This window comes from Peromyscus eremicus, chromosome 9 (assembly GCF_949786415.1).
Source record: "Peromyscus eremicus chromosome 9, PerEre_H2_v1, whole genome shotgun sequence".
Taxonomy (NCBI): domain Eukaryota; kingdom Metazoa; phylum Chordata; class Mammalia; order Rodentia; family Cricetidae; genus Peromyscus; species Peromyscus eremicus.
The window spans coordinates 106,321,151-106,465,329 of NC_081425.1; the positions used below are offsets into that span (position 1 = coordinate 106,321,151).

The 144,179-nt window shown below is 40.5% G+C and overlaps 3 protein-coding genes and 1 non-coding gene across 8 annotated transcripts; 2 read left to right on the forward strand and 2 right to left on the reverse strand.

Annotated features, from left to right (window-relative positions):
* The first annotated feature begins 436 nt into the window (after nt 1–436).
* Thoc7 (THO complex subunit 7) lies at nt 437–16,827 on the forward strand. 5 transcript variants are annotated; one of them, XM_059274208.1, is made up of 9 exons: nt 1,115–1,156; nt 5,110–5,176; nt 10,225–10,342; nt 10,977–11,104; nt 11,366–11,452; nt 14,035–14,092; nt 15,130–15,196; nt 15,315–15,384; nt 16,220–16,827. In XM_059274208.1, the coding sequence occupies exons 4-9, from the start codon at nt 10,996–10,998 to the stop codon at nt 16,285–16,287; spliced, it is 459 nt and encodes a 152-aa protein (XP_059130191.1). In that variant the 5' UTR covers nt 1,115–1,156; nt 5,110–5,176; nt 10,225–10,342; nt 10,977–10,995; the 3' UTR covers nt 16,288–16,827. The 5 variants fall into 5 exon arrangements, with proteins under 5 accessions (XP_059130189.1, XP_059130190.1, XP_059130191.1 ...); XM_059274206.1 differs by lacking the exons at nt 1,115–1,156; nt 5,110–5,176 and adding an exon at nt 437–494; XM_059274207.1 differs by lacking the exon at nt 5,110–5,176 and having other exon boundaries at nt 1,019–1,156.
* On the reverse strand, nt 15,852–30,557 carry C9H3orf49 (chromosome 9 C3orf49 homolog). The gene is made up of 5 exons (XM_059274203.1): nt 30,433–30,557; nt 28,422–28,744; nt 21,524–21,648; nt 17,593–17,706; nt 15,852–17,228 (listed from the first exon to the last, which is right to left on the reverse strand). The coding sequence occupies exons 1-5, from the start codon at nt 30,555–30,557 to the stop codon at nt 17,031–17,033; spliced, it is 885 nt and encodes a 294-aa protein (XP_059130186.1). The 3' UTR covers nt 15,852–17,030.
* Nucleotides 30,558–46,098: 15,541 nt separating this feature from the next.
* Nucleotides 46,099–116,847, forward strand: LOC131919099 (cadherin-related family member 3-like). The gene is made up of 18 exons (XM_059273147.1): nt 46,099–46,120; nt 46,840–47,036; nt 49,713–49,884; nt 53,275–53,363; nt 82,151–82,245; nt 85,757–85,864; nt 86,593–86,789; nt 88,504–88,681; nt 92,283–92,445; nt 94,554–94,656; nt 98,422–98,520; nt 104,089–104,321; nt 108,936–109,107; nt 110,611–110,852; nt 111,860–112,059; nt 114,136–114,155; nt 115,270–115,337; nt 116,770–116,847. The coding sequence occupies exons 1-18, from the start codon at nt 46,099–46,101 to the stop codon at nt 116,845–116,847; spliced, it is 2,436 nt and encodes an 811-aa protein (XP_059129130.1).
* Nucleotides 85,428–85,535, reverse strand: LOC131920245 (U6 spliceosomal RNA). Its single transcript, XR_009381589.1, has one exon. It is a non-coding gene; the product is annotated as a U6 spliceosomal RNA (small nuclear RNA).
* Nucleotides 116,848–144,179: the final 27,332 nt, after the last annotated feature.

Genomic DNA, 144,179 nt, shown 5'->3' on the forward strand with positions numbered 1-144,179 from the left:
AAAGAACTGAGGGAACACAGGGCAGATGCACGGACCCCACTTCAGAAAAGAACTCTGAACAACCAAATTGACACCCACACAATTGCGTTATGCAGGATCAGAAGATGCAAGGGCCTTGGGATCACGAAAACTGGAAAACAACAAAAACCTGGGTTCCAGAGTCGAACATGCATAGGAGTGTAATTCTACCTATGCTGTTGGAGGTCAAATCAACCTCCAACAGTACCAGGGCTTGTCTCTCACCACTTAGGTGGTTCCATTTAGGAGACACTCATCAAAGTTGAATCGGTGATTTTTCTGAAGAGATGACAATAAACGTGCAGTGTGCTCCGGAAATGTGCCCTCTGCATCCCAAGCAGCGTTTTTAGTGAACAGCGCCACCTCCCCCAACACCTTCTACTTTCAACTTCCCTTTAAGAAGCCTTTTTTGAAAAGCAAAGATAATATGAAAATGAAGGCACCCCATCTGGAGTCCGGCAGCGCGGGAGAACTGGGTGAGCGGCGAGGACCGCAGGGACTAAGCTCCTGGTCCTGAGCAACGTCCTCCCAAAGGCCGCCAAGTTTCTTCCCCCCTACTTTCCCGGCACCTGCCAGAACGCAGGAAGGGAGGGTGGCTTGCCGCGCCCAACCTAGGGACCCCGGTTCGAGACCAGCCGCGACGCGCGTGGGCGCCCACTCGGCTGCAGTCGCCGCGGCCCCGTGCCACCGGAGCGAGCGGCCCCCGCGGCCGTGGGGCGGCGGTCCCTTGGAGCGGCGGGCGCGGAGCCCCGCGAGCGCGCGCAGCCCGGAGCTCACCTGGCGGCTGGCCGCGGCCTCCAGGGCGGCCTGTGGGCGCGGGCCGGGCCGGGCGGGACGGCGGGGGGGCGCGGGCCGAGCCGCCGCCGGCCGCCCGCCCGCCTCGCCCTTCACCCGCCGGCCGCTCCGCGCCCCGGGAGAGCAGCGAGCGCGGGCAGCGCGGGTCCCGCGGCGGCGGCGGCGGCGCGGCGCGGCTCAGGAGTCGGAGAGGGCGGCCGCGGGCGCCGCCGCCTCCTCCTCCATGACTGTTTACCCGGCTGCATTGTGGGAGTTTGACCTCCGCCGCCAACCGCCGCCTCAGCTCGCGCCGCCGCCGCCGCCGCCGCCGCCGCCGCGCACGCCATGGGAGCCGTGACTGACGGTGAGGCCGCCGCGGGGTGCGGGGACGCGGGGCAGCGCCGGGATCCCGGCCGGCGGGGCTGGGGGCTCCCGGGGCGGCGCGCGGCCGCCGGCGGAGCCCGCGGAGCCCGGGAGATGCAGTGCGCCGAGGGGGCCGCCTGGGGGGCTTCGCAGGCCGGGCTGGGTCGGGCCCACAGGCCGGGCGCCGGGCCCCCGGGAGCGCTGGAGCTCGGGGTGCGGTGGAGCGAGGACCCAGAGCTGGGGACTGCCTCCAAGAGGAGTAGGGGCGTGTGGAGGGCCGGCCGGGAAGTGTACCTGGGCGACCTGCAAGGTAAAGCGCCGGGCGGGATGACGCCGGGCTCGGCCGCTGAAGGAGGGCATGGTGGGAGGGTGCTTCGGGGTCCGGAGGAATTGGGGTGCTGGGCTGCGGACGGTGGTTGTCCCTGGACCGAGAGCCGAAATAAGAGGACACTGGGGAAGTGGACAGATGCGATGGGCCGCGGAGCAAGAACTGGCTTTGGTACCTACTTTGGTAGAAAGGTTTCTGTGGCTTGGGGCTGTTCTTGAGAAGGTGACCAGGCGCTATGGATACTGGTGGAGAAACTGAGGACAGCGAAAGGCCCAGATTTGAGGACTGGTCGAGGAAATGTCTAGGTGGGGATGAATAGAGGAATTTTACCCTTATTTCGTTCCGGTTTCGCTTACTCAGTAGGCATTTACCGCAAGTAAGTCCCTGCTTACTTAGGGTTTGCAGCCCAGAACCAACAGCCCTTTCCTCACGTTTGCAGTTTGGTGTGGTTGTAAGCGTTGAATAATAGGCCTGGCGGGTGAAGGTATGTTTATTGTGTATGTGTCTCTGCCCTGGCTCTTTCTGGGTCTCTCCCCCCACTCCCCTTCACCCTGCACGTGTGGGTCCTGGGGGTTGAACTGAGGTTGTTGTACATCCGTTTCCACTGGTGACTGGAAAACTTGAAAAGACTTCCTTTGAAGGATAAATAGGCACATTAGGACTGGAATTACAAGTGACCAACCACTTGTACAAGCCCCAAAATGCTGAAAGAAATTAAACATGGCAGGTACTAATTAGCTAGAACTTAGGAAAAGTTAAGCACCATGAGTTTTTAAGGTCAGGGAAAGCCATTGGAAGGTTTTTTTGATTTGGTTTGGTTTGGGGTTTGGATTTTTTGAGATAGGCTGTCCTGGAACTCAGAGATCCCCACGCCCCCTGTTCCTGCCTCCTGAGTGCTGGTACTAAAGGTACTTGCCACCACATCAGGCCAAGTTTTTTTTTTTTTTTTTTTTTTTTTTTGGTTTTTCGAGACAGGGTTTCTCTGTGTAGCTTTGCGCCTTTCCTGGAGCTCACTTGGTAGCCCAGGCTGGCCTCGAACTCACAGAGATCCGCCTGGCTCTGCCTCCCTAGTGCTGGGATTAAAGGCGTGCGCCACCACCGCCCGGCCAGGCCAAGTTTTAAACATTAGTGTGATGTGATCAGATCTGCTTTTACTTAATTAATTGAAGTATTTGCGATGCTGAGGGCCGAACCCATGCTCCTATCATTAGGAAAGTGGTCTACACCCTCATCCTGCTCTACATCCTCAGCCCCAGCTTTGCATTTAAAAAGCACACACCCACTCTACTTTGTGGAGAGTATTAAGGAAATGGTAAGGGGATTGCTGAACTCACTCCCCCTTTCATTAACATTTATAAGTACTTGTAGCATGGGTCAGGCAGTGTTCTAATTATCCCCATATTATAGGTGAAGCTGGTACCCAAAGAAATTAAGTAACTTGTTCAGAGTTGCAGTGGTACTAAGTTCCAGAACCTGAGCTTAAAAACCAAGCCAGCTGGCTCTTGTGTGTTAACTCTGTGTGTGTGTGTGTGTGTGTGTGTTGCCTGCATGTATGCTTGTGTACCACATGTGTCTGGTGTCTGTGGAGTCCAGAAGAGTGTCCAACCGTGTAGGGCTGAAATTTCGTGGTTCTGAGCTGGTATATAGGTGCTGGGAATTGATCTCATCCCCCTGGAAGAACAGCCAGTGCTCTTAACTGTTGAGGCATCTCTCTGCCCAGCTGGTATGGTCTGATCGCAGCTCCTGCTGCAGTGGTGCTAGTGAAAGGTAATGGGGCCAGCACTCTAACTAAGGGAATTCAGTAAGTGAGCAGAGTCATGCGGAATGTCAGGACTGGTCGGATGTGGTGGGATGTCAAAGATGATCGATCTCATGTATCTGACCTGCAAGATTTTGTGCCTTGCTCCAAAGGAGTGATGGGTTTGTTGGGTAAGAGAAGGGAAGGAATAATGAGTTATAAATTTACAACTTCAGCCCCCTAATCCTTAGAGAGCACAGGAACCCCACTTTACAACTGCCGGCTTCTGGCCTTGTACCTAGCTTCTTTGAGCATCAGTTTTGTTCTCTGTAAATTAAGATACTAATAAAATCCACCTTGGAATGCTGTTTTGGAAATAATCAAACACATGCTATATTCAGTAAATAGCTCTACACGCAGAAGTTATTTTCCTATCCTCTTCTTCACTCCTCATGGAGAACTGTATCTGCACTGATTGCCCTCCCTGTCTTGTTTTGGGGGAAGAAAACAACTGAAGCACGTACTAAGTAAGCAGTCAACCATCATGAGGTACTAGGCACAGGAGGAAATTAGAGAGGGGGAGGTCCTGGAAGATAGATATCAAGTGCATTGTCTGTGTATGTGTGTATGCTAGTTGGATTGAACTAAGGCCCCTTTGCGTTGAGTAAGCTACATCTCCAGCACTGTCCTGTATAGAAATGGGGGTGAGGAGGTCCTGGGGACTTAGTGACTTAGTAGGGCAGCTCGTTTCTGGCAAAGCCACTCCTAAGTTTGGCCAACTGAAAACGAGTTAAGATATGTCACTGTTAATTTAAACTATTCTAACAGCTTATATGTTGTAGGTGATAATTTAAAGTGTGTTAAATTGTGTTAGAACCCTTTTTGTAGTACAGAGAACATTAAATAGATATATTGATATCTAGAGCAACAGATGGGAAGTGAGAAAATAGGTAAGATGTGATTCTGTGTTTTATTTAATAGAGCTGTTTGACTTTAACAGCTTTCATGGACATATACATATTAAATTTAAAATGATTTTAAAGTGCTCATAGACAATATGACAGAATAATGAAACTATACAATAATGTAATTGTATATACTTTCCAGTGAAGGCAAAGATGACACTGGTCATCTGTAAATGAACAATGATAGCACAGACTTTATGGGGTCACTTCAAGGATACAGTGTGATAATTCATGGAAGCACTTTGAAATTGAATGGCTGTTTATTAACTAAGCCAGCACACTTCTTGGTGAGCGGAGACGGATGGGAGTAAACATTGTAGAAGTGTTTGCTACTACAGTGTTCACTTCAAGTGATTCAGCGTGCAGCACCTTTGTTCGCCAGTGCCAGTACATTCATCCCGCTTGCTCCTTTGGCTGTGGACTGGTTCAACTAGTCAATCATTTCTTTTTAGCTAAGATAGTTTTTTGAAACAGAATTGGAGTTTTATCCTTAAATTATGCAGTTGACAATCCTCCTGCTTTAGCTTGCAATACTGGGATTATAGGCATGGCTGGCTTAAAAATTGTTTAACTTAATTTTGGTTTTACCATCAACAGTTAGTTTAAACGGGACATAAGTATCTCAGATGAGAGTCAAACTACCTTGTTTACTCTGTCTCCCTTTATGTACAGTTTTAGTATTGTTGACCTTAAAAATCATCCTAATGATTTTAAACTCATGAAGGGTGGGGACAGGGGTTCTGACGAGAGGAATGCAACAAATGGGCATATGTAATTCACCTTAATAACTCCTGAGTGGTGGTAATATAATGATAAATCTAGTAGGAATTTATGTAAACATTATCTTCATATGATCATAGTTCCTCCTCATTTATTATCAGTAAAATTGTTTCTAAACTGCTTTTGCTTATTTGTTTTTATAGAATGGGCTCCAAGGCCTGGTGGGACTAGTACAAGCAACCAGATTACTTACAAAAGGCTTCATTCATGGTAATTTAGGAAGTCAAAATGTTTTAGGAGCCCGGAGGTGGTGGTGCACACCTTTCTTCGGCACTCGGGAGGTAGTAGCAGGCTGATCTCTGAGGCCAGCATGGTTTACAGAGTGACCAGAGTGGATTTGCCAGCCAGGACTACACACAGAGAAACCCTATCTCAAAAAAAAAAAAGTTTTAGATATGTTCAGTATAGACCTAAACAATGAGGTGTTGCTAAAAATAAAAATGTTCATGCCATATGTGTTAAGAAACTAAGGAGAAGCTATTCTCGAACCTTTCTCTTTGTTAGAGTATACTCTACAAGGTATATGTCGTAGCAGTAATTCTTGTCTAGTTTTCTAGGTAGTAACTGTCCATAAAACATTAAGAAAGGAATGCTGTGACCTTGCTGTAAGTTTGAGACAAGCAATTATAACTGGGCAAAATTTTGAATACATAGCATGTATCTACATAGATAAATAGCTGTATAACTGTCTTCATATACTCCTGTAAAGTTTTAGGACATTGAAAGTTGTGAGTTAAAAAAATTTTTTTTCAATTTTATCCTGGCATGATCAGACACCGGATGGCCTGGGAATTGAACCCAGATCCTCTGGAACAGCAGTCAGTGCTCTTAACCACTGAACCATCTATCTCCTCTGTTGGTTAAAATTTAACATAAAGTAAAGGATAATGTGTTTTGGGCATTTTCTTATGGACAGGCATTATTTTCTTTCACTTTTGTTTTCAAGACACTTCTTACCAGTCCTACAAACTAGATAGTTTTATTCTTAGTTTATAGAAGTTACAAGTTGATGTCATATGCTCATACACAATGCAGACTTTAGGTACACAACCAAAACCATTGTCTCCAAGTTTCGACTTTTGGCCCAGAGCTTTGAAAAAAAAGTGCTTCAAGAGGAATGGGGCTGAAGTGCAAGGAGGGTCTGAGACTGCCTAGATGAGAAGCCTCTGCAATGCTGGACTAGTTTTCCCACTCAAGCACACCTGCTCAGTCCTAACGTGCCTTCCGAAACCTGGGATTCTCCTCTTCTCTTAGGCCATGTAGTTCCTAACTACATGTGGCCTGCCAACCTCCTGACCAGCCTTCTTGCTTATGGGCTTTTCCCAGTTGCCTTGCTCCTGCCAGATAGCTCTGCCCATGCATCTACCAACAGATACCAGCCTCTCACAATGTAACCTACATATTACTATTTGTATTGTTGGATTACATTGTCTTCTTCATCTAGTCTCTAAGGTTCTGGTGTACCTATTCCCCCAACTCTGCTAGAGCTTATAGCTTTCTACCTACCTGCTGGGGAGGCATGAAATGGGAAGACTTTATTGGCATTCTTTCTTGTAGAACAGAATAGCTCCCAGATTTTGAGTACACTTCAGGTACTCAAATCAAACTATATGTTTTTCCATCTTCTAGTCTGTCCTCCATTCCTTATTATTGGCCCCTCTCTTGATAACCCCTTTTATTTGTTCTTTTATATCATTCCAGGGTGTCTATGCAAATACAAGTATATGTAAATATACTTCTTCCATTTTTATTTGAATAACGGCATACTATACATTCTTTGTCTTGTATCTTAATTTATCTCTGTATCAAAAAGTACTTCCTCATTCTTTGTTTCCAGCTTAATAAAACTCCATCATGTTCTTATACAAAGTTCAACTTATTCACCCACTTATAGACGTTTGGGATGTTTTTCATTTATTATTAAAATGTTAACAGTGTGTAAATGACATATTGTTTAGTTCAACTATATCTGATACTGCCTAATGAAACCTAGATTAGAAATTTTGAGAAGTATTAATAAAGAGCCACTCAAATCCCACCCCGTCAGATTGCCCCCAACTCATCAGTAATGTGTACTCTTTTAGCTACCACAGCCACCTCAATGTGTGTGTTGATGTGGATGATATTTCTGCACTGAAAGTGAAAGGCTTCCTATCCTCAGAATTTACACTTACATCTTGTGTACAAATTTTGCTCACACCTTTTGTACAAGTACTTGTTGCTATGACAATGAAAATAAGGGCCGATAGTCTTTGTTAGTGTTTAATAGGAGCAGTGCTCTTTAGAAGGCCTCTGTATGCATCACAAACCCAATTTTAAAATAGTCAGGCTAGGCATGGCATCACTCCTTTTATTCCAACACTCCAGAGGCAGAGATTGAGTGATCTCTGTGAGTTCAAGACCAGGCAAATGAGTTCCAGGGCAACCAAAACTACATAGAGAGACTCTGTCTCCAAAAAAAAAAAAAAAAAAAAGATCTTGAAGCCTATCATGGCACCTCACCTATAACTGCAATTAGGAGGCCGAGGCAGGAGGATTGTTGTGAGTTGCAGGCTGGCTGAACTACATACTTTCAGGGCAGCCTGAGCTGTGGAGAAAAGTCAAGTTGGGTGGGGTTGTTGATTTGGTTTATTTGGCACGTGAATGTTTTCCAAATTGGAGTACTGCATTCATATGTAAAGATGCATAGGTCTTAAAGTGTGCGCCTGCGATGACCACAACACATAGTTTAAATTGTTTTAGTTACTGGCTTAAGATACCAGGTGTGGTGGTAGCTCCTGTCTGTTTCCTACTGCATTTACGTTTGACATCCCAGGTCTCTAAAGTAGGAAGCCCCAGCATCCAGGAAGAAGGAATGGAGAGAAGAGAAAGCATCTGAACAGCACTGTTACCTCCAGATTCCTAAACAAAATGGTTGCTCCTCTTGTCCTTTTAAACAGTCAAAGTTGTCGTGCATGTTAGCACACACTTTCAGATTTATTTGTTAATTCTTCATGTGTGTGCATGAGTACAGGTGCTGGAGGAGTCAGGAAGTGATGGAGCCCTGGAGCTGGGATGACAGGTAGTTGCAAACTGTCAGGCTTGAGTGCTGAGAACTGAATGCTACTCCTCCAGAAGAGCAGTACTCATTCTTAACCACTGAACTCTCCAGTCCCAAGGTGGCCTTTACTCCAGCACTTGACAGAAGCAGACTGCTGTCTCTCATGTGCTGGGAGTTTAAGGCCAATAAGGTCTCCATAGCAAGTTTCAGGAGAGCCAGGACTACAAAGTGAGACCTTGTCTCAAAATGTGTGTGTATGTGTGTTTGTGCGAGTTCGCACACGCAAGCACTTACAGTCAAAAATTTATTATTCTGTATTTTAACCTCTGTTTTGGTTTTTCGAACAGAGTTTCTCTGTGTAACAGTTCTGGCTGTCATGGAACTCACTCTGTAGACCAGACTGGCCTTGAACTCACAAAGATCCGCCTGCCTCTGCCTCCTGAATGCTAGAATTAAAGGCGTGCGGCACCACTGCCAGGCCATTTTAATCTTTTAAAGGACTATGTTTTATTTATCTGGGTTTCTTCAAATAACATTGTTTTGTGATTAAAGCTTGAAAACTTTACTATTTTTGAGACATAAAGTTAAATAATCAGATGAATCTGTAGCTTGAACAGCCTTTCAGAGAAACCCATTCTAACAGTGTCTACCTAAGGATGTCCTACACCTGTGCTTACAAGTACTTGTGCCTACACACACAAGAGCTGTTGTCAAAGACTTTCCTGTTGATTCATGCAGGCTCTCCAGAAATTATTCATACTTTAAATTTGTATTCAAAATACAATGCATTTAGTTAAAAAGAAAATGAAAACCCAGAAAACAAACAAAAAATAATAAAATGGTATCTAAGAAAATAATTTTCATCTCTGTAGTCCCCTTATCAGAAACAGTCATTAATGTCGTCCATTACCAGTGAATCCTTCCAGAGATACTTTCTGCATGCATGCATACATGTCTACACATACTTTTTTACATTTCCTTACACATTGGACAGCAGCATCTGCTTCTCTTTAATTATCTAAAGAGGTTGTTTGGGTTTTGCATTTGCAGTCTTTGTACTACAAACAACACTGCTAAAAACATCTTACATCTGTTGTGCATGATGGTGTACATCTATAACTCCAGCCTCTGCCAGAGTTTCACAATAAGCTATATAGCTGCAGAGATAGATCCTATCTCAAAACCCAAAAGGAAAAAAAAAAATTCTATGCTTGTGGGGCAGAAGCTGTGTCCATTTCAAGCATTGTTGATTATGTCCATGTCCCTGCGTGTTTAACAATGTGTGTAGGTACACTTTCCAAACATCTTGTCAATAGTTTTGTTACCAAGTTATGATATATCTGTTATATAAGATCTGATATATGGAAATGATTTTTTTCCCATTTCCGTTTGTCTTTCTGATTATAGCCCAGCATTATTTGGTCCCCGTAAGAACTCTAGCTCAGAACTACCAAACAAGCTGGTTTGAACCCCAGTTTGTTCCCGCACCACTTGCATTACTTTTGTATTCTATTTTCTCTTTGCGCTGGAAATCCTTCCAGAGATACTTTCTGCATGCATGCATACATGTCTACACATACTTGTATGCATTAATGTCGACATGGAAGTCAGGTATAGTGGCTCACACCTGTCATCCTATCTTTCACAGGGAAGGCAGAGACTGCACAGTGAAGTCCAGGCCAGCCTGCCAGTACTGTCTCAAACAAGAAAATGACCTTTTTCTCTGACCTGTCCTCCCTTTTCTAACTTGATGCTGCAGGCTAGGAACCTCCCTGTCTGTTCTTCTGTCAGTGCCTCTCACTTAGAGCCTCATGCAGTCCTGGCTCCCATTGGTTTGGACAGGTTTTTTTCAAAAGTAGTTTTCTTATCAGTTATTGGCTTAGCTTTTCTGTTGTACTGAAAATTTCAACAACCTATAGAATGACAATTCTGAGGGCAGAGTTTCACCTGTGACCTCATCCCGAAGAACAGTGCCAGACATACCATAGACAATCACTTTTCTTTGAGGGAGAAAAAAGACTTTTTAATTGTGGCAAGATGCAAATAAATTTACCAATTTTACCTTCTTGCTTTTAAGTGTCAGCCCAGCTGGTGGCATTAAATGTTCTTGTATTTCAGTAATGTCCTTTAGAATGAGTGAATGAGTAGTGATACTGGTTGTCAAGAATTACTCAGAACGAAATGTTGTTTTAATTCTCATTTACCCTTTTTCCTCTAGACGAAGTCATACGGAAGCGTCTTCTGATTGATGGAGATGGTGCTGGGGATGATCGGAGAATTAATCTCCTTGTGAAAAGCTTCATTAAATGGTGCAACTCTGGATCCCAAGAGGAAGGGTACTTTTTCCACTGCTCTTTCTGTACCAGTGTCCTGGGGAGGTTTTATCAAGGCCGTGTTAAGTAATTCTGTTCACCTTCTCTGGCCAGTGCAGCCACTTCTTGATTGATTGAAAGCATTTTTTCACATGCAGAAAGCTCAGTAGTCAAAGAAGAAATAAAGATTAAACTCAGGCTTAATAATTTGATTGCTTTTCACAAATCAGTATTTGCTTAGTACCTCTAAGTGAAGGTTTCTCTTTTGTTAATATATAAGTTAATAATATATAAGTTGCTGCAAAACGGTTACATGTCAATTTTATGAAGTTTTTTTCTGGATTTACTTTCAGCTTAAATGACTGTATAGAGGAGGAAAGTTGTGAGACCAGAATTCTGAAGAAAACTCCTAATCACAGTATTGTTAAGGGTGATTGAAATAGTTCAGACGGGTCACTTGGCCTGAGCCTGTATCGAGGAGAGCAGTTGTCTCATCTTGCCTTTGTAACCAGAGCAGGTATAGGTCCAGAGCACCATAGCTAGCAGAGCAAATAGCAAGGGCAGCTGTTCTAAGCTACTTCAACAAAATAAATAATTGTCAGAACTTGGTTTCATTTAGATTACAGTTTTTTTTTTTATTCTTTCTCTTTTTCATTAGATATAGCCAGTACCAACGTATGCTGAGCACTCTGTCTCAATGTGAATTTTCAATGGGCAAAACTTTGCTGGTATATGATATGAATCTCAGAGAAATGGAAAATTATGAAAAAATATACAAAGAAATAGGTAAATAATCTTTCTTTGTATAATTGTATTTTTGTGGTTTGAAGGAAAAGCTGTCTGACAATATCTGCGTTGTAGTGAAACTGTCTAGGTAATTTCAGTGGTAAGAAAGGATCTGGTAAATGGCAGCTGCCACAGTGTCATGTATTAATAAAGGAGCACTGTGTGTCGTAGAATGTCAGTGTCTGTTGTGGTATCTGTGGAACTTGTACTTAAAAGCACAGATTATTATAATTACCTTCTTAAAACTACCTTTTTGTATAGAATGTAGTATTGCGGGAGCACATGAAAAAATTGCTGAGTGTAAAAAGCAAATTCTTCAAGCAAAACGAATACGGAAAAATCGACAAGGTGAGAATGATTTGAAGGACTTTGTGCAGATATTTTATTCCCGAGTACAATTTCCATGAAGTTTTTAATATTGAAAAGTAAAATCTGCAATGTGAATCAGTTTATAAACAATGACTCAATTATATTTAATTCTTAAAACTCTATGACTTAAAATAGAGAAGGCGAGGTATGCTGAAAAAGATTTCATTTTGCTAAAGTTTATTGGTTGCCCAAGTATTTCTCAGACTCTTTTCCTATCTTCAGATCCTTTTTCCTAAGCAGTGTTATAGTTAATCTGCAAAGGTGAGCTCTACGACAGATTGAGGTATTTATTTGCTAGTTTAATGAAGCTACTTCCTTTTTTTTTTTGTTTTTGGTTTTTCGAGACAGGGTTTCTCTGTGTAGTTTTGGTGCCTTTCCTGGATCTTGCTCTGTAGACCAGGCTGGCCTCGAACTCACAGAGATCAGCTTGACTCTGCCTCCCGAGTGCTGGGATTAAAGGCGTATGCTACTTTCAAAAAATGGAAAAGAATTTAAACATTTTGTTAAGCACAAAGCAAGCAACTTTATCTACAAAATTATGTAGTAGAAAAGTTCAAAGTTTAGGGGACAGAAAGTTGATCCATTAGATAAAAGCACTTGCCACCACGTATGGCCACCTGAATTTGAGCCCCAAGGCCCACATGGTAGAAGGAGAGAGCTGAGTCCCTCTTTGTGTCACACCATCCCACATAAATAAATACACTGGAGTAAAATAAAATAAATGTAAATAGTTTAAAGATAGACTAAAGTTTAGTTTTATTCTAATCTCTTGTCTTTTAAAGTTAGAATCGTCTTCATCTGGTTCATAAAATATTTGAAAATAATTTTAATTTTTTATATGTGTCTATGTACACATGAGTGCAGGTGCCTATGGAGGCCAGAAGTGGCCATCTTATCTCTGGAGTTGAGGCAGCTGTGAGCTGCACATGAACTGAGAACTGAATTTGGGTGAAATAACAGTATATGCTCTTAACTGCCAAGCTGTCTCTCTAGCTTCAGAAATTATTTTTGATGGGTCTGGGTCTAGTGGAAAATTAACGATAGATAGATAGATAGATAGATAGATAGATAGATAGATAGATAGATAGATAGACAGATAGACACATACATACATACATACATAGATGGATGATAACCATAACTATGACAGCATTGTGAAAAACTAAATGGAAATAGAAAATATTGTTAGTTATTTGGTGATGGTGAGGTTTTTGTGGCTTAGATTCTTCATTTCTGTTTTGTTTTATACTGAAAAATATATTGTTTTATAATGCGAAAAGATTATTTAGAATAAAATCAGTTTTACTGAATTAATATGCTGTGTTCCAAAACAATGAGTTGCATGTTTTAGTGAGCTAATCAGTCAGTATTTTACCATGGTCACCACTACCCACCCTTTTCTTTTCCTGAGACAGGGTTTCTCTGTGTAGCTCTGGCTGTCCTGGAACTCACTCTGTAGACCAGGTGGGGCCTCAAACTCAGAGATCCTCCTACCTCTGCCTCCCATGTGCTTGGACTAGAGTTGTGCACCACCACTGCTCGGCTTTTAATCCCCCCTTTGAAGAAGTGGTTTTTGCATCTAGTTATAGGATGTGTGGTGAAGTTTCCATGGCTAATTTATAGCAAATATACCAGCTTACAAAATAACATCAATTCTAAGTGATTTAAAATGTTTGTGCAGTGTTTGGACAAGTTTTAAAATTAATTTATAATTTTATAATAAAGGTTAGCAGAAGATACATGATTTAATAATGTACAGATTTCAGTGGAGCAGAAATAATAACATGAATTTTAAATCACTTCAGTTTCTGAAATTTCTAACATAAGAATGATCTAGATACTAGATCTTAGTGGTTTTCATCCTTTCTAACACTAACACTGTGACCCTTGTGTTTTGGTACCCCCAGCCATAAAATTATTTCATTGCCATTCATAACTGTAATTTTGCTAGTTATGAATTGTAGTGTAAAAAATACCTGATATGCCACCCTCAAAGGGGTTGAGACCCATAGGTTGAGCATCACTGGTCTAAAAGGATATATTTTCCTCGGTGTTTTTTCTGTTTGTTTGTTTGTTTGTTTGGGTGAGGGTGGTGAAAAGTAGTTAATAAGATCCTTTCCAAATCAGTCATTCATTGGTGATACCAAGTTCATTTATACTGCTGCCAACCTCTTACATTTTGTCATATGAATGGAAAACCAGAAGTGAGAGATAAAATCCCTGTTTGGAGCACTGTTAAGTCATGTATGATTGTGATCATGATTGAATTAAGGGAATTGCCAGTGCTCTCCATCACCATCGCCTTTTATTTTATTTTATTTACTTATTTATTTATTGGTTTTTTGAGACAGGTTCTCTATGTAACATCCCTGGCTGTCCTGGAATGTGCTTTGTAGACCAGGCTAGCCTTGAACTAACATAGATCCACCGGCCTCTGCCTCCCCAGTGCTTACACCACCACGCCTGGCTCATTATTGTCATTTCTTTATTTAGGAAAGTGAATATTTTTCATTTATGCATTTTGTTTTGATTAATTTGGCAAATATTTTCATGTCTTTCAGAATATGATGCTTTGGCAAAAGTGATTCAGCATCATCCAGACAGGCATGAGACATTAAAGTAAGTTTAGAGCATCATAGGGAGCTGCTTCTACAGAATTGTTGAAGATCTACTCTGCACATTTCATTTTCAGATAAGCACACAACATCTACCAGAAGGAAGGACCGGTCATATTCTCAGTGTTACATATTCTTAGGCTGCTTGACTAGGTTCTCGTCTCTCTCCAGTGTCACTACCTCAGAGGCAATGGATGTGTGTACTCTGTCCTAGTGCTATAACAGAACACTGAATACCAATACAAACTATGCTAGATACACATTTTTAAAACAGCTCAAACAAACAGTAAAAAAGACATTTAAAGAATTTCAGTTTATGAAACATATACATCTCATTTATGAAAATTAGAAACTCTCTCTCAAATGTTATGTACTAATACTGTATATTGTTCAGAGATATAAATAGATATATCTAAAAGAAATTACAATGATGCTTGGGGTATCTGAGTGGGAAGTAAAGCAGAGAAATAGGTGTGAGATAGAAAGTCCGGTTCATAGAAGAGTTAATTAACTGGCTGAGTTTTTCTTTCTTTACCAAAATAAAAACTGAAGTTGGTGTGCAAAATATATCTGTTCATGGGTTTTATTCTATATAACTGTATTTTCATTTCATTTTAAAATTTGTATCTAAAAGTATAGTTGTAATAAATACAGTACAGTTTAGGAGATCAGAAATCATTCTCAGTTTTTAAAATCTTACCACAGGAGTTAGACTCTTTACTCTTTTCTTTTTTACTTTTATGTGTTATGGATACTGTGTCTGCATGCGTGTCTATGAACCACTTGCATGCCTGGCGTCCACAGTGGCCAGAAGAGGGTGTCAGGTTCCTGTGACTAGAATTCAGACAGTTGTGAACCACCATGTGGGTGCTGAGAGCAGAACCTGGATCCTCTGAAAGAGAAGCAGGTGCTCTAACTGCTGAGTCATCTCTCAAAACCCTTTTATTTTCAGAGTATTATTTAGTGGCCAAAATAGTATATTTATAAATTCTCTTCCCTTAAATAGCAAAATATAACATTGTGCTGTTGTTTACCCCACAGGGAGCTAGAGGCTCTGGGCAAAGAATTGGAGCATCTCTCACATATTAAAGAAAGTGTTGAAGATAAGGTATTTGAATATATCCATTATCCTCGTGTGTGTGTGTGTGTGTGTGTGTGTGTGTGTGTGTGTGTGTGTGTGTGTGTGTGTAAACCAACTTATATAAGTTGTTTCCTTCTTAACACAGCTGGAATTGAGACGGAAACAATTCCATGTTCTTCTTAGTACCATCCACGAACTTCAACAAACATTGGAGAGTAAGTAAAAAACCATTTCAAAATTATTTCTTACGAAGATTTTAAATGATCAGGGTGTGTGTCTTTAGAAGAATACTTTGTCTAAAGAGTCTTCATCCAGAGTCTAGTGGTATAGCTGGATGGCGTTAGAACACGCTCCTTTGTTCAACCTTCTGGATACATGAAGAAGAGCAGTAACGTTGTAGTCTGTGCTTTGCATGCGTGTCTAATAGTAAGAAAACTTAAGGGATGATGGGGAGTGTTTCCTGGCCAATGATGTGGAACACAGGCAAGGTACTATAAGTCATCAGTATGTTAGGCTGCCTACATGGCTAGCAAGTAGGGTACGCCAAGATTTTTGAAGACTTGATCTTTCTTGTGACTATAACCAACTGGAATTTTCTGTGTTCCCTGATGTCTGATTATTTTTTTTTAAAAAAAAATCAGGCTAAGACCTAGATTTTGGTTTGTTTGTTTTTAATGAAATTTATCGCACAAATTTTATATCCTTAGTAATAAGTAAGAATAAATCAGCCTTTTTAAAAAAGGTATCACATTTATGTGTGTGTGTTTTGGGGAAAGGGTTGCACACATAACTATGGCATGGGTGTAGAGGCCAGAGGACAGTCTATAGAAGTCAGTTCTCCTCTTCCCTTGTGGGTCTAGCCAGGATCTAGCCTGAGTCCTCGGCTCAACAAGGTGGAAATGCCGTTACCTGTTGAGCCGTTCACAGCCTCACTTGTCATTTTGCTGTCTTTGTTTTAAATGTAGTTGCTAATACGAAATAAAACTTTTCATGCATGCACTGGGCATAAAATCTAGGCGACGTTGAATGAGGGTTTGTATCTTCTTACAGATGATGACAAGCTGTCCGAGGTGGATGACGCTCAAGAAAGTGCCATGGAAGCAGACCCTAAGCCGTAGACATCGACAGGCTGACTGTCGCCATTGGCAGGGCGGTGGAAAGCCGCACGGCTTACTGGGTTCAGCTTGTTGTGGTTGTGAGGCACTTCAGCTTTGGCAGTGAAATGCTTTGCTTTTAAATATTCATGTCTCACTCATATTTCTTCACACAAAGGAAATGTGTTTGGTGTATGTGTATTTTTTAAATGCATTTTTATTCTTCAAGGTAGAGTTCAACATCTGAAAATATTTAATAAAATGTCTCAAGCTGGATCTTTATGCTTATTTAAAACTAGGTAACTAGTAACAGTTGCCTTATAAAATCAGCCGAGGACTCTAAGATTGCATCTGGAATAAACATGAGGAACCCCTTTTGGAAATGAAGTCCTTGAGCAGGCTTTAGGGGGGCCGTAATCAATACTTGTGCTATGTGTTCGTTGTGGGGACAGTTTCCACACTGTTGGGAATTGCTGGTGTATGAGATCAATCCATCTGCATTGCTTTTCTGCTTATTTTTCTGTTAGTGCTTGAGAAATGTGGTTAGTAAATGTCTCCTCTCCACCCTGTTGTTCTTTAGGAGTCATTTTTAAAGGACTTATTGTTGTGCCTGTGTGCACGATACGTCGTATGTTTACATGCTGGTGTGTGGGGGAGTGCGCTGCTGGAGCATAAGTCAGGTTCAGATGTTGGCCTTGGCTCTTGCTGCTTGACTTCCACCTTGTTGAGGCAGCTCTCTGTTTGCTCCTGGGCTGTGTACTTGGGCCTCAGAAGCAGCAGCAGGTGCATGGGAAGCATGCACTCCTCAGCTTGAACTTCCTGGTGGTTCTCTTGGAAAGCCTTTGGAACTGCTTCGAAGACTGAAGGATCTCAGCCCCTAGAAACTCACAGTGCTGAAGCTCAGCATGTCTTTGGGCCAAAAGCTTCATGGATTTGTCAGTCACTCTTTCTATGAGGTCATCCACCTATGATGGATACAAAGAAAGCAAAGACAAGGTTGTTTTCCCAAGAGTGCCAAAGTAGTATTCTAATTCAGCTCATAGCAAACAGAGCTTGAAAACAGATTTACACACAGGGGTTAAGGCGACCTCATTCCTTATCAAGCCTGTGTGTGCCTCGTTTAAATGGAATTCTCTTTTTATTAGACACTCGGTGTCATCCTAGGTCAGTCCCCTTAGCACTTCCTTAGCCACTCTCAGAAGCCCCCTACTGGCAGTATTTCTTAATGGTGACTGTTAATTATGTCCTGCTCCATGCTGTCTTACAGGGCAAGCTGTTGAGTGAAGCCTGCCCTCTGGTGCCTCTGTAACAGAAAAGAGAAGTCCTTGCCTGCATTTGAAGTTTTCCCACTGTCAGGTCTGGTTTCTGGAGGATGTCTTCCATGCTCTGTTTCTTCTTTTTAAGTGCTGGAAAGTATGGTCTCTTTTTTGATGAATATGGTACCTATTGTCAAGATGCAAAACATCCCATTAGGAAATAACTGTCAGCTCTACACTAGCAATCAGCATGCATCCTTGGACATTCTCTCACAAAGTGGTTGTGTGCCAGGTAACACAGAGGTGAAATCTGTATTCATATTCTCTGTGCCCCATGTCTTTCCTTTGTGCCCAGAGCTCTCTTTGAAGAGTTCTGTAGGGTGCAAAGAAATGAGACTAGTGGGCTCCGGAAGGATAGACAGTGTCAGAGAAAAAGCAGGTCGTTGGAAAAGACAAGAAGAGTTGGCTCTGGCTGCTAAGCACAGGGAGTGCTGGGCTGGTGTGGGCCAGTGCACAGAGAGCTCATTACATTGCATCCAATTGTTCCTTTGCTCTCATGTCTCTGAGTCTCCTTATTTTCATAGCAGTCCAGACATAAAGAAGCCCTGGATTCTTCTGCCTATGCCTGGCATTTTTTCCTTGTCCCTGACTTCCTATTACAAGTGCCTATGGGAAACCATTCCTGGATGCTGAGACTTGCTGGCTGCATTCTCCATTCCCTTGTATGTGACAATCAGCTGCACAGAGAGCAGATTGTGGGGTCATATTTAGGTCCTACCCTTTGAAAGATGTGCCAAACCTGCCAGCTTGCCCGTACTGAATTTTCCCAAATCCATCTAAAAAGCCCATTAGAGGAGCTTGGGGTTTTGTTTTCTCTCTCGCTGTGTAGGCCCAGGCTAGCCTAGAACTCACCCTGTACCCCAGTCTGGCCTCAATTCAAGACCCTCTGCCTTTGTCTCCTGAGTATACCACTATGTCATGCTAAAATCCCACTCTTCTCATACCCAGCTAGTTTTTTTCTACTAAGCATCTACCTTAATTGGTGGTTACTAAGTATTCCTGTATGACTGTTGCAAAGTTGGGTGCTGAGGAAGGTTTTGTAAACCAGGATGAATGAGGGGGTGTGGCCCAGAGAGAACAGGCCTTCTGTGGAGGGCACCTCTTTGCAATCCCTACTAGTTTCCCTAAGGCATTGTGTTTCTAAAGCTTCTGATTTTTCAAAAGAAAATTAGAAACCTGCATTTTTATTTGAAAATGTCCTGCTTTTACAATTTGGACAAGTAATTCATACATAATTTGGAGAGCATTGTGTGGGCTAGCTAAAACCCTTGTATAGCAATTGACAACCCCTGATTTAATGTCTTTTGGTATGTAGGAATCCTTAATTATAGCTAGAATTTTCCATCCTCTCTTCAGTGCCATTTATACCCTGAGAAGACTGTGTCCTAAAATAAGGATCTTATTGTCCTGAAGTTTAGATTGTTGTTGCCTTTCCCAGTTAGCTCACCAGCAGTTGGATTGGTCTATGAGACTAGGGGCTCAAGTTTCACTCTTCCTGTATGTATATCCATTTGATCCACTGCCATTCTACAAGGTTATCCTTACCCCACTGCTCTACAGTATTTGATAAGTTCACCCTCTTTTGGACTGTAATTTCCATAAAAGCAAGACAGCATCCATCAGCTCTTCCCTGTAGTCCCCAAACCCAGAGGTTGCCTAGAATAGAGTAGAAGCACAGTAGATGCCTGGCAACCCTGCAGCAAAACTCAAAATTGCTTTTGTGCATGGACAGTGATTGTCTAGAGTACTGCTGCTTGGAAACTTCGGCCTTTCTGGAAGGGTAGAAATGTTTGTCTGTCTGTGCTTTTCAGTACAAAAAGATACAAGCTACATGCAGTTTTGAGCACTTAAATAGCTAGTTTTTTTTTTTTTTTTTTTTTTTGGTGGCGGGGGTGGGGGGTTGGGGGGTGGGGGGTGTTGTTTGAGACAGTACAGATAGCTGTCCTGCTTTGTAGACCACGCTGGCCTCCAATTCAGAGATCTGCTAGCCTCTGCCTCCTTAGTGCTGAGATTAAAGCCATGTGCCACTGCCACCCAACCTGAGAAACTACACATTTAATTCTATCTAATTTAAATTAATATAGTCATAGGTAGCTATCGCATAATATAGTTAATATACATTATTTAAGAATGTGGTTGGGGAGGGGGAGGAAGCTGGCTCATCAGTGGAGGACATGCTTGTTAGGTATGAGGCCTGAATTCAATTCCCAGAACTATGATAAAAGAATGAGAGAGAGAAGATGAATGAGAATCCTCAGCCTTTATTGGAAATCTGATTTTCCCACTCATTTTTACAAATTAGCAAACTCCTAGAGTTATCCCTAATAAAAGGTATTACTACCTTACAAAATTGTAATGATTTTCTGAGTTGAAAATTTTAAGCACTTAGAACAGCCTGGAACTGAGTGCCAGTGTTAAATAAGTGGTTATAATAATAATAATAATAGTTCAGGGTTCTGTTTTTAAAATAGTCTAAACAACTAGGAAGGGAGATACCCACAGTCTCTGCTACTCAGGAAACTGAGGCAGGGGGATTGTTGGATTTGTAGAATTTGAAACCAGCTAGAGCAAAAAAATGAGATCCTGTCTCAAACCATCTAACAAACAAAAAAACAAAACCAAGCTGGTTGTGGTGGCACATACTTTTAATCCCAGCACTCAGAAGACAAAAAGCAGACAGATCTCTTAAGTTTGAGACCAGCCAGGACTGTATAGTGAGACTCTAGAAGTAAATAATAACTTTAAAAAAAAAAAGCTGGATCAGCGGCTGAAGTTACCACCAAGCCTGAGGACCTGAGTTAGAGCTCCCAAGACCTACATGATGAAGGAGAGAGCCAACCAAGGCAAGCTGTTCTCAGGCCTCCACACACATATTGTGGTCTGTGCACTCATCCCCTCACACAGAATAAAGAAATGTAATAAAAATAAAATAAAGGTATCTTTGGTTTAGACTCAAGATTGCCTACAAAGTTTATACTTGAAAATCAAGCCACTAAGCTACAAAATCAATAAATATATCACAGGGACTTGGAGGGCTAGTTCAGTAGGTAAAGTGCTTGCTTGCTGTGTATATATGAGGCCCTGAACTCAATCCTGAGAACCCAAGTTAAAAAAAATCCAAGCATGGTGGTGCACTCTCATAATCCCAGCTCTGGGGAAACACACAGGCAGGTGTCTGAGGCTTGGTGGCCATACAGCCTTGACTAATCCCTGTGCTCAGACCAAGTCTCAGAGGAAAATGAACAGTTCCTGAAGTAGACAGTAGAGGTTGTCGCATGGCTTCCACATGCACACATGGGTATGTACACCAACATGTCAGAGCATTCCACATACAGAAAAAAAAAAAAAAACTCAATGCTTTAAGTTTACAATTATGAATTTATTCTAGGCTGCATTCACCTTGTCTGCAGGCTGGACATACCTGGATCATCTAGCTATGATAATGACTTATGTTGTAAATGTAGCCATTTGAATTAAGTCACTTTTGATCTTAGATTAAAATTAAATAACACTAATTCAGTTGCCTGCTTACGCTAGCCATATTTCACTCTCAAACGGCATATGTGACTAATAGCTACTTTATCAGATGAATGATGATGCCTTTTTGAAGTTGTTGGGCAACACCACCCTCCACATAGCATCTGGATCAGCCAGATTCCTAGTGTGTGACTTCAACTTTTGAACAATTCAATGAGTCTGCACAAAGCTCCAGACTAATGTAGGCCAAGCTGTGGAAAGGGGCTGAACAGTTGAGTCAGAAGTAAAAAGATCTGATATGGAAAAATACCCTCCTTGTGCCTTAAATTCTTGGTTGGAGGAAACAAGCAGCAGATATACGGGATTACAGTGGGCGAGTGAAGCTAAAAGAGAACTTGATTTTTGGCAAGTCCCAGAGAAACCGATTTATGTAGGTCTTTCACGGCAAGTTGAAGCTAGCACCTTACCTTCTGCAGCCCTGAAGGAAGGGATGTCACAGATAACCGCTTGGTGGTTCTTCTTGCTCGGAGGAGCCGGGTTCCTGTGGTTACTTCTTCTGCCTCTGCTTCTACAACATCAAGCTGTATAGTTGCTTGAAGAGGAGAAGGAAGAAGAAAGAACACGTGAGGATAGCAATTGCAAACATGGTCTTCTGGAAAAATGGTGTGATGTGCTGCTATACTGCCTTGGAAACTTTTCTTCCTTGGGATTGAAAATAAAAAGCAGACTTGTTTTCCTGCTGTTAGACTGCTTACTGCACACAGTTGCCTCTTAGTGGCCATAGTCTTGCCATGTTGATGACCTCTTCTGGACGCTTCACTTTGCCCTGTGTGGTTTTCACTTTGGCCGTGGTGGAGTTAGGAAAAGGGACCTTCAACTAGGAGAGTTAAATCAGTGTAATGAAGCGAGTTTTACTTGTTCTCCAGAAATGCAGCCAAGACTCGGTCACTCACATACCATCAAAATGGATGTCCCCTATCTAGGAGCCTTTTCTGAAACATTTTTGAAGGGATTTTTTTATGTTTATAAGTTTTTATGGGTTTTTTGTGGTTGGTGGTGGTGTTTTATGTTTTGCCTGAATGTATGCAAGTGCACCAAATGTATAGTGCCTACAGAGGCCAGAAAATGGTTATCAGATTCCAATGTGGGTACTAAGAACTGCTCTGCAAAGCAGCAAGTCCTCTTAACCACTGAACCATCTCGCTAGTTCCAACTAGGAGCATTCTTAATTATTTTCTTCTGTGAAATCAAACTCACCTCAATAGACATTGTAAAGGCAAATTTAAAATGCTACCATAGGGCCAGTGAGATGAGCCACCAAGCCTGAGTTCAATCCCCAGGATCCACATGGTTGAAAGAGAGAACCAGCTCCCACAAGTTGCCCTCTGACCTCCACATGAACACACACACACAGAGACACATGCACACACACACACACACGCACAAACACACAAATACATTTCTAAAAGGTTTATTTTAATGTTGGTGTGTGGGTATGGATATATGCACATAAGTGAGGGGACCCATAGAGGTCAGAGAGGGCATCATATCCACTGGAGCTGCAGTTACAGGCAGTTGAGAGCCTACCAATGTAAGTGTTGGAAACTGGCTCATAAACCATGGAACCATCTTTCTAGTTCCACAGTGAATAGGAGCTGGAAAGGGGGATCAGTCTTCTTCCAAAGGACTTGGGTTCAATTCCCAGAACCCACATGGCAGCTCATAACCATCTCTGGTTCCAGGGGATCTGATGCCCTCTTCTGGTCTCTGCAGGTACCAGGCACACACACAGTGTACTGACCTATATGCAAGCAAAATATCCATATGCATAAAATAAAATATAGAAATATAAAAATGTAATAAAATAATAAAGTGATACCATATGACTCCTAGGTAAGATGGCCAACTAGGACCTGTTTCCATGTGACTTGGTGAAGGAGGACAGCTGGAATATAAAACAGTTTGCTGTATTCCAAAGACAGAGGAGCATTTAGGAAATCCACAAAAGACAGCCAAAAAGTGCACTGAAAATGGCTGGTAATATACCAAAAAGGACTAAGCTGAGCTGAACACAGGCTCCAGCTCCGGATGCCCACTGGGAGAGAGGGAGGGAAGCAAAAGTGTCATTCAAAAGCTAACCTGGGCAATCCTGCTGAAAGGAGATGGGCACTCCTCCTCAAGACAGGCCTGCAGCCTCACAAGCATAAAAACATTATAGGTTTTGTTGAGACAGGTTTCCTTTATCAACAAGTGAGCAGTTGAGAGGAATTCTATTTTTTCCCCACTCTGTCTGATTCCAAGGGCAGTAGTGAGGAATCATTGTTTAAAATTGAACTACCCTGGGGCTCTGAGAAGAGCCTAAACTTAACCTCCACATCCTCAAGAATTTGAAGTACCCCTGGGAGGCAGTTGTGGAGAGCAGGAGGACATGATGTTGACAAACTGAAAAGCTGGGTAATCTGGGCAGAGAGCTTGGCTCAAGCAGTGCAGTGCACGGGGAAAGGTAGTCAATCCCCAGTGGTAGTCCTGAACCCACAGTCAACAGGCAGATAAAGTTCTGGACCCACATATCTGCCATACTCAATATTTAAACCCAGCTTAAGATATATGAGACCCTGTCTCAAAAGTAAGTAAGTAGACAAATAAAAATTTAAAAATCACTAGCTGATTGGTTATAAACCAATAACAAAATTTCCAAAGAATAAATGAAGGAAAAATTCCCATTCACAATTGCTTCAAATGAATGAACAAACAACAAAACCAACAAGTAATATCTAAGAGTTAAACCGAGTGAAAGATTTCTACAGTAAAAGCCTTAAAACACTAAAGAATGGATTGAAGAATTCACTTTCCACACTGTAATAGGATTCTCCAGGGCAGCAGTTCTCAACCTGTGGGTCATGACACCATCAGATATTCTGCATATCAGATACATTACAATTCATAACAGTAGTAAAATTACAGTTATGAAGGAGCAATGAAATAATTTTATGGTTGGGGAGGTTACTACAACATGAGGAACTGTATTAAAGGGTTGAGTATTAGGAAGGTTGAGAACCACTGCTATAGAAAAACAAAACTGATAGAATAATACAGGGGTGAGGGTTTTATCAGTGTCTCACAGGTTGTGGTCCAGCTAATCCAGCACTGACTGTCCACCAACAGAAAGTTGAAGAATCTGTTTGTTCTGTCCACAAGGCTGAATGTCTCAGCTAGTCTTAAGTGTACACCGGAATCCTGAAGACATAGACTAATGCCAGTGAAGAAATGGACTTGCCAGCCATAGTAAGGGAGAGTAGGTAAAGAGAGAGAAGGGGGAGGGGGAGGGAGTTTCCTTCTTGTGTCTTTTATATAGGCTACCACAAGAAGGTATGGCCCAGATTAAAGGTGGATCTTCCTACCTCAAAAAATTTAGAGCCGGGCGGTGGTGGTGGTGGTGGTGGTGCACGCCTTTGATCCCAGCACTCGGGAGGCAGAGCCAGGTGGATATCTGTGAGTTCGAGGCCAGCCTGGGCTACCAAGTGAGTTCCAGGAAAAGGCGCAAAGCTACACAGAGAAACCCTGTCTCGAAAAACCAAAACAAACAAACAAACAAACAAAAAATTTAGATTAAAAGAGGGTCTTCCTACTTCAAATGATTTAATTAAGAAAAAACTTCATACAGGAGCACCCAGCTGCTTGGGTTTTAGTTCATTTCAGAGGTAGTTAAGTTGACAATCAAGAATAACCACACAGGCTTATGAATTTTTAGAATTAAAATTCTGAAAATGCACCTATTACCAAAATTCATCTATATATTCAACAAAATTTCCATCAAAATTCTGATAGCGTTCTTTACAGAGAGGGCAAAACCATCCTGTAATTCATATGGAAGCACAAATAACCCCAATTAGCATAGCTGAGCAGGAAGAGAGAGCCAGAGTCATCCCAATGTCTGTCTCAATCTTCACTACAGAGCCATAGTGACAAAACCAGTGTAGCACTGGCACACACACACACACACACACACACACACACACACACACACACACCAATGGAGAATCAGAAATGCACGCACATAACTGTAGCCACCTAACATTTAACAAAAGTGTCAAAAACAACCACCCAAAACTAGCAAGCCTCTTCAACAAAACTGGCTATCTACATTCAAAACAATGAAACTGAATCTGTAGCTCTCCCCATACACAACAAAACGGTTCAAAGGTCATGTAAGATCCCAAACCCTGAAACTGCGGCAGGAAAACGTGTGCAAAACATTTCAAGCTATTGGCATAGAGGTCTTCCTGAGTACAACTCTGATAGTGTGGGAGAATAATACAAAAACTGACAAATGAGTTTGCATGACATTAAAAGGTTTAATTAAAATTAATGAGGATGGAATAGAAACTCACTTAGTACAAGGACAAAAACATCAGTAACACAAAGCAAGAGAGTACCAGCCACTTCACCCCAAGCTAAAACACGTGATTCTAACTAAACAGTACCTGGTCAGGGTTTGAGTACCATGCTTGTCTGGCTGAAGACTAACAAGCATGAGAGACTATCAGCTCCTAGGCAAGAAGCAGAACTGAGGCTGAGAGCCACAAGTTGGCTTTCCAAATCTGACAATTATTTAAGAAATGTGTGAAGGTCATCTTTCAAGAGAGAGAAGATTTAAAAGCTTCTCATTTTGATTTATATCTTTATAAAAAACACACTGCATATCTGATTTGACAACACTGAGCAACATTCCCAACTTTAGTGGTAAAATCATTAAGTAGCACTTTCTGTAGATGACTGGCTGTGCACAGACGTTCACTTAGCTTCGTCAAACTTCTACGCTTGGTTCTTTCCTGTGCCCCTCAATATTCCATTACTCCTTATTTCTGTTGACTGTAAGAAGTCAGTTAAGACGGTGAGTACATCCTTAGACTATGAAATCTGTGGTACTACGTCTCCATATTTTTAAAATGGGCATGTGTTTTAATTTAACTGATGCTAATTTTATCCAGAGCAAATTTATTGAACACTTACTCCTTTGTGCTGTGCATACTTAAATTTCTTTCCATATCCATTAGTTGAATTAACTTAAGATGAGAGTAACAAAAAAATGGCCTGTGAGGTAGGTAGCTCATGGCTTATATCTGTAAATAAACTTTCATTGGAACACTGTCACACATGTTTGTGTGTGTGTGTGTGTGTGTGTGTGTGTGTGTGTGTGTGTGTGTGTGTGTTACAGTGAAACCATTTCATTATAAGGTAACCACAAGAGAAGGATCTTTTTTCCTTGGTAGGCAAAACAAAAGTGCTTTCAATTAAAAACCAGCATCATAAATACCATTAAAATTGATTTGGCATAAAAATACATCTAGGGCTAGGAAGAGAGCTGTCTGTAAAATACGCCAGTTCAAGCCCCACAGCCCTTGTGAAAAATACAGAGAGGCTCAAACACATGCATCTCTGTGGCTCTGCCACCAGCCACCCTAGCTTCAGTGAGCCCCTGTCTCAAAATAGAAAGCAGTACATGGCACTTGAAGAGAAATCTTAGCAGAAAGACTGAGTATACCAACCAAGATGAGAACAGTGCATGATTAGCAGAGATTGCTGATGCAGCTCAGTGGTAGAGACTCGTGTTCTCTGTATCCTGATGGACTTTTCCAGTAGAATGGTAGGGTATTTTCTCTGAGCCCATCACCATTATGTTACACACACACAGGGATTACTGGAAGTTAATGGTTGCTGGGAGATTGGAGTGTCATTTTCTTCAAAGGCATAGCCACTAATAAGTTGTCCAAATAAACCTCCACCCATGCTCATGCAAACAGCCCTAATTAAACTCAGTCTCTCTCTCTCTCTCTCTCTCTCTCTCTCTCTCTCTCTCTCTCTCTCTCTCTCTCTCTCACACACACACACACACACACACACACACACACACATACACACACACACATACACACACACACACACACACCCCAAAGACATGAAAATAGGAAGGGAGCTTGTGGGGAAGGGGGTTCAGCAGGAGAGAGGTAGTGATGAAAGAGGATGTGAGGATGTGAGGGTAAAGCAATCACCCCAAAACATAAGCATTTGATGAAGTTGTCAAAGAATAAAAATAAATAAGTAGCTTTTTAAATTATATAAATGATGGGTCTGGAGAGATGTCTCAGTGGTAAAGGCACTGACTGCCTTTCAGAGGACCTGAGTTCAATTTTCAGCACACATATGATGGCTCACAACTGTCTGTAAGTCAGATACCTGCAAATTTGATGCCCTCTTTTGGTCTCTGTGGAGCATCAAGCAAGGATGTGGAACACAGACATATGCAGGCAAAATAAAATACTCATACACATAAAATTTAAAAATATATAAACAAAATCAAGCCTCCTTTATGTCTTGCCAAATTATGGATTTCATTCCCCCAATTCTCTGTGCAGCCTCTGCTGCTGGAATTGGCTATTTGGAAGTCCGTGTTGTACTTCCTATAGATGGAAAACAAGAATCCCACCATAGTTTCATTTTCTAACGTATGCGTGTGTATGTATGTCCACACTTATGCACATGTATGAATGTACATTTAAATTAAAAGTGAGTTTAGAAGCCAGGCAGTGGTGATCAGGCCTTTAATCCCAGCAGACGGATCTCCGTGAGTTCCAGGCCTGCTTACAGAGCAAGTTCCAGGATAGTCAGGACAACAACAACAAAAAAAACCCCTGTCTTGAAAACAAACAAAAACAAATGGACAAAGTGAGTTTAGAACGACTCGATAACTTATTAACCAGACTCAGAGGAACCTCAACGACAATATAATCTATTTTTTCTCAAATTTTATACATATATTAAATTGTATACATATATTAATGAGCCAACTGAGGGGGATCCCGGTAGAGTATAGAGTTTGACTCAGTTGACCTAGGTGTAGCCAAAGATTTTGCATTTTAGACAAGCTCCTCAGAGTTGCCATACCTAGAGGAGAAGGTTAAAATTTTGCCACTCTTAACACAATACCTGAGATAATTAACCTATGAAGAGAAATAGTTCTTTTGGTTCAGGTCTTAGATTTTCAAGCCCATGACCCAACAGACCCAATGCCTCTGTTAGGGGTAACAAACAGCAACGGTGGGTAGTGTGTAATGGAGCAAAGCCACATTTTATGATCAGGAAGTCAAGGAGGAAGACAATGAGTTTGGTTAGATCTTGCATTCCTCTTGCTAGGGCATGTTTCCAATGACTTAGGGAAATCCCCATCAACCCCACTTCCTGATAACAACACCCAAAGAGACAAGCCAATGCACGTGTCTTTGGGGACATTCAACATCTAAACTTCAGTCCATACTCATTTTACTGTTCCTCTTGGCTACTTAATATTAAATTGCCATTGGTTACCATTCTGTGAGAGCTTTCTCATCCTCGGCTTTGTAAACAACCTGGGAGATGGAAGCTCCTTGACAAGTCTAGGCAGCAGGCCTTGTGTGTTGGAGAGGGCGGCTTCCATCTGCCCTGCAGGGCTCTCCCTGCCAGCTCGGGCTGACTGGCTTCCACACTTGCAGGACAGCATTTTCCCAAAAGCACTCTTCATTTTCTTCATCAGGTTTCTTTTCTGATTACTTTGATTTTCATGAAACTCCAAGTCACTTTCATTCAATGATTCCTCTTTGGGGACCAAAACGTTTTGTTTAGCTAAGTTGGTAGACACAGCTCTATGCCATCTAAACAAAAATGGAAACAAACTGCATTAATGATATAAAAAAATTGAGGGCCAGAGACATGGCTCAATCAGTAAAGAGCTTGCTGTGCAAGTATGGGGACCTAAGTTCGGATCCCTAGAGCACACATAAAATGTTTGGTGGGCATGGAGACAGGAAGGTCACCAGGGCTGGCTGAACAGTCAGCCTAGTGGAAAAATAGCACATTCCAGGATAGGAGAGACCTTGTCTCAAGGGCATAAGGCAGAGAGCCATAGAGTAAGACAATTGATATCCTCCTCTGCCCTCTGTACTAGCGTACACAGGCACACACACATCTCCCCCCCCACACACACACAACTACTCACAGGTTCTCCCATTGGCTGCTATTCATTCCTTGAAGAATATCATCTAAATGGAACCATGCCGTGGAAAACATTCCAAGCTTCCAGCATTTGTCTCTGCTTTATTTTATTTTATTTTATCTTATTTTATTTTATTGGTGCTGGGGGTAGAATGCACAACCTTGGAATGCTAAACGAGCATTGTACTAATAAGCCCTACCCTCAGCTCTAGGGCGTACATGTTTGTTATAGAATTCTGTGGAGCCAGTGCTTCCCCTCTTTTCATTGCTGAGTGATACACCACAATGTGGATATACCATGCTGTGTTCATAACCATCCACCCATAGAAGAACATTTGAATTGTTTCCATTTGGGAGCTATTATGAACAAAACTATAAACATTAGGGTACAAGCTTTTCTGTGAACATAAATCTTCTTTCCTCAGCATGAAATCCCAGCTGTAGTGTGACATGATTGCATTGCTACTCTATACGATAGTATGTTTATATGTTATACATGTTTCTAACTTAGATTAAAAGAAATTAATGAGCATTAAAATGTTCTTCATATACTACCTAATGTATCTCAGGTACCACCATAAGGGTGTTTTTACTTTCCAGCAAAACATTGCTCCCAAGTGGGTATATATCTCTCAGCATCAGAGACAATCATCGTCAGGAGAGATTCTAGTGGGCATGTGGTCACTGGAGTTTGACGGTATTGATCTCAGAACCATATCTTTGGACTGAACACCCTTGGGCATGTTATTTAATTCTTATAAGTTTTAGTTTTCTCATTTGAAAATGGGTGTACTCTTAAGAGAAATCTGAAAATAGAAGAAAATAATTTGTATGTTTGGATCCTAATAAAGCCTTCAATATGTGACAGGCTTTATTAGCCAATGGATAAAATGAGGAAACACATTCTAGAGGTAAAAGGAAGGCAGCCGCATGGGCTGAACTCCTTCTCTCCAGGAGAAAGGCCACAGAAGGAAATAGGCACCTCCTGGGGTCACTATTCACCCCAAGACCTAATGGTTGTGCAGAGCTGTTTCAGTAAAGGGTCCTGAGGAAGGGGCTCCATTTCCTTACTTACCCAAAGATAACTTGTCAGCCAGGATCAACCTTCTGTGGACCCCCTTTTCTTTATTAAAATTGAGGCACTAATAACTACAAAACATGATTTCAACAGCACTCTAGATCCTGACCCAACGCAGCACCTCCTCCTTCCTAGAACACATACAGTCTGGATTTTTAAATTATACTGCTTAAATGGAGACAGCACCTTCTCCCATCATGGTAATGAATCTTATATAATGAAAGACCCCAAAAGTAACCATGGGAAAGGAAGCGAGTCCTTGTCACTTACCTTTCTATCCCCTTCCCTTTGAATGAGCCATTTTTCCTTTTGGGTTGCTGAATTCTGCGGTACTGGCCAATCTTCCCATAGGCAAGCTTCAGGGGTTCAGGTTGGCACAACTGAGGGTACTCCATTCTGTCGGTTCCACCTCTGATAACCGCTTTGGGGTTCTTTAGCTCTTGAGCTAAGAACTTCTAAACAAAATCATCCCATGACAGAGAGCACTGCCTAATTTTTGGATGTTTGGAGCAAAATACGTAGGAAAATTTTGGAATCTCCTCCTTCTCCAGGTGTGGGACTGGCCAAAATTTACTTCAGAGGCCTCCAGTGATGCATGTAACAGAAGTGTGGGGAATTCCACGGTACCTTGTGAAATACTACACAGAGAAGGCACATTCAGAATAAAAAGTCACAGCATAATTGATAATCATATTAGATATTCTTGTGTGAGTTCTATAAGGGAGGAAGATTCAAAGTAGAAACTCTGCCCTAGCAAGAAATGGGCCTTAGGGAACAAGTTGAACGTCTCAGGACGTTCAACTTGAGCTTTTCTGTTAGACCTGTCAGCAGATGAATGTTATTCCATGGGACGCACACGAAGAGGCAAGCTGCTCTTTGGCTGTCTCTGTGGTCACTGAGAGGGTGATTTCATTACATCTTGAATTTCTGTTGAAGACCCTTAAAGCTCAAGGTTTAAAAAGTTCAGTACCGGCAGCACCTGCACGTTCTTTCTGCATTTGTTTTATGGTAAGGGCAAATCGCACCTAGGTGAGAATTTACCACAAGGTGGCAGCAGACACTAGGCTATGGGTTAGGCTCATTGCTCATTGGCCCTCGGAGTTACTGCGCTCAACAGGACTGGATGCTTAAAAGGAAAGCCTCTGGAAAGCCGATGAAAGTAAACATAATTTACTCTGCTTCCTCTGTTTGTAGCCATCAGTAATTTATATTATTTAAATGCATAGCATTTAGTTGGGGGTCTTGTTCAAATGCTGATTTCAATACAGTACATTTGAGATGGGACCCAATATACAAGTCTCACAGATTCTCAGGTGGTGCTGATAATTTTGGTACAGGGGATTTTGTATGTTTCAGTATCTTGGAGAAGAGCTTCAGATGAAGCAAGGGGCTGGTACTATGACTTAGGGTTGAACACTGGATTCAAAACTCAGCACACACACACACACACACACACACACACACACACACACACACACACACACACAAAGCAGAAATAAAAAGTGTACCATGGAGGTACTGAGATGGAGTGAGTGTTCAGACAGGACATCTGAACTCCTGCTCCAGCCTGGTGTTGTGACCTGACTCAGGTCACCTCACTTGTGTGTACTTATTTTCTCATCTCTCAAATAGGAATGCTATGGGTGCCATCAATGCTTTATAGTGAGATTCAAAGTAGAAACTCTGTCCTAGCAAGAAATGGGCCTTAGGGAACAAGTTGAACGACTCAGGATGCAGATGACCTCTGGCTCACACTGGAGGGGACTACACCTCACTGTGACTGAGCTGCTTGGTCCCTTGGAGCCCTTTCCAGTCTGGTTTTGCTTTAGGTGAAAATTATAGGTATTGGAATGAATAGATACATAAATGCACAGTTCCTGCAAGCAGGATTTTTCACACAGTGATTGGTGTTGCATCTTTATTCTGTTGGATTCAATCAAATATGTGGTCGGCTGTGGCTAAATTTTATGTCAGGAATGAAAGGTTATTTTATTCATGTGAATGTGTGTTCGTGTTTGCACGTGTCTCTCTGTGTGTAAATCTGCCTGCGTGAAATAGGCCAAAACATGTGAGGCTGTCACTTCTGTAGGTCACAGAACAATCCTGAAGCATATAATCTGGCTAAAAAATATGTCCAGGGAAGAAGAACTAGGACACACACATATATCAGTTTTGAAGTCAGGCTGGATTTAAATCCTAGTTTTATACTAATAAGCTGTGGGATCTTAGGAAATGGGAGAAAAAAACTCCCCGAAGCCCAGATTTGAACAGAGAATAATCAATGACACCTTCCACCAGGGTGGAGTCTGCCTTTCAGCTCTCAACAAATATTTGAATGCCTAGTGGTTGCTAGGCACTGATATGGACGTCAGGGACGCTGCAGTGAATAGCAACCCTTCCTCCCACCCCGCCACACACACACAATCCAAACTACCTTAAAGTGCTCCGGGAGAGCCTGACAAAAACAGATGAAAAATAATTTCAGCTAGTGGTGAACGCTCTGAAGAAACAAAAAGGGACCATAGGGTCAAATGACAAGGTTGAGGGGCCACACTGGATGGAAACACTGGGGAGTCTCTCTGGTGCGGTCTTTGGGCCTGAAAGCTGAACAAGGAAACAGTGTGTGAAGATCTTCATGTTTCAGACAGATGGAACGAGACACAGGGTGTGTGTGTGTGTGTGTGTGTGTGTGTGTGTGTGTGTGTGTGTGTGATAAGCTAAGATATAATCTGGACTAAACCAGCTAAGGACGACACACCAACTTAAAGTTGTCTCAGCTGGATCTTCAGAGAAAGGGGAAGGGAAGTTAGCAGGGATTATAAGGAACTCGCCCATTCATATTTATTCAGGGCAGTGGAATCTAGCCTGGAAAGAAATTACTTAGAATTCCTGCTAGGATTTACAATTCTTGAAGAGGAACTTGTACTCTAGGTATGTTTACAAATAAATTGTTCCAGGAACTGATAAAGGATGCTACATAAAACTAGAAAGCCACCATAGAAAAAATTATCAAGGGACCAAGAAAAGCCTCTTAGAGAGGTGACATCTGAGATGAGATATTTCATGGGACAAACTGTGCTAAGACTTGGGAGAGGAATTTAAAGAACAAATAACCACCTAACCAAGAACTGGGAGGTGGATGTGAACTAGGCACATGTGAGCGCAGAAAGATCAGCGTGGTAGGCATGTGGGGGCAGGGGAGAACACTGCACCTAATTCTTAAAAATCACAGCTCAGAAGATGTGCTGGAGACGGAAGACACCTGTGGGAAGGGCAGGCAGGGAATTAGTTCAGGCACCACCGGTTGGTGATGGCGGGGTCCACCGACAGGAAGTGTCATGAACTGGACGTGAGGGGAAGGCTAGGGAGTTAGGGTGTTCCAGTAATCCAAGTACAAGAACACAGGAAGGAGTCTGAAGCTGTCATTATGGTCAGCCATTAAAGGCTAAGGCTCACAGCTGAAGAAACAAGAACACAGTAGTTTCACTAAGGAGTACTCAACAGAGCTGGAGACAAAGGTACAAGTCCAAGCTTCCCCATAAATCTAGTTTTCTTTTTGACAGCCCTCAGTCCATGGCTTGGAACCACCCCAGGTGAGCATTTCCTGACCATTTGTACAAGTCCCTCTGAAAGCCAATAAGCCGTCCACAGCAGGTCAAAGTCTGGTTCAAACACAGCATCCCTTGCTCTCAACATTATCCTTCTGTTGAACACACATGAGATTGCATAATCCTATTTCAGTTACCATGGCAACAGTTGACTCCTATAGAGATAGCAATTGATTGAAATCTCTAAATCAGAGATTTCGAACATGACTCCCTGCAGGAGCCTGGAATGGATTTGTGGGAAGCAATGGCGTGTGGTAGGGAGGGGTAGGAACTCTGGCAAACTGTAAAGCATTGGGATAATCAAATGTTACTGAACCACACATTTTTTGAGCTTTGTGAGTATAAAAATATGATTCACAGCCCATAGTTAGCTTGGAGGTCACCACTCTGCTGTCTTTTCCAGGTATTTTTGTGTTAACTCTCCAAGCAGCCAGGTCTTGTGAAGGGGCCCCAAAACAGCTTGACCACACAGCAGCCATGACAGGCTTAGGGGCCTAGACACAGCTTCTGTGACAGGCTTACTGGCAGGCAACACCCAGATCCAGGAAAAGCCTTAAGCTGATACCACCCAGGGATCCACCCAGGGATGAGGAAGTACCTGACATCCCAAACATTCTAACCATTAGATAAGGTGGACAGATGTCCTTGAGTCTAGCACACACTTATTTTTTGTTTTACACATACCCCTAGACAAATATCAGCCAGTCAGGGTCCTGGACCCTGGAAATCCCCTCACCCCAACCTCTGCTATGATAAAAAACTCTGCTCCACCTGGGCTCAGGGCTCTCTGCTCTCACCGCTGTGTTGGACAGACAGAGGGACCAAGCTCTGGAGCTTGAATAAAGGTTCTTTGCTTTTACATGTGGAATTTGGTCTCCATGGTGGTCTTTTGGGGTCCCCGCGATCTGGGCATAACAGTCTTTGCCACTGATACTCTCAGATCTGGTCCTCCTATGGCCCAGGTTTCAACTTGGACTCATAACATTCAGATGGCTCTTGGCCACTTTCAGGCTGTTTTTGCATTTTACCTCTAATCTGGTCTGCTTAGCAAACTTGCAAGTCCTCTGCAAATCCAGTAAACTGAGACTCTGGCACTTGATTTTAAGCCTGGGTGTAATGAACACACCAAGCAAGACAGGACAATGTGGAGAGGGGTCACTAGTAAATGATATCCTTTCAAATCTTAATGAGCCAAGTGAGCTCATTTCTGGAAAGCCCACTAATGCTAGCCACCCCCACCTTCACCACAAACACCCATCTCCACCCCAGACCCCTCAATCAGAGTTTGTTTTCCACCGTGCTTAAATAAATCCCTTTGCCGGAGCTTTAGCACTAAGCAGAGAGGTGTCGCTTTACAGATCAAGGAAGTGTGTACACGGTGCCTAGAGACAGTGGTCTCATAAAGAGATTGCACCAACAATGTGGACACCTTAGAAGTCAGCAAGAAGGGTTGGAAGACAGTGTCTGAAGCCACTGGAGCCCTGAGTCAACCATGCTTTCTGCCCATTTCCTCCTTGTATTGCTTGCTGCCTCAGGTTAGTGCTTCTGACTTTGGACTCCCACTAATGAAGCAACAGTTGGATTGTCTTCCACTGAGCTCCTTGTCACACGTTCTAGCACTTTCTTGGGGTTGGTCTTGTGAACTCAAATGCTCCATGTTTGTCCCTCATTGGACAATCTACCTTCTTCTCAAAATGCTTTCATACATGCAGCTTACAAAGGGGAATAGGGCAAGTTCTCTGGGAGACAATGGTCATTTCTACTAGTGTCTGAAATCTGGAACCTTAGAGGTGAACGTCCATGGAAGACTTACCTATAAAACTGCACAGTGATAAAAAAAAATTATGTGGCTCATTTGTAATATCAAGAACTAGGAGAAATATTGTCAGTAGTGTAATGACATTGGTGCGTGGGAGGCCCTGGTGGGTTGGGCCAAGGTGAGGGAGGGATGGTGATGGGCGAGAGAGACCTCCATGCAGATGCAGCAGCGAGTGGCGTGAGGCAGTGGAAAGTTACTTATACCATGCAGACACAGCATCTACCCACGTGGAGAGTATTTTTTGGGGAGGGTAGAGGGAATAGAAGGAGGGAGAGAGAGAGAAAGAGAGGGAGAGAGAGAGAGAGAGAGAGAGAGAGAGAGAGAGAGAGAGAGAGAGAGAGAGAGAAAGCAGAGATGTACACACCTCATGGTGAAAAAGGGAGGAAGAAGAGGAAGAAGAAGGGAGGGGTTTTTCCTTTAATTTTCCTTAAATTTTTACATAAAATTTGCTTTTATGTAAATGAGGTCAGGATGCTGATAAGGAGACAATCAAAATGGCTGGTACTATGTTCGTCCCACAGTGTCAGAGCAAGGTACTCTGATGCACAGGCAGACGGTTGGAAGTGTGAATTCCAGAACATCTCTTTTAAATGTCTACTTGATTCATAATGAGATAGGCATAGAAAGTCCTGGAAACACATATACTAAGAATTTAGTAGTGATTATTTTTGAGGTTACAGGTAGAAGTGGTAGAGTTGGAAAAATGGGGAAGAATATATAGGTGATTTGAGTTTTACTTTTCTTTATATAATTTTTTATTTAATTAAAGTAACATAAGTTCTATTTTGCATGAAAAAAGCATGTAACATGTCTTAGTAATACTTTAAAATATTGATTCATGTTGGAATGTCATTTAAGTACTTTGGATCAAGTAAAATCATCTTTAATTTTTACCATCTTTTAAAAAGGACTTTCAACAATGTAGTTACTAGGAAACTTTAAATTACATGTTAGATAGACTTTTAATTCTAAACTCTTTGCATGAATTTTTCTCTTGATTTTTTTTTTTTTTTTTTGAGAAAGGGTCTTACTGAGTGGCCCTGGTAAGTCTGAAACTTACTCTGTAGGGTGACCTTGAATTCACTGACATCCACCTGCCTCTGCTTCCTGCTTGCTGGATTAAAGGTGTGCACCATCAACTTTTGCTGACCTATGCATATCTGTCTGCAAGACTTGGGATTTTTAAGACCTTAATGAATGGGGAGGATTACAGTCTAATGCTGTTGACCACTTACTTTGGTTTCAGTGTATTTTTATACATGAATGAAATAAAGAAAGCATGATACAAGGAAGGTTGTTTGAGTTCACAAAAACATGGCCAGGAAAACATGGAAATAAATGCCAGTAAGTACATACTAAGTATTGACAGAGCAGCCCTTCCCCAGAACTTTCTCAGGAAAAACTAATTTAAACATAATTGCCTGACATGTACTATAGATTATATCTGAGAAAGCATGGAAACAAGGCAGAAGACCGTATCCAGATTCAGGGTAACTGACCAGAATGGGTCCCATAGCTATGTTCTGACATCCAGCAAGAATAAACATGTCTTATAAATTGAATGTAAATTCAGTTGTAAACACGGAAGTCATGAAATCACACCCAAGAACAATCCAGGGAACAAAATGCACTTGAGGCCGAAGGCCCTCTGCTTTTTTCCTCAGCCTCTCTCACAGTTCCCCATGAGTCATTCTTTTAAGTATGTTCCATGGATGCAGCCTCTATTTTGATTTTTGAGACAAGATCTCACTACAGCCCAAACTGCCCTCCAACACATGGTCCTCTGGCCTCAGCCTCTTGGCTAGCACAATAACCTTGTGTCACTGTTCCCTTCCTGGCAGAACTTTTTTGAAGTGTACAGAATACTGTGCTTGAATCCAGTGCTCTTTTGGTAAACACACACACACATATACACACACACACACACACACACACACACACACATACACACACGTATACACACACATCTGATAAAATATTTTCTACATGAATTTTCATATTTTGAAAAATCTGTGTTTCTAAATTCCCACAGAGTAGGGTCTTCATGCCCACATGAGCTGAGCAGCAGCCACTCCTGTTCCATAGGGGTCACTGTCAGTTTTCTGCAGTGCTCGCCAGTCTCTGATGTCTGGCAAGGAATGGAGCTGCTTTTCTGACCTGTTTTGCCATGAAACTAGGTTCTTGATTTTTGGCACAAAACGCATTAAAGAAAAAGTGAAAAACCAATTGCTTCTTCACTGCAATGACCAACGAGGCATTATTAGATGCAGAAATAAGCAACTAGCTACGTGGCTCAACCTGTAGAATTGAACCATAAAATCTGACCCAATTAAATGACATGTAGTTACAAGCTTTCAGATACAGTCAATGTCACATAAAACCTACATAATTACTGAGGAAGAATCACTTCACTTACTCTGTTACTCATTCAGTTAACAAGTATTAACTGAGTATATACTATGGGCAGACACTGTTTTTGGACCTGGGAACACAGCAAACGCCTGTCTCAGATCCTTGAAGCTTGTATTTGAAGTGGAATTGCAAGGGACAGTGCCCACAGTGTGGACAGATCACTATTTGTCCAGAGAAGACTTCAGGCACAGTGACTCTTTATGAGAGACATAAAGGAAATGAGTAAGCTGTAGATATCCTGGAAGGTTGCATTTTGAACTTGCTTAGTACGTATGAGGAACAGGGAAGTTCATGTGGCTGGAACAGAGTGAGCGGAGCCAGGGGAACCAAATGTGAGGTCAGACGGACAAAGCAAGGACTACCCTGTGGGTTTTACGTTTTTATTTCATCCTTTTTTGAGTGTTTGGTTAGAAGATAACCTCTGATGTATGCCAGGCTGGCTGGACTGCTAGCTTCTGGGATTCTCTTGCCTCTGCCTCTCACCTCGCTTTAGGAATGTTGAGACAGACAGGAGCAAACACAGCTGGCTTTAAAGTGGATTCTAGAGAACAGAACTCACATCTTCATGTCTGTGCAAGTGCCTGACCCACTGAGCCGTCTTCCTAGCCCTCCCTGCCACCTGAGGTGTAGGGGCCAGCAGATGAACTCGGCCTTTTGTTCCATGTAAGACCTGAGGCTGATGGCCGACCCTCGGAAAGGCAGTGATGTTGCCTGACGTGGGCTTTGGCACACTGCCATCGCTGCTGTGGGGAGCACAGTCATATACATTACACTCATCAATATTTTCTTACATAATGTAAATAATGTCTGTGTTCATTTTCTTTTGTTGCTGTCCTAGTTTGTCAAACATCATATATTTGTGGTTAGATGTCTGACATGTCTCACAGGGCTAACATAAAATTTTCAGAGTTGTGATCCTCCAGGAGGCTTCAGGATAGGTTCACGTCTTTGCCCTTTCTGGCCTCTAGAAGCTGTTCATATTTCTTGTCTCTGTTATAAAAGCCATCAGTGACTTATCTTTCTCCCTGTTATAAAAGCCATCAGTGACTTATCTTTCTCCCTGTTATAAAAGCCATCAGTGACTTATCTTTCTCCCTGTTCACATTTTTTTGTTGTTGTTGTTGTCTTTTGCTTCCTTCTTATACTTTAAGAATTCTTAAGATGGACGGATCCATGCAGGTAATCCAAGACAGCTTCTTCCCTAAGAACTTCAGCTTAATCACAAGTTCAAGGTCCATTGTGCCTTGAAGAGTGTATTATGTGGTGGGGACTAGGAACTAAGTATTTTGGCTAGGACAAAGGGGCCGTTCTGTCACAAGTTCTAAATGTTACTAAATAACCCCCACTGCCAGCTTACACATGTCTCTAGAGTGCATATTTTAATCACAGAGAAAAAGTTCTAAACCAGGCTTTGAAATATAGAGAGGGAAATCTGTGGACAAAACTGTGGTTTGGAATTTTTCAGAAAGCTCTTGAGCAGAGAGACCGAACATGTCCTGAAGCATGCACCGTGAAGTAGAGGAGGTGGAGGAGAGAGCGTTCTGAAACTGATGGCTGTAGAGAGCTCTGAACCTTTAGAAACACATTCCAAACTTGCAAGAGTCAGGAAAGGCCTCTTTGGAGTGCAGGCACATGAATGCTGGAGGACACTGTCAAGCAAAAAGGGACAGCTGTGGGCAGATGGAAGCTGCATCTCTGCACACTGAAATAGTAAAATCTAAAATGGAGTTTGTACACACTGAGGACATCTGCCTAGCGCCTCTTCCCCGAGTGCAGCATCCTTCCCTTCTTAGTAACATGGAGTGGGAATGGAGAACAGATGGAGATGTAATTCTTAAGTTCCCTAACACCTGGCCTACCTCAGCATCCACACTTGGCCAAGTAAACTGAAGTGGTAATTTTGTTTACTTATAACCCTTTATTTAACTTGTGAGCAAAATTGATTTCTCTTGTCTTCTAAGTAAATTATTCTTAAAATAATCTTTCTCTTTCTTTGTAAGCTCTTATCATTTGTAAATAAGGATCTTTGGTTTTTTTTCCCTATCTGTGTCCACTTTATCTCTTTTCCTTGCTTTATGGCTCTAGCTCGGACTTCAGTTATGATATTGAATAGGAGTGGGAAAAGTGAATGTCCCTATCTTATTCCTGCTTTTAGTGGAAATGCTTTGATGTTTTTCCACTTAGTATGATGCTGACTGTGGGTTTATTCTGTATTGCCTTCATTATATTGAGATATGTCCCGGTAGTCCTAGATTTTCTAGAACTTTGATTATGAGATAATCAAAGATTATTGGATTTTGTCAGAAGCTTTATCTGCCTCCAATGAGATGATCATGTGATTTCTGTCTTTGAGCCCATTTATGTGATTATTACATTTATTGATTTGTATTTGTTGAAACACACTGCCTCTCTTTTGATGCATTCTTGAATTTGGTTTGCAGGTATTTTGTTGAGAATTTTTGCTTCTATGTTCATTGGAGAGACTGGGCTCTGATTTAATTTTCTTGTTGGGACTTTATCTGGCTTTGGTATTATGGCAATACTGATTTCACAAAAAGTATTTGGAAGTATTCTTTCTGTTTTTAATTTATGGATTCTTTGAGGAGTACTGACGTTAGTCTTTCCTTGAGGTTCTGGTAGAATTTTGCACTGAATCCCTCTTGTCCTGGGATTTTTTTAAAACTCAGGTGATGTTTAACTGCTGTTTCTATTTGCTTGGTTGTTATGGGTCTACTTAAATTATTTACTTCGTCTTGATTTCACAATAAAAGGTCATATCCATATAGAAAGTTATCCATTTCTTTCATGTTTTAAATTTTTATTTATTGATTTTACATACCAACCACAGATCCCCCCTCTCACATTCCTCCTCACCCCCAACCTTCCCCCTCCTCCTCCCCTCCTCTAACAGGGTAAGTTCTCCCATGGGGAGACAGCTAAGCTTGGTACATTCAGTTGAGGCAGGACCAAGCCCCTCCCTGATTTATCAGTGTGAGCAAGGTGTCCAACTATAGGTAATGGGATCCAGAAAGCTGGCTCATGCACCAGGGATAGATCCTGATCACACTGCCAGGGGCCCCTGAAACAGACAAAGCTACACACACAACTGTCTCCCCTACGCAGAGGGCCTAGTCCGGTCCCATGCAGGTTCCACAGCTGTCAGTCTAAAGTTCATGAGTTCCCATGAGCATGGTTCAGTAGTCTCTGTAGATTTCCCCATTATGATCTTGATCCCCCCTTGCTCATATAATCCCTCTTCCCTCTCTTTGACTGGACTCTCAGAGCTCAGCCTGGTGCATGGCTGTGAATCTCTGCACCTGCTTCCATCAGTTACTGGGATGAAGGTTCTATGATGACAGTTAGGGTATTCACCAATTTGATTACCAGGTTAGGCCAGTTCAGGCACCCTCTCCACTGTTGCTAGTTGTCTAATCTGGGTTCATTCTTGTGGATTCCTGGGAATTCCCCTAGCACCAGGTTTCTCTCTTACCCCATAATGTCTCCCTCTATCAAGATATCTCTTTCATTGTTCTTCCACTCCGTCCCTCCCCCAGCTTGACCATCGGTTCCCTCATGTTCTCATCCCCCATCCCCTACCCTCTATTGCCCCCCTCATCCCCTGCCCTCTATTGCCCCTCTCTTCCCCTTCCCTCTATTGCCCCCCCATCTCCAGTTTACTCATCAGGATCTCCTCTGTTTCCTTGTCCCAAGGTGATCCGTAAATCTCTCGGGTCCTCCTTGTTTTCTAGCTTCTCTGGAGGATTGTAGTCTGATTATCCTTTGATTTACATCTAGTATCCACTTATGAGTGAGAACATACCATGTTTGTTCTTCTGAGTCTAGGTTACCTCACTCAGGATATTTCCTAGTTCCATCCAGCTTAGTGGAGTATGGATTTTAAAAGTATGTCCTTTATATTCTATGACATTTTTTAGTGTCTATTATCTTTCCCTTTACATTTCTAGTTTTATTAATTTGGGTCTTCTCTTTCTTTCTTTTGGTTAAATTTGTCTAAAGTTTTGTTACTCTTGTTAATATTTTTAAAGAACAAACTTCATTTCATTGATACTTTGTATTGTTTTATTTTTTTCATTTCTATTTCATTAATTTCAGTGTTAATTTTAATTATCTCTTCCTGTTCACAATTTTTGCATGTTTTTCTTGCTTTTTAAATGACTTCAGGTGCATCATTAAGTTATTAATTTGAGACCTCTCTAATATTTTATGTAGGGACATAATGCTGTAAGCTTTCCCCTTAGGGTGACTTTGTTATTCTCACAGATTTCAGCGTGTTTTGTTCCATTCTGGTTTTTAAATTTTTAAAGTTTCCTTCTTTTTCCTTTTCTGACTCCATTATCATGTTGTTTAGTTTGTACACTTTCTGTATATTCTATTGTTGTTTATAAAGCTTTATTCTATTGTGGTCAGATAGAATGCAGAGTGTTATTTCAGTTTTCCTCTGTTTTTTTGAGACTTGCTTTCTGTCCTAATATGTGGTTGATTTTGGAGAAAGTTTCATGGAATGATGAGAAGAAAGTGTTCTCTTTAATGTTTAAGTGGAATGTTTTGTAGATGTTTATTAGATCCATTTAATTTATGGTATCATGGGCACTTTTAGGTTTGGGAAAGTTTCTTCTTGGATTGTACTGAAAATACTCGCTATGCCTTTGTTACGGTATTCTTCTCCTGTACCCATAACTCAAAAATTAGGTCTTTTTATGGTGTTCCCAAACTCTCCCATGTTATATTCATATATTTATTTAAATATTCTCCTTGATTTTTACTGAGCCATCCAATTCCTCTACTTTTTCTTATAGCCTCGCTTTCTGTTTTCACATGACCTATTCTGTTGGGGAGGCTTTCCAGTAGTTTTTTATTTGGCTTATTGAGTTTTTATTTTCCAGCATCATTTCAGTTTAGCTTTTCCTCAGCAATTCTATGTCTTTTTTTAATTTAATTTTCATATCTTGGGTTGACTCCCTTATTTAATTCACCTCTTTTTGAGGGATGTTGTAGCTAGAGTTTTCCTGCCTGGCCCACAGTCAAGACAAATCTCTCTCACCTGCCAGTCCCACAGCCGACCAAGTAAACACAGAGACTTATATTGGTTGCAAACTGTATGGCAGTGGCAGGCTTCTTGCTAACTGTTCTCACAGCTTAAATTAATCCACTTCTATAAATTTATACCTTGCCACATGGCTCATGGCTTACAGGCATCTTCACATGCTGTTTCTCATCATGGTGGCTGGCAGTGTCTCTCTGACTCAGCCTTCCACTTCCCAGCTTTATTCTCCTCCTTGTCCCGCCTACACTTCCTGCCTAGCCAATGGCCAATCAGTGTTTTATTTATTGACCAATTAGCAACACATTTGCCATACAGAACATCCCATAGCACTTCCCCCCCTTTTTTTTTTTTAAAAAAAAGGAAGGTTTTTAACCTTAACAAAGTAAAATTACATATAATTTGGGAATTTGGGTGTAGCTTCTCTTACTACTTCCTGCTGGAGGGGGGCGCTGTATCTTATGGGGACACAAAGAAAATTTTAGTCCATGAGGCTGTATTGTCTGAGCCAGTTGCCTTGAAACCCTTCTGGATGTTGGATCATCTGGGCCATGGTGTCATCAGAGACCTTTCAGGGGGTCTTGGCTGGTCAAACCTGATGTATCTTAATCTGGAACAAATCCATAGCCTTTGGCTTTCTGTGGGAAGAAAAGCAGAGTCTCTTTTCCAAAGCAACATATCCTTATATCCAAAATTTGAAGTCAAGGTATCTTTAAAATATACATATTGGTTTAACTCAACATCTTTTATGATCAAATGTTTTTCTGCAGTTAAAAATCCCAAAGACAACACAATCTAGATTCTCTGTGTAATATTCATCTTTACGTGGCTTATTTTATATATTAATTTTACTGTCTCTTTAAAGACTTTATTTTTTAGCTGGGCGGTGGTGGCGCACGCCTTTAATCCCAGCACTCGGGAGGCAGAGCCAGGCGGATCTCTGTGAGTTTGAGGCCAGCCTGGGCTACCAAGTGAGTTCCAGGAGAGGCGCAAAGCTACACAGAGAAACCCTGTCTCAAAAAACCAAAAAAAAAAAAAAAAGACTTTATTTTTTAAAACTATGTATTTGTTTCTATAACTCTATATATCACCTTTTTTGTCTCTTTCCAGCCTACATATCTTCTACACACATTGTAAACTATTACATCTCAATCTGTCTTATTGGGAATCTGTTGCTTTAAACTGCAGCAGCTGTGGCTGCTGGCTCCACCCACCTCAGCTTCCCAACATGGCGGTGTTACGTTTTCTACCAGCTCTAGGAGCTATCATGGGTCTATGCTTTTAGCCAAGCAGCGTGTAGCCCAGAACCTCTTTTTTTGTTTTGTACTAGCAAAGGATAAATCCACCATGCAGCTTAATGTGCCACTTGCAGAGGCCTCATTCCCGCCATATGGCCCATGCTAGGAACCCACAAGTAGCTCAAACCGGCAGCTGCCGCTCATTTGAGAGAGACAATTAGGAACTGTTTTTAGCTCCGTTTTAGAATCTTTTTTCTCAGTTTTTAGGTGGAAACTCTTGCCACCACGTTGGACGCCATTTGTAGCTAGAGTTTTCCTGCCTGGCCCACAGTCAAGACAAATCTCTCTCACCTGCCAGTCCCACAGCCGCTTAGACCCGACCAAGTAAACACAGAGACTTATATTGGTTGCAAACTGTATGGCAGTGGCAGGCTTCTTGCTAACTGTTCTTACAGCTTAAATTAATCCACTTCTATAAATTTATACCTTGCCACATGGCTCGTGGCTTACAGGCATCTTCACATGCTGTTTCTCATCATGGAGGCTGGCAGTGTCTCTCTGACTCAGCCTTCCACTTCCCAGCTTTATTCTCCTCCTTGTCCCGCCTACACTTCCTGCCTAGCCAATGGCCAATCAGTGTTTTATTTATTGACCAATTAGCAACACATTTGCCATACAGAACATCCCACAGCAGGATGTTTTTGCATTATTTGTTCATAGTTATAATTATTCTTTGAAAGATCTTCCAGGTCATTTCTAATAGAATTTATTACTATGGGGTTAGTAACTTTTGTTGGGACATGTTGTCTTGTTTTCATCTCTTTTGTTTCTGTATCAGGACTCGTGCATCTGAAGTAGTGTGCTAGTTGCCTATTTCTTTTTGCACAAATAATCTTTTCTATTTCCAGGTAGACATGTGCAATGTTCAGGACTTCCTCTGAGGGTTTGAGACCTTGCTTTCTTATGTGGAACATGTGTTGAAGATTCCAGGTTCTATCCCTAGACTTTTGAGGGTCCTCTGCTCTCTGCCTGAACAGTATTCAAAGGACAGCACATTCTTTGCTGGTCTTCTCCTCTACTGCCTTCTGATATGGTCTGTAAGACTAGCGTTCTGGGTGGAGTGAGCTCTCTGCAACCCAAGGTTGGAGACAGCAGATGTAGGGGAGTTAGTTGTGTAGTCAGGAGGTCTGTGGGAGGGATGTGGCTCCTTGGGTAGTCAGGCTGGGGTCTGCAAGGTGGGCTGTGCTACCTGTATGAGGTGCATGGCTCTAACTTGTCTTCAGGTACCAGGAGCTGGTATTTATGGTGGGTGGTGCTAGTTGTATGTGGTGCACAGTTCTCCAGAGTTCTCTGGTGGTGTCATGAGGTGGGCAGTGATACTTGTGAAGTGTGGTGGCTCCATGAGGTCTTCAGGGGGTGGGCCTGAAATGATCATTTTAAGAGTGGAGGGGCAGTGGTTTCTGTTTTCAGGATGCCAACTTACTCTTTTCATTTTCCAAAGTTCTGAGAGTCTAGCCAGAGTCTACCTTAACTAAAGACAAGAGTCAGGTGAAATTAAGGAGAGAAAACAAAGAAAGAGGGAAAATGAGAATCAAAGTAGACAACTTCAGTGAGGTATGTAGTAGCCAGTTGCTCTGAATGCATTGTGAATTTTAGTGTTAAGTAATTTCTCAATACTGCTTGGTAGATGATACTCACAGCAAACAATGTCATTCGGGGAACTATTTTTACCAGCCTTCCACACAGTGTCTAATAAAATATATAATGAATTATTGTAAGATGAGATTTACAACTGCCATGACTATGAATGGGGAAATCTGTATGAAGAATAATGACCAATGATCCACATAGCTTCTCTCTTAAATGGTGGTGATTGGATGTCCATGAGGTTAAGACAAAGGCATTTCTTACGAAGTGACAATAGTTGGTCTCCAGCTTTAGAAAATAATGAGTGTTTGCCTAAGTGTCCATATGGCTAGTGACCTGCAAGGCTGGGACCTGAGTCAAAGTGTTTGTGAAATTCAAAAGCGCCCCTTTAATCGGTTCCCCTTCTTCACCCTCAGAGCTACTGTTATCTCTTTGTAGGTAGATGCATTTCCCAAATTGGACGCTATGAGCTTTTGATTTCCCAGCTTTTTTATTCCTCCCCAATTTACTCCACTTCACAAAATAATTTCAATCATGTAAGAACCTAGGATATGAATCTGGCAATTTTGGGTTAAAATTCTAGCTCTGCCATTGGTTAACTGTGACACATAAGGCCATTTTTGTGCCTTTAACTTTCTTCAGCATAAAACAGAACTGACAGTAGTTGTCTCAAGCTAACATGTTAGCTCATGAGTAACAAAGGTCCCAGATCCTCAACAAGCCTACCCACCCAGCTCAACTCATTATCAAGAATCCCAAGTCAAAAAAAAAAAAAATGTACTCAGTATGCTTTGTGCTTCAATGTGGCTTCCTCTGTGGCTTCAAATATGGAAAGATGTTGAGAAGCCTCACAGAAATCTTTATAAAGTATAGTTTTGTGTTTTCTCTAAGGTTTCCGAGCTGCTCCGACTTTTTTTGTGGAGAATGCTAGCTCCCTCCTGGAAAACGCCTCTGATCACACACTGGTTGCCATGGTCACTGTGTCTCTCTCACCTCATACTTCTCTGATTGGAGATCCTGTTATTCTTAATGCCAGCCCTGTGGTGCATCCTTTCGTGCTGGCTCATAGATTCTCACATCGGTGGGATGTAAGTATGGAGGCAGGTAGTATTAGCATACTTTAAGAGATCTAAATGAGACCATCTTCTCTGCCTTGCTTTCTACTGCTTGTGTAATTTGGTATGTGTGTGTTCTTTGTTTCAGCCTTTTTATTTTTTGAGACAGGGTTTCTCTCTGTGTGTAGCCCCTGGATGCCCTGGAACTCACTCTACAGACCAGGCTGGCCTTGAACTCACAGAGATCCTCCTGCCACTGCCTCCCAAGTGCTGGGATTAAAGGTGTACATCACCACATCTGGCTAGTTTTAGCCTTTTGAGATTATATAGTTTAAGGTGGCCTTGAACTCCTAATCCTCCTTTCTTGCCATTCCAAATCCTGGGATTATAGGCCCTCTTGCATGCTTTTAATTAATTTAACATTCTACTCTTTGGGACCCTATGATGTGTCAAATATTATTAAGGATCTAGTCAGATGCAAGGTAATGCCTCCTTCTCGTTGCATCTACTTGTTTGTAGGAATACATGCCAATTAAGTGTATACACACAAATATAAAATTGTTAGTATTACCTGAGCAATGAAATACAAATCTCAGATAGGCGAGAGTACCAAACAAGGACATATGATATAGTCAGGGTTCCCTTCAAGTAGAATTATATGAAAAGCAGTCTGTAGAATGGGCAGGAATTGAATAAATGAAGGAGAGAATGTTATAGGTCATGTCAAAAGGTGATGTAGGAAGAAGTATCTTGATAAAGAGAAGGGACTAAAGGATCATTGTGACCAGATCTGAACAAGGAGTGTGGTGGGAAATCTGATTGCCAAGGAGATGAAGGACAGAGCTTGTAGGGCCTGAGAGATGTGCTGGGAAATGCTATTTATTATTTTGATCTTATAAAGCTAATTCTCCTAATGGGGTGATGTTCAGATAGTCATATTGCTCCTTATAAGAGCTCTGGGGTCCCTAAGAACAGGGTTACTCAAATATGCTGTAAACCTATTGCATGCATAGCATTCACCTGGTTTCTTTGCATTGCCCCCAGAGACCTACAAGAGGATTCAGTGTAACACATCTTCAGACACAGTTGAACTGCCCTAGGCTGGTTTGGCTCCAGGCTGTGCTCCTCTCTCCCTCCAGGCACTTAGTACAGTTACTGGAAGAAGCATCTTCCATCAGGGCGAAAGAAAGCAAGAGGATACTTGCTTGAGCCCATGTGTACATTTAAAGACTCACATCTACTCATAGGCTATTGACTGAAGCAAGTCACATGTATAAGCCAAAGGAACGGCAAAGTCACATGGCAAAGGGCATGAGTACAGGAAAGAGCAAAGCATCAGAAACATAGAAACTGTGGAGTGTGCCAGAAAAGAGACATGATCTGCTAATGCTCTAAAAGGATCAGCTAGAAGCTGCAAGGGGCACATATTCTAGGACAGTGGTTCTCAACCTTCCTAATGCTGTGACCCTTTGATACAGTTCCTCATGGACACAACCATAGAATTATTTTCATTGCTACTTCATGACTGTAATTTTGCTGCTGTTATGAATTGTATTGTAAATGTCTGATGTGCAGGGTATCTGATATTCGACCCCTGTGGAAGAGTTGTTTGACTCCCAATGGGTCACAATCCACAGGTTGAGAACCACTGTTCTAGAGGGACAGGGAAGGCATTTAATAGGAACTGGGGTATCCTTACCAAGCCTTGGCATTGTGAACCTTTAAAATTTGATCCCACTATGAATTTGGTATAAAATGCCATCTTGTACTTGTTCTCCATTCAGCTTCTATTATAAGCCCAACCAGCAAAATGGTGCCAATCTTGCTGATCACCATTTTCTGTTGTTATAATCATGAGGTAAACTAAGAAGCCTACTTTTCCTCTGTGGCTCCTCTGGTTATGAGCAATATGAACCTGGGTAAATTACTTGACTTCCAATGTTTCTGTTTTTTTTTTTTTTCTGTAAAATGAAATGAGCAGTTGTTGATAAAACAATTCTGTGAGATAGTGTATGTAAAGTTCCATGCTGCTGCTTAGGCCGTTATAAACAGTTGATACCTAGTATTTGTTTTATACAAACATATTTATAATTCAATACTTCACTATGTTACAATTATTAAAAAACAAGAAATGTGGCCACATAATTAAAATGATATCCTTACTATGTATGGAAATACACCCCTTTAATCCCAGTATTAAGGACTGAGGATATAGAATCACAACTTTGAGCCTGTCTGAATACATAATGAGGCCTTTGGTGTTGGAACAAAATCAAATTGTCAGGTGTGGTGGCTCACAGTTGTAATCCTAGAATTTGAGAGGCTGAGACAGAAGGATTGCTATGAGTTTAAAGCCATCTTGTTTTAGAAATCGAGATATAGGTCTACCTGGGCTATTGTATGAGACTATGTCTCAACAAACTAGCTAATCAACCAACTAACTAAAACAAAAAGACCAAACCCAAACCAAAAAAATACAGTATCATAGACTAGCACTAGGTAGCATTAAAATCAGTTTGATGGTGAGATAACTTCATAGTATAAAAACATGCCTGCAAATGAAGATCCACCTTTACTATTGCACAGTAGAAGAGGGCACCCTCCATTTTACTTAGGGCTTTACATCTGTGTCTTCATTCTTTCTTCTTTGCTCTCTATATGAAGCCAATCATTTGATCCTCCTTTATTGTGCTCTTTTTACAATTTTAGTTAATTATCACTGGAGTACCCAAGCTGGACTTTGAGGTGGTAGCACTCTACTCCTTAACAATATATGCCAAAGACAGCCATGAGGCAACAGCATCACAGACCATTTTTGTTCAGATTGAAGATGTGAATGAGCCACCTACTTTCACTGGATCACTTGCTCAGGAAGATCAAGGTACCAGGGGTCTGTTTTGAGGAAAGGAAGCCCTGTGGACATAGATATAGGTCTATGCTATTATGTCTTATGTGCTTTTATGGTACCTTGGCTATAAAACTAAAGGGGAATAATAATTGACAACGGTTGTGCTGGTGTGATGGCTCAGCAGGTAAATATATTTGTGATGTAAGCCTGATGATCAGAATTTGACCTGGGAACCCACGGTAGAAGTAGAGAATTGACTCCTGAAAGTAGTTTCCTGAACTCCACACACATTATGATATATGCATGCTCCCCTACACACACACACACACACACACACACACACACACACACACACAGGCATGCACACATATATGTACAAACACACACATATTAAATAGCTGATGTGTACTGAGCCACGGCTATGTACAAACACCATCCCGAAAGCTTTAAGTGGATTGTTTTGTTTAATGCTCACAACACTGGAGGTAAGTTCTTCATTCCCTTAGTTCCACCACACAGAAAATAGACTTAGGTCTATTAGCTAGACTTTTCCTGCCTGGCCCAGTCAGGACAAATCTCTCTCACCTGCCAGTCCCACAGCTGCTCAGACCCAACCAAGTAAACACACAGAGACTTATATTGCTTACAAACTGTATGGCTATGGCAGGCTTCTTGTTATCTACTTCTTTTATCTTAAATTAACCAATTTCTATTAATCTATAAGTTGCCATGGCTTGTGGCTTACCAGTATCTTTACATGTTGCTTGTCATGGCGGCGGCTGGCAGCGTCTCTCTGATTCAGCCTTTCACTTCCCAGCATTCTCCTCTCTGCTTGTCCCGCCTATACTTCCTGCTTGGCTACTGGCCAATGAGTGTTTTATTTATTAACCAATCAGAGCAACACACTTGACATACAGAACATCCCACAGCATTTCCCCTTGTCTTTTTTTCAAAAAGGAAGATTTTAACTTTTACATAGTAAAATTACAGATAACAAAATAAATGATGCCCAACGGGTTGGCAAGAGTTTCCACCTAAAACCTGAGAAAAAAGATTCCAAAACGGAGCTAAAAACAGCTTCCTAGTTGTCTCTCTCAAGTTAGCGGCAGCCTGCGGGTTTGAGCTATTCTGTGGCAGGTTTGTGGCGTGCATGTTTGACCTACGCACAGAGGTGTCTCCAAGCTGCACACTATGCTGTGTGTTGGATATAGTTTTGCTAGTTAAAAAAAAAAAAGAGGTTTCTGGGCTACACACTGCTTTGATAGAAGCATAGAGCCATTGTTTCTAAGAGTAGATGGCTCCCAGAGCTGGCGGAAAACTGTACCACTGCTGTGTTGGGAAGCTGAGGTAGGCGGAGCCAGCAGTCACAGCAGCCCTTTCAGTCTTAGAATGCTGCAGTTGAAAGCAATAGTTACACAATAAGGCAGATTCAGATGGAACAAGACTTTAAATGCTTTACAATGTGTGTAAAAATGTATGTAGGCTTGGAAGAGAGAGAAAAAGAAATAGATAGTTTTAAAAAATAAAATCTTTAAAGAGACAGTAAAGGTAGTATTAAAAAAATAAGCCATGTAAAGATGGATATTACACAGAGAATCTGGATTGTGTTGTCTTTGGGATTTTTAACTGCAGAAAAACAATTGATCGTAAAAGGTATTGAGTTAAGCCAATGTATATTTTAAAGGCACCTTGACTTCAAAATTTGGATCTAAGGACATGTTGCTTTGGAAAGGAGGCTCTGCTTTTGTTTCCACAGAAAGTCAGAGACTATGGATTTGTTCCAGATTAAGATACATCAGGTTTGACCAGCCAAGACCCCCTGAAAGGTCTCCAATGACTCCATGGCCCAGATGATCCAACATCCAGAAGAGTTTCAAGGCAACTAGCTCAGACGATACATCCTCACAGACTACTCCATAATCCTAAAATTTTCTTTGTGTCCCCATAAGATACAGTGCTCCCCTCCAGCAGGAAGTAGTAAGAGAAGCTATGCCCAAATTCCCAAATGTACCAAGCTGGCTTTGGAGATGGAATTGGCTCACTCCTTCTCTAAACTCAAACATATTGCTAAAAAAAAAAAAAAGGTTAAGAGATTCTTTTATCCCATATCAGGAGAGCCCTCTGGTATGGGACAGAAAAAAAAACAACAATATTTTTATTTAAAACAGGTTGATTATAAATGCAATCTCTTTCTAAAGAAGAAAGGAGGATAGTATAGATAATGATAGGATGAAAGGGTAGATTAATGAACTTACTTTTAGAGAACAACAACTTGCTTAGAAATGTTTTACATTGCTATAGATTTTAGTTTGTTGATACAAATTTAAAGTTAATTTTGTTATACTGTATGTATATTTCTACTCTTGTTTGAGGTAATATGTTTATGTAACTCATTTAGATTGTAATAGATAATTTAAAAATACAGATTAATAATAAGTCTTCTATGGTAGTCAAACTTATAGTCATGTTGTTTTCTAGGTATACATAGATATATTTCAATTAGGTAGGTAATCTTCAAACACTTCAAAGACCTACAGAATATGGCATTTAAAATGTTTTAAAAATTTACACTTTCTGGACAATGATACTTGTGGGTAAGCACAAGGATTACCAACAGGTAACCACAAGGGTTGTCTGTTGAAAGTGTAGGCCTATGTGGCCATGGTCCAAGTAGGCCTTGAAGACCTCCCTGGTATCCAGAAGTACTGCCTTTCTCACAAAATGGGGCAGCAGTAAGTATGGATGTTCCCCTCTGGATTCAAGAGTCTCACATTTCCCAGCTTTATTAATTCCCCGAAAGACTCGTACATTTACAAGCTTGCAGTTATTACTACTGTCTTAAAATGTAGCAGGTGGGCATGTGGCTCACTGATAGAATATGTGCTTAACATGTGTGAGGCCCTAGCTTTCTCCACAATATATATGGGAATAGGGAAAACTTAAGAAGAAAACAAATATTGAAAAAACGTTGATGTGTTGGCTCTGTAGCCTTGGGCTTGCTAGTACTTTTTAAATCACAATAAAACTAGAATGATAAAAATCACCAACAATGTTAAGTGCTTAGCTATTAATAAGTGTTAAAATTGTTTAATATTGTTATTTAAAATTTTAAATCTCCTTCTTGTATGCATGAATGATGATAGACAATACAGTGTTGTCTATAATCGTTATTGTTACTACTGGAATCACTGTATAAAGCATCTATCTGTACTGAGTAAGTACAGTACTTTAAGATTTTAATTTTTATTATCATATGTTTATTATATATAATAATTTTATTATGACATTTTCATACTTGTACATGACATATTTTGATCACCTTTATCCCCCGTTATGCTTTATTCACACATAATAAATGAACTGTTTGGGGATTTAGTACTGGTGAGACTCAGAGAATCATGTCTATTGTACTTTTTTGGGCAGTTACTGAGATTTACATCACAGAAGACACTGCCCCTGGCACCATCATTTATAAAGCAGCGGCCAAGGACCCAGAGGATGCTGTGTTGGAGGTAATTTGTGTTTTGGAATAAAGATTATCAATGCCTGGTAGTCTGCACATGATTACATTTAAATATAAAAACATAAAAACAATCAAGTAATTTATACCCTTCAATTAAGTCCAAAACTTACCTTTGACTTATCGGGATATTTCAGGTGAAATGACTGAAGTTATCTAGGCAATTGTTTCTATTCTATTGCATCCAGTTCTGTGTAGGCAGACACAGCCTAACTCTCAGGTACTTTTAAAGAAAAGATGTTGAGATATTTCATTTCATTTTTAGGGATCTTGGCTGCACATACTGTAGAGAAACAAACCCAGCTTTCTGAGATTACTGTGTATTTCAGAACCTTAGGTCTTATCCTCAGACTTCATAACACCCCAGAGAGGAAAGAGAGGTGGAACCTCAAGGCTTCAGATTAACTTCTTACTTTACCAGTGGAGATCACTTACCACTTCTGCTTTGCTAGTTCAACTGCAGAGTTGGGAAATGCCACATGCCTGCTTTATCTTTTCTTGTATGGCTCTCTCATTGTAATCAAACATCATAAAGGATTTTAAAGTAGTTTTTAAAATGTGAAACATTTTGTAAATGGCAGGATTTATAATACTGTTTTAATTTTTGATGTCATATGAAATTATTATGGCATTAAGCCAGGATGTTTTTGACTAACTGGTTGATAGGCAAGAATAACATGTTTTAAATTTTTAATGTTGTATCTCTTTTTCAAAGTGGCTAAAAATGAGAGGCTTGTTCATGTTGATACTGTATTTTCCACATTTGCAAATAACTGTATTCTTCTTCAAGGCAACTGAGTCTTAGAAAATTTTACTTATGCAGTAGATGGCCACTCACATCTGGCACAGTGTCCACCTGGCTTTTAAAATTACAATGGAACACTGTGGTTGTCAGGATCCCCCACACACATTTGTCTCTTCCTCCTCCCAAGCACAATGCCACCTCCAGGATGGGACTAGAAAGGTCACAGTTTGCTTTACAACATGCAATTAAACAACCTAATCATGCATATTGCTCCAAATTAACATGTTCCAGATTATAGTATTAAATCCAGTACCTAGCAACTGCAGCTACACAGAAATCAGTTAGTAAGCAGCAATTCAGGGTTCTTCATGATAGCTCCCCACAATGTTGACATTTTAGTATAGAAAATATGTGACAGTCCAATAGGTTTTAGTTGCGACTCTAACATGCAATCCAAATGTCTTACTAGCCAATTAACACAAGTAATTAATTTCAAATGATGGACTCCCAGTTGCTTGCTCATACAGATTAAACACTTCTGGTCCTGGCCCTATACTTTTCTTAGAAGAGGACTGATTCCTGGAACACATTTGGAAGGTCCATGTAATGTTCTTTGTGAATTTTACCAAACATGGAATGACATTTCAATAGTGATATAGGCTGTGGAAACTTTCATTTAGACACACTCCTACACACATCCTCTGACACAGTAGATTAGACCAGATGTGTTATTTAAATACTATGACTGGATAGTTCATTTGTTTGAACATTTATATTGACTCAGAGATAAACTTACTCAAATGTGGAGAAGAGCTTGTTGCTCTTCTGAGGCCTGACAGATAGTGTTGATGACATAAGTAACTGTATCATTATAGGCATATATTTTTATTATTGAATCACGATGATATCATTAAAGTAGACATTGCCATTTGCTGTGCTATAACCTAGTGAATCAATAGCAAAAGCATCATGTCTTTAATTCATAGACAAAGGCATTTGTTTAAACAGGAAGTTGTAGAGTTAATTCAACTCCATGCCCATCTGTCTCTAAATCTTATTGTTTCCTAGCTCACTAACAGTTCCCAAAGTGTATTTCATAAGGCATGTGTTCTATCATAGGCACAATGAGAGAAATGAAAAATCACATGTGTTGTTTTGTTGTTTTCGCTCTTTTGGGGGCCCACCACCCATTTCCCAAATAAATCACACAGGGAAGCTTAATTATAAATGCTCAGCCTTAGCTTGGCTTGTTTCTCTCTCTCTTTTTTTTCTTTAAAAGTTTTTTTTCATTTTACATACCAACCACAGTTCCCCCTCCCTTCCCTCTTCCCTCTCCTCTCCCCCTCCCCTCCTCATCCACTCCTCAGAGAGGGATAAGGCCTCTCATGGGAAGACAACAAAGTTTGGCATATCAAGCTGAGGCAGGACCAAGTCTCCCCCCCCCCCCTCCCCGGGTCAAGGCTGAACAAGATATCCCTCCATAGGGAATGGGCCAGTTCATGCACTAGGGATAAATCCTGGTCCCACTGCCAGAGGCCCCACCAACTGCCCAAGCCACACAACTGTTGCCCACATTCAGAGGGCCTAGTTCAGTCTCATGCAGGTTCCCCAGCTGTCAGTCCAGAGTCCATGAGCTCTGGTCAGCTGTCTCTGTTGGTTTCCCTATTATGAACTTGACCCCCCTTGCTCCTATAAACTCTCCTCGCTTCCTTCGACTGGACTTCAGGAGCTCAGCCCAGTGCTTGGCTGTGGATCTCTGTATCTGCTTCCATCAGTTATTGGATGAAGGTTCTATAATTACAATTAGGGAAGTCATCAATCTGATTACAGGGGAATGCCAGTTCAAGCACACTATCTACTATTGCTTGGAGTTTTAACTGGGGTCATTCTTGTGGGTTCCTGGGAATTTCCCTAACATCAGATTTCTCCCTAACCCTATAATGACTCTCTCTATCAGGATATCTCTTTCCTTGCGCTCTCTCTCTCTCTCTCTCTCTCTCTCTCTCTCTCTCTCTCTTCCTCCCCCAACTCAACCACCCTGTTTCCTCATGTTCTCATGCCTCTCCCCTCCCCAAGCATTCCCAGTTTACCCAGGAGATCCTTTCTATTTCCCCTTCCTAGGGCAATCCATGCATGTCCCTCTTAGTGTCCTCCTTGTTACCTAGCTTTTCTAGGGTTGTGGTTTGTAGCCTGATTATCCTTTGTTTTATGTCTAATATCCATTTATGAGTGAGTACATACCATGTTTGTCTTTCTAGGTCTGGGTTACCTCACTCAGGATTTTTTTTTCCTAGTTCCATCCACTTGCCTGCAAATTTCATGATGTCATTGTTTTTCACCCCTGAGTAATACTCCTTTATGTAAATGTACCACATTTTCTTTATTCATTCTTCCATTGAGGGGCATCTAGGTTGTTTCCATGTTCTGACTATTATGAATAATGGTGCTATGAACATAATTGAGCAAGTGTCTTTGTGGTATGATTGTGTATCCTTTGGGTATATGCCCAAGAGTGGTATTGCTGGGTCTTGAGGAAGATTGATTCCCAGTTTTCTAAGGAACTGCCATACTGATTTCCAAAGTGGCTATACAATTTTGCACTCACACCAGCAGTGGAGGAGTGTTCCCCTTGCTCCACATCCTCGCCAACATAAGCTGTCATCAATGTTTTTGATCTTAGCCATTCTGACAGATATAAGATGATATCTCAGAGTTGTTTTGTTTTGCATTTCCCTGATGACTAAGGATGTTGAGCAATTCCTTAAATTTCTTTCAGCCATTAGAGATTCTTCTGTTGAGAATTCTCTGTTTAGACCTGTACCCCATTTTTAAAATTGGATTATTTGGTATTTTGATAACTAATTTTTTGAGTCCTTTAAATATTTTGGATAATAACTCTCTATCAGATGTGGAATTGGTAAATATCTTTTCCCATTCTGTAGGCTGCTGCTTTGTCCAAATGATGGTGTCCTTTGCCTGACAGAAGCTTTTCAGGTTCATGAAGTCTCATTTATTAATTTTGATCTTAGTGCCTGCACCATTGACGTTCTGTTCAGAATGTTGTCTCTTGTGCCAATGTGTTCAAGGCTGTTCCCCACTTTATCTTCTTTTCTCAGGTTCAGTGTAATTGGATTTATGTTGAGGTCTTTGATCCACTTGGACTTGAGTTTTGTGTATGGCAATAGATATGGATCTATTTGCATTCTTCTACATGTTGACATCCAGTTATGCCAGCACCATTTGTTAAAGATGCTTTCTTTTTTCCATTGTACAATTTTGTCTTCTTTGTAAAAAATCTGGTGTTCATAGATGTGTGTATTAATGTCATAGTCTTCAAACTTGGCTTGTTTCTTGCTAACTTTTCTTAACTTTAAATTATCCGATCTATCTTTTGCCTCTGTCTATTTCTGTATACCTTTTCCTTTTTTCTTACTGTGTCTGGCTGTGGTGCTGGGTGGCCGGGTGGCTGAGTGTGTGGCCAAGAAGTCCTCCTTCCCTTGTTCTCTTGTTCTTTCTTTTTCTTCCCAGATTTCTCCTATTTATTCTCTCTGCCTGCCAGTCCTGCTTATCCTTTCTCCTACCTGGTTGTTGGTCATTAAGCTCTTTATTAGACCATTAGGTGTTTTAGACAGTCATAGTAACACACCTTCACAGAGTTAAACAAATGCAACATAAAAGAATGCAACACATCTTTGTATTGTTAAACAAATGTTCCACAGCATAAACAAATGTAACACATCTTAAAATAATATTCTACAACACACATGACCTCAGGATCTTAGAAATGTCAACTACATATCTTTTTTACAAATTTAATGTACAGTATATGAAATGCTAACAGAGGTGTCTAATAGAGGCTTGTTTGTTTAATAAGTTTTGTTTTAATTATTTGTCATTAGTACTTATAAATGTATCATCTGTTAACATGTTGTAATATTTAATTAGCATTTCATTGAGTACAAAGTTTATATTAGGTCTTAGTCTAAAAATAATGTGACCTGGCACTGGCATTATTATAATGATGAAAGATGAGGGAGAGGATGTTGTTTACAGACCAAATGTTAATGTCCTGAAGCTGGGTTTCATCAACATTCAGGCTACCTGAACCTCAGGACCTGGCTTCTTCCTGCTGTGCCACCATTGCCCAGGGTATATATTAAAGATATCTGACATTATGGTGCAGTAGATATTCTCAGGCATAGAATCATCTTTATAATAAAGAAAATCTGAACAAAAAGAAAATCAACATTTTTCTTGGGCTCACCCAGGCACACTGCTACCCTAAGACCTGGAAGGACTAGGAAATCCATTTTATCACAGCTTAGCTCAGCCCACCTGGAACAGAAGGTCAAAGCCTGCCGCAAGACTCATAATAATTATTAGAGGCTGAGTGAATTCACGTGAGAATGAAAAACTGGGAGCAGTCTTAGTTAGGAATACACTTTCATGGATTTTAAATCAAGGAACTCCACTGGATTTTCACAGTGCTTACCCCAAAAAGAGCACCTATGTGTCTAGCAGAGTGAAAAGGGATTATCTCAAAACAAACAAACAAACAAACAAACAAAAACACAAACAAAATCTCAAGCCCTTTCTTGTCCATTCAAAGCTTATCTCTCCATTTGAGAGAAAGGAGATTTTGATGGAGTTTTTCCCATCTGGAATATACATACATAGTTATATACATATATGTGTGTACAGGAGTATATATGTACATACTTCTAGACATATTCATATATATAAAGTGATACAGTATTATTTATGGTTGCATGTAGATTAGTTGATATGTATATTGGAAACTCATAGGAAACAACTGAAAAATCTTGTAACTGATACATTATGGGAGAAAATAAAATAATACAAAATACTCAGTGAGAACAATAAGGGAGAAAAAGAATTATAACTCATGGAAAACAATTATGACAATTTTAGATATTAATTCAAGTAACAAAAATTCAAAGAAACGGTCATGGTGAATTAGAGTGGAGGCTCAACCATATGTTATCTACATGAAACTTATTTTAAATATAAAAACTCACATTGGTTAAAAGGAAAAAGATAGAGAAAAGATACATCCTTCTAAACTGAGCCAGGTAAAGATGTACTAATAAAGCAATGTTCATTAGAGCAAGCCAAGGATGTCTTGATTTCGTCAGGGGGTGATTAAAAGTTGCCATAGAGAACCCTACTCTCTTCATGTATCACATTCACAAGGCTGGGGGTGTCAGATGATGATGTTGTTGGCTTTCACTTGAGACTGAAAATACTCCTCTCTATGGTGATTATTTAGATGCCTCACTGGTTTTCCCCAGCTCTACCTCAATAGTCTACATCACACACCATCCTCACCATACCGACCTCCTCACCTCAGCCCATGAGACCTTATCTTTCCCAGTAACATGTTAGTGGTAGTACTACTTTTGGGAATCAGCATGTATCTTTCTTGGTTATTATCTCAAAATTTAGTTGAAAGTCTGAGCACATTGTGACAATTCCATTCTGCTCTAAGCAAAATCTTTTTTAAAGAACTATATAAATGCTTTGAAATAAGAAATGGGCAATAGAATATCTTTTATTTATTTATTTATTTATTTATTTATTTATTTATTTATTTATTTATTTATTTTGGTTTTTCGAGACAGGGTTTCTCTGTGTAGCTTTGCGCCTCTCCTGGAACTCACTTGGTAGCCCAGGCTGGCCTCGAACTCACAGAGATCCGCCTGCCTCTGCCTCCCAAGTGCTGGGATTAAAGGCGTGCGCCACCACCGCCCGGCCCGCAATAGAATATCTTATTCAACATTTATTGGGTCATTGTCCTTCTTAGTGGTGAAATAAATGTATGGCCCAAAGGGAAATTCTCTAATGTGTCTTGCCTAGTGTGCTTATGGGAACGGTCAATGAGCATTGGATGAAATAGGTCCAGGCTCTCAAGTGATAACAGATAAGAGTGAGTGGAGGGCCGAAAGAATGACATTGGAATGTGTCGCGAGCAAGAAAGTAGATAAGATACATGTAGTTAGTATAACAAAAGTTATATTTTATTATGCTGAGGGTCATCATACTATGTTCACACAACCCCAAGGTTGTTCATCTGTGCAACAATATCTTAGCTGAAGGTTAAATCCTATCTCAAACAAAAGTCTCTGTTTTGAGAGTCAGGATCTTGGGAGAGACGCTCCAGCCATACGACAGATCAAGGTGGCATCTCTCCAGATGTGCAGAGCAGAGCATTGCTCTTGGTCTCTGCTTATAGACCGTCCAGTGGGCATCATGGGGTCTAGGACTGTATCTGCTTATCTCGAGTGAGTGATGTCACTGAGTTTTGGCTATTGTGCAGCTTTGGGTATAGTGGGGCTCCTGACTAAGCTATTTTTACATGTCTAAAAGGCACTTTACTATACTCATTACTGACTGTGATGGGGCTTTTCCCATAAATATGATTCAACTAGCTCAAGGTATCTAGTTTGAGTGACAAGTCTCAGGACATATTAGGATATGTAGTGGTGTTCTGTATACTTTTATTTTCTTTCAGATATTAGGAAGTAATCTGTTGAACCTGAGTTCTAATGACTTACTGTAGAGACTTAGAAGTCCCAAATAAGCAATAATTTCTGAAAATTTCATTATAGTCATTGAAACAGAAAGAACCATACCATTTTGTGATTGATAAAAAGTCTCCTTCTATGGCTTCATTATTTTTGCCTCTTTGCTAACTGTGATGATTCAATGTAGCCTGCAGATTATATGTGGAAATAAACAATATTTTCTGTTCAGTGAAGTGCATTGACTGAAAGCTGACAATGATCAGATTTTTAAGGGGAAGTGATATTTGGAAATTCTAAGGGGCATAATTAGTGACGGGATCATCAAAAGACTCAACAATTATACTGTAGCCAAGCTTTTAATTATGGGTCTGAAGATTTTAATTACACACTTCTATTTTATAACACAGCTGTAAAATAAACATTAAAGGCGAGAAAAAGATGAGTCTGTTGCATTAGAAACTAGAATATGTAAATTTTTGCTTTATGATTCTTCTTTGAATGCATTGTTCTAACATATAATAATTTTGGGGAATAAAGAAACCCATATCCTTTGAATAGCAACTACATTTTCTATTTTTCTGTTTCATCAATAGGGGAAAACATACTTCAAATAGGTCAAATGTAGTCACCTGTTGGAAGTATGAGATCATGTCATTTCCATTCATGCATTTCTATCAAAATTAGTAAACAGGAGCTTCTTTCTTACATGGATCTTAGACATTTGGAGAATATATTAGGACTCTTGTGGTTGTAATTCATAGAAAACTTGACACAAATAAGATCTGTGGCTGCAACCCCTGGAATGGCCAGATGTACAGATCGAGTTTCCAGCACAGTGACTTCACGTTTGCATGTTAACAGGGTGATGCTCACTCCAGAATCAATGAACTTGGTTTGTCCTGTCCTCTCTAGAAATAGCTGATAGATGGCAGGTTGTGGTGGCATGTACCTCAATCCTAGCACTTTGGAGACAGAGGCAGGCAAATCTCTGAAGTTTTAGGATGACTAGAGCTACACAGAAAAATCCTGTCTCAGAAAAATGAAAGAAAGAAAGAGAGGAAGGAAGGAAGGGAAGGAGGGAGGGAGAGAGGGAGGGAGGGAAAGAAAATTGATGGTAGGAACCGAAGCCTAAGAGCCTGCTAACAGGAACTGACCTATGGAAGCTTCCTCCCCAAGATCTCAGGACATTACCACGGTTCCAATTCGCCCATGAACTCATGATTTGCCAATTAATGTGGCAAGACAGAATGCTGTATTTGATTGCCTGAGGGCCTAGGTCACATGCTTTACTTTATGATTTATGGGAATTCAACTGGAAAGCCACCAGGACTGAAAATGAGGGAGGCTGATTTAGCAAAGAGTTCATATGGGAAGTAATGAAATGAAGGCACTCCTGTCTGAACCAAAAGATCCTCATTATGCTGAGGTTCTCTTCAGAACTTTCAGGATTGGCTGGCAATATAAGCTCAAGTTTATTCTAAATACTTCACTCTGTCTCCACAAGCCTCTTCTGAGTTCCAGATCCCTCCTCTACATTTACTGGCCTGTGACTCTGCATGGCTCTGGGCAGAATACCTTTGGACGCACCAGTCCCAGGCTCCTATGTTATAGTTATGGCCACAAATGCACCGAGATATATCACACCCTGAGCTTATAGCCTGCTAAAACTAGCATAACACTATTAGGGCCAGGTTCTGTGCTGCTAGTGACTTTCAGTGGTTGGGATGGACTTGTGGTTCAAGATAGCTGCAACCAGATCCAGGGGTTGCTAGCTGGGATGGAAGTCTGATATTTTAAGGCTATATATCTTCCCTTGGCTTTGGAACTATTTCAGATGCTCTGTTGGCAGTCTAAAGATGGACAATTAGGATCTTTTCAGTGTTTAATTTTACCACCCCAGCATTAAGTTCCAGGGTCTTACTTCTAGCAAGAGAGGTCTTAAACCATGCTATGCTGCTCAAGGTTTGGATTGTGTTGGGTTGTAGTCCTTTGTGACCTAGGATGATGTTAAGCTCTGTCATACCTGAGTCTCACAGTTGCAGTGTCCTGCTGTCTTAGAAATACGATGGGGTCCAAGATGCCAGTAGCACTGACTAAATGTAAGGTCAAAACACAAGTCTGTCCCACTGAGGCCCAAATATTTGCTTATTCCTCTCTGTGAGCCACTGAGGTCTGATGGATGGTGGAAATAGTTCTTTGACCATCATTGTCTGGTCTGGTGCTGGGTGTGATGTCTAAGTCCTGAACTTCTCTCTCCTTCTCAAAGCCCCTTCCCTACAGTTGACTGTTTGGAGTAGAGGAGGGGTAAGTAGACCAACCCTTGAACTTCCTACTTTCAATGGTCTTTTCCTTTAGCTATACTGGAAGCAGGTACCACGGCTCCTCCACTGGTGTCTTTGGCTCTCATAGAGAGAGTCTGCTGTGTCTGTGCAGAGTGTGTGAGAGGGACTTAGTGGTCATCTTGTTCTCTTTTTGAGTTTTTTTGGGTTGATCCACCCATTGGCAGTCATCAAATATTGCTTTATTTTGCTCTGTATAGAAAACTTCATTTAAAATTTTAAATTTTCAAATTCTCCATTATTTCTGTGTTGAGACATATTATTAAAATTACTTTTAAGATCTGGCTACAGTGGCTCAAGTCTGTGATTTCACTGACTTACTGGAGTATCTGGAATTCAAAACTAGTCTGGGCCATGTTAACAAGACCCTGCCTCAAAAGAAAAAAGAATGAAACACAGGAGAACCCACACGAAAACAACCCCCGAACTGTCGCTTACTCTTCAGAAATGGTTAAAGAATAGAAATGATTTGAAACTTTCATCTTTTAGTCCGGGGCACTGCATCACAGAGAAATCATTTTCCTTCTGCCTTTTCATCGCCCTAACTACATATTGTCAATTGAAAAACGCCTTTCATGAAGTTACAAGCTCCATAAAAGCAGAGATTAAGTGCATCTGTTGATAACAGTACCTTGGTGTTCTTAAACAAAGTATCAGAAAAGGCCTTTAAATTAAATATTTTCCAATGTTTTGATATCAACCATAACTTTCAAAACTCTTGAAAAGATACTTACTGCAGAACACAGTGAACACACTTCTGAATTCTCTTCAATTTTTTATTGCACAGGTAGCTGTGAAATGCCTGCTCTGAATACACTGGTCTAGTGGCAGGACGGTACAACTGAGTACAATATTTATAAGACTTTTAAATCCATGAGCTTCACAGTCTAGTGAAGAAAACTGACAACAATCAAACAGCAAATAAATTTTATCTATAATAAGTGCTACGGGGATGTGGCAAAGGGAAAAGCAGCAGAAGTGGAGGCAATGGTGGGTGTGATTGTGTAATGGTTGGTGTACGTGTGCACCAGGTAGAAAGCTTGGGTAGAGTATTGCAGACAAAGCAGCGGCTTAGCATTGCTCAGACAATAGAAACACACCAATGTGACTGTCAAGTGAGGGGTGAGTGAAAGGATGATGGGATGCAACTAGGAATCAGTTTACAGGAGCCCTTTAAAATACAAAAAAAGATGCTGTATTTTCTGATTGGTGTGGGACTTTGTTTGCATGGGGGGGATATATAGTATAATATATATAAGAAATAACAAGAAAGATTCCGTGTGAATAAAAAGGAAAGATACACAGTCTACAAAGTGAGTTCCAGGACAACCAGAGCTGTAACACAGAGAAACCCTGTCTTGAAAAAACCTAAAAATATACATACATATATATACACATTTATATACATATACATATACACATTTATATACATACACACACACACACACACACACACACACACACACACACACACACACATATATATATAAAATACAAGTGTGGGAACCATTTGAGGTGACAGCAATAATAGTCATGGGGAGAGAGGATGAGGACTTAGCCTAGGATATTGATAGTTGAAGTGGCTGGAAATTACTTGATTTATATATTTTCCCAATGTTTTACTATAAAAATTTTGAACATACAGAAAATTTGAAAGCTTGAAAGACTTATTATCAATATCCCCACCATGCAGCATCATCCACCCAATCATAGCTTTTCTGTCTATGTGTCCATCTGTCTACCTTTTCTTCATTCTCTTGTTTCCCTTAGAAGGTCAAGTCTCTGGAGCAATGCAAGGACTCAGCCCTGAGTTTCTTTACTTACTGGTTAAGTGTGTGTGTGCATGCCTCTGTGTGTGTGTACATGCCTCTGTGTGTGTGTGTGTGTGTGTGTATACACACCTGCATGCACGCGCACACACACATGTGCTTGTGCAAGCACAGGTACATGCATTCCACAGTGCATGTGTTAGAGGTCAGAGAACAATTTCTAGACGTTATCTCATTCCTCCACATGGGTTTCAGGAATCAAACTTCAGTTGACACACTTGGTGGCAAGCATCTTGATCCACTGAGCCACCTGAGAAGCCTGCTTCCCCCTTTTCATTGGGTGAAATACCTCATTATTCAAATGGTGCTACCTACATTTAGGGTGGGTCTTCCAATATCAATTAACCCAGTCTGGAAACTCCATCACAGACATGCCCAGGTATTGTTTCCATGGCAATTCTAAATGCCAAACTGATAGTCAAGATTAACTTGACTATCTCACCAATTAATTTTGCTCAGTGGAGTAGGGGGAGTGAAGGTGTGACTAGGGACACACTAAGGGAAGAAAGTAGGAGCAACCAGAAGGAACAATTTTCAAATAATTTCCCTACGAGGTAGAGTAGAGAAATGGGACAGTAGCTGGGGGAGAAGGTGGAACCATGAGAAACTTTTCATTTTGGAAAAATGAGAACTATTATTATGGTCTATGCAGAAGGAGATAATCCAGGAAAGGGGAGAGAAAAATAATAATTCAAATGAGGATAATTGCTACAGTAGGGGGCAGTGGCAGTGGACAAAAGCATCCAGGCAGGGGAGGAGGAGCTGTATAGAAAATATGGCCAAAGGGCACAGGCACAAAATTTTCCTAAATGTTAGTGGCATTTTCTTTTTTTTGCTAACTTAAGAATTAGTTATTGGGTGCAAGACAATCTTCTAGAGAAAATCCACACTTAAGGAAGAAGACAGAGCTCCATGTTACTTGGAGGTAGTCCAGCTGCAGAAGGAGCTGCTGCAAAGGGAAGGAGCTAAGCCATTCCACAGAGAATTAGCTCACAGTTTTACAAATGATAATAATTAAAATAGACAGTGTTCTATTTTGATTTGTGAAATCCTTCAGAATTCCTTCCATTTTTCTCAGCAACGTAGGCGAAAAGGCCAGAGACAGAGGGTGGAGAGAGAGATGTGGTGCTAGGAAATGCTGGAACTTTGAGGACAGTAGAGAAGACATCCAAGTAAGGGATAATTGATGTATATAGAAAAAAAGAAAGATGAAAGGAACATTCAGAGAAGAGGGAGATCTCCTGACACAAGACTGAATTCTCAAGGCACACTGGAGAGTTCTAGTGGATAAATTGTATTGAACAATTGTTCTAGTCATGAGGATTAAATTGGTAACTGCTGCATGTGATGCGTACATGACTTGATGACCACTTGAGTGGGGATAGATGTGGAGTCTGTACTGATTGATGCTTGTGCTTTGAATGGTATCTTGGAAAATTTAGATTTAAATTTTAGCTAGCCATTGAGAAAAGAATCAGGGAAACCATGTTGTTGGGAGCAGGAAGTATTTTGGGAACTCCTTCAGAACTGCTTTTGTAGATGTTAAGAGAGAGAAGATGTGGGGGCAGGGGCGAAGAACAAGTATTCCAAGGGTTACTATGTAGTAATCTATAATTTAGGATTAATCATAGGAAAATGGATATTTGGCAATGATTTACCTGTACAAACCAACAACCAATAAGATAAAAGAAAATTAACGAAAGTATTTTGATGCTTACTTGGACAGTGCCTATCTACATAAATTGTTCACTTATGAAAAAGAAGCCCAATGCCAAGCAACATAATATACTGTCATTGGGATAAAATACCATGACCAAAAGCAACTTAAGGAAGAATGGCTTTACTGTAGCTTATGGTTCCAGGAGTTTAGAACCCTCCCTGTGAGGAAGAAATGGCATGGTGGCAAGAACAGGGAGCTGGCTGATCACATTTTATCCACACATAGGAAGTAGGTCAAGGATCTAAAGTCCTAAATCCCCAGTGATGCTCTGCCTCCTAAAGATTCCATAACCCCCTTCAAGCAGTGTTACTAACCCGGAACAATATGTTCAAATACATGAGCCTATGGGAGACATTTATCATTCATATCATATTATACATAGTAAAGGAATGACTTGCTTATGCCTCATTGACGTATGGTGGTGTAGACATATCAATACTCTTGCAATATTGATTGGCTGTGTTTGTGTTTTCATTTCACGGAGATAGGCACTGGCCTTGTTCTTCATTCATGGCAGACTGTCAGAAAATGTTTTTACAAAAATCACTGGAAAATTAATTTTAAGTTGTACCCAGTACTTAATAATACTTTAGAACTTTGTTTCCTTGTGATACAAAGATATTAGGGGATGGAGTAGAGGGGGAGAATGGAGTCACATAATAAAATATTCTCAGAAAGTTCTGATATGTGATAAAATATTTAGTTAAGACTATAATAGCCAAACGAATTTGAGAATGGAGACAATTACCTGAATTATTCAAGCTAAAACACAATTTTGCTTGAAATAACTATGTGATTGGGGGAAAGTGATTTTAGGAAAAGGTTTAATTATCTAGAAAAAATGTCTTTAATTCTCAACATGAAAGGCAGATGATTGGAGAAAACCATAATCATGTTCTTAATACATTTTTGGCTCAGTATTTACTTCACAATTGCACATCTTGCAACATCCTCCACAAGATGGCAGCTTGTAACATACTAACCAGCAGTTGCACCATTACTTAACGTCATTTTGTAATAAGCAATAAATACCAAACAGTTGCACAGTAAGTTATTACCAGTTAGTCTTATCAATTGCAAATGTATAGATTTTGACGATGTTTTCTATGAATTAAGGCTTTTATCTTATAAAGATACAGTTACCTAAGTGTGACTATTTTCAGGATATGCAAAGTGAAGGAAAATGAAGATTTGGCAATGATTTACTCACATAGTAATAATAAAGGTGTAATAGTAATTTAAGTCTATTCATGCAAGGCAAATGAAGATCCACTGTCCATTGTCCCATTTAAAATCAGCACTGCAAGGGAGGTCCAAGAAGATGAGACAAGCAGAAACATTCAACACCCATGTTTGAAAGAAAATTTTATAAGACTAAAAATTAAAACATGTATCAAAGACTATATGGGTCTAGCCCTTTAGTTCCTTTTCCCAGAGTTCCAGAAGAGACAGAGATGCTACCAGTGTTGAAAATTAATCTGAGGGATGTTGAATGAATCTAAGCACAAGAGCTCTTTAGTCTATTCACTTTGTTCTTCTAAGTCAAAATCTATCTACACAGCTTCATTTCTGTTCTCATACTTAGCTCCTCTTTGTCCCTTCTTCTATTATCCTCTCATTGTCCTATCTTAGTTCTTTTCATCTTCATCCTTTCAAGTCCAAAATTCTCCCAGTGTTGTCGGGGTACTGGTGTACACACACTTACAAGCAGTAATACTTTGACAATGCAATATGAGGCTTTCAGGGTCATAAAGAGATGCGAAAAGATCCACACAAAGAGCAGTGATTGTCAGCTTCATTTACAACCCAAAGAGGAGTGACTAAAGGAGGTGGGATCAACTAAGTGCTAAAATCGGTTTAAAGATCTAAAAAGAGAATTTATGTGCTCAAACTATATATTCTTAGAAGTGGTTACGTAAAATGTTAGGAGTTTTATGTCACTATAAGTCATGAGTAAAATAAAACTGCCGTTTTTTCCTTTGGAGCCGTATCTGTCTCAGTTCGTCTTGGCTGAGATGTTTTCTGGCAGGGTAGGGAAAGTGTACTTGTAGCTAGGTAGCCTGTGTCACAGCTTGATGTACCTGGTATGTAAAAGCCCTTTTGTTCTGAGTTAATTGGGGGATTTGGGCTATGGGTGAAAGGACAGTTTAAGCTTAATCTGCACAAGAACAAAGCTTTGCACCTAAGATCTGCCTGGCCTTGGAGGTTGTCTCAGTATGGATATTTACCTTATTTTCAGAAGACTAGCAGGTGGTCTGAAAGCTTATCTATCTGTAGTCTGTCCTTGGATGTTCGAGAAGTATCCCAGATAAGGTGCTTTTGTCCAGAGATGGCCTGGCTGGATATTTGATAATGGAGATAATTACAGAAGTCAGACTTCTGAGTCTAAATCTAAACAGGAGGAACAAAAGACTGAAAAAAGGAGGTCTTGACTGTGTGACTGTTGTCAACACACTTGGGGGATGTTATCCAAATACCTCAATTGTGTAGAAGAAAACTGTGCCCAAACAATGATCCACCATACTGTCAGAAGTTCTTGGGAAAAGAATCAAATGGGAAAGCTACAATAGCACACAGGAAATTCACTACAGGAAACAGCTAATACATTCAAAAGCCAGTATCACCAAGACTCCTTGAGTTTTGGCTATCCTCTGGAAGAACCCTGCTTTTCCAGGTATTAGCTTTTGCCATTGTCAGCTGAATTCCTACTTCATATTTCTGTGGCTCACAGCAAACATGATACTCACTTTGGGGAGAATTTGTTTCATTATTTTAAGGTATTCTTGAAGACATTTTTTGGGGGACAAATAAGGAATAGTGTGATAATTCAATAATTGCAATAATAAGATCAAATGGGATGCTTTTCAACAAATGTAGATGCCAGATCTCTTTCAGATACCAATGAAATCCAAATCTCTGGCAGTGGGCACAGGCATAGGTACTGTGAAAGTCTCCCCAGGCATTCTAATGGCATCTTATACATCATCATTCCCTGACTGTTTTGTGATGCCTTTTCACTTGCTGGCAGGAGGCATCACTAATTGAATATGACACTCCTTCCATTTGGGCTCAACTTTTTCTCTATTCAATGCTTCAGGTGTCCCTGTCTTAGTTTTTTTCTGTTGCTATGACAAAATACTCTGTCAAAAGCAACTTAAGGGAGAAAAGGTTTATTTCGCCTTACAGTTTCAGGTTATCGTTCATCATGGCAGGGAAGTCAAGAGAAGAGTAAATGCATGCATGCTGCCTTTCATCTCCCCTTCTCCATTTATATAGCCCAGGATCCTCTGCACAGAGAATGGTACCATCCACAGTGGGTAGATCTTTCCACACCAATTAATAAAATCAAGGCATGTTCAGAGGCTCATCTCTCATGTGAATCCTAGATTCTGACAAGTTGACAAATAACACTAATTATTACAGTTAAAAACAATTTAGAGTTTAAACAAAACTTTTCCCCTTTGTAGTTACAAGAGAACATGGGACAGAATCAAATGTTAATCACATATAAAGTAATTGGTTTCAAAATATAATTGCTAACCCTACTTTTTAGTAGGATTTCGGCTTCTGTAATAAAGGAAGTTTCAAGGACTGTAGTGGGCTGTAACTGTGCTCTTCCTGATGTCTTTGGACAAATTTCACCTCTTCTTCCTTGGATGAGACAGTCCCAAAGACACGGGAAAGGATCAGGCTGGATTGCCTCTGAAGGACTCTGAGATGGCACTTTGGCTTGGGTTCCTCTCCCTTTCCTTTTGCTTCAGTTTTCTAGCAGTGCTAAATCACTTGCATACTCATTTCCATATCAGGATCTATTTCTGGGGAACCCCTAAGATGTACATCAAAACCAGAGACTACCAGGTCAAGATATCAAACCAGACACAATATATAATACAGCGTCTCTGTATATATTTAGCTAGTTACTGGGATAATACATGGCAAGCACACAAAAACATTAGGAAGAAGCAGGCTCTTACGTAATTTAGTGCACATTAGAAAGCTATTGCTTTTGTTTATAAAGGGAGTATACTTCAGAGGAAACAAAATGATGCTTGTAAAACCCCAAGACTTTCAGGTGTAACATGGATCCCCTGTTTCAGAAAATGCTCAGGGCAGATGGTCAAGGAGGCACACTTCTTCAGCTACCATGATCAGTAGACTGAGGCAAGAAGATACCAAGTTCAAGGCTAGCCTGCTGAAATCATGTTTGTATTGATGCTCCTTCAGAAATATTTCCCTGGGTTAGCCTACCAAATGAGACATAGTTCATCCAAACATCAGCACACTCTAATTTTACAGAGTCTATATTAGAATTTGGACTTTCTACTTTCTGGCTGTGTGTCTCTAGGCAAGTCTTATAATTTCTCTGTAATTTAGTTTCTTTAATTATAAAACAATTATTAGTAGTAACTATCTCGAGGTTATAATGAAGATTAAACTAGATTATACATATGAAAGGTTAGCTTAGAATGTCTAATCTGTGGCCTGGGGGCAGCATGGATCCTAGCAAGCAAGTGACTGAGGCCCAACACATTTGTTGAGCACACTGTTGTGTCACCAACAGGCTGACATCATTGATCACTTGGAAGAGGCTACTCCACAAACGTTAGCTAATGTCAACACTGTTTCAGGAAAATAATAATCTTGGTTTTCCTCCTTCTCTAGTCTCTTATTTTCGTTATTTGAGACTCTCACATAATTATATCTATTTTGATGGAATCCATCCCCACTCCTTTCTCTATAATTCCCTCATATCCCTCCACTACTTTTCCCTCCTGACTTCATAATACTCTTTTTCTTTCAATGAAAATAGATCTTATACAATATATTCTGATAATGGTTTCCCCTCCTCCTTCTCCTCTCAGTTCCCTCCCATCTAGATCCACACCCTTTCTGTCTCTTGTTTAAAAAAACAGGCATCCAGGAATAATAATAAAATAAAATGAGACAAATAAAAAACAAACTAATTGAAATATAACAAAAATATCAAAAAAGAAAAAGAGCCAAAGAAAAAGCACAAGAAACACATAGAGATGCACACACACACACACACACACACACACACACACACACACACACACACATTCACAGATATGGGAATCCCATAAAAGCCCCAAACTGGAAGTCATAACATATATGCAAAGGATCTGTAGGTAGAAACAACAGGAAATTCCTGACTTAATGTTATAAGACAGCACTCGAAAGAAAACTTCAACTTAAAGAGGTTAACCATACCCAAGAAAAAAGGAATAAACAATATCAGACAAGCAAATCAGAAGAAGAAGGGAAAAACCCACACCACAATAATAAAATAAAATAAATCAACAAACACTGCTTATTGATAACTCTCAACATCAAGTGTGTCAATTCCCCAGTAAAAAGACACAGACTAAAAGAATGGATGTGAAAACATGATATATCCCTTCTTCTGCCTCCAAGAAACATACCTTAACATCAATGATAGACAACACCATAGGGAAAAAAGAAAGAAAAAATATTCCAAAGAAGGATGTAAAAAGCAAGCTGATGTAGCCATTTTAATATCTGACAAAATAGACTTCAAACCAAAACTAGTCAAAAGATTTAGGAAAGGTCACTATATACTCATCCAAGGAAAATTCCATGAAGAAGACATTGCAATTAACATCCATGCACCAAACAGAAGGGCAACAAAGTTCATAAAAGAAACATTATTATAGCTTAAATCACATATTGACTCTTGCACAATGATAGTGGGAGACTTCAGTACCCCACTCTGTAGACAGGTCATCCAGTCAAAACTAAACAGAGAAATGCTGCCACTAACAGCATAAACCAAATGGATCTAACAGATATTGACAGAACATTTTCCCAAAATATGAAAGAATATACTGTCTTCTCTGCATCTCATGGAACTTTCTCCAAAATCGACTATATACTTGAACACAAAGTAAAGTCTCAACAGATACAAGAAAACTGAAATAACACTCTGCACCATATCTGCCACCATGAATTAAAGCTGGATATCAACAATAACAGAAACAACAGAAATATTATAAACTCATGGAAACTGAACAACTCATTATTGAATGAAAAATGGGTCAAGACAGAAATGAAAGACTTTTAGGAATTAAACAGAAATGAAAACACAGCTTAAGTTTCCCAAACTTATGGGGCACACTGAAGGTTGTTCTAATAGGCAAGTTCATAACACCAAATGCCTACATTTAAAACTTGGAGCTGGGCAGTGGTGGCATACACAGTTAGTCTCAGCACTTGGAAGATAGAGGCAGGTGAATCTCTGAGTTGGAGGCCAGCTTGGTTTACAGAATGAGTTTCAGGACACCCAGGGCTACACAAAGAAGCTCTGTCTCAAAAATACAAAGCAAAACAAACCCAAAACAAAACAAAACACAAAAAAACTTGGAGAGATCTCATATTAGTAAATTAATGGTATACCTAAACAATCTATAGTAAAAGGAAGAAATAACGTCCCAAAGGAGTAGATGGCAAGCAATAATCAAACTCCAGGATAAAACAGAAAAAAAAAATAATAGAAGGAATCAATGAAACAAAAAGTTGATTCTTTGAGAAAACCAAACCTTTCACCAAATTAACTGAAAGGTGGGGGAGAGAAGATCCAAATTTACAAAATTAAAAGGGGGACATAACAACAGATACTGAGGAAATCCAGAGAATCATAAGGACATACTTTAAAAACCTGTACTTCACCAAATTGGAAAATCTAAAAGAAATGGATAACTTTCTTGATATGTATCACCTACCAAAGTTAAATCAAGATCAGATAAGTAGTTTAAACAGACATAACCTCCAGTGAATTAGAAACAGTTATTAAATTCTCCCCAACAACAACAAAAACAATAAAGCCCAGGGCTAGATGGTTTTAGCACAGAATTCTACCAGAATTTCAAAGAAAAGTTAATGCCAATCCTCCTTAAACTATTCCACAAAATAGAAACAGAAGAAACCTTGCCCAATTCTTTTTATGAGGCTACTGTTACCCTGACACCTAAAGCACATAAAGACTCAACAAAGACTGAGAAGAACAGACCAATTTCTCTTATGAACATAGATGCAAAAATACTCAATAAAGTACTTGTAAATTGAATCCAAGAACACACACCAAAAAAAAAAAATCCACCATGGTCAAGATGCAGGGATACAGGGGTGCAGGGATAGCTCAACACAGATAAATTGATAAATGTAATTCATCCATATAAACAAATGGAAAGACCCCCCCCACACACACACAAGATCATCTCATTAGATGCAGAAAAGGCCTTTGACAAAATCTAATACCCTTTCGTGATAAAAGTCCTAGAGATATTAGGAATAAAAGGACATGCCACAACATTATAAAGGCAGCTTACAGTAAACCCATATCCAACTTAAATGGAGAGAAACACAAAGCAATTCCACTAAAATCAGGAACAAGACAAGGATGGCCACACTCTCCATACCTATTCTTTAGTATTTGAAGTCTTAGCTAGAGCAATTAGACAACTGAAAGAAATCAAGGGGATACAAGTAGGAAGGGAAGAAATCAAAGTTCTATGTTTGCAGATAATATGATGGTATACATAAATGACCCTAAAACTTCCTCTAGGAAATTCCAACAATTCAGCAAAGTAGCTGGATACAAAATTAACAAACAAAAATACATAGTCCTCCTATATTCAATTTGGCAAACAAAATCAGAAAGAAGTTAGGAAAATGGCACCTTCACAATAGCCTTAAAAAACATAAAATATCTTGGGGTAACTCTAAACAAGCAAGTGAAATTTAACATTAAAAACTTCAAGTTTTTGAAGAAAGAAATTGAAGAAGATATCAGAAGATGAAAAGATCTTTCATACTCATGAAATTGATCAGTAGGATTAATATAGTAAAAATGGCCATCCTACCAAAAGCAATCTATAGATTCAATGCAATCCTCATGAAAATTTCAACACAGTTCTTCACAGACTTTGAAAGGACAATGTTCAGCTTTGTATGGAAACACAAAAATCCAATATAGATAAAACACTCTTGAATAAATAAAACAATAACACCAAAGACAAAACTGCTGGAGGAATCACCATCCCTGGTTTCAGGTTGTACTACAGAGCTATAGTAATAAAAACAACGTGGTAATGTCACAAAAACTGACATGTTGATCAATGGAATCAAATTGACCCAGATTTGTGGGTCACAAATCTGTGGACACCTGATTTTTTGATAAAGAAGCTGGAAATACACACTAGAAAAAAAGAATATTCAACAAATGGTGTTGGTCAAACTGGATAGCTGCATGTAGATGAATGCAAATAGATCTTTACTGATCACCCTGAACAAAACTCAACTCCAAATGGATCAACATAAGGCCAGATATATGGACTCTCATAGAAGAGAAAGTGAGGAATAATCTTGAACTCATTGGAACTGAAGAAGACTTTCTGAACAGAATACCATTAGCACAGGCACTAAGAATAACAATTAACAAATGGCACCTCATAAAACTGAAAAGCTTCTATATGTCATAGGACACTATCATTCAAACAAAGCAGCAGCCTACAGAATGGGGAAAGATTTTTATCAACTATATATCTGATAGAGAGCTAATATCCAAAATAAATAAAGAACTAAAAAAACTGGACTTCATGGAAACAAATAAACAAATTATGAAATTATTATAGATCTAAACTGAGAACTACTGAAAGTGGAAACTTAAATTGTTCACACTTAAGGAAATGTTCAATATCCTTAGCCATCAGGGAAATACAAATCAAAACTACTTTGAGATTTCACCTTACTTACACCAATAAGAATGGCTAAGATTAATAACATAAATGAAAGCTCTTACTGGTGAAGATGTGGGGTAAGGGGAGTAGTCATTCATTGTTGGTGGGAGAGCAAACTTGTATAACCACTATGGAAATCAGTCTGGTGGTTCATCAGAAAGATGAGAATCAATCTACCTCAAGAGCCAGCTACACCCTTTTGAATATCTCTATCTATCTATCTATCTATCTATCTATCTATCTATCTATCTATCTATCTATCTATCTATCTATCTAATCCATCCATCCATCCATCCATCTATCTATCATCTATCTCTCTCTTCATATATATATACATATATCTTCATGAGACACTTCTTCAACCATGTTTATTGTTGCTCTATTCACAATAGCTAGAAATTGGAAACAACTTAGATGTCCATCAATGGATGAATGGATAAAGAAAATGTGGTACATTTATATAATGGAATATTACTCAGCCATTAAATTAAATAAAAATTGCAGGTAAATGGATAGAACCAGAAAAAATCATTCCGAGAGAGATAAATCAGACTCGGAAAGACAAATACAGTATCCATTTGCTTATGTGTGGATATTAGCTGTTAAATCATTGATATTTAATCTACAGTCTGTACAGCCACAGAGGTTAGGTAGAAGAGTAAGGGACTGGGGGTAGGGATGGATCTCCCTAGGAAAGGGAAATAGAATAGACAGTTATGGATGGATGGAGGTGTGGACCGGATTGGGAGGAGCAAACAGGGAGTTGGAGGAAAGAGTAGGGAGAGGGAGGCAATGTGAGGAGTGATAGCTAAAACTAAGGGTCATTTGTGGTATCATATGGAATTCTAATACAGTAGAAGCCTCCTATAATATACACATATACAAAGGTGATCTAATGAAATTGCCAAATAACTGGGGAGACAAAGCTCCAACTGGACAAATCTTGTCACCAAATGAGGCTTCCAGTCCTGGGACTGGGTTACATCTAATTGAGTTACTGACCGAATGGGTTCCCTGGGAACCCCCAAACAGTCCAGGCTACTGCCAAAGCTATTGGTGCCTCTCCACAAACTGATGATAAGGTCTTATTGCTGAAGACAATACCTACATGACTCATTGAACATGGAGAAGTCAAGCTTATGCCTACATAGACTCTTCATCCTTTATAGACTATTGTTCATGGCACTGGAAGGTGCTCTACTTGCTACTAAAGGAGAAAGGTAAACACCAACACAACTACAAGCCTTTTTTCAATCTATAAAAGTGACTTCCCTTCAAAATACACTGGGGCAACAGTGGCACAAAGCTTGTGGGTATAACTAACCAATATCTGATTTGAGTTAAGGTCCACTCCATGAGATGAAGTCCATACCCAATGTTGCTTGGATAGCTAAGAACCTGAGAATAGATAGGTCAGGGACTGAGGGGGAAAACCAAATACTACTATTCTGCTAAAGGATCATAGGAATAAAATGACTCCTAAAGACAGTTTGCTATGTTCATAGATGGCTTTGCCCAGCCATTATCAGAGAGTCTTCCCCCTGCAGCAGATGTGAACAAATACAGGGACCCATAGGGAGACAATATGCAGAGAATGAGAAACCTTGGAATCTTCAGTCCTAAAACGGGTGTCTCCATCAAATCCTTCCCCTCAGAGCTCAGAGAATCCTGGAGAAGAGGAGTCAGAAAGAGTTTAAGAGCCAGAGGGAATGGAGGACACCAAGGAATCAAGGCCTTTTAGACACAACAAGGCTGGTGCCTATATGAACCCACGTAGACTATGGCAACATGCACAGGTCCTGCATGGGTCTGTACAAGGTGGGGTACTAGAGCTGAAAGCAGTGAACGCATGCCCCAATCCCTAACCCAGAAGCTGTCTCCAATCGATAGCCACTTGCAACTAAAAAATCAGTTTTCTTTTCCCAAGGGAGTCTCACTGGGGTAAACAAACCACTCTTAAAGGTGAGCCTTATGCCCAGAAGTAGATGGCCAACAGACAACACACTTTTTCTTTCTTTCTTTTCTTTTTGTTTGTTTATTTTTTTTATATCCCAATCAAAGTTTTCCCTCCCTCCCCTCTTCCCAGGTCCTCCCCACTCTCCACCTTCACCCCACCCCATCCACTCTTCCTCCACTGTTTTTCTTTAGATACAGGCAAGCCTCCCATGGATATCAGCCAGCCATGGCCTATCAAGTTGCAGTGAGACTAGGCACCTCCTCTTCTATTAAGGATGGATGAGCAATTCTGTAGGAGGAATGGGTCTTACAAACAGGCAACAGAGTCAGAGAGAGCCCCTTCTCCCACTGTTAGGGAGCACATGAAGACGAAGTTACACAACTGTAAAATATATACAGAGGGCCTAGGTCAGACCCATGCAGGCTCCCTGGTTATTGGTTCAGTCTCTGTAAGCCCAGGCTAGTTTGTTCTGTGGGTTTTCTTGTGGTGCCCTTGACACCACTGGGTCCTACAATTCTTCCTCTCCCTCTTCTGCAGGACTCCCGGGAGCTTTACCTAATGGTTGGCTATGTGATAAGTTTTTGCACCTCAATAAGCCTCTCTGCCATTGCAGTAATCCAAATCAAACCAAATCAGACCGAATTAGAAAAGCCCCAGTTTAATGGGTAAAGAATTTCTAAGTGATTCCGGGCCCCTCAGAGAGGAGACCGTGATGAGAGACTGGAAGAACCATGTATCTGTTTTCTGGATGCATCTTATATACCCTGTAGGAGTGGTCTTGTGTCTCTCTGGGGGAGGAGCTACGTTTGGCAGGCTTTGAAGGGGTGGGTTTGGGGAAAGATGTGGTGAGGGAAGTTGAGGTGGATCTTCCACCAGAATATTCCAAACTCTTTGGATATAGGATGTCAGTGTGCCAGGGCATGACAAGGAGCCGCCCCCCCCCCCCAACAGTGCCGGCCTCTGTATCTGTTTCCATCAGTTGCTAGGTGAAGCCTCTTTGTTGACAGTTGGTCTAGGCATCAGTCTATGCACACCCAAACAGTGCCGACCTCTGTATCTGTTTCCATCAGTTGCTAGGTGAAGTCTCTTTGATGACAGTTGGTCTAGGCATCAATCTATGCATATATCATTAAATTCAGTAAGAAACCATTTCATTGACCTTTATTTTGCCATTCATGTTTGGTTCTAGCCTAGGTTTCTGGGGTATCCAGCTTTGGATGCTGGCCCTCAGGGATCAGCTCCCATGCAGGGTATGGGTCTCCAGCCGGGCCAGTCAAGAGTTGGTCACTCCCACAATTTCTGTGCCATCTTTACCTCAAATTTTTTTTCTTTTTAAAGATTTATTTATTTATTGTGTATACAGTGCTCTGCTTGCATGAATGCCTGCAGGCCAGAAGAGGGCACCAGATCTCATTATGGATGCTTGTTAGGCGCCTGGTGGTTCCTAGGAATTGAACTCAGGACCCCTGGAAGAGCAGCCAGTGCTCTTAACCACTGAGCTATCTCTCCACTCTACCCCCCCCCACTCCCTCTTCCCCCCAGCACATCTTGTAGGCAGGACAGATTGCAGGACAGATGGTCGTTATGGCTGGGTGGTTTGTGGGGTTGTGTGTTTTGGTTTTTGTCTTTTAACCTTAAGTTTTGAGTTAAAACATTTTCAGACGTTTGAGGGGGAACATCCTCATAAAAGGGTCCTTGTGCTTGCCTTCCGGGGAGGCAGTCCTGAGCAGGTGAACACAGCATTTGTGCGTATGGATGGTCTATGCCGACTGCACCTCCTCTTCCCCCAGCCTTTGCTCGCGGGTTGTTACTACTTCCCCTTACTTTGCCAATTTCTATAGTTAAGTTGGTTTTACTTGAATGATTCATGTTTAGGGGAAGAAAGAAAACCACCCTAAAGTTTTTGTTTCAACTCCTCCTGCAAATAAAAACAATAAATGAAGTGACAGATGTGAAAAAAAAAAAGATTTATTTTATTATGTATACAGCGCTCTGCTTGCACGTGTACCTGCAGGCCAGAAGAGGGCGCCAGATCTCATTATGGATGCTTGTGAGCCACCATGGGGTTCCTGGGAATTGTACTCAGGATGTCTGGAAGAGCAGCCAGTGCTCTTAACCACTGAGCCATCTCTCTAGTCCCACCCCCTCTCCCCCCCAGCACATCTTGTAGGCTGGACAGATTGTAGGTTGAAAGGTTTGTGGTTGGGTTAGTGTCCCAGTTCCTCCCCTGGAAGTCTTGTCTGGTTATAGGAGATGGCCAGTTCAGGCTCCATTATCCTCTATTGCTAGGAGTCTTAGCTAGGGTCAGCCTCATGGATTCCTGGGAGTTCCCATTGCACTAGGTTTCTAGCTCATCCCAGAGATGGCCCCAGAGTCTAGTTGTCTCTCTCAGTACTATCTCACCCTGTCCTCCTTCAACCTGATCCCTCCTGTTCCCATTCCCACCCCCTCTTCTAGCCCCTTCCCCATCTATTGCCCCCTCACAGTGAGATTCATGTATCCCTTCCCCACTCAGCCCTCCTTGTTATTTAGCTTTTCTGGGTCTGTGGGTTGCATCATGATTCTCCTTTACTTTATGGCTCATATTCACTTACGAGTGAGTACATACCATGTTTGTCTTTCTGGGTCTGGGTTATTTCACTCAGAATGATCTTTTCTAGTTCCATTCATTTGCCAGCATATTTCCTTAGTCAGTGGTTCCACTTAGTGCTGACAGCATGTTCATAGATATAGGACCATTACTGGAGCATGGGCAGCTTATCAGGGACTCCATTCCTGGAAAAAAATATAACTCTTTCTCTCTCTCAGCAGCCATCATTTTCCCAAAGCTCCTCAGAAAGGGATGGGACTTTATGAGGTCCTCCACTATCCATGCCAGGATTTTGCCTGGCTTGGTATTGTGCAAGTCTTATGCATGCAGTTTCAGCTTCTCTAAATTTGTGTGTGCAATGATGCTGAACTCTTCCTCAACTTTGGGTCATTTCTAATTCCCTAGCTACTCAGAGAACAAACAGTCATGACCAAGCATTCAAAGGGGATAAAGTGGCTTCTGAATGAGTGCATTCAGGTAGACTGAAGGCTTGCTCCTCTGCTCTGCATCTCCTCAGGTCCTGGAGTCTCTCCTCATCCCTTGGAATCTGAGAATGGGGGTACCAGGGTTACTTTGATGGCCAAAGAGTTCTCCACATATTTGTGCCAATTACAGACAAAATGCTAATAAAAAAGCCCCAGGAAAATGAATATTATTTGCATAGCCCCAGAGAATTAATTTCTTGTCCCTTAGACTGCATTCCTGTTCAGGGCATTCTTCTTTTAGGTGGCATTCCTAGTGATTGCCCTGGCTGCTTAGCAACCACCATTTCCCGTCTTCCCTGAACACAAAAAGAGTCAGTCGCTCATCTCAGCACCAGAAGATGTTTTGTGAAGAGTACTTTATTTTGTGGAAAATCAACCGTACAAAACATGACTTTCCAATATTGATTGTTTGGAAAAATATTGACACTCATGTAATACTTAAATTAAATTTGAAATTGCAAATTTTGAGTAGCTACAAACAGAAATGTAGGTGTCTTTTAAAAAAATCATGTGCGTTTGTATATAGGCAGACCATGTTGGTGAGCCTCTTAGGTCATTTAATTTACAGCCATCCACTGTCATTATCTATAAATCAGGCATCATTATCCCCATGTTTGCCCTAAAAGGAAGTAGGTGATGGATTTGCCTGACATTCTTGAATGCTAATATTCTACATTGTTCTAAAGAAGCAGCAGCAATCAGCTCAATCTTATTTAGATGGTTAGGCATGGAAGGTATGAACTGAAATTAGTCAGAATATGGTGATTCATCAGAAAATCAATCAATGTAAAGGTCACTAATTTCTCCAAATGATTTTTAGTCTGCTTTGCAGTCCTTCTGGGTTTAATTTTCTCTACTAAATCATCCCCGGGTATACACAATTATTAAGTCAGAAGCACTTGCTATAATTAATTCTTGATATTAAGCCTCTTGTGGACTTCTTTTCTCCTGGCTTTTTCTGTAAGTTAATTCTCACCTGTATTAGAACCCTGACCTCATCTGCTCTGTTGGTCAGGAACTTGTCTTAGGGATGCAGATCAAGACAAGACACTGGAATTTTCCAAGCCTTGGATTTCCTGTTTGTGAAATGGGATGACATCAACACCTATGACTTAGGATGTTGAGACTCCAATGTCAATATACTTGGAGCACTTAGTAAAACAGCTGAAAGGAAGGGAGATGAGGTAAAAAGTCACTGAGGCTATAGGAAAACTTGGTAAGACACTGTCTGTACCCGAACAGACAAAATCTAATGGGTGGATGCTGAGGATGTTCTATTTCCTTCTTCCCATAGATCCTTGATTCACCTCCAGCCCCCAAAGCCAGTGCTCACCATCCATACAGATCATCTCAGTGTTCATTAAACACTTGGCGTGGGTTTTCTGGTTGAACTCCATTTTCTTTACTTTTAGCTTTGAGTGGGGTGTTATAAGAAATACAGAATGTAGAGACCAGAAAAGATTTTTTATTAGCATTTAAGAGCATGTTGTCTGATCTGAAGTTAGTTGAATAGAATACAGTTTCATCATCATCATCATCAAAATCATCATTACCACCATCATCAAAATCATCATCATCATCATCATCAGCAGCAGCAGCAGCAGCAGCAGCAGCCAACTGCTGCTGCTGCCACCAACATTTTCTGAGCATCTCTGACATGGGACCTGTGGCTGATGAGTCATACAGAGTACTCAAAGATTTCAGGCTTAGTTCTTAGAGGTTAAGGAACCTCACCAGGGAATCAGTTGTGTCTCTATAATATTTTGTTTTCTCTTTTCTATCCAACAAACAGTACTTCATTTCCCCGGAGAGCTCCAGCTTCATCATTGACAGCACTGGGGCGATTTCCACAGCGTCAGCTTTGGATTTTGAGAGGGGCATGAGAAGGTAATGCTGTGCTGGGTTTTCTCTGGAAATGCTGGTCCTTTGGCTTATAGTTCTGCTTTTGAAAACATTTCTCCTTCTCTGATCTTAGTGTGTTCCTCACATGAAGTCACCCGATACTCATTTGTAATTGTACTGTTGCTGCTTTGGATGTCTGTGAGGACCCTCTCTGTGCCACTTGCTTTCATCATGGTGAAGCAAGAAGACTATTTTGGTAGTTTTATTTGTACCCTGCCATGGAAGTGTGCAGGTTACCTCTCCAGATACCTGTAATGTAGAATTGCTTTCTACTGTAGTAATCAGCATTCTTGAGAAGTTAACACATGGCCACTTTGTTATTTCCTCTGCATCAGCTAAGTGGGTTCCCACTGGTTCAAGTTAGCATTTTTATTTTTATGATGATTTAATGGCTACCTATTTCAGTTATATATTTTGCATCAAAGTGCTTCATAGGAGAAGGAAGTGAACTCTGAAGGCATTCCAATCAACTTTCTCCTGTCTTTCATAAGTGAGTCTTTGCTATGATGAAAGTTGAGAATGGAAAGTATCCTGAACGGCTTCCCGTACAGCAAAGGCCCAGCCAACACTAGCTGACATCAGGTCCCGCTGAAGGAGACTCAGGCCCACAAATGGATTATCAAGATGAACATCAGTCTCGGGGCCAAGGATGTAGCTCGGTCGTTAGAATGCTTCCCTAGCAAACATGGGACCTTGGATTTTGATTCCCAGAACTGCATCAACCAGATTGGGTCTACACACATAATCTCACCACTAGGCAGAGGGAGACAGGAAGATCAAAGTTTCAAGATAATCAAGATAGTGATTTCAAGGCTAGCCTAGGTTACATGAGACTGTCTTAAACCAAAGCCCCAAAGAAAATACCCTCAATATTTATAAGTCTTATGATTTGTTAGTAAATGCAAATTTAAGTTTGGGAAAGAAACGTTTTTCTAGGTAAGAGAAAATGAAAGACCTTTTCTTCTTATCTCTGAAATCAGAGGAACCGAGAGTAGAAAACTGAAGCTGATTGCAGAATGAGAGTATTAATGGTCAATTGGCCAAGATGGCCATCTATTCCCATCCCTGTGTGGTCACACCCTCCCTCCCTTCTCTTGTCCCTCCCTCCCCTTCCATCCCCCTTCCTTCCTTCTTCTCTCCCTCCATCCCCTCCCTCTTTCCTTCCTTCCTTTCCCTAATACACATTTGCTTGGGTTGCTGAGTTGACCTTTACTGAAATAAGGGGGAAATTTTGGATAAAAACTGATTTTTATCAATTCTCTCTCTCTCTTACAATCTTTATTTTGTGTACGTGTGTGAAGTGTGGCAGGGCACACCTGCCACGGTGTACCTGAGGAAGTCTGAGCACAGCATTGTGAAGTTACTTCTCCCCTTCTATCCTTACTTGAGTCCTAGAGGTCAAGCTCAGGTAGAGGCAAGCAATTTACATGCAGAGCCATCTCACTAACACTAATATAATTTCCTAATTGTTAATTTTTAAAATTTAAAAATTCAAAATCCTTTTCTTGAAAGGAGGTATAAGGCTATGATCACTTGTTTGAATCCTTATGAAAATATTAGGAAGGATCATCATGGCTTCACTCTCTATCATCATCATCCAGCCATGAAACATTAGGAGGAATCATCATGGCTTCACTCTCTATCATCATCATCCAGCCATGAAACATTAGGAGGAATCATCATGGCTTCACTCTCTATCCTTATTCAGCCATGAAAGCATTATGGAGGATCATCATGGCTTCACTCTCTATCACCATCCAGCCATGAAAGTATTAGGAAGAATCATTGTGGCTTTACTCTCTATCATCATCCAGCCATGAAAGTATTAGGGGGGATCATCATGGCTTCACTCTCTGTCATCATCCAGCCATGAAAGTGTTAGGAAGGGTTATCATGGTTTCATTCTCTATCATTATCCAGCCATGAAAGTATTAGGGGGGAATCATTATGGCTTCATTCTCTATCATCATCCAGACGTGAAAGTGTTAGGGGGGGTTCATCATGGTTTCATTCTCTATCATCATCCAGCCATGAAAGTATTAGAAAGGATCATTGTGGTTTCATTCTCTATCATCATCCAGCCATGAAAGCATTAGGGGGATCATCATGGCTTCACTATCATCATCATCATCCAGACATGAAAGTATTAGGGGGAATCATCATGGCTTCACTCTCTATCATCATCCAGCCACACCAAAACAAAATCTGAATTTGAGTTATAGTGCTATGAATACTGTCCATACTGTATCCCCATTGTTGTAGTTAAGACTTCTCAGAATTATATTATTATTATTTTGGGACAGTGTCTCACTGTGTATCCTTGGCTGGCCTGGAACTCCCTATGCAGACCAGACTTGCCTTTAACTCACAGAGAACAACTTGCCTTTGCCTCTCAAATGCTGGAATTAAGGACATGTGCTACCATTCTTGGCTAGAAATATTTTTTAAAATGTCTTTATTTGTTTAGGTAAAATAGCTTTTTGCTTTTTGCTAATACTTTTTCTCATAAGCCATCAACTTCTTGAAAGACAAATTATGAAATAGGAAATTGAGAAGTGGTTACACATTGGTGTGGAGAGGAGAGGGAATTTTGGCATCAATTTTGGTATATCAAGATTTTTTTTTTCCTGAAAAAGAAAGTAACTCGCTCAATTTGCCTAGAACTAGAGTTTGTTGGGTTCAAATCTGAACACACTGGGAAAGTTAGGAGCTATGATTGCAAGGGGGGTCACAGTCTAGGGATGAGAACAGTTGTCATTAATAAGGAAATTTTCATTTTCTTCATTTCATTACAGTCATTCCTCAAACCCCCACATATCTTTAGGAAATAAAAACTTGTTAATTGTGTAACAATCCTAATGTTTCTTACAGCAATTAGTTTTTTTTTAAGGCTTCTTCCTTTTTTATTTGTGTGTTTAAGTCTCCCTATAGACTTGAACTCTCTCTCCTCCTGTCTGGAGATGTCATCCTGGATGACAGGATGATGTGTCCCCGACCACACTGGGACACTCCTAACATTTTAACCTCGACATCTGTTAGTCTTTAATACAAGAAATCAATGTTTAAAGGGCACAAACCCATAGCTATGAATGATTTGTTTGCTACAAAATGCTAAGGAATTTCCATAGCCGCCCCCCCCCCACTATTTATAGGGAATAACAAACTTAAAAAATCTTTTTTTAACACTTCATGAATTTGTGTGTCATCCTTGTGCAGGGCCCATGCTAACCTCTGTATTGTTCCAGTTTTAGTGAAGGTACCGCCAAAGCCAGCACTTGGCAAACTTTAAAAGTTCCTGCCTCTCCTGTCAAGTGATTTGACCCATTTGTTTCTTTACAAAGTGTTAGCCATTTCCAGCTGCTGAAACAACTGGTCTGACTGATATCTTAACCAAAGGGATCAATTGCTGTAGCTGGCCAGTTAAGTCTGCTAGGTTTTGCTTCTGGGGAAGCCTGCTATTTATCATTTAGCTGTGTTTTTGTGCCTGTGCCTCCAGTTTTTCACTGGTCATTAAAGTGGTTGATCCTGGAGGACTGTTTGCTACTGGAAATCTGAAGATTTTCCTCATCAACGTCAACAATAAAGACCCCACTCTTACCTGCAGGTAAGGAAATATAGCATATTATTTTATTTGACCTTGAAAACATGGTCTTTCCTTCCTTCTTTTTCTTCTTTTTAGCTGAGGACAAAAAGCAAGCATTGTATAAACAACCACATAAGATAAAAGAGTCCAAAGAAAAGTCTTACTTAAAAACTAAAAGCAAAAATAGTTTTAAAGTATAAACTATATTGAAATTGCAATAAAACGAGGTGTTATTCACGCAGTACATCCTTAATACCCGACTTTCTGGCTTAGCACTTGTTTCTCTAAAGGGAGACTCTAGTCAATGTTATAACCAGGGAATTTATAAAAGCGTTTTGAGGGTCAGCAGCTCTATGAAGGTCGCTCGTACTTGAAGGGTAAGAACACAGTGATCATGCACACAGGTTCTAGAGCAAAAGAAGCTTGTGGTCTAACCCTCTCTCAGCCACCTTCTAAAAGTTACTTAATTTGTTCGGTTCTCAGTTTTCACATGTATAAAATGGAGACAGACATGGTCCTTACTTCTTAAGGAAGTGCCTGCTGGCAAGAGTGAAAATCTCGTGACAGGTCTTAGGATTTTATGTAAACTGAGGCTAAGTGATCAGTAAGTGGTTTAGATACTTCTGTCATGAATACAGTTTCCATCATGTCAGCAGTCTATTCAATCTGCTCCACCTTTACCAACACACGGTACTGAAATGACAGCACTTGATGAGTGCCATGCTAATAACATTTCCTTTTAAAATAAGCTTATTCAACATTGAAAACGGGATCTTGAGTGTTACCTCCACAAACTCAACTCTGCATCATAAAGTCAACATCACACTGGACGAAGAAATTCCAACTGGGAAGATGATTGCAATGTGCCAGGCAGCTGATGAAGATAACTTGGGAGGTTTAACCTTTGAACTGGAGACAGTGGATGATTATTTTGCAGTAGACAAAGGTAGGTTGAGAACTGTGCTGCCCTAAGTAATTGTATTTCTATTATCTACACACCCAGTTTCTGGAGGGGAGGTAGAAAGACTAAAACCTCATCATGAAACATCTCTTGGACACTTTGGAAATGTCTGCTGAGTAATTCTACAGGGTCAACAACCTACTTATTCTCTCTGCTAATCTGTGTCTCTTCATGACTGTTATGAATATTATTAACTCTGTACTTTATATGCCCTTTTAGCACATATTCTTAGACCTAAGTCAACTCCATTCTACTTCAGGGTCAAATGTTTGTAAGGGAGAACCTGATTTGACTAGTTAGAGCTAGTCTTTTATTTATTATCCAATCAGGCTTGGGGATAGGGTGCAAATTATGTGGTGTTTAAAGCCAGAGTTGCTGAGTGGAGAAGAACAGTGTTGGGTTATGATTAGCACATATAGAAGTTAGCCATTGAAGCAGATATTGTCATTGTCCTACTCACATCAGCTCAGGGCCTTGTCTGCTTGAGGGATTGCTTGGGATTGGCAGCTTCATTTCCTTTTCTCTCCCACAAGTCCCAGGCTGGACCTGGAGAAAGTCTGCTACTCAGGACTTGGTGTAGAAATCCTTCAACTATTTTCTCTGCCATGGAACAATTCCTAGTATGAGCTACTCTGGCTCAGAGAATTCCTCAGTGAGATGAGGCTATTGTGGCTCTTTTATTGGGAGTGATTTTTCTCTGTTGCTCTTTCCCACATCACATTGCCCTGGATTGCCTCCCAAATAACCTGCTTACACTCACAGTCTGATCTCAGATTCCTCTTGATCTCTTTTTCGGGGGTGTTTCTTTTCCAGTTAACTGATAAGCATCTTCACAGAGCCACTAGTGATTTTTTTTTAAATACTCAAATTGGGTCATATTTATTCTCTGTGAAAAAATCCTCTCAATTCACTTTTTGCACTTGAAATTTGGCCCGGATTTCTTACCTTATCACTGAGGTCTTGTTTCTGTGGCCCCTGCCTTGTTCTCAACCACCCATGCTACCCTCCCCCAGCATCCTCCATGCCACCAGATTCTTTTTTCCTTTGCCTGTGAGCCAGCAGGTAGGCTGTCTGCCTTGAGACTGCTCCCTTGCATGTTCTAAGCACCTGACCATTAGATATTATTATCTGTAAAAAATCATATTATAACACTCATTTCCATAATAACACCATTTGAACTTTTTGTTTTTCTGCACATGTTGAGCTCTGTCTCCCAGCTTTGAATATAAATTCCATAAATATGGAGATTTTATGTCATCATGCTGAATATAGTAGCTACCATGCTTCCCGCTACATAGATGACACTCAGAAAATGTTTGTTGGATTTAAGTGATGGTTGAGTAATAGTAGTCATGTCCAGCAGTGTCTTCATCTGTGGTTCTCTGTGGGACTCATCTCCCATTTACTGACATTTTCTTCTGCTGTGTAACCTTTAAGTCCTAGAATAAAAATGTCTTCTAGAGATCTTCTCTAGTCTCCTGAGCCAAAACAATTTTGTTTTCCTGTCATTAACATAATACGATTAATAGCATATTTCAGTGATAAATAATGTAACAGTATGCATGCACTTGGAGTCAGCCTCTTAATTCTAGTGAACAGCACATAATTTTTACTCTTTTCTGTAGCTATACATGTAATGAAGTAATTTTGAAAATGACAATCTGGTCCATCCTGAGCAGGATGTGCTGTTTCATTGCAGAGAAAGGGACTGTGGTTACGACTACCCGCCTCGATGTGGAGAAAGCTGGGTTTGCAAGTGTTCTGTCCTTCTCCATTAAGGCATGTGATGGTGACCAGAGGTGTGCAACAATTCCAGTGACTACCTATATTCATGGCATTAATGACAACGCGCCCTTCTGTGATCAGTATCTGATTAGGTAAGCAGGCAGCAGGTGAATAAGAAGTCAGGGAAGGCAGGGAGAAGGGACTGTCAGATTTATTGGCTAACTCTGACATAGAGTTGATCATCAAGTTGAATCTTAGTTACTCAGAAATGTTCCTCACAAATGGCCTGCTGATCCTGTTCATGACTGGGAGTTGAGTTTCTTTTTTTTTTTTTCTTTTCTTTTTTTTTTTAAGACAGGGTTTCTCTGTGTAGTTTTGGTGCCTGCCCTGGATCTTGCTCTGTAGACCAGGCTGTCCTTGAACTCACAGAGATCCACCTGGCTTTACCTCCCGAGTGCTGGGTTTAAAGGCATGTGCCACCACTGCCTGGCAGAAAGTTGAGTTTCTAAGATCTGCAAGTGAGATCTGAGATTATAGTGACTCTACTCTTATCATCATTAACTGAAGCCCTTTAGTTTTGCTTTGTAAAATGGGATACCAATAGAACTCTTTGAAGAATGGTTGTGAAGAATTAATGGGTTGATTTTTGGTACTGTTTCAGCATAGTGCTGAGCAGATGCTAATTCATTATGGTTCTTATTATATGCCTGTTAGTATTACCAGATACCCTCCTTACCACTGAGTAGGTTTCTAGTTAAAGATTTTGTTACTGGGACAAGAGAACATCTCAGTAAAATGTTTTCCTTGCAAGCACAAGGACCTGAGTTCAGTGCCTATGACACACATAAAAACACCAGATGGGGTAGCAAGTTCTCAGCACTGGGGAAGTGGAGACAGGCAAGTCCCTGAGGCCCACTGGCCAGGCAGTCTAGCTTTCTTAGTAAGTTCAAGACCAGTGAGAGACTGTCAAAAAAAAAAAAAGAAAGAAAGAAAGAAAGAAAAGAAAAGAAAAGAAAAAAGAAAAGAGAGAAAAGAGAAAAATCCAAACAGAATGATGGACAGTCTTTGAGGTTGTCCTCTGGCCTTCACATGCATGGACACACATGTGCATGAGTACACACACAGCACAAACACACAGAGTTTTTGTCCTTGGTTCATACCATACACTGTATAACTTTCTAAGTGGGAGGATAGTAGGTCTCCATATTCAAATCACTGTAAATGAAAGAAAAAATGATCTGACAGTGTGGGCATGTGATGTGAAATATTTCATGCGGGGTCAGGATTTGTTGCCAAGTAAGTGATGAAAAAATATCTGAGTTTTAGAACTTTGGGGTTTTGATATGAGGATAAGAGGTTTGCATTGTTTCCCATGTGGTTTTTCTGTTTTTCCTTCTCCCCCACTCACCCAGCCATCTGCCTGAGAACCCACCTTTTCTGTTTCTACTATTACCCCTCTCCTTCCTTAAGACCTGCTCTCATGCCTCCCATGACCTATACCTACACTCACTCTCCCATATAAGAATCAGAAGCTAGGAGCTTCAAATGAGGGAGAATATTTGTCTTTTTGAGACTAGGATACCTCACTTAATATAATAATTTTCACATCAATCTATTTTCCTGAAATTTACATAATTTTATTTTTATTTACAACTGAATAAAATTCCACCATGCATATGTACTACATTTTTACTCTTCATCCATTAGTTGATGGACATTGAAGCTGCTTTCATTTTTTAGCTATTGTGATGAGAGCAGCTATAAATCTGGATGTGCAAGTATTTCTGTGGTAGAATGTAAAGATCTTTGGGTGTGTGCTCAGAGGTGGTACAGCTAAGTCACATAGTAGTTATTTTTTCAAATTTTAAGGAGCTTCCACACTTCTTCACATAGTAGCTATGCCAGTTTACACTTCCTCCAGCAGTGCACAGTGAGTCCTCTTTTTCTCACATTCTCCCCAGCATTTGTTAGCATTGTTTTCCTTCGGTATGGTCTTTCTGACTGTGGTGAGATGGAATCTCAAAGCAGTTTTAATTTTCATTCCCCTGGTGGACAAGATGTTTAACAGTTTATAGGCAATTTGTGCATATATATATATATATATATATATATATATATATATATATATATTTGTGCCAACAGTTTATATTGGCCATTTGTGCTTCTTCTGTTGAGAACTGTTGGTTCAACTTATTAGCACATTTATTGATTGGCAAGATTTTTTACACTATTTTTTCAGTTATGTATTCTAGATATAACCTCCTGTCTGAAGTATAGCTGGCAAGGACTGACCCCTGCCCTGTAGGCTGTTTGCTTTGCTGATGATTTTCTTTGCTGTGCAGAGGATTTTTAATTTCATGTAAAATCCATTTGTCACTTTCATGGGTGGATTCCTGTTCTGTTGGGGTCATACTTAGAAAGTTCTTGTTTGAGGCTCTGTGAGTCTCTTTACATAAGGAAAACTGTCCCTGTGTTCCTTAAACATTACTCCTGAAAAATGAAACTTAGCCTTGCTCCTGCCCCATGTGGACCTGTTTGGGCCCTAGTTACAATTCTCCAGTGGAGATAACAGCGGTATCCAACTTATTTCATTGTTATAAAGAACAAATACAATCTGCATTTGGAATCTATTTAGTACAGAAATTTGCCAATGTTTTCTCCTTCTGCTAGCTCCCATTTATTCTCCCAGGAGGATCATGGGTAACCAAGCACCTACTCTAGGCTGTACCCTGCTGCAGCTCTGCTCTGCTGGTTTGCTGTAATGGGACTCTATCTTATCAGGGTCATACAACAAAAAACTTGTAAAGCAGCAACGAAAACTTAAACAACTAAAAGCCTCACAGAACAAAATGCCAAAGGACATGATTCTAAGCCCTTGGTGCCATGTTTCAGCTGTGGGGAGAAGATCGTGTGGCTTCTGTGGGAGTCAGGGAAGCTTCCTGAAGAAAGAGAACCAGATCTGTCATTGCAGGTCCATAGTATTTAGAAGCTAAAGACTGATCACAAGGGGCAGTGAGATCCAAGATGGATAGATGCATAGGAAGGTGAATAAATCTATTGTGATTATAGAATGGCAAGGACCATCTGTCTCTCTTTGTCACGTGTATTTGTTCCTTTCTCATAGCTTTGATTTGCCCAGCAGAACAACTTAAGCGCGGAAAGATGGATTTGGGCTCACAGTTCAAATGCGTCATGACATGGAAGGCATAGAGGAGCATTACAGTTCATGGAAAGGAAAACATGATGGCCTAGGCTGTTCACATGTGAACAGGGAAGTAGTGAGCAAGGCAGGAATGAGGGGTGGAGTTTCATTTTCCAAGGCCTGTCTCTAGTAAACTACATTTTCCAGCTAGACCCTATGTCCTAAAGCCTCCAAGAACAGTGCCACCAGCAGGGGACCTAGTGTTTGAAACATAAATCTGTGGAGACAATTTTAGAGGCAGACCATATCCACCATCCAGATGTTCCAGAGTACAGTAATCCCAGAGAATGAATTGATTCCTTCTGGAGCTTTCTCCAAGGATGTGGTGGCCTTGACCAATTTTCTTTCCCAAAGAAATGTCCAGCTGGGTGCAGAAAGGAACTTTCTAGGAAATAGTCATTTAAATGATGCTCTAAAGAGGGCCTGTCTGATGCAGGATAAATAGGGCACACATGTAGACTTCATCAAAATTAGTGGATATTTACAGAGAAAACATCACCTTGTAAGGAATGCCCACCTAAACTGATTTTTCCTTTTGAACAATTAAACAGGTACACAGGCAAGGAGGAGATTGCAAAAGACACAATCATTGCAAAGCTCACATGCCATGACCTTGACAAGCCTCCTGACACAGTTCATTATGCGCCAATCTCTGGCCCAGTAGGCTCTGGACAACTATTTGAGCAAGTGCCAAATGCTGACAATTTCATCCAGGTGAGCCCCGGTGGCTCTCATTCCAGGGAGCTTTCCCAAAAAAGGGGTAAGGTTGTGGCCAATTGGAACTATTCTAGAAGGTAACAAAGGGGGAGTCCTGATGCAGCAGAGGAGAATTCTGAGCTCCTCTGCTATCTTCCCAGAAGGCATTTGGGCAAGTTATTAACTATCTTGTTCCTGCCATCATTTTCTCCATTTTCTAATGAGCATACAGTAATTCACTTCCTATTTAGCTGCGGGAATCAGAAGCTAAACCACATGCTGATTTCCTTAGAGGCAAGTCTCTATGGCAGCAGGTGTGACAATGGCTTACTCTCCTGGCACTGGGAGTCACTGATGTCAACTCCTCTTCTAGAGTCAGACTTTCTATTGGCAGAGTAGAAAGACTATAGATTTTTTTCTTTTTCTACACATAATTCTGCCTTAGAAGGAATTCCTCTTCTTAACTCCCAATTTCCATGGCTTTTATTTCAGAGTGCCAATATGTGATAGCTTTGGTAGTTCCTTGTCCTCCATATCATCAGCTACCCTCAACCTACCTATTCCTGCACTTAGCTAGAAATATATGACTGAGAAACCTATAGATAAGCCCCTTATTTCCCTGATCTTAACCCCAAATTTTCTTGTCAAAGTCCACAGCTACACGGTAAGTTTTTGCATGCACGTGAAGTTTGGAAACTTGGGCATAGAACCAGGAGGCTTACTGGGTTGATATTCATTTTGCAATCAAACCCAAACTGTCGTCTTTAAAATGGAGTTTGGATAAAGATGGAGGATTTTTAAGCAGTATTCTAAGACTTGAGCATTCACACAGGCTTGATCTGTAGCTGAGTGAATGCCTTTATCCATCATCTACCTCTAAATGACTTCTGTGTCTGCATGTTTATCACGTATGTATAAATGCCATTTATTATCTCCTGCCATTGTAACAGTGCAGCTAGCATGCCACCTATGAAAACATTTAATTTACAATTACAACTATTTAGTTGTTGATCCTATTAGATTGTAAGATTTACACATATTTCTAAGTGGTTATCACTTGTGAACTAAAATTTGCTATAGTGCTAGGTTCACAGAGGGCAGTAGGTATAGCTCCCTGAATGGTGAATGAGCTAAATGAGTCATATGCTAAATTTTGAAAAGAGAAGCTCTTTCTGTACTCAGGAATTCTTGGTGCCATATTAATTCATTTATTTTTGCCAAACAGAGATCCGTGGTAATGCTAGACATTTTCAAGCTTCTGATATGGGACCTTCTTCTTGTTAGAGCCCTAATGCCTGTAGCTTTAACTGAAACCTAGTTAGTACTCAGAAATACTTTGAAGTGATATCTTATAATAGGAATAGCTTATATTTTATTTATTTATTGGTGTATTTTATGTATATGAGTGTTTTGTCTGCATGTACATCTGCACACTAGAAGAGGAAAGCAAATCCTCTGGATTTTTGCTTTACCTATAGCAACACAATTAGCATGCAATGTAGGTTATGATCTGTATTTTCTTCTATGCTGGAATGTTTCCTCCAAAAGTAAGCTACTCTGGAAGGGAAACTGTGGCATCCTACTGTTCCACCAAAAAGCTCACTTATACGTATCAGATTCACCCATTCTGAGATGTCATCACTAGGAAATAAAATGGCCATATGCACTTTTCCAGACTGACTTTAAAAAAATAATTTAACTTTATTTTATGTGCATTGGCATGAAGATGACTGATCCTAGGGAACTGGAGTTACAGACAGCTGTGAGCTTCCATGTGGGTGCTGGGAATCGAACCCAGGTCCTCTGGAAGAGCAGCCAGTGCTCTTAGCCTCTGAGCCATCTCTGCAGCACCCCGACTGACTTTTAAAAGCATGTACAATAAAAATTCTGGGCCAGTTACGAGACTCATTGGGTGAAGGCACCTGCCTGGCAATTTGAATTCCATCCCAAGTATCTGCAATATGGAAAGAATGGACTCCTTCAAGTTATCCTCTTACTGCCATACATAAACTATAGCACATGCCTGCACACACACACACACACACACACACACACACACACACACACACACGTAAAACAGATTAAAGAAATTTTTACTTTTTTCTGAAATAATGTTGTTCTATAAGGTTACCAAAGAACTGGATTATGAAAACCCAGAGGTGGTTGCAGCAGGACACATTTATGAAATGATGATTTCAGTATTTGATGACCTACATCCATCTCATACAGGTAATCATGATAGACTTTTCAAGCTGGTCAATGTGTTACAAAAATTCATCATATTGGGAGAATGAGATAGACTGATGGAAGTTTCCATCCCTGGGAAAACTTTGCACCTCTTAGTAAGTAGCACTTTAAATAATATACAGTTCTTATATCCTGGTCTGGCTAGAGATCTTGGCATTGGAAAAAATGAGGGGTGTGGGTTCCAGTTCCGAATATATATATACACACATATATATGTATATATATGTATATATTTGTGTAATTCTTTAGGCTAAATAATGCCAAATATCCCTGACTTGGAAAGAGCTTCGTATCAGGCAACATGTTGCTCAAACATATAGGTAATTGGATGTTTTAAAAAACATTTTACTTGAATGATATTGCGTGACATAAAGTTATTATTGATGCAAATAATGAGCCACTTGCCACGTTCTATAGCTCATGAACTTGGTGAATGTGCTGAGCATGGCTACTGCTCTCTCACACAAGGTCTTCCCATAACTTGCCCACCATTTTGTGCCAGCAAATGGTAAATGAGCCTTTGGGGCAGTGGGCTTTAGACTGCTTGGTTATAAAATCCTTGGCTCTGTAGATTTAATAGTTGTAGTTTTGCTGATAGTGAACTACTATTCTTTGGGGGTGTGTGTTTGAATTTGGTGCTAAAGATTTAGGCAGAGCAATTAGGAAGTGCGGTGCTAAGTAAACTGCCTGGTGCCTACTTTTTGTTACTCTTGTACAAATGAAAACATACATCAAGTTTCCCAAGGGATTGGTACTTGTTCAATCAATAGTTCCAGTCTTTATTTATTTGTTTGTTTTTGATATAGATTTTTCTGAGAAGAGACATTCTCAGAATTTTCAAGTTACACCTGCCATTAACACTGTATCTCTCATACCTGAAAATCACTGTGATAAAGTGGCACTGAAGAGTGCTGATGAATCAAAAGTTATGAAAGAAAACTCAAGTTTAATAGTAGAAAGGCATTGTCTGACAGGGAAGAACCCAGGATAAGGGCGACAGTTGGGTTTCTGCTCTTGTAAGAACTCTGAATCTTTGCTGATGGTTGTCTTGATCATTGGGTTGAGATGGATTCTGAGGTTGCATCTGAGACAAATAAGGTAGAGTTATTGTCTTTCACGGATGTAGGAAGATGGAATTATAGAAGATGCTTGTTTTTCAACCAAATGAAACTTAACAGTGAACTGTAATCAATACACCCAGGATGCATTCAACCCTTGATTCGCTGATATAAGAATTTCAGTGGAATTGCTATGATTGAAGAGACATGCTCCCCACAGTGTTTGAGCACTTGATTTCCAGATGGTGACACTGTTTTGGGAGGTTGTGGAACTTCTTTGAAGTGGCTCTTGCTGGAGGAAGTGAGTCATTAGGGGTGGGTCATGACATTCATATCTTGATCCTACTTCCTGCTGTCTTTCTGTTTCCTGATCTGCTGAGACATGAGCAAATGTCCATCACTTCCTCCTGCATACCTTTCCAGCTTTAACCAAGAGTTGAAATCCTTTCTCCATTAACTATCTTCTTTATTCCAGTGATCAGAAATGTTACTAATACAGAGACTAAGTTTAAATGGTGATTTATAGATTTATACAGCTACCTGGAGAAATGCTATGTTAGGGACAGGAACCAAGGTATGACATCTTACCCAGAAGTATTTCTGACTTTTCTTTAATGGTATTGGTAGAGCATCATGAAGAAATCTGTCATACTTCCTAAGAGACCTTTTAGGTATATGCTTTTTTTCCTCATGGCTAAATAACTTTCTCATCTCACCAGATTTGAACCTTTCTTGAACAGGAAAGAAATAAAACATCTTTTTGAGTAACATATCCCCTCTGGTCTTCACACCCCAATATATTCACAGTAATTGCTCATAAAATATGCTTGCAACATTGCACATTTAGTTCCTTCTGTTTTTATAGGCCAGCTAATTGACATGATCTGGAGTCTTTATGGATGCCATAAAAATCATAGTATGGCAGAGCTTTAATGGCACCTGCTCTTGCACCATGTAAGTGGATTTATTGAAAGAAATGTCCAGGTTTAAAGTAAACCACTTGTTTTTGTAGACTAGCGCTCTTTAAACTCTCTTAGGGATCATGGATCCTGGTGAGATTGTGATGAAAGTTGGAGACATTATCCTTGAAGTGCATATAGCAGCATATGCTGCAAGATGAAGCATGCCATGGAATCTCTGGAGTAAAGGTTATGTAGATCTCAGGTTAAATTTTACTATTTGACCTACATTGCACAGAGTTTTAGGAGAGGTGATATACGAGAATTCTTTTGTCCATGAGTGCTAGAGCTAATCACCTAAGGGAGAATTCCATACCAGACAAGTCTGGGGAAGGCTTAACTGTGGATGCTCAACACTCGCAGAGCAGGAACCTCAAGAAGTCTTGCCGTAAAAGACTCTTAATTTTTATTTAATTTAGGACTTTGTGTTTGGCACATTAATATCTCAGAGATGATATTAACAAATATAGCTTGTTCTGGCATCTACTCCTTGAATTTTTTCCTTTGTTGCGTTGGACCATGAACTTTCTTCTGCTCATCTCAGTCTCTTTCCTGTAAAACTGTGGTAGTAATACCAATGTCCCACTTAGTGTTTTGTATACTACATTATAACCTTAATTTAAAATTTCCCTGATTTCAAGTTGTTTCCTCTTATGTTTTAATACTACAATATTTCTTTTCAACAACTCTCTAATAGGCTACCTTAGCTTGTTAGCCCTAAATACAGAGTTCCTTCTTTTACATGCCATGCGCAAAAATTACAATAAATCCTTTATTTTTTTTTACTATACTTATTTGATTATATATGTGTGTCAGGGTGTAGGATATGCCATAATGTGCATGTCAAGGTCAGATACAGCTTACTGGCATAGGTTCCCTCCTTCCACCATTTGAGTCTTGGAGACTGAACTCAAGTCAGTAGGCTTGGGATCAGGCATCATTACCTACTGACCAATCTGGCTGGCCAATAGTAACTGCTTTTGTCACCTTTTATCATTTGAAAATCTTTCTTGATCACGATCTCCTTTGACTTTAAATCCACACTGTGATGTAGGAGATCGACACTGACTTGATTGGCTGATGAGGAAACTGAGCTTCCTAGAAGCTCAACCTAGTTTAAGTGCATAGAATTTATGTTAATTCCAAGCATTAAACATGGGTTTTCTGAGACTCTTTCCATTTCACCTTCTAGGTTTTAAAGCACAGTGCTGTATAATGTATTATACAGCTCTATGTAGAATGTATTAGGTATAATTATAGTATTATATATTTATGTTATAATTACATATTTTCTACAAGAGCATTTATCTTTACTAGGGGACAATAAATGTGGCAGTAAGAGTGGAATGCGGCCAGTCACACTGCTTCCACAGTCAAGTAGTAGAGACTGAACAGGAAGTGGGGCCAGGCTGTAAAACCTTAAGGCTCACTCCCCAGTGACCCACTTCCTTCAAGGAAAATCCTCTACCTACAGGTTCTATAACCTTCCCAAACGGAAGTAAGTCCCGTCAGTTGGGAACTAAGTATTTAAACACACAAGTCTGTAGGGACATTCCACATTCAAACACCACTGGTCCCCTGAGAATACACACTGTGGGAGCACCAATCATTTGGAAGTATGAGACTCCTACAGCAGCTTCATAATCCTTTGCCAATTCTGTAATTGGAGACACGTTTCAGTTTGTAGAATAAAACAACAAAAAGTTTTAATTTACTGTCCAATTTTACAGTGACTGTGACTATCCTTGTGGAGATTGCTCCTGACAATGATTTCAGCCCCAAATTTCAAGCCTCACATTACGTATTTTCAGTTCCAGAAACATCAGGAGGTAAGAATGTTCTCATTTCTTTAACATTAAAGTGTCCACAAGGAAACACTTACCAGGTCTCTACTGAGTGACCAGTGGAACAGGAGCACGAATATTTACAGAATTGAAGTAGATGTAGGAGTCTGTGGGCATCAGAGCTTCTGGGAAATGTTTATTTTCTCTGGTGATATTCTCAGAGTACCATCCTGGTGATGTACCAAAGGCTACCTAGAGATTTGATGTCAGTTTTAGGTTTTGTTTCTGGGGTGGGCAAATGCACATTATTGACTTTACTTCATTTCTCACTCTTTTTGCCTCCAAAGTATGATGGAATGTCAGCAAGTAGGGACAATGTGGTTATTATCCATACAACACAAATTTCATGAACAACTGGGGTCAAGGTTTTAGGTCCAAAGTCAGTATTATGGCTAAGGTTCTGTCTGTCAGTTCTAAATTAGATATGAGTTAGGACATACTGGTTAGTCTCATTCTATTTGGAAAATACTGCAGTGGTAATAGTTGTGCCTCTGTCATCTAAGACAAGAACAACACGTTCATTTCTCAGTAACTCTGGATACTGAATCCTCCAGCCTTGACTTCAAGGGACAGAACTGATTGTGCCCTGAAATCAAGTCAAACTGCTTTGTAAGTGCCCCATGTTGTAGTAGAAAGACCACATGTGCAGGGTCAAAGGAAGCAGGCTTCAAACTTGTTTCTGGATCATGAGTTAACTCACATCCCTATGCATCTTTGAGGGTTTAATTTTGTTGTAAGTTCATAAGAACTAATTTTTATAGTATAAAAATTTGGAGTAGTAAATTTTGCTAATTTCTTAATAAATAAAATTAGTTACTTCCTAAAATATAAACATCCAAAATAAACTACTCATGCTGTTTTGGTATAGAGATACCAGTACTTACTTACCAGAAAGGGTATCTTGGTATATTTATGGGTAAGGTTTTCATTTGTCTGGAAGTACTCCAGAAAGAGCCAGGCCATTATTTTTTTAAAACTCGACCCCTTCATTCAGTTTCTGCACTTGAATAGAAAAATCACTAGTTTCTTTAAAATGTTGTCTATTGGACCAGGCCACAGAAAAGTTCTGAAATACCTAAAAATATTTGGCTTGGTAAGAGAGTTTTCTTGAGATTTGGAACAATCATTCACCACTTTGTGTTTGAAGACATGCCTCAGCAAACTTCTCTAGCGGTTTGGAGAAAAGCTCAGGATCTGGGCTCTTGGAAGGGGCTGCTGCTGGCAGTACACCAACCGAGGGGGATGGGCGGCTTACAGGCATGCTGCACACAGCACCTTTGAAGCGCTGCAGTCATCTGAGAGACTAAATAATAGCTTCCAAGCCCCAGTTCTCATCTCCTGGCTTTGATGTCTCTGAGCAGATGGCATTCTTTTCTTCAGCTCAGTCCAGTAATGCTCTGCAGAAAACTCCATGACTCCTCCTCCTATGTGTGTGTGTGTGTGTGTGTGTGTGTGTGTGTGTGTGTGTGTGTGTGTTGTTAGGGATTGATTCAAACACAGGGTTTCCAGAGCTTTGTGCAAACAAATTGTAGTCCAAGTCCTGTGTTTTTGAGTTCCCATCTGTAAAGTAAGGATAACAATCATATCATAGAGCTGAGATGAGGCTTGTGTGTATGGCTGACATTCCATGTACATTGACCACAGTACATGTTAGTTGTTACATATCAGGAATCTTTACTTATATGTCTGTGTGGGAGTATGCACATGAGTGCAGGTGATCACAGAAGCCAGAGGTGCTAGATTCCCTCAGAGTTAGAGTTATAGGCCGCTGGGAGCCATCAACCACCAGTTTTGGCAACTGAATTTGGATCCTCTGCAACAGCACTATGTGCTCTTAACTGCTGAGCCATCTTTCCAGTCACTAGGCTGGATTCTTTTCCCACTGCCAATGGTAGCTATACTGCTGATGTCTCCCAAGTGCGGGCAGTTTTCAGTGTGCTAGAACATATTCCTTCCTTTTTTTTTCTTTTTTTCCAAAACAAAACCCAAAAAATACCCCTTGGTCTTTGTTATAGGTTAAAAGTGGAAAGGCAACCTTGGCAGGTTGGAGCCAAGGGGCACCAGGAAGTCACACCATGCAAGAGAACTAATTGGGGGAATGTGGTGGTATTGTGTTCCCCGAAATACTGTGCACACTAATAAACTTATCTGGGGTCACAGAACAGAACAGCCACAATATTAAACATAGAGGATAGGCAGTGGTAGCACATGCCTTTAATCCTAGCATTCCAGAGGCAGAAATCCCTCTGGATCTCTGTGAGTTCAAAGCCACGTTGGAAACAGCCAGGCATGGTGACTCATGCCTTTAATCCCAGGGAGTGGTGGCAGAAAGCAGAAAGGTATATAAGGCATGAGGACCAGCAACTAGAGGCTTTTGACTGGTTAAGCATTCAGGCTTTTGAGCAGCAGTTCAGCTGAGAGCCGTTGGGATGAGGACACAGAAGCTTCCAGTCTGAGGAAACAGGACCAGCTGAGGAACTGGCAAGGTGAGGTAGCTGTGGCTTGCTCTGCTTCTCTAATCTTCCAGCATTCACCCCAATAACTGGCCTCAGGTTTGATTTTATTAATAAGAACTTTGAAGATTCCTGCTACAGGGGAAGGGAAGGAAGAGGGCAGAGACTGGCCTCTCGGGGAGAAGGGGCAGAGAAAAGAGAAAGGGAAATGGGAGGAGCTTGCCTTTATAAGGGGACTTAGCACATGTACACAGGAAGTGGCCATAGATGATGACATGTTCTGTCAGGACCCTGAGCAGGCCAGTGTAAGTGCCTGAGTACTAACAAGCACATGTGCACAGGGAGTGCTCTTAGTGGCTGCAGTTGAAGACCCTGAGGGTAGGCCAGCATAAGTGCCTGAATGCTGACATTCCTTCCTTTTGTTTATTATAAAAAGGTGAGGAAATGGGAAGGGGTGGCCGATGAGCTGGGAATGAGGGCGCTGTGTTCTTGAGACTGCTTCCTGCTGACCTGGGGAAGTTGGCAACTTTGGAGGAACCTGAGAAAGCTGCAATGCTGGCCATGTCCTGGGATAGCTTGCTGTTTCACTTCATTGTCCAGGCTCTGTGGGATCGTCTGGCACTGCTTGGACCTAGCAAGATGCTTAAAGCAAAAGACAATGTTAAGTTTAGGGGGAAATTTTTTTAGGTCCTGGTAATTTAGGAAGGGGAGTCTCAAGACCAGGGAAAGGTGGAGAAATTTAGGCTGTTGATTGACAGTACTTATCTGGAGTGCCTCTGATCCAAGTTGACTCCCCGGAGCATTACATGCATAATGCCTGACTGCTAATAGTCTTCCCTATTAGAGCACACAAGCTGAATGGGATTGAATTGTTTGTTTTCTTGTTTTGTGTCACAGTTGTCTTGAATAATTTTCTTTCTTTTTATTTTTTATAGTATAATTAATTACATCATTTCTCCTTTCCCTTTCTCTCCAAACTCTCTTATATATTTTTTCTTGCTCTCTTTCAAATTCATGGCCTTTTTAAAAATTAATTGCTGTTACATACATACATACATACATACATATATACATAAACACACATTGAGATATTTACCGAAGAGTCAAAACCTCTGCAGTATCCTTACAGTGTCCTTAGGAGGACATTGAAAATGTCAAACTACTCTGAACACAAACTCCCCTCAGAATATCAGATGCTAGGTCTAAAGACTTTGAGGATGTTTAAATACTGCATTAAGGAGCTAGGCATGGTGGGACTCGCCTGTAGTCCCAGCACTTGGGAAGCAGAGGCAGGTGGACCTCTGGGAATTTGAGGCCAGCCTGCTTTCTACGGAGAGTTTCAGGCCAGCTCAAAACAAAACAAAACAAAAACCTACATTAACAGAATTTTTTTCCATGCTGAGTTGATTAGCACAGAGGACTTAAATATGTCTAGCAGATTACATGAAAATTGTAATGGAGATCTATAATACTTAAAGTAAAAAGTTGATGATATGTGACTAACTAAAATCTATGGAGGGAAGTAGGTGTAGGCAAAAGAACTCCTTTATCAGTAGTGACTTAGAAGAAACACTGAAATTGAATCAGCTGGGTTGCAGGTCACAAGGGAAAGTGCATTCCTTTTTCAGTACATTTTGATGAGGTTTGGCAGCATTCAGAGCTCCATAATTACTCTATTTAAAATTCAGCTAAAGATGCTCAAGATAACACTTAGACTTTATTGAAAGGTTAATTTTACACCTTCAGAAGAATACTCTTCCCATTGTATTTAGGCAGGTGTTAAATGTGGAAATGATCCCATCATTTTCCATGTCTGCAAGAAAGTGATCAGTTTTATTGTATATGCTTCTACATGACCATGTATCCATTGCAATACCCTTTTCTTAAAAATGATGTTCTCACTCAAGCAATAGATGCTTTTCCTTTTGGAACTGGCATAATAAGAAATCTTCTTTTCTATGAATGTGCTTCTTCTGTTGTTGATATCATAGCTATGTTTGCAGTCTGCTTAATAATTCATTACGAGAGATGAATCTTGATTAAAGGAGGATGCCAGATAAAGAAATAGCCTTTGAGGTTGAAAGTGATGGGGATGGCACATGAAATGCTTTCTTCTTCATTCACTGCTCAGTGGAAACACCTGTACACCTCTTGGTGAACTAGGTAATTATGTATCAGAGCTTATGATTGAAGAGAGGCCTATAATAACTGTAATCTATTGCCATAAGTATGCTATGTAATGAACCCCACAAAAGTTAGAGTAACATAGCAATAAGCATTTTTTCCAGCTCACACATCTGAGAATTGGACTATCTTTCTGGTCTTGCTCAAACTTGTGAGAGTCAGCTGGTTTTCAGTGCTCTGTCCTGGTTTGGTTGGGATGACTGGGGTAAGGTACTTTGGGCCCTCTCTCGTCCTTTCATCCTTAGGCTAAACTGAGTATGTTTCTCTGAGTGAAGAAAGAGGTATAGTCACAACTAGAGTCACTTTCATAGGGCATTTCAACAATCAGGAATGGGGGCTTGGTATGTGGCAAGAGAGAGGCAATCAAATCTCTCAAATGCTTCTCATACTGTTGCCTGCACCAGGTTCACTAAAATCTCATTGATCAAAGCAAGTCACAAGCCAGAGTGCTAGGGATGCCTGCATGGCTAGTAATGTGAACACAGAAAGGGCAAAGAATTTTGGCATATGAGTTTAACCAATGTTAAATGGTCATTTTTCTGAGAGATCGCATGTGAATACTAACTGGAAGTATTGTGAGGCTATTTTAAATCTGGCTGTAGAACTAGTAGACACAGACTTGAGCCTGACTCTACCACAGCTAGGTCTGTGGCCTTGGGAGAGTTAACATAATGCTAAGATGAAGCCAATTATTAGCATTATAAAGTTACTTTAAATTGTTTCGTTTGAGTGAAAATTCTCTGTAAATCTATCTGCCATCATGTGGAGTATTACTTTTCAAACAGTCATTATTACCCAAAAGGATTTATGTTATCACTTGGGAAAATTCAGGTTATCATTTGGAAAAGATAATCATGGTAAACCTTCATAGTAATGTATGTACATGAGAAAAATAAACATTGTAAAACATTGGCAGCCTTCTACAAAGTTGGACAAGTGACTGCCATTGATGAGGACCACCCACCAAATTGTCTGACATACAAGATAATCAATGGAGACATCCAGGCTGTACAAAGGTTCTGGATTGACCCTCTTTCTGGAGTGATTGAACTCACCAGTCAGCCAGACTATGAGTCAGTGAGACAATATAACCTCACAGTGCAAGCTGTGGATTGTGACAGAGCCCATCCACAAACTGCTGTGGCCACAGTAAGTAGAAACATGCAGGTTTTCTGTCTATATGACTGAGAAATGTATTAAGTTATAATTTATCATATTGGGGTGATCAGGTCATAATAGTAGTAGGGAATGGAGAAACTTGTGAATTTCTCCTAGTTCTCAAGTGTTCCATAACACTTTTGCATGAATTTACCTTTGGAAGTCTGAACGGAGAAGGAGGAACTGGCTAACTTCTCTCTGGTGTGAATGTATTCTCAAAAGCATACATGAATCTTTTTGGACAACAAAGACATGAGGAAATTGGTATTTACTTTAATGTGAAATAGGCAGTATTCTACTCACTTCCACCATACAGATGAGGAGACTGAGGCACAGAGCTTAGGAAACGTACCCAGGGTTAATATAAGATGCACAATTCTAGCATTAAATCCAGGCTGCCTCTACCTCAAGGCAGTGTTTGTAATGCCATGTGCATTCTTTTTGTATTGAGATGAAGGAATCTGTGTGCCTCTAAATTATTTTAGCAAGGTCAAGACTCTTGAAGGACATCAGGAATATATGATGTTTTCTTTATTATGGGGTACATGTTATTAATGGAGCTAAAGCTTTGTTATTGCACAACAACCCTTTTTTGAGTGAGTGTGTCACTGTGAGGAAAATATGAGACCTATTCACATCAATGATTAGAAGGACTTTCAGAGTGCTGAGGGTGCAACCTTGAGGCTAGAATTTTGAGGGTTCCCAGTCTTAGGAGGATGCTCACGAGAGTGATTTTTAACATGAGGTATCTTGGCCAGTTTTCTTATAGAAACTTATAAATTCTTCACATAGTATAGGATGGAACAACTTGCAGTTACCATTCATGTCTTATGATAAAAAGGAAAGTATATTTAACATACGCACAAACTTCAAGTAACTCTCTTCTCATAAAAAGAATTTATGTTTTGCTGGAAGATAAAGAAGAACTTGCTCATTCTTTCTTCCTCTTAATGGATATTTATTAAATGTTTATGTACAGAATCATGGGTTACAAAAGTGTAAGACATTGTCACATATGCCTTTGGGGAGCTCAATATATCAAGTGCCAAAATGATCATGCCAATGAATTTGACTCTCCAGTATGAAAAAGGTCTTCAATCTCCAGAACTGAGGGATTCATCCTCATCATTATCACCACCATCACCCTCATATAATTTTTATTAAGAACCCAATACAAATCAAGTGTTATATATGATAAGCTATAATTATATAGTTCATTCTCAATCTTACATTGCAAGCTAGTTTTGAACCCCCCCCCCTTTAACACAAGGAAGCATTTTATTTACAAGGCTTGGTCGCTATAGAACCTATTTGAGGTTCTCAGCTCAAAGAGACAGGATGAAGTCTGGGAACTTTTTCCCTGTCATATGCCCCAAATCCTTTCTTGAGTCCTTCATACAATCTCTCTTTTCCACTTCACACCCATCTATTGCTAACATCCTGACTGTGCCCCCATTGCCTGTACTTGGTCTGATAAAGCAGGCTGCTTTCTAGAACCATGTCTCAGCTTATGGCCACAAAGTCCACCAGAATGCCTCTTGAAAAAGGTCCACTGCCTGTCCTATGACCTCTTCATCCACTCCACATCACATTGGACTAAGCTCCAGCATCATTCTCAAGGTCCACAGTGTTTGAATAATCTGGGCCAGGCTACATTTAGCTTCTGTTCTTACTCAATCCAACCACTCAATTTTCTTTCTGTGTTTTCAATACATCAAAACTAATGCTTAGCCTCTAGGACTCACATTATCAATCTAATAATATTGATAAGTATTAGTGGGTAAATGATCCAAGAAGGAAGGACAAATTAACTCTACAGACAGCAGCACAGAAAGGGTGTCTGGGAGACTTTGTGAGGAAAGTGGGAAATAGAAGATTGGCAGCAAAGAATCTGTCCTAGTTGTGTAACATTGCTGCAACTAGACACCTGGCAGGAAGCAACTTAAATGCGTGTGTGTGTGTGTGTGTGTGTGTGTGTGTGTGTGTGTGTGTGTGTAGGATGTTCTCTGTTAAGAAGATACACAATCCAGCCAAGCAGGAAAGGCATGCAACAGGAGCACGAGGCAGCTGGTGACACCACAGTTACAGTCAGGAAGCAGAGAGAAGATAGGGAGTGAGGCTGGACCAGAAATCTCCAAGGTCTGCCTCCAGTGACACACTTTCTCTAGTGATGCTTTACTTCCTAAAGATGCCACAGAAGTTTCCAAAAACAGTGCCGTCTGCTGCTAGGGACCGAGTTTTCAAACACAGTCTATGGGAACAGTCTATGTCCAACTGATGACAAGATTGTTTACGCAAACCAGAATCACACCAAACACCATGTTTTTTGACAATACGTACTTGCATAAGGACGTTATTCAAATACAGAGGAGCAGTAGAAACTGGAAGAGTGTGTCAACAAAGAAAGTCTGTCGCATATTGTCAATTGCTATACGGCATTACCAAATATATTATTAATCCATATGCCACTTATTGTTTGGTTCTTCTGTAGAATATGAGCTGTAGTAATTCAGAGACTTGGCTTGGTTCACAATCTTAGTGTCAGTGTGTAAGTCAGATAATTGTTGTGTGGTAAGCATTTTGTCCAATAATAGTTAGCAAATGGGTGAATTTACCTTCTCAATGGCCATAGGAAGGGAAGGAAAAGCAATGTAACTTGTACCAAATGAAAGACCTAATGAGTGGTAAGCTTAGGGTTTTAATGAAGATTTCTGGTTCAAGTCCAAGTCTATTTCCGTTATATCACAGAAATCACCCTAATCTGTTTACTTAATGTTGAAAATACCCTGCACTTATAGTATCAGGCATGGATTCCCTTTTACAAACTGGGCCTTAAGTGCCATGGTTGGAGAGGTCATAGACCCTAGAGGAGAACCTACTATTTTCCTAATGCAATAAAAATTTCTAATGGTTTTCTAAGTACTTACATCCATTGATAGGTGTGACTTTCACCTTTCATCAAGGAAGCTTCTCTTTGCATCAGGAAGATCTATAACTAGTCAAAATTGAGAGAATTAGTGGTTATAGGGTGTCAAGCTCCATTTGGTACATCTACAGTGCAGCCCTTACACCTAAAGCTCAGGGAGCATCACAGAAGAGGGGTGACAATACTCTAAGAGCCAGAGGACCATGACACCTGCTACTAGATGTTGTCTTATAGACATGGCACAGAAGCTATACCCAGGACATCTCAACAATATGGCTAACTAAACAAAACCTTATAATGACAAGACCAGTTCACATGCCAATGTGGATGGGGGAAATTTCACAAGGTCTCAGCCCTAGATGAAGAGTTACTGGCAGTCAATACCTGCTGAGAGAAGGAATATTCATTTTTCTCCTAACCAAATAGTAAGCCTTAAATACATGTATGTAAGAGGAACACTAGGGGCTCAATAGGTTGTATAGGTGCACATATACTTACATATGTACATATGTGTGTGACATTAGTAATTATAAAAGAGGTCCTGAGCTTCGAGGGGAGCATGGGAAGAGTTAGAGGGATAAAGGGAGGGGTGGGAGTTATTATGCAAAAATAGTACACATATATAAAGTTCTCAAAAAACTAAAAATAATTAAATTAAGATTAAATAAAAATTAAAAAAATCTCAGGCTAATAAGATGGCTCAGCAGGTAAAGCCACCTGCCACCAAGCTTGACAATCTGGTTTGATCCCTGTGGACCCACATGGTGGAAGGAGAGAACCAACTCCTGAAAGTTGACCTCTGGCATCACACACATATAGTGCTGTAGTATGCACACACTCACAAACACATGTACACAAAATACATAATTTAGATGTAATTTTTAAAGATCTCACATATTAAATACAACATTTAACTGTATTCAACCTACAGAGAAGTAACATCAAGAAATGCAGGGTTTCTTTCAAGAACTTAACTATGTTATTAAAACATTCCATCAAACATTTTTCAGAAGAGAATTCTTGCAGATGTAGACACACCAGGGATTCTTCTGCTAATGTTATTGGGGAAACTATTAGTCATTGGAGAGGTGGGCAGATAGCCTTTCAAGGCTGACTGGAATTTGATCACTGACATTTTCAAATCCTTGATATTTCGATCTTTTCCCATGGAAATTACAGCTTCTTGGTTTATGGTAATTTAATTAGGAAAAGGTTGATAATAGCCCTCATTAAGGTCAGATATACATCCTGCTTGAGAAAACAGTACAGAAGAGGTCCTTAATTAAGTTAGGGGAAGCACTTTCTGGGTGTGTCTGCCACTGAACCTGGACAGTTCAGAGAGTCCAGGGCACGTCAGCTTCAAAGACAACATTCTTCAGCATTGCCTTTTTAATCATTTGTATAACTCTGCTTTCCATGAAGGTCCATCTGATGAGCCCAAAATTCTTCCTAAAGGGGACATAGACTTCTAAACTGACCCAAGAATAAAAAACCACTGACTAGTGATTGACAACCATAATCCATATCTACAAGAACATATCTGCAAACTCAGAAACACTTAGACTATTTACTTAATAATTCTGGATGATGTTCCCCCAACCAGATGCTCATTTCTGATTTTATTTATAAATAGTCTCATGATGTGAATGTGATATTTCTTTTCCCTTCATCACTGACAGGTCACTGTTGACATTGAAGATGAGAATGATGAAGCACCCGTCTGCATACCCTATCTATATAAGGCAGTCATCTCTGATGATGTTGTTGCTGGGACAAACGTCAATGGCCTCAAATTAAACTGTCATGACAGAGATTCACACGATTTTGAGATGCGCTTTGAAATGGCTTCTGGTAGATACTTTAATTATTTCTTTTAATCACAAATACATGTCAAGATGACATTAGCTATACAATGTCAGACATGATATGTAACACTGCAAGTGATTGTTTATAAAGGTTTCACTATGTCATAGCTATAGTATCGTGTTTCCTCATGGCACCCTTTCATGTCTACAGATGCGACTCAGTTGCTCCTGTGACTTCTGAGCTTGGGGAAATGCTATAGGTTTTAGTACAAGAAATTAAGTTTGTTATCCATGGAGCTAGCTGAAAACAGAATCCATCTTTCCATCTGTTGATGCTGTTACAAGCTCACAAGGCTAGATGGTTTTGATTGTATTATTGTGAGATCTACACAGATTCACATAAACATTATAGTCACCAACTTCCTTTATTTGAGATCAACCATGTATCAGGCATTATTCTTAGACATTATTACACAGAACCATTTAAGAGAGATATGGAATGTATTCAGGGCATGCATTATTCATTTAACTTGGTACCATCAACATATAAAATCACAAACCAAGAGAAAGTCTACACAGGAGAACACTGTCTTGACATCCATCTTAACCATGGCAATATGACCATTTCATGTGTCTCAGACCTGCTGCTGCTCCTCTGAAAGGATGAGAGTATGGACATAATATTTAATTAGGAAGACTAGTTTGATATTTACAACCATTGCTAGGTTCATCTTGTTTATAATAGTGTCTTCTAGGCCCTGGAGAGGACTTAACTTCTTGAGGACATAATTGGTCCTGTGGTCTGACTGGCTCATTAGATATTAGTCTAGACCAGTGGTTCTCAACCTCCCTAATGCTGTAACCATTTAATACAGTCCCTCATGTTGTGGTGACCCCAACCATAAAACTTTTTCATTGCTACTTCATAACTATAATTTTGCTACTGTTATGAATTGTAATGTAAATATCTGTGTTTTCCAATGGTCTTAGGTGACATTTGTGAAAGTGTCATTTGACCCCAAAAGGGGTCATGACCCACAGGTTGAGAATCACTGGTCTAAACCAGGTTGAATGTGACAATCAAATAAAGGAAGAGGAAAAATTAGGCAGAATAATCAGATAGTAGCATGAGGTTTGCTGGCCACATGGGGTTTAGAATCATGATCTTAACATTTAAAGACATTTTTGTTTTTTCTTTTCTTTTTCTTTTTTTTCTTTTTTGAGACAGTGTCTTTTGTAGATCAGGATAGCCTTGAACTCTCTATGTAGCCAAGGATGACCTTGAATTCTTGATTCTCTTGCCTTTCCCTTCCAAGTGCTAGGATTGTAGACTTATCTTAACATGCCTAGTTTAAAATACTTTTCCCTTATATGTATTGATTATTTGATTTCAAATTTATTATAAGCTATTTATAGATATGTAATTTTATAGTATAACACAAATTTTAATCTATGTACACATTCTGTGTTTTAATTTCATTTAAAGTTAGCTTGAGATCATCTGATGTATTATAAAATAATTCTAACTTTCCCATTATTCTTTTTAAAGGAAATGAAAACCTTCACTTCCAATTAGACCCAAGTCGGGGTACAAATACTCCAAAATTAATCGTGAAGAATCCTTTCAACTTTGAATCTGGAGCTGAACTGCAGCAGCAATACCATCTTGTGGTGCATGTAATCGATGACAACCTGAAATCTGGCAAAGCCGTCAAGCCCAAGACAGGAACTGCTGTCATAGACATTTATGTGAGAAGAATCAGCCCACCACCTCCTCCAACCAGTTCTGAAGTAAAGAGTTACAGAATTTAATTTGGATCTATGTTGTAAATATTTTACTGCAAAGTCAAATATCAGCGAGAAATCCTAAAAGAATGATCAGGCCATCACTGTCCATTATATGCCTTTAGACTCTTGCACTAACCCAAACAAACACTAGACTCTCTTGGACACTGTGCATCTGTGAATAAATATTGTGTGCACAAGAATTAGTGAAAATTACATGTACATATGTAAGGGACCACTAAACTGCCTATAGAGGTCTCCTAAACGGCTGGCCGAATAATATGAAGGTCTTGCTCAATAGAAAGAAGAATATATTCAGTGAATTATAGCTATTAAAAACTTCTACAAATGGACACTTTAAAATGACTATGCCATCATAATAATGGACACCTATGGTGTGCTAGGCATTGCACTGCATGCCTTATGGCCACCATTTCATCTCATTTTTAGTACAACTCTACAACATTTAGCAGACCTTTTAGTATTTTATCCTTTATAAAGCAGATATGGGAAGCCTCTGCTGAATTATCAGCCAGCCAAGGATGAAATCTCCTGCTCAGTAGACTTTAGGGTGTATTTTATTGTTTTGTGGCCTTTAAAATACAAATTCAAAAGTCTTTTTTCTTGTGTATTTGATTTTCAAGAATGTACTATTACCTCAAGCTACACAAAAGGGTGTAGTTAACAGGGACATACAAGCCTAAAAAGGACCTCATATATCATCCAGCTCAACCTCTGAATTTTATAGATCAAAGGACTCAGGTGGAAAGAAAGACACAATTAGCTTTGGATCATGGAGTAGCCATTTCATGCAGGTCTCTACTCTACATTATTAACTTGGTGGCTCTTTTGTGTCATGTTTCTCATTGTTACCTGCATACTTACGTAATATGTATGAGCACGGATCCCACTACCTGTTAAGACGGAGGTTCTACACAGATGCTATACCATGTAAACAGATGTGTTTTGAAAACAGGGACTAACACTCTGTTTGCTTTGAAATAATTTTCTAGCAAAGAAAAGGTCTGACCATTGTGTACACAGCTATCAACACGTATGAAAACAGTGACTGGTACATTCCTTTTATCTTCACTCTGATGGCTGTTTTCTTTGTTGGATTGTTTTCCTGGGTGTGTTTTCTACTTTGGAGATATGGAAACATAAAAAGCTGCTCTCAGAAATTGGCCAAGGAAGACTCCAAGTTGAAACCCAAGTATGTATTTTTTCTAAGCTTTTGATATAAAAAATTAATTAAAGTTTGCTAATCTTAGCTCTCAGTGATTCTGCCTAAGTGTGCATTAGAGAGACAAAATAGTAGGGATACAAAACTCAGTGATTTCTTTTACCAGAGATTCCAAACCCACTCTATCCCTGAACTAGTTGGGAGGCATTCTTTAGTAAAGGGTGACGTTTTAGGAGACACAGTCTCGAAGCAAACTGCCTGACTCCTGGTTCTTTTACCTCCTTTTCCACAATGATCTCTGAATGTCAGGTGCAGGAGCTGCACTGTAGATGTATCAGTTGGAAAAGGAGCTCACAACTCTGCATTTTGATTGGTTGTGGTTTTCTGTAATCATCTTTCTGTGTTGTAGAGATGTTTCCTTGGTGAGTGGTGAGGACTTCACTTATCTATGGGTATAAGGACAAGTATTTAGATGTGGTTAGTGATTATACTGGCTGACTAAAGTGTGGGCTTGTGAGCTGAACAAGGACATGCTAGTGTGAAGGGGAGTGATGCAGAAGTTCAGGAGGCCTCAGTCCTATGACAACTAAGGAATGCTGAGTGCAGGAGAAATATTCCTTCAGGAAAGCACACCAATTGGTTATCCAGTACCAAACGGTTAGCCCTGAAAACATGCATACAACTATTATTATACATATGGAGCAGGTTGTATAATACACACACACACACACACACACACACACACACACACGTAATGCAATTAACGAAAAAGAGGCCATGAATTTGAAAGAGAGCAAGGAGGCATATATGAGTGGGTTTGGAGAGAGGAAAAGGAAAAAAGAAATTATACAATTATATTATAATTAAAAGAAAATTAAAAAGCCAGTAACAGAGGTTAGCTTGGTGGTATTTATGAGATGGAGGCAGGAACTACATAGTATATTTGAGGCCAGCCTTAGCTTCAATACTGAGACCTTGTCAAACACACACACAAACAAAAACAAAAACCAAAGAAACAGGTAGGTATAGATACAGCTTAGAAATTAAGAGCACTGGCTGCTCTTGCAGAGGACTGGAGTTTAGTTTTTAGCACCAACTTTGGGTGATTTACAATTTCTTGTAACTCCAGTTCCAAAGAATCTGATTCTAGCCTTCATGGGAACCTGCCCACCAATTAAAAATAAAGTAATAAATCTTAAAAAAAACCAAACTACCAAATAAAAACAAGAACAAGAACAAAAACAAAATCCTACCCAAACTGAATAGCAACAATAAATTACTAGGCAATACTGTAGAATGTACTATCTGTGAGAATTTAAAAAAAAAACAAATAAATTTGTGAACAAACAGACACCTCATATTATCTTGAGGCAAAGTGGTTTCATGGGCAGATGTTTTACAATCACCAGGAATTAATTTAGGGACTGGTAGGTGATAAGTGTCAGTTTCGTCTCCACACAATTGATTGGTTTTAAAGCTCATTGAGGCCAAAGAAATGGATAGAAAACACACCTGCTTTTGTGGCCATTGATCAATACAATTCTTCAGGGTAGAGAATGCCATAGCTTCAAAGTGGAGTAGGAACCAGGTCTAGAGGCACAGGCCTATAATCGCAAGTCCTTGGTAGGATGAGGCAGGAGGATTGCAGATTCAAACCAGCATGAGTTGGACCATTTATATCAAAAGGAAAAGGAAAAGGAAGCATGGGGATGAGAGTTACTGGTTGAGTGTTTAACTGGCATGTTCAAGGCTCTGGATTCAATCTCAGTAACACACACACACACACCACACACACACTGCACACACACACACACACACACACACACCACATACACACACCACACACACACACATATACACCACTGGGCTTCCATGCAGGGTAACACACACACACTTTAGAACTTGAGTTGTATTTTTGTTAACTACACGGGATTTTTTAAAAATGATGCAGTAAAGCAGATGAAAATAGCTAATGAAAACTACATTATTGATTCTTTTTAAAAATTAGTTGTGATAACAGTCACGTGTTAACTGTTGAATAAAATTATTTTCAACTTACATTGTCATAATTTAACTGATGTTTTATCAAATTTTCTTTTTATACAGAGGAATGAAGTATGTTGTAGGTAAGATATGATTTACTAATTATTCTTGAATTATGTAATTTAAAAAATCACATGTATTTATTTTAATACAATATTTTCTTGACTTTTTGAGAATTTCTTGAAATGTATTTTGATCATAGTTATCTCCATTCTTTCTCACTGGCCTAAAATGCATTCAGAAAGCAATTGTTTATCCTGTAACGTTTGTGTGGCTCTTGCACTCATGGCCATACCTTGCCAAGCTGGTGGCTGTTTTAGCTCACAGGGTCACAGCTGGGAGTGCTGGTGACAGTTTCTTACCCCCAACAGCTTACATGGCACTCTGGGCTGTGGAAGTTATGTAGCAGGGAGGAGGCTTCGTGGTTAATAGCAACTTGAGTTCTCCCCGTCCTGTGACCAACGCGTATGGTGTCTTCAGCAATGAGTATCACCATCAAGTTTTAGTAGGCAACTAAGGGCAGTGACAAGGAGCCTATATTTTTGGGGAGAGCTCCAGGACACTCCAACTAATAACTTGAAGAGAAGTATCTTATATTTGTGTTGAGCATTTTTTTTTTCAAGACAGGGTTTCTCTGTGTAGCCCTGACTGTCCTGGAACTTGATCCATAGACCAGACTGGCCTTGAACTCACAGAGAGCCACCTGCCTCTGCCTCCCAAGTGTTGGGATTAAAGACATGTGTCACCACTATGCAGTGGTGCTAGGCTTTTTACTTGGCAATCACTGTAACTCCAATTAAATTATTTTATATGAATATATCTGTATCTAAATGAACCTTAAGAATACTAGTTTTTTTGTATGTCATTTTCAAACATCTTTAGTGTTATTTTAAAAATACGGACTATATCACAGATCTGCTGTCATCCTTGTGGAAGGGCCACGATGGTCACTTCAGCTTCAGTGTGTGTATTGCTGATGTGACCACATCTTTAATTTTTAACTCTGTGGGAGGTTTCAGGAAGGCTAGTGGGGTCGGATTTTCCCTTTCCACCCTGTGGGCACCAATCCTAGGCTGCCACACTTGTCAGCAAGCACCCCAACCCTTAGTCATCTTGCCAGTCCAAACTGTGTCTTTTAAAAATGCCACCCACTACATACTTGCCATTTAGTTATTCATAACTTTATTTTTTAAATAGGAGACAGAAATCAAAAAGAAAAAAATGTTATCACAGAAACCAGAAATAAAAAGCTAGCAGTACTAACAGTAAGTACATTTTTGTCTATTTTTGTTGCATATTAAAAAGTTTTTCCTTCTAAGGATACGGTAAAATCCATACAAACTTCATAGGAAGGAAATAAAATCATTTTAGTTCATCATTTTTGCTGAATTAGTATGTGTTACAAAGTTAGGATTTCAGATTAAATTTTAGAAACTTGGTGAGGGCAAAATTTACCTAAAATATATGTGCATATAGCAAAAATGACTCTAGGCGAATGTAGATCTAGCATTATTTAATACTACTTAGAATTTAAAACTGTATTTGAAATTATTATCCATGTGACAGACCTGGGCAAATTCCTCAACCTTAGAGTCTTTAGAAGATGGTAAATCAACACCCAGAGAAGGTAAACCAGTTCAAACTGGCCAGGGCATAATTGCCCAACAACCCACATAACTACACCAGGCAGGGCTGGCTCCCGGACCCTCAGCGTGGCGGAGAACAAGACAGGGCACCTTTGGGTTTGTTCCGCTGCCTCCTGTGCACTCTGGACATTCCTACAAGAGTCCTGGCTGGCCATGGCCTACTTCACAGGCTGGCTCCCTCTCAATGCCCATGGTTCTGCTGAGGTTCTTTGGCCTTGAGGACAGTCTGTTGTCTGTACCCTCATTTGCTCTTATAATATTGATCATATTGGGCTAATATCCATAACTTCACTTTACTTCACTGCATCTTTAAAATATTTCAAAATGTAGTGGCATTCTGAGGTACTGGTAAGTCAGGAAGCTGGCATACAGATTTAGAAGGAAGGTACAAGTGTGACCTATAACATATCTCATACAAGATTCCCATGAGAAGTGTCTGAGTTAACAGAGGTCAGGGCAGGCCTACCATCGCAGGGGAGATTATTGAGAGAGATAAAACTGACAGAAAGTTTTAGTCCCTACACTGCTAACCTTCTACAGATTAAAAAGATGGGAGAACTTACAAGAAATGATGTCCTAGACGTATTTCTGTTGATGTAATAAAATATCCTGAAAACAATTCCATTTGCAGAAGAACGTGTATTTTCTCTTACAAAGCTGGGTCCATCACTGTAGTGGCAGGAACTTGGAGCAGCTAGTCACATCACCGTCAGCAGCAGAGAGCAATACATGTATGGAGGCTTAGGATCCAGCTAGTTTTCTCCCCTCCTAACTGTCTGGAGCCCCAAACCAGGGAATGGTGCCACACACTTTCAGGTCAGGCCTTCCCACATCAAAAAACATGCCTAAGACACCCCTCCCAGACAGCCCACAGTCCAGCCTGATCTAGATAGCCCTTTATTGAGACTCTTTCCAGGTGATTCTAGGCTATATCAAGTTGATAAAAATTAGAACTAACCATCACAAATAATTTGCTTAAAGTATTAAGCACATGACAAAAGTAATTTTATCAAGTTGACTTTATTACTAATGTGGACTTTTTTTTTTTAAGGAAACCACTGTATATGAGACTGTGTTTGATGGAGAAGCCATTGATCCAGGTATGATGCTTTTATATCTTTTGAATTAAATCCAGTTTGTGGATTTAGATACTCAAAACTATGAATAGATTGATTGTTCACTACAATTTGCAAAATAACAATACTGGAGAAACTTATTCTAGGGCTAAGAAGGGATCAGATAAAAAAAATCAATGGAATCATCAATTTAATGCTTGGAGGACATCACCCTTACTCAATCCTATCAAATTATTGCCACCTAGAGATAAGCCAGGAATTTAGAATTTTGAGGCAAAAGGAACTGGACATCTACCTTATTATATATGAAATATGCATCTTTTAAATTTGGGTAACAACTTTAACTCCATTTAAAACAAATAAATAAAATATTTTTTATTCCTGATTATATATTTCTGGGTACCAAACCACCCCAAAAGTTACTAGCTTAGTATAATAACCATCTTATTATAACTTATACTTTAGTGTATCAGGAATGTGATTAACTATTGCCTGGGCAGTTCTTTATCTTTATGTGGATAAGTGATGTCTCTACAGTACTGTTATCCCAGCAGCTCATTTGATGTGGTGGGTCCAAAGTGGTGATACTCACAGCTTGACATCATGGGAAGACATTTGCAGGGTGGGTGTAGTTGGGTCCTCTGGCCTCTTCATGTAATTTCTCTGTCAGGATTAACTGGGCACTGGGCATGGTAGCTTGGATTTCTAGATGGAGTTCCAGGGACCTTGTCACCTTTTGAGACCCAGGCCTAGAAATCACATGACATCACTTCTGCTGGTCTATTGGCTAAGCCACCAATGTCTACCCAGGTTCTAAGCAAGTGGCATTTCAAACCTTTTCAAAGGTCAAGCTCAAACACTGTCTTAGCTATCTTTGTTAGCCTCCATAGCTATAGGCCTGATGGTCATAGATTTGCAACTCTTATTCTACCATTTATCTGTTATGAATCCTGGAGTTGCAAAGCAGACCATACCTTCATTTTATAAAATGATGCACAAGTTTTCTTTTTCATGAACTTCATTCCTAAGGGAAGAAAGAGAACTCAGGAATGCTTAGAGGCTCAAGACAAGCCACAGATCTGGAATTAGAATCCCAAGGCTTTGAAGTTGATGTAATCAACCTTTTCATGTGATCTTGGAGGAAGCATTTAATGTTCCAGAGTCTCCCTTTTCACAGCTGAAAAATGGGTATGATACAGGCTTTGCCTGTCTCATGAGGGTTACTGTACAATTTAAACACAACTATAATAAATATAAGAATTACTTTGTCAAATGTCATATAACATGAGGCATTAGTTACACCAGACTCACTAGTACTACAGAATCTTGTGATATTGCTCTGTAATTTACCTCCTGCCAGCTCTGAATGTCTTGACATGAAATTAGTGATGTTTTATTGCTAACTTCCAGGTTTTCCCCAAATAAAGTAACCCTTTAAAATATTTTATTAATTGAAAACATATCACTCACTCAGTGTATGTTAAATTGGCTCCTAAGATTTTCAGTTTTTAGTAAATCATTTAAAGTGTATGTGTGTTGTTGGTTGCTTTTGCTCTTTTGGGGAGCCTGCTACCCAGCTCCCAAATAAATCACACACAGAGACTTGTTATAACTTATAAATGGCTTGTTTCTTGCCAGCTTTTTGTGACTTTAAATTATCCTATCTACCTTTTACCTCTAGGCTTTTTCCTTTTCTTACTTCTGTATATCTTACTTTCACTGGCTGGCTGTGTGGCTGTGTGGCTGTGTGGCTGTGTGGCTGTGTGGCTGGCCCCTAGCATCCTCCTCTCCTTGTTCTCTTACTCCTTCTTCTCCTCCCAGATTTCTCCTTCTATATATTCTCTCTGCCTGCCATCCCCACCTATCCTTTTTCCTGCCTTGCTATTGGCCATTCAGCTCTTTATTAGACCATCAGGTGTTTTAGACAGGCACAGTATCACAGCTTCACAGAGTTAAACAAAGGCAGCATAAACAAAAGTAACACATTTCAAAATAATATTCCCCAACATATGTGAACAAATACAGAGTGCTTCCTGATACTAGACGTCACTTGCTATTCTTATTTTTCATAACAATGAAGGTTGCATTTGATTTCCAGATTCCTATGATGGGAATACCATCATTATCCCTGTTTAATCAGGATTGAGTCAGAGGCCCAGAGAATGGGTCACAGTCATATGGCTTTCTTTACTTTCAAAGGCAGAGAGGAAAAGAGTTGATATGACTCTTCAGGGCAGAGGCTGGATCTTAAGAAGCAGTAAGGCAAAGGCAGATGAGAAGGGTACAAGACTAGTAGGTGACTATTAAGTGCATATAAGCAGGTGATGTCTTTTACCAGACTTACTGGTATGAGAATAGGAGGGAAGCGTGTGAGACTCCAGGCCCTCTCCTTGTCTCCTCTATTGTTGCTATTTTCCATTGCTTGGGATTGAACCTGAGATGTTGCACACACTAGATTGTCCATCACTGTGGGATCTTGCATGTACTAGGAAAGTGGCCCATCGCTGTGGGATCTTGCATGAACTAGGAAAGTGGTCCATTACTGTGGGATCTTGCATGTACTAGGCAAGTGGACCATCACTGTGGGACATTTCACACACTAGGCAAGGGACCCATCACTGAGCTATAATCCCAGCCCTCTACTTTATCATTATTATTGGAAACAATTAAAATTTTTTTATGCCATTTTTTGGTTTCCTCTAAAATTAGAACTATGTATGCATTTAATCAATATACCATGTGCCAGGCTTGTAGGTGCTTTATAAACATAATCTCTTTCATTTTTATCATGTTAAATGTCCACAATACAAAATTATGCTTTTTACTAAAAACCACTTTAATCACTGTGTGTTTGTGTATGTGTATTTTCCTCAATTGCTCTCTTCTTACTTTTGAAGTCTCCCACTGAACCTGAACTTCAGTGATTTAGCTAGAGTGGGTGGCCAGTGAACTCGAGGAACCTGCTTGTTTTTCCATCCCACTATGCCCCACTGGAGTTACAGATGTGTTCCTCTGTGCCCAAATTATTACTACTTTTATCTAAGAAAAGTTCAAACATTTCATGCATGTAACTCACTTTAAACAAATTCACCCCCTTCTCATTTCTAGCTTCTCTCCTCTCCAGCTCCCAATACATTTTCTTCCCAACTTAATGTACTCTTTTTTAAATAAACAAAACACCAAAACAACAGCAACAACAACTCGCTGAGTCTACTTAGTGTTGCCTGTGTGTGTCTCGGGCCATCGACTGGAGCCTGGCTGGGCAGCTTCTCAGCAGCCACATCCACAAAGAAAACTGGCTGTCCCAACCCCAGCATCCACAGTTACTAACAGATCCTCCCACAGACACATTGAAATTATGACTGGCTTGATCTTGCACAGGTTTCGTGCATGTAGTCATAGCCACTTAGCTTGTCTTGAACCCTACTGTTAGATGCACAACTTAGGTATCCTTTTCAAGTTCCAATGTAAACTGTTGGATAAGGGTATAGTGTGTGTGTGTGTGTGTGTGTGTGTGTGTGTGTGTGTGTGTGTGTGTGTAAGGGGTTTTCAGTGAAGAATGCTGTCCATATGCACATTAGAAGAAGAACCATCCTTCAGTGAATGGATTTTGAGGAGCTGGATCAACATAGTACAGCTTAACAGGACACTGATATTAACCTGCATGTGTTGTTTCATGTCATTTTTTACTAAATGTTTGGTAGGACCTAGAGTGTGAGGTATAAAGTCCAGTTTGTTTTTGGATTCAAATAAACACAGATCACAACACAACTTCCTTCCTACCTTTGGATGTTAGTTTTAAAGATCTGTAGTCCCTTACAGGTGGTTTAACATTGTCAGTTAACAAATGTGTGCCTTAGTCTCCTCATTTCTAATATGTAAGCCCCTCTCCAGCACATTAGGTTTGTTTGTCATGAAAACACTGCATATACTCCCTAAGTACTTCTACTATCTGACCAGACTACAGGAATCACTTTTCTACTATTGTTAATTTTTTATCTAGCCATCTCCTAAACAGCCATGATATTCTTCTTTCAAACCTTATCTCCACATTCTTTCTCCAATATTTCATTATTATTTCTACAAAGATTGATTAATAAATCCTCAGATTAATTAAGGAACCTGCAGAGGGGGAGGACTTGGTGACAGTTTTGAGTTATTCTTTTTTTAACCTCTAAAAAGTAATTATAGGATCACAAAATTGTCAAAAAGCAGTACAGAATTACAGCATACCCATCTGTTACCAAGGTTCTCCTAAAGCAGTGGTCCTCAACCTTCCTGGTGCTTCAACCCTTTAATACAGTTCCTCAGGTTGTGGTGACCCCAACCATAAAATTATTTTCATTGCTACTTCATAACTAATTTTGCTACTGTTAAGAATCATAATGTAAATATCTTATATGCAGGACATCTGATATGTAACCCTGTGAAAGGGTCATTTGACCCCCAAAAAGGTCATGACCCACAGGTTGTGGGACCCACTGTCCTAAAGGGAATATCTTTGATAATTACAATACATTGTCCAAAGTAAGAACCTGACATTGGCACAGTACAATCAATTAGACCAGAGGCTTCAGACTCCATCTTTTTTTTTTTTTTTTTTGCATGTTCTAAAAATATACCTCTTTATGGAGAGCCAGTCATCTGTGGAGATTAATGTAACTGCAGAATGTATCAGTATATAGCACTGTTCTTCCCATCAAAGAATTCACTAGAAGGTGCAGATTTTTAAACGCATGTGAAGTCACAAGCTACCTACTTTTGCTTCTTTTTTCTTTTCTCTTGGTAAAGAAAGCAAGACTTGAGAAGGCAGCTAGCCACTTTCTGGACTGCACAGCATGTGTTTAATAAACCCTTGGTGCAAGCCTGCCATAATTCCTTTCTCTGTGTTGTGTGCTTTCTTTCCCTCAGTCTCTGGGAATGTGTATGCCTACAACAGCCGGACAGGTGCAAGAAAGTGGAAGGTGCATGTCGAGCACCAGGAAGCGTCCTTTGGAAACATATATGCCCTCTCAGAGGCCCGTCCCCTGAAGGAGTCAACGCCTTTGAAAATTCCTGTGCAACAGCAGTTCCTCTGAGTGATGGCATTTTTGTGGATGTGACTGGCATGGCTGCCTAAATTAAGGCTGTACACCTGAGGTCAGCAGCTCTGTCGGTGATTGTAGCTTTCCAAGATCAGCTAGTTCAGACAGAGGGCGGCAAGAGGTGTCGGCTGTGAGTCTCCAGCTGTGTTTGTGCTGAAAACTAGAAACTAAATCTGCTTACATCTGTGTCATACCTTGCTATGTAGAGTATAGCTCTTTCAGATCTCACACGGTTTTTCTCACTGCTGGAGTCCAGCACATGCTTGGCACAGAGTAGGACTCCATTCCTTTTCGGTAAATAAAAGAATTTGAGTATCTGGATTTAGACCTCTTGCCTTTGATTTTGGTCACTTATTCCACTGTGGCTTACAGAACAGAAATGGGAATTATCTTCAGGAAAGGTAATCTGTTTTGTTTTATTTCATTTCTTGTAGTCATAAAAAATGTAGGATTTTACAGAAGCACAATTGATCTTGCTTTTAATTTTCTTTTTATAGGTCTATGGAGGATGACCACCTGAAGACTTTACTTATTAATGACTTGCTAAGGAAATGCCAGTGTCAAGCTTTTTGAAATCTGTATACATAGACAGATTTTTAAAATCTATATGGGCTTTTTGGTGACCTCTGGTCTGGATCCCAGTAGACACGAGAGCAGGACACAAGCACTGTTGAGAGACTGTGTCAACATTCCACAAAGAAACTGGCTTGGGATAGTTTTACTCGTAATTAATCTTAACCAAAGTAATGTATACATTGTGAGCAATAAACTAATACTTGAATCTGAAGATATTAGGGACTTGAATGACCACAAGTGCTTTAGTATTCATCTCTGTTTCCACAAGTTCGAGGTTTGGGAGACATGATCTCCCAAGAGCAAATACCTGAGAGATGATCCATAAGAGGTGTTATAGTATGGAGAGTAACAATGAATTTGAAGTGTGACAAGTCCTTTAGTTACTCTGAATTCCAATATTTCTTCTTCTAGAAAACATATTGATATGTTTATTTATTTAGGTGTGTGTTCATGTGTATTTTGTAGGCATAGATGCATGTCAGGTACGTGTGCATATGTGTGGAGGCCAGAAGTTAATGTCAGATGTCTTCTCCAATATTCTTCACTTAAAATTTTTTTTAAAAGACCTTTATATAGCTATAACTGACCTGAAATTCACTACATAGGCCAGACTGGCCTTGAACTCACAGAGATCAGTCTGCCTCTGTCTCCTGAGTGCTGGGATTAAAGGCACATATAACTGTGCCTAGTTTTCCATCTTGTTTTTGAGACAGGGTCTTTCACTAAACCAGCTCACTGATTTGGCCAGGCTGACTGGCCTGCTGTCGCCAGGGATCTTCCTGTCTCAGTTGCCTCAGCACTGGGATTACAGTCATGCAAGGCTCTCCCCAGGGTTTCACATGGCTGCTGGAGATTTCTGTATTTGTGTGGCAAACACTGACCAAGTAGTCCACATTGCCAGCCTTCACTGCTTTACTTCAGTCTCATGGTTGAGTCGTGAGAAGAAGCATCAAGCAGCTCAGAGTCTTCCCGTGGCAGCACTTTCTAACCTGTAAACAGAATACGGAGGGGGTCAGTATGGAGTTCTGGGCTATGTAAGTTGGAACCAGTTGCTAATTAGCTTACCAATGTCTGTGAAAGGAGCAGTCTGCTTCTTTCCAGATGTCAGGATAATTCTCCTCCAGGGTAGAGACCAAGGATTGTCTGGGAAACTGCTCTTCCCTCTCCAGCAAGGCTCTCTTAGGATCAATTATGATTTGATGAATAGAGGCTCCTGAGTCTCCATCTGCCACCACCTGGGTTTTCAGGGGAAAGCACAAACACATAGAAACTTTCTTTTCAAAGTCTAGATTGGATCAATTTGTATTGGATTTGCCTGTGCCAAAACAAAACAAAACACAATATTAAGTTGGTATTTGTTATCAACACAAACAGGCTTGTTTCAACTTGTTTGGTAGTTTGGAATCTAGTTGCAGACCTGCCAGCCAAAAAGGCCTGGAATGGAAACAGTCTAGCAACAGTGGAACAGTTGGCCTCAGGGCCAGGCTCTGCAGTGGAATCATTGTGTCTTTGTCAACTTGCCTCCAAACCACACTCATTTCTGATGTCACTATGTGTCCAATTTAATAATAATTATTTTATCAGTTTCCTGAAGTGCCCTTGACACTGCCACAAACTGAGCAACTTAAAACATCAGAGGCGTTTGTATCCCTGCACTGTTCTGGAAGCTTCGATGCTGTGTGTGGTTGTTAACAGGGCAGATGTTCATCGGAGTTCCTGGGGAAGAAGCACTCCTGTCTCTTCCATTCTCTGATGGCTGCAACTCTGGACTTCAGGCACACCTCTCTATGTGTCAGCTACATAGTTAACCTTTTCCTTTATGTGTCTGTCAAACTTCCTCCTGCTGCACAGCTACTTGTCATTGTTCAGGATGCAATTTTTATCTTGCCCTTTCTATTTCATGCTGATACAGCACCTGCTTTGGGGTGTGGGCTTGGATAACCATGATAAAAGAATGTTTGCTGTGAGATTCGTGTTCACAGAATCCAGGAGATAGGACATGAGCATTTCATTTTGGAAGTTTGCCATTCAATTTGCTATGGAGATTTTAAAATACTTTGTGTGATTGTTAGACCTATTGTCTAATGCCTAGAAACCAAGTATTTGGAAGATGAAACACAATGATCACCATGAGTTTGAGGTCAGCCTTGTCTACAGAGTGAGTTCTAGGCCACCATAGGTTATAGAGTAGAACTCTGACTCAAAAGAACTGCCAATCATCCACTTACTCAGTGTGTATGTGATAAAATAATATAATTTTTATGATAGACAGTAAGACAATTTTAGTTTCATTGAGTGCCTACTCTATGCCAAGAATTTTTCATTGGTAAAAATGCAAATATCATTGATTTGGCAATTTCACTGTTTATGCAATAAATATAAGCTAGATACAATAAAATATACTTATACAATAACTACAGGATTTATTTGGATGATTTCTAAAATAGCATTGTTTAGAGAGAATAGTGATAAAAATCAAAGTCTTCATTACTACAGGGCTTGGGTAGGAAGTCACATTCTGTCCATGTTATGGGATGTATGATATAGCAAAAGAACCAGGCATGAATTGGTAGTAAGCAGTAGAACTGGCAAATTATGGAATTTTAGAATATAAACAATCTGTGTGTATGACAGTTGGCATACACATACACATCAGAGAGAAGTGAGAAGTCTGGAACTATTACTAAATGATCCATTGAGAACATTCACAGGGAAGAGAAAGGCAGAGGGTATGGGACTGCTGCTGTCATGATATCATGGAAATTGACCTTGTAGACATGCTATTTTTATTATTTAATGTAATTAATAGAGGTTATATAGTGATGATAATTTAGGGCATTGTTTCCTTTCTAAAATCTGTCTGTCTCTGTCTGTCTGTCTGTCTGTCATTCTCTTGGGTGTGTGTGCGTGTGCGTGTGCATGTACGTGTGCGTGTGTGTGTGTGTGTGTGTGCGTGTGCATGTGCGTGCGCGTGCGCGTGTGCGTGCGTGTGTGTGTGTGCGTGCGTGTGTGTGTGTGTGTGTGTGTGTGTGTGTGTGTGTGCAGGCCACGTGTTCCATGGGACATGACGAGGAAGTCAGAGGACAGCTTTAGTCATTGGTATTTCTCTTCCACCTTGTTGGGGACAGGGTCTCTTGTCCGATCTGTGTAGGCCAGGGATTCTGTCTCCACCTCTCATCTTGCTGCAGGAATGCTGGGACTGCAGACATGCTGCCATGCCTAACTCTATGTGAGTTCTAGGGATTTGAACTCAGGTCCTCACACTGTGCAGCCAGTATTTTACCCACTGAGACATCTTCCTAGCCCAAGTATTATTTTCTTTTTAAAGATAATTTGTTTCTGGGGTTCCAGGATCTTCTGAGGTCCAGTGCTCTTCTTTCAAATTATACAAGTTATAGATTCAAGTCCCTCTAGTGTTTGGGGTATTTTCTTCCTCAATTATATAACCACTGTTGATTTTTTTATCCTTTTTTTCTTAGCAAATGAATTCTTTCTATTTTCAGATTTAGTGTCTAAATCTTGTCTCCATCTTCCCATGGTTTCCAGCTCCTCCAGTCTCTGTTCCACTGTTACAGACTTCCTTCACGGCCTGCTAAATTCAGACCTCACCAGTGACAGCCTCAGCTTCAGCTCACATGCTCATTTTTTGTTTTGTTTTGTTTTGCTTTTTGAGACAGAGTTTCTCTGTGTAACAGCCCTGGCTGTCCTGGAACTCACTCTGTAGATAAGGCTGGCCTCAAACTCACAGAGATCTGCTGGCCTCTGCCTCCCAAATGCTGGGATTATAGGCATGTGCTACCACCACCTGGCAAATGCTGACTTTTTTAAGCATTAAAGTCACATTTTGAAGAAGAAAGAAGGAGGAAGACAAGGAGGAGGACGATGAGAAGAAGAGGAGTTCTGTACTTGTGTATGAACACACATGGGGATAAGGTGTGCACTTTATACATGCATCTGAGCCTCTGGGTATCTGTTGAAGTTGTTATCTGCCTTTTTTAAACAGTTCCATGTCAGAAGAGGTCTATTCTGAATATTTTATTTGCTCCTCCTTAGGGTTCTTGCCTCCCTTTGGGAGAGCCTCTTGGACTTCCTATTTTCTGTTTGTTTTAGGGTTGAGGTGCAGATGCCAAGGGTCTCTCTGAGGTGAGAACACAGGCAGTGATGTCTCCCCTATGGGAGCTGATAGTCTAGTGAGGCAGGCCACCAGCTCTGTTGTGACAGCTGATCTTCCTTTGGTCTCTCAGTTCCAATAGTAAGGAACATTGTCCTTAAATACTTCCAATGTATTTCATTTAAATGGCTTTAAATACATTGTCCTATATCTTGTCTGGTCTTTAATTATCTTTGGCATTAGGGAGACACAGAGTCCCTTTGTTGGTTCATGTCCAATTCTCTGTTGTGAAGGGGAGGCCCAGTGAACTTCTTATCCCAGAGAGAAAGTCTATTTGTATTCAAGCTCCAGGGCATCCTGTGCTGGTCCTTTGGTACACTTCTAGTTCAGGAAGGGAAATCTGCCAACTTTTCAGTTACTCCATCAGGTCCCTGCCCAGGAACCATCGGCATCCTCCTTGACCCCATGCAGCCTAGGGCACAACTCCAACCCACCTGCAGATATACAGGTCCAATCAGAATAAGAAGCAAGTGTGCCCACCAGAGGCTCACCTGGGCCTCTCCTCCTGCAGCCTTCCTTCACCCTTGTGAGCTGTAACAACATAGTCAGAACCACTGGTCTTATGCAACAATAACTAATACATGCAGAAGGAAAGGCGAGGTGAAGTCTTCCTATAGTGCTTTCTATATTTAAAATTACATACAAAAAAGTGCAATTAAAATTTGGGCCCAAAGAAAATATTTAACATGGGAGGAGCTATCTGCTATAAATTTTACTAAGATGCATTTGTAGGGTCTGGGTAAAAAGGGATTCATAGACTATATTTTGTTTGATACTAGGAGCTATGACTTGCAGGAAGTTCTGCCCTATAGGGCCTGGCCCAAGGGAAAAGACTAACAGTTAAATAACCCTTGACCTGTTTCTAGGTAAATGCTGTCTGTTAGGCTGCTAAGGGGTGAATTATTTCCCACAGAGTATTCCTGTGCTGATCTTGTGTGTCCTTAGTTGTCATATGGACTGGCACTCACTAGTCCCCAGCTGCCTTCTGCTCTGTGTAGCAGCAGTAATAATTCATATTACTTTACTGAAGCAGAAATCTAATTGATAAGACACAACATGCACTTAAGAATCAAAAGCCACATTCCCACTCATGAAGAAATCTCCTTGAATCACACAGTCTCAGGAGTTGATGACAGAGAGGCTTTGGGACACATGCATAAGAGACTGCTTTCAGTTCTGCCACCTAATACTCCAGATCCAGCATTACACCGTTTCATCTGTAGTAAACAAATGATCCCTTTTGGATTAAAATTACCTAGTATTTAACAGCATTGCATCTATGAGCTTATCATCTCAGCTGTCTGTGCTGGCTTTAAATACAGTTTTATTGTCTGCTTGATCTATCTCTAATATAGCTATTACTACACTTGACCATATGGCCAGCCCAGATACTCCCCAAACAAATTTAGTTTGTATCTGTTGCAGTGAACAGTAGCATTAGTTATACCCATCTGGGCTGGAGGGATGGCTCGGTGGAGAGGACTGAGGTTCAATTCCCAGTACCCATGTGTCAGCTAAGAACTGTTCAGGGGATCTGATGCTGTCTTCTGGTCCTGCATGTTCTGCATGCATGTGGTGCTTAGATACACATGCAGGGACACTCATACAAATAAAAAGAAAGAAAACCTCAACAACAACAAAAAAAAATCAAGGCTACTCATCTATTTGACTGTAGGCAGGCTCGGGGATAAAAATTAAACTGAGCTCTTATATCTTTCATCCTTTTCATTTTAAAAAGTAAGTATGGAATGCTCTATATAAACTGGTAAGCAAAAATACTTGACCCACAGTGCTGGAAAGCTGTCACCAGTTACATTTATGTTAATAACTAGCTGCCGGAACTGTTCCTGCTCTTAGCTGTGTGCTTCCCAGCTCCTTGTTCAACACAGGATCTTCAAACACTTCCTTTCTGTCACCTTCATTCTCCCTTCCCACACATATTAGATTGTAATCAAACTCTGAGAAGTAACGTACATATGGGAATAAGCCTTCTCCTTACCTGGCTTCCAAAGTCAAAGCTAGCGAGGCTTAGAGATGAAGGATTGGTGGGATCTCAAAGCCTCATTCATCATGGCCTTTCTTAGTTAGGGCTGTCAAAGATGAAAAGTGGGTTGATGGCACAAATAAAACTAATTGGGAAAACCCCAAAGCTGCTGTGTAAGAAATGCCAGTTTGCTCCACAGATCTGAACTCCGTTATTTACTGATTATCATTTCCTTCATGTACCAACTTCATGCTTGGCATATGATGGGCACTTGATTAGTGCATGTGGAATAAGCAAAGCAAGGCAGTGCACTTCCTCATCAGAGGCTGAAAGGATGATTTTATGGTTTGAATTTAAAAATCTCTCCACAGGCTCATGTGTTTGAACACTTGGTCCCCAGAAGATGGCACTGTTTGGGGAGACTGTATAACTTCTGATGTGGGAGGCAGGTCGGTCATTAGGAGAGGGCCTTTGAATGTTACAGCCCAGCCCACCCTGGCCAGAACTATGTACTTCCCAGTCGGTAGTCAAGTGAGAAGCTGTTGCCATAAGCTCCTGTGACTACAAGCCAATCCGTTCCAGCCACCATTCCTTCCTTATACTCTCTGAAACTGTGACCACTAGGTATTTTGTCAGAATGATGAGAAAAGCAGTTGACAGAGTGACTTGAATGTTCTTTTTGGACTTCTTTAAGATCCAGTTAGTTTTCATGTCTTACCATGATACTGAAATGATAGTCTTTATTTATTGGCCTATGTTTCTAATGTGAAGTTGCCAAATGCCTGACAGATGTTCCGCATCTACTTCATGGCAGACATTACTAATGGATTGTAGCATGCCTTTTCACTGGGAATAGAGTACCTGTGGTACTCATGGAGATGTATAATCTTGACTGCTTTCAAGGAGAGGTTTGCTTTCGAGGGACAAGGAGTATAGGTAACTGAGAGTCCAGCTGTTAACACATGGGGGTCAACTTCAGCTGCACTGTTGACATTGGGCAGAATAAGCCTGCTTTGTCCTGTGCACTGTCAGACAGTTGCCAGTATTCCTAATGTCTACCTACTACATGCCAACCATACCCCATGAACACCTTGCCAAATGTCTTCCAGAGAGGGAAAGTATCTGCCCAGTTGAGACCATTGGCTTAAGAGTTCTGCCTGAGGAGGCAGTTTCCAGGAAAAGGAAACCAAACTCTCAGAATGTTTTGAAATTCTCCTTTTTTTTTCATGGACCAAGACCCTGGATTGAGATCTTTCCTTGGAAGGGGAGCATAGTTCCTTGAACTGATCATCAAGCAGACAGAAAATCTGATTATGCTTTGAACACTGTCTCTCAGTTAACAGGTGGAATTTCTACAGAGGCTGCTGGCAGCTGTCCGAGATCTGAGAACCAGCATTTTGACTCTCTTGACCCACTCTTGGGTCCTTGGGAAGGGCGTCTCACCCACACACAACTGCATGAGGGTGGTGGCTTCTGCTTTCCTAACTAGGGGAGGCTGCATTCCTCATCTGACGAGAGCGCTGGAAACTGGACTTCTGTGTTTAGGACTAATTTGAACTTGAAGGAAAAACTGAGTTTCTTGGGAACTTCTAAAAACAATTAGCATTTAAAGTTTGTTGAGATGTTTGAAATCAAATGAGTTAATGCAAGTGTACACTGACCTGGTCACTTCAAGGGTTCCTTTGATACCTTATTTTTATGTTTTATTACATTTCTTTCTTTCTTTGTGTGTGTGTGTGTGTGTGTGTGTGTGTGTGTGTGTGTGTGTGTGTAGGTCAGAGGACAAATTTGGGAGTCAGTTCTCTCTTTCCTTCCAACTTCTGGATTTTGGGAAGGAGACTTACGTGTCTGGCTTGCAAGCAAGTGCCTTTATCCACTGAGCCATCTCTTTGGCCCTCTTGGCTCTTGGATAACTTTTTATATAAAGAATGAATATCCACTGAAGAGTATTCAAAATCATAGATGGCTGGCTGTGGCAGCATATCCTGGTAATCCCAGCACTTGAAGAGGCAGAGGCAGGAGGTACCAGACTGGCCTACATGAAACCCTGTCTCAAAAAACCAAGGCCTGGGGCTGGGATGTAGCTCAGCTGGTTGAGTGCTTGCCTAGAATGCATGAAGCCTGGGTTTGATTCCTGAGTCTCACATGATGAATGGAGAGAACTGACTCCATGTGTATGTGCATGTGCAGGCATGCCCATGAAGTTCATAACACATATACATAATAAATGAATAAAAATAATTTTTAAAAACCAGGGATTGAGACTACAACCCACAGTTCCAGAGAAGCTAGATAACAAGGAGGACCCTAAGAGGGATGCATGGCTCTCCCTGGGAAGGGGAAACAGATGAGATCTCCATGAGCAAACTGGGGTGAGAAGGGGCAATAGAAGGTAGGGGATGGGAGATGAGAACATAAGGGAACGAGTTGTTTAATCTGGAACAGGGACATAGTTGGAGAGCAAGGAAAGAGATACCATGATAGATGGAGACATCATAGGAATAGGGAGAAACCGGGTGCTAGGGAAGTTCCCAGGAATCCACAAGGATGACCCCAGCTTAGATTACTAGCAATAGTGGAGATGGTACCTGAACTGGCCTACTCAGGTAATCAGATTGGTGAATATATAAACTGTCATCACAGAGCCTTCATCCAGTAACTGATGAAAGCAGATGCAGAGATCCATAGCCAAGCACCAAGCCGAGCTCCAGGAGTCCAGTCAATGAGCAAGGGATATCAAGGTCATGACAGGAAACATATAGAGACAACCAAACCAAACTAGTGGGAACTCATGAACTGTGGACCAATAGCTGTGGAGCCCCCATGGGACTGGACCAAGCCCCCTGATAGGCCATAGGCGAGGCAGTTGTTTAGCTTGAACTGTTTAAAAGGCCTCTTGGCAGTGGAATCAAGATCTGTTCCTGGTACATGAGCAGGATTTTTGGAGCCCAGTGCCTATTGTGAGACCTGCCTCAACTGAATGTGCCAGGCTCTGCTAACTCCATGTGGGAGGCCTTGCCTTGGAGGAGGTGGGGATGGGAGGTAGGTTGGGAGGGAAGATTAGTGGGGGGAGGAGAGAGGAGAGGGGGATTTGTGGTTGGTATGTAAAATGAATAGAAAATTTCTTAATAATAAAAAAAAATAGAAGAGACAAAACCAGGGATTGAGGATGTGGCTCAGTGGTAACACATTGGTAGAAGGTTGAATCACTAGACTCCAATAAGAAGTAAAAGTAAAACAAAAATAATATAAAAAAGAAAAAAAAACTATAGATCAACCAGAAGTAGAAGAATTAAAAATATTTATATTATTCCAACTTAATGCTAAATAGTCAATATTTTGAGAACTAGCTGTTTGAAGTTTCCTTCTATATGCTAAAATTATTCTTTGTGATATAAATCAGATCATATTGAAATAGTTTTCAACTCTCTTTGGCTCTCTGTGCATAGAATTAGCAGTATTCTTGGGTTCAGCATATTCTCTCTCTCTCTCTCTCTCTCTCTCTCTCTCTCTCTCTCTCTCTCTCTCTCTCTCTCTCCCACCTCTGACTAACTTCATTCCGACATCTGAAAGGGATATCTCAGAAAGCAAGAGTTGTTGCCTGTGTTCTTGGCTGACAACCCATCATATTCCCTTAGGTCTGGGGATAGAACACTAGCTACATTGAACTTCGATGATTCTCCTGGAAAAATTGAAGACAGCCCTGGGAGAAAATCTCTCCTGATCATATAATAGCTATACCAGAGCTTAGAGCCTTGAAATAGCATCTGCAGAGGTTGGCTCCTGGGCTGTTAACACCGCTTACATCGCTTCAATCAATCCACAGGATTTACAAGGTAATAGAAAATGTTTCCCATAAAATCAAACTTTTTTTTTTAATCTGCCAAAGTAAGTTTTTAATAAAAATGCTCGGGGCTGATCTTGGAAAACATGTTTTTTCTCAAAAGCAGTGGATTGACCTGAGGGAGGCTTTTAAGGAATTTCTGGAAGGTTCTAGGACAATATGGTCTGATTTGCATGTTGGTAATTAATAACTAGAAGTGATCTATCCATAGTTATTCCTATGACCTTGAACCAATCACTTCCTTTCTCTAGACTTTCTGTGGGAGCCCACAGAGGTTTCCTAGTGAGATCTGAGTTTGCTTTATACAGCAGGGCTGCCTAAGAGGATGGATTGACCACATGTGTGGTTACCAGGTGTTTGGAAGGGTCTGCACTTGGCTGTGCTAGGGTGAGGGTCTTTTGCTCCACCCCTTGGCATTCCTTTAAATAGCCCTTTAGAAGAGACAGAAGGGGCTGGTGGGTTTTGACCCAGGCCCTCCCAAGGCTATCCTGTGTTTCTATCTGTCTCTCTCCTCTATATATCTATCTAAATATTTCCCACTTCTTCCGGCTCAAGAGCACCCTGGTGGAAAAAGTGGGAGCAGGTTTCCCACAACTTTCACTTTCCTTAGTACAAGTATGTATGTATGTATGTATGTATGTATTTATTTACAAAACAGATCTCCCTGTGTAGCCTAAGGTGGTCTTGAATTTGTAATACTTTTGTCTCAGCCTCTTGAGTGCCAGAATTACAGGTGTACACCACCATACCTGGGTCTAATATTGTTTATAAAAATCACAATGTGGCAGGATTCAATCCATGCTCTTCCTGACTAAAGTGCTCAATGCTGCTTGTCTGGGTTGCATGATTAGTTTTTTTTTTTCCAAATTGACACAAGCTAGAGTCATCTGGGAAGAAGGAACATCACTTGAGAATGTTCCTCCACCATATTTGGCTGCAAGCAAGTCTGTGGGAGCATTTCCTTCCCTGTGCTAAAGGAAGGCCTGGTCTGCTGCCTGGGAGGGTGGTCTAAGTTATGTCAGAAAGGGAGCTGAACACACCTGGGAGAGCAAGCCAGTAAGCAGTGCTCCTGCATGGCCTCTGTTTCTGTTCCTGCCTTGAGTTCCTGCTCTGACTTCCCTTCATGATGGACTGTAAGTTGTCAGATGAAATAAGCCCTCTCCTCCCTAAGTTGCTTTTGGTCATGGTGATTATCACAGCAATAGAAGGCAAACTAGGAGAGATTGGGTTGGAAAGTGATGATAATCTGTGTTCCTGGCCTTTTTTCAGTTTCCATATCTTACATCATTATGCTTACAAATAAGCCCAAGAACCCCTTTCCACCATCCCTCTTGTTAACTATGCTCATCCTTTACAGTCTAGCAAACCTTAACATCCTACTCACAGTCACCCAAATATTCATATCTACTCTTTTCTCTTTTTCTTTCTTTCCTAGCATTGCCATGTAAGCATAACTATTGACTAGGGAAGACTCTCATGAAGCAAAGTGGGGGAAATTTGGGGTTAGCATGAAGACTTGGAATTGGAGTATATGATCATCTCAGGAGGAACTAATGAAGGAAATTATCATTTTGGAATCAGTTGTAATCCTGATCCTTTCCCAGAAAATTAAGCATCTTTGTGTGGCTCATTGCAAGGCTCATATATTATGAAGACATTGTTCTTTGCACACATGAATTGGATGTCTATTCCATAGACCTGCAGATTTTTCCTGTCATGGACTAAGTAGTAGACGTGAAGCTCAGTTGTTGTCTTTATAGCACTTAGCATCTGTGACACTATATTTTGGAAGAGGACATAGGAGGAATATACACTGTAGCTGTACTTCAAACCTTTATTCATGGATACTGTCAATTGAGCTCCATGTAATTTCATGTGTCATGGGATAGTATTACTGCTTTTCTTTTAACAATTTTAAAATATGAAAACCATATGTTGCTTGTGGGCCAGATCCAGCTTACTTGAATGTTTTGTCATCGCCTAGTTTATCCTGTGTAGTCAAAAGTTTTGTCTGGTCCTGCCTGGCACTGCAGTCCTGCAGCCACTTATAAAATAATCACTCAGAAGCTTATATTCATTATAACTGCTCGGCCATTAGCTCAGGCTTATTACTGACTAGCTCTTACACTTAATTTAACCCATAATTCTTATCTATGTTTAGCCACATGGCTTGGTACCTTTTCTCAGTTCTTCCTTGTCATCTTGCTACCTCTGTGTCTGGCTGGCATCTACTCACTCAGCCTTCCTCTTCCCAGAATTCTCCTATTCTGCTTATCCCACCTATACTTCCTGCCTGGCTACTGGCCAATCAGTGTTTTATTAAACCAGTGTGCAAGAGCATTATCCCACAGCATTTACCCTTTTTTGTTTAATTAAAAAGGAAGGTTTTAACTTTAACATGGTAAAATTATATTTAACTAACAGTTAGCAAGCAACAATTATAGTTATAATATCTAGTCTATTTGTATTTGGCAAAATTAAAGAGAATATTCTATCTATCCTATACTTGTGAGTCTGAAGTTTCATATCTAATTTATCTTTTATAATAATCAAGGAAAATTTTAACTATTTAGTCTTCAACTACATCAAAGACCCCAGAAGGATATAATATTACCTAAGTAAACAAGAAATGCATCGTAAGCAACTTCCAAAAATCTGGAATGACAGAGAAAGCTGGCTGCCTGGACAGTCACCCAAAGTTCCTCTGCAATGTTGGGGCATCCATTTTTAGCCCACAGGCCTAGTCTCTCATTCACTTTTTCCTTTGTCCTGTAGAATGTCTGGCAGACTCCTCTGCAAAGCGGGAACCTGAAGGACCATCTCGTCTTGTTTTGGCAAAATTTAGTGGTCATTTTTCCATAGGTCCTGCATGTCCAGTCGATACAACATTTTGTCAAGCAGTCCAAGCAAGAACAGTTTCTTGCCTAAATGGCTAACTTTTGCCATAAGGAAAGCAAACTCCATATGGAGTTTCTTTGATGACCATCATCTTCTTTGAAGTAAATCAGTGCTTCCAGGAGCAGACATGTCTCACTGTCTAGAAAGTGTAAGTTTTTAAAAACATTTTAAGTGCCATATTCCATAGGTCTCTGAAGTGTTCGAAGATTACCTACCTATCTGAAATATATCTCTGCATATCTAGAAAACCTAATTAACATGACTATAAGTTTGACTATTATAGATGACTATTAATTTGTATTCTTAAATTATATATTACAATTTTAAATGAGTTGCATAAACATAATACATTAAACAAGAGTATAAATATATATATATATATATATACACATACATACAGTATAACAAAATTAACTTTAAATTTGTATCAATAAACTAAAATCCATAGCATTGTAAAACATTTCAAACAAGTTGTTGCTCTTTAAATGTAGACTCAATAATCTACCCTTTTATCCTATCATATCTATATTATCATCCCTTTTCTTCTTTAGAAAGAGATTGCATTTATAATAAACCTGCTCTAAATAAAAATAAACATTCATAAACAATATTTTGGGAGTTTGGGAGTAGCTTCTCATACTACTTCCTGCTGGTTAGGGGCACTGCAATCTTAAGGGGATCCTGAGAAAATTAAGAATTGTGGTCAAGTCCTGACTGGAGTAGTCTGTGAGGCTGCATTGTCTGAGCCAGTTGCCTTGAAGCTGTTCTGGATGTTGGAACATCTGGAGACCTCTCAAGGGGTCTTCCTTGATCAAACCACGTTAGCCTGTAATCAATCCACAGGTTCTCATCTTCTGTGGAAACAAAAACAGAACCTCTTTTCCAAAGCAATGTATCCTTAGACGCAAATTTTGAAGTCAAGATAATATATATATATATATATATATATATATATATATATATATATATATATATATATATATAACTCAGAAGCCTTTACAATCAAATGTCTTTCTGCAGTTAAAAATCCCAAAGACAATATAATCCAGATTCTCTGTGTGATTTCCATTTTTACATGGCTTAACTTTTTTATTACTTTTACTGTCTAAAGACTTTATTTTTTAAGACTATTTATTTCTTCATATAACTGTCTATCCTCCTTTTCCTCTTTCTCCCAAGCCTGCATACATTTTTACACATATTCTAAACTGTTTACAGTTTTATTCCATCTGAATCTGTCTCCTATAATCCTTCTCTGACCATGAGAGACTTTAAACTGTTAAACTGCATGGCTAGGACCAATGTGGCAGCCTTGGCTGCTGATTCCACCCACCTCAACTTCCCAACATGGCAGAGGTACACCTATGGCCAGCTCTGGGAAGCAGTGTGTCTATGTCTCCAACAAGCAGCGTGCAGCTCAGAAACCACTTTTTTTTTTTGTACCAGCAAAAGCTAAATCCTCCACGCAGTGTACTGTGTACTGTGCATGGCTTGGAGATGTCTCTGTGTACCATGGCAGGAATCCATCATGCTGCAGGTCAAGCCCACATGCCTGAAACCCGCCATGCTGTAACTCAAGCTGGCATGCCAAGGTGTCTCTCATGTGAGAGACACAACTAGGAAACTGTTCTTGGCTCTGTTTTAGAACCTTTTTTTAAAGCTTCCTCAGGTTTTAGGTGGAAATTCTTATCAAACATTTGGGTGTCACATGTAGGGGAGTGTTTCTCCAGTCTCACCCTGGCCCCAAGATCTCACAGCCACTTATAAAACAATTATTCAGAGGCTTAATATTAATTAACAGTTCCATGGCCTATGGCAGGCTTTTTGCTAGCTAACTCTTACAACTTGACCCATTTCTATTAATCTGTAAGTTGCCGTGTGACTGTGGCTTACTGGTATTTTCACATCTTGCTTCTCCTGGCGGTGGCTGGTGTCTCTCTCTTCTCTGCCTTTCTTCTTCCTGTCTCTCTCTTCAATTTCCCACCCAGCTATAACCAGCTCTGCCATGGCCAAATGACTTTATTTATCAACCAATCAGAGCAACACATATTCATAGCATACAGAAAGACATCCCACAGCACTTCCCCTTTTCTGTCTAATCAAAAAGGACTGTACCAAGCACTGTTAACAAATGGGCCTGGAAGGAACCCTCACAGAGCTTTTCTGAAGTTCTTCAGGTTATCTGAGCTATAACACTTGCACACACACACACACACACACACACACACACACACACACACACGTCTATATTCAAAACCATGAGGAAATCCTGAGTTTGAGCAGTCTTTCTTGTCGGATACAGGATGACAAATAACACTGTGAATTTCTAAGATGGAGATAACAAGAGGTAGATTTGCAAGGACAAACTTACTTTAGATCTTTTCAGTATACAGAACACTTGCCGTGTCTGATATAGGAAACTCCCTTTCTTTTCATTAGGAAAATGAAGTTACTTATAAAGTGACCTAGTTGCATGATTAAATCTGTACCCGAGTCTTCATTCCCTATCTCCCAGTGACCAGACATTATAGTAGAGTGACCTACACCATTTTAAAATTTTGATTGTGTGTATTTGCTATACACATCACAGGACATTTTCATACAAGTAAGCACTGTACATTGAGTCAGTCCCCCCATGTGCCTTTACCTTAACTTTTCTTCCACATTCCTCCCCAAACCAACATGGTCAGGTTCTTCACAGCAACACCCATTATTTGGAATCAACTTCTGCATTAGTCAGTTTTCTGTTTCTGTATGAAACACCATGGTCATCTTATAGAAGGAAGTATTGTTTGGACTATGGTTCCAGAGGGATAAGAGTCCACCATGGTGACAGAGTGCTGTTGCAAGGACAGGAAGCTTAAAGATCACATCTTCTACTGCAAACACAAAGAGAGAGAAAACCGGAAGTAGGGTGAGGCTACAAACTCACAAAGCCTTCCCTCAGGGGTACGCTTTCTCAAGCAAGGCTGTATGTACCTCTGAAACCTCCTCAAACAGTGCCATCAACTAGGGACCAAGTTTTCAAATACATGTGCTTATATGGGATACTTCTCATTTAAACCACTCCAATGATGACATATTCCTTAGTCTGTTAGCCTTCTCCATTCCCATTCTCATTTGTCAGATAGCTTTCTTCATCCATCTTCTTTTATTTCTCTCCTATGATGAAAAACTCAGGATTCAAAGTGACAGTGTGGTCTGGCAACCTGTCACACTTGCAGAAGAAACTCACGCAAAGTATTGGATGTGACCCTCTTGCTACCTCACAGTGGAGATGTGCTCAAAGAAAACAATGCAATTGGAAAACTAAGAAATACTCAAACATCCTGTGAATGTGGGCTCCCTGGAAGCTCAAAGTGGAAACATATCTGAAGAGACAGAGGAAAAGGAGCAAGTTATAAACATCCCTTCCCACCCACATCTACCATGTTGACCGATGTCAAAGCAGTGTCATGGTCTCCTGTTTCAGAACCAAAAAAGAGAGAAATGACAAATGACACAGGGTATGATACTAAACAGCAAAGCCCCGTGGCTCCTGAGGAGACAGAAGGCATGTGCAAAGCTAGCAGATAGGAAGGAGGGCAGTGATGTGTCCAGGCTGCCCCCGGGACTGACAGGTGTTTTCGAGGACACCTCATTTGTCACCCTGTCTAATCTCATCAGTGAAAATACTCTGAAGACTGTGAAAGAAATGGTTTCCATGAACATGACCAAAAACTAGGACAGAAGTGTCAGGTTATTTTGGGAGACAGGGATCTACCAAGCGCAAAAACAAAGAGTGGCAAATGCCCAGCTCAGTGCTCTCATCCCTATGATTAAGCTAAAAGTCCCTGCCCAGGAATGGAACAGCATCCCTGATTCTCTAATCCCCAAGAGAACTGGCTGTGCAGACCTTTGGTGTTCTCAAGCTGCTAATGACACACCATGTTCACACACATAGCTAGCTCATCATGGGCAGGAGTAACCGAGCTGCCAAAGCACAGAAGCTTGCAAATGGAATCAGCATCACAGCTGCAATCCCAGGCCAGCCCCTGGACCACAGGCAGAACATCCCAGGGTTTATGCACAAAATTGTAAAGTGTCTGGTTATTGATGAGTCTGATTGTATCTTGGATGCTGGGTTTGAAGAGGAATAAAAACAAATTATTAAAGAATTTTGCCAACACAAGTCATGCCATGATTTTTCTTCCACACAAATGATAGAAATCTGAAGGTGGTGTGAGAAATTCTCTGAAAATGGAGCTTGTTATATAAGATTCTTGATGATGATAAAGCCACACACATGTACACACACTCACATGCACACTGCTTTCACATTCCTTAAAAACTGAAAGAAGGGTCTTTGCACCATGAATGAGGAGAACTTTGACTCTCTGTGAAGCACGTTTGTCTGTCTTGGCCATGCATGGAAGGCAGAAGCCAAACAAGCAAAAAACTATATTCTGCTTCTGCAACTTAGATTCAGGGATATCTGTACAGACACCACTGAGAGAGAGCATGACATACCTGGAGAGGACTGGACTATTCAGGATGATCCTCCAGATGGCCCTAAGAAATACTCATTGTGTGGGTAGAACAGTCAGGGGCCTGAATAGAAGAGGGCACGCCCCGATCATTCTGTGTAGAGGTGAGTTGGGTTTCCTTCCCTATTGAAGCTATCCAAGGTTCCATTGAATCAGGTTGACTTTCCTTGGCCAGAAATTTCTGACATTCAGTCTCATATGGAAAAATTGAGAAGTACTTAAATCAGAGCAAGAAGCATATAATTGGTGTGTGTATGAGTGAGTGAGTGAGTGTGTGTGTGTGTGTGTGTGTGTGTGTGTGTGTGCCTCCCATTTTCTGAAGTACATTTTTGATGTGAAGGACTTAGGTTTGCCTCAGGAGCTGTCCTGAGGTGGCAGGGAGCCTCCTTTAGTTTGTTCTGAGCGTGAGCAGCAGTAAGGGCAAGCACACAGAGAGGAGGTGCTGGTGGCTTCAGCAACCAGAAAACTGAAATGTGAAGTCCGTCGCTATAGAATAAAAGTTCTCAGCCCACTTCTGGGCTTGAAAACCTACCAAAAGCTACCAGCTCCTCAGCTTCAAATCCCACTAGTCCCCACCCTGGAAATCTATACCCTGAAAAACTTCTCTGCCAAGAAACCCTGTATAAACCTGTCTCCTGCTCAGTTCCCTGGTGCTTCTCACCTGAGCAGAGGCAGCCACCCTCTTGTGTCTCTCCCAATAAATCTCTCGTGTGAGGTGTGCTGTCCAGTGTGACTTCATGGCGTTTCTTGGCTCCTGACTGCCAGAACACCTTTCCCTTCAGAGCTGTAACACGGGTTGGGGAAGCCTTCCCCCTCAGAGGTGGAGCACTTACAGTCTCACAGCGGGAAGGAAATAGTCTTCCACCTGAAGGAACTTTCCCCACTGTTTACCCAACTTTCTTTACAAAAGAACTTTTGTGGCTTTTATAATCCTTTTGGTCTTTTATTCATGATGATATTATTTTAATTTAAAACATTCTCCATAAAACAAATTGTGTTGTTTTAATGGGTTCTTTTTGCATCTCTCCTCTCTGGCATGTGGAGAGTTCTGTGGTTGAATTTCTAGGCAGCTCTAAGTGACTTATAGTGAACAGGTGGGGGTGATGTACAGCAAAACAGAACAACAACCCCAACCATGCCCATGCAGTCTCCCTTGGGGCTGTTTCCTCTGAATTGAAACATTCCCCTTCTGAGGGAGCAGAGGGGTCTAAGCCTGGGAAGTAAATAGAATTCTAAGGTTCTTCCCCAAGATTAAGTAAGAAGGAAGGGCTCTCCATCCAGCCGAGCTGCCTGCAAGATGTCCAGGGAGCTCCAGGGATTCCGCTTTTGTGATTCTTAGCCTTGCTGGGGGAATGCTTTCAGATGAAGCAGCTGCCTTGAGTCATCCCTGCTGCAGTAACTCCTCAACAGTGTTCCAGTAGGTAGCCCCAATAAGCACATTGGTGTTGCATTCTTTTATATTGTGTTTGTTTAACACTGTGAAGCTGTGCTACTGTACCTGCCTAAAACACCTGATTGGTCTAATAAAGAGTTGAATGGCCAATAGCAAGGAAGGAGAAAGGATAGTTGGGGCTGGCAGGCAGAGGGAATAAATAGAAGGAGAAAAAGAGAAGAAAAGATCAAGGAGCAGGATAAGGAGGAGGACTCCCGGAGCCAGCCACCCAGCTACACAGCAAGCCACGGAGTAAGAAGTAAAGAAAGATATTCAGGATAAAGATATAAGCCCAGAGACAAAAGGTAGACAGGATTGTTTAGCTGGGAAGCTCCACCTCAGCCCCCTCCTCCCTCTCCAAACCCTGCCCCTCTGAAAGCCCATCAAGCATCGGCTCCTCCCTGGAGCTACTTAAGACTGAGCCTACAGGGTATTTAAGCTCCATTCCATAGACCTGTCATGTGATTTCTTCTTCCCTCAAGATTACCCAGGAATGCTTTGCTCACTAAACCTGGACTTTTAATTCAGTTTGATTTGGTTTACTGTGTTGGTGGAGAAACCTAATACCAGGGATCAAAAAGTACTTATCAGGCATAATTTAAGTTAAGAAAAGCTGGCAAGAAATAAGCCAAGCTAAGGCCAGGCATTCATAAGAAAGAATAAGTCTCCATGTATTTATTTGGGAGCTGGGTGGCATGGTGGGCCCCCAAAGAGCCAAAACAATAAAGATCCAAAGAATAAAAACAACAACTGCACATTGGCTCATCAAAGTAGACTTGGGTGGAGTCATTTCTTCGGCCAGTGCCCTGCCTAGAAGGAGTGGATGAGTGTTCACATTTCCCTAGAAAGTCACAGAACACCATTACTAAAATCTTTGGACAGAGGTTAGTGTTTTGATGGCATAAATAAATACATAATTCTTCTAATGGAGATACCCCCTCACACACACACACACACACTTTTCACTTTGTACCTAGCAAGAAGGATCTTGTGAGACCTGGGTTTTTGTTTTTTAATTCTAATAGAATTCATTCATTAGTAAATATTTAAAAGAACAGAAAGAGACTGCTAATGGACAGTAAGTAGCCTTGTTCTACAAATACTGTGGATCTGTGAGGAGGGTGGAAGATGAATTCTCACAGAGAGTACAGCCTAGAATTGAATAGAAAAAGAATTACAATTCTATTAGCCATAGTTCATACACCCAGAGCACTTATCTTGCCCAAGGCTCGGGCAGAGGACTCTGCACATTTGTTCTCACTAAATTTTCACAGCTTACCAGATAGGAGGCATCTTTGGCCCCATTTTCCAGGTAGAATACTGAAGCTTAAGAAGTTGTTAGAGGCAGAGACCTGAATGGTTGATTGTAGAGTATAGGAAATCCGAGAGCCCAGAAATAAGACATTTGTGTGCTCCAAGGAACCAAGGTCTTCACAAAGAAAACAGTCAGGAAACTTCAACACAGACATGAAGTTCATGTGCTTTTGTAAGGAGGGGAACATTCAGAATATGTTTGGAAATAATGCCTTTTTCACTGTTCTTTACTGTATAATTACTTACTGAGTCTAACATGTGCCAAGCTCTAGAGTAGGAGCAGGGGGTAGGATTAGAAAATGGTTCCTGCTCTTGCAGGGCATAGGATGTAGTGTGGGAAATGGATGGAGAAGTTAGGATGGTGATATCAGGAAAATGACTCCAGCACTGTAAGGGCACCTGAGTGTGCAATGCCAGAGTGGGAATGCCCAGAAAGAAAGCAGAGCTTTCCTGAGGATGAAATGTTTCCATTTATTTCAGCATTATGGAGGAGAATTGACAAATAAAAATTGTACCTGTTCAAAGTGTGCAATGTGATGTTTTGATATCCATAAATCACAACCATACAGAAGCTCTTTATTAACCACTGTTTCATAGAGTTATCTTGCTTTTCATAGTGAAAAAACTTACCTACTCTGCTGATAGGTTTCAAGTAAACAGAATGCTATTATCAACTGTAACCCCCATTTGTACCGTGAATTATAACTGAAAGTTTCTAACCTTAGACCAACATTTTCCCATTCCCCATTCCTATTTTGATATACATCCTTTTTTTTCTACTGTTTTGAGTTCGGCTTTTTAAAATGGAATGAGATTATGTGATATTTGTGTTCTTTTCTCAGGCTTATCTCATTTAGCATAATGTTCTCCAGACTAATCTAGGTATTTGTAAATGGCTTGATTTCACGCTTTGGAAAGTTGGATACTATTCCACTGCACACACATGTGCATGTATGCCTCCCCAAATGCACATGCATGTGCACATGCAGACACACACACACACACACACACAATGTTCTTTATTTATCAATTGACAGGTTATTTCCATGTCTTGGCTACCGTGAATGAAGTTGTAGGTAACACAAAAACAAAGATACCATTTAGATATTCTTGATATATTTGTGTGCATATATATGTATATGTGTATATATGCATAAGACATTTCAGTATGCCCAATTCCATGCTAAACACCTTGAATCTTGAATAAGTTCTTAATTATTTATCTATAACTCTGAATTATGTTACCATTATCATTGTACTTTACAGATGGGAAAAATAATGCATAGAGATATTTAATAGCATATTTAAGGAAATAGACATTACTGTAAGCCAGACTTTCAGATTTCAAAAATCTCACTTTCAATCTATGTTTCCAACCCCCATGTGAAAGTGTTTAGAGGAGGAAGGCCTAAGATTTTACCTTCCTAAACAGTCTAATTCTGTTCCACCTCAGTAAATGACACTGCAGTGCTCTTATTTGCTCAAACAACCTGGGTTTCATCCACACATCTTCATTTATAACCTACAAAGTGTGCCACCAAAGTCATCCAAATTCC

Excerpts from the sequence above, each read along its gene's own strand:
- Thoc7 (XM_059274206.1), top strand. The coding sequence starts at position 446 with ATGAAAATGAAGGCACCCCATCTGGAGTCCGGCAGCGCGGGAGAACTG. Across the intron at positions 10,343-10,976 it reads TCTGGATCCCAAGAGGAAGG|ATATAGCCAGTACCAACGTA; the intron begins GTACTTTTTCCA and ends CTTTTTCATTAG. Across the intron at positions 15,197-15,314 it reads AAGAAAGTGTTGAAGATAAG|CTGGAATTGAGACGGAAACA; the intron begins GTATTTGAATAT and ends TTCTTAACACAG.
- C9H3orf49 (XM_059274203.1), bottom strand. The coding sequence starts at position 30,557 with ATGGAGTACCCTCAGTTGTGCCAACCTGAACCCCTGAAGCTTGCCTAT. Across the intron at positions 28,745-30,432 it reads AAAGGGAAGGGGATAGAAAG|ATGGCATAGAGCTGTGTCTA; the intron begins GTAAGTGACAAG and ends ATTTTTGTTTAG. Across the intron at positions 17,229-17,592 it reads TGGGAAAACTTCAAATGCAG|GTGGATGACCTCATAGAAAG; the intron begins GCAAGGACTTCT and ends TATCCATCATAG.
- LOC131919099 (XM_059273147.1), top strand. The coding sequence starts at position 46,099 with ATGACTATGAATGGGGAAATCT. Across the intron at positions 94,657-98,421 it reads CCTACATCCATCTCATACAG|TGACTGTGACTATCCTTGTG; the intron begins GTAATCATGATA and ends CCAATTTTACAG. Across the intron at positions 104,322-108,935 it reads CACAAACTGCTGTGGCCACA|GTCACTGTTGACATTGAAGA; the intron begins GTAAGTAGAAAC and ends CATCACTGACAG.